This window comes from Haliotis asinina, chromosome 2, assembly GCF_037392515.1.
Source record: "Haliotis asinina isolate JCU_RB_2024 chromosome 2, JCU_Hal_asi_v2, whole genome shotgun sequence".
NCBI classification, from domain to species: Eukaryota; Metazoa; Mollusca; class Gastropoda; order Lepetellida; family Haliotidae; genus Haliotis; species Haliotis asinina.
In genome coordinates, this window is record NC_090281.1 from 9,427,009 (window position 1) to 9,571,187 (window position 144,179).

The 144,179-nt window shown below is 39.6% G+C and overlaps 4 protein-coding genes across 4 annotated transcripts; 2 read left to right on the top strand and 2 right to left on the bottom strand.

The window, feature by feature from the left end:
- The first annotated feature begins 15,706 nt into the window (after positions 1-15,706).
- LOC137272255 (C-type lectin domain family 4 member E-like) lies at positions 15,707-72,381 on the top strand. The gene is made up of 3 exons (XM_067804614.1): positions 15,707-15,943; positions 71,004-71,187; positions 72,164-72,381. Exons 1-3 carry the CDS (start codon positions 15,707-15,709, stop codon positions 72,379-72,381), a joined length of 639 nt encoding a protein of 212 aa, XP_067660715.1.
- Positions 72,382-94,189: 21,808 nt separating this feature from the next.
- On the bottom strand, positions 94,190-98,057 carry LOC137272256 (C-type lectin domain family 4 member E-like). Its single transcript, XM_067804615.1, has 4 exons — positions 97,990-98,057; positions 97,580-97,877; positions 95,104-95,286; positions 94,190-94,994 (listed from the first exon to the last, which is right to left on the bottom strand). Exons 2-4 carry the CDS (start codon positions 97,815-97,817, stop codon positions 94,771-94,773), a joined length of 645 nt encoding a protein of 214 aa, XP_067660716.1. The 5' UTR covers positions 97,818-97,877; positions 97,990-98,057; the 3' UTR covers positions 94,190-94,770.
- Positions 98,058-112,748: 14,691 nt separating this feature from the next.
- LOC137273222 (cell division cycle 7-related protein kinase-like) lies at positions 112,749-123,697 on the bottom strand. Its single transcript, XM_067805728.1, has 11 exons — positions 123,595-123,697; positions 122,655-122,761; positions 122,102-122,188; positions 121,471-121,606; positions 120,697-120,790; positions 120,010-120,152; positions 118,961-119,117; positions 118,057-118,355; positions 117,709-117,791; positions 116,353-116,502; positions 112,749-115,550 (listed from the first exon to the last, which is right to left on the bottom strand). Exons 2-11 carry the CDS (start codon positions 122,758-122,760, stop codon positions 115,291-115,293), a joined length of 1,515 nt encoding a protein of 504 aa, XP_067661829.1. The 5' UTR covers position 122,761; positions 123,595-123,697; the 3' UTR covers positions 112,749-115,290.
- Positions 123,693-142,695, top strand: LOC137273221 (WD repeat-containing protein 46-like). The gene is made up of 15 exons (XM_067805726.1): positions 123,693-123,829; positions 125,724-125,972; positions 132,511-132,591; positions 132,867-132,979; positions 134,455-134,542; positions 134,959-135,020; positions 135,803-135,907; positions 136,528-136,678; positions 137,021-137,156; positions 138,417-138,516; positions 139,037-139,190; positions 139,742-139,889; positions 140,568-140,662; positions 140,881-140,976; positions 142,409-142,695. The coding sequence occupies exons 1-15, from the start codon at positions 123,776-123,778 to the stop codon at positions 142,628-142,630; spliced, it is 1,854 nt and encodes a 617-aa protein (XP_067661827.1). The 5' UTR covers positions 123,693-123,775; the 3' UTR covers positions 142,631-142,695.
- Positions 142,696-144,179: the final 1,484 nt, after the last annotated feature.

Below are 144,179 nucleotides of genomic sequence, written 5' to 3' on the forward strand. Positions count from 1 at the left end.
CCTTTATAATGGAGGCGCCCTGTCACGAACATCCGCCAGCCTGAGAATAATTGCCGTATGGGTTTGTTTTCCTCAAGTTACAAAATCCAACTACTTTCTAGTAGTAGTAAAGTATGTATTTGATTGATGGGTAATAGGATTTTGGCTGACAAAATCCTATTGCAAGGAGCGAAGCGGGGAGGGCGACAAAATGATAATACGTACAACAGTATTGTCACTTCAACCACAACCTCGATTCCGAGGAAGAAATCGTTATGCTACAAGTTGTGTTATGCAAAATCCTTTTGACCATCAATAATTTACTACAACTAGTAAGTGTTTTTTTCATTTGTTAACTAGATGAAAACAAATCTAAATGGCATTTTCCATTTTGGAAGCGAGGTAGGGGTTTAACCAACCGATTTTGTTTTCATACGGTTTTCGGGTCGGAGAGTAAGGCTGGGGTGGGGGTGTGTGGTGTGAGTGGGTGGGTTGTCCCCCTTTCTCAATTCTCTGCACCCCCTTCTCAAAAGCTGTATTTGTCCCTGCTCAGGTGATTTTGAGAATAGCGGACTTATATGGCTGCGGCAAAAGCACTACTAACAGACTATGTCTTTCCAGAAACGTCATCTTGGTGTGACGGTATACAGTTTCAGCGCCAAAACGTGACATTTTCAGCTTATGTTTTGGAAGCGCTTGAAGCCATATTCGCCAAAACGTCACCAAGATATAATACAAAGCAAAATGCACCTATGCGGACAGGCATGCGATATCGATCGCTATTAAGAATGCAAATCTTGTGTTTAAGTTTGTCTTTTGTTTTTGCCTGCAAAAGAGGGAACCATGATGATACGACTAAGTGTCGCCAATCAAAACATCACTATAGGCCGCCTTGAAGCTGGGAATCACAGTCTGCATTTGCCAAACATTTCAATGTTCATGCGTGCACTATATCTCGCTTTTGGAGTCATTTCCTGCCGACCAATGGGAGATCTTTTTAAATTTATCTTCCCTTCAGTAATCCGCTAGGTGCGCTGATCCCAACGGTCCAGCCTTAAACAGACAGCGCATGTCGTATGCGCGATGCCAGCCGTACGTGATATCATTACACTTAGAGACAGTTAACCAGTATAGCCTTCACCTTCACCGGTAACGTTCACGCCGGTGCATGGTTAGCATATCTGTTCCCTTTTAAGATGATATATCAAGTGTTATGTCCTAAACTATTTATACCATCCTTCTTTGATACACTTGGGATAGGCATGACTGCTTACATTCGCGAAATGGCATCGCGAAATGGCAGTTCGAAGAGAGGCGGTGGAATCAGCTAATCGTTTTCAGGTTATGTTTTGGCGTTTTGTTGACGTTTTGCAATCGGTTATTTAAGTGTGGCAATAGATGTCTCAGTATCACACATTTAAAACTGCAGTGTATTTTCAGTGTATATGTACTCAAATCATTTCAGTATTACGGCCGATATGGCTGCATTCATGCAATTTACAATGGCGGGGAGCTGATGCGGTGCGTGAAATGTGAAACACTGAAAGTCTTCATGTAAATTTCATCGGGTCGTTCATGGTGGGATTAAGATTTTGGACGACACAGATATTTAGCAGGTACAGTGGAAAGTGAGAAGCAGTGGTCAAGTAATTGTAAAATAACAGTAGCGGACGAATTACGCCAATCATCGCCTACATGTAGCCGACTTTCGATAGCGATAAACATGGGCATAACTAAAATCTACTTTTTTAAATCTCTGTAACGGTTTGTGATGCATGAAATATAAATTCACTGTACAGGCAAATAATACATAAAGATATTGCAAATTTCTCCAATGACTGCATTTTAATTATCACCAATTATGGGTATAAATTAACATGTTTGATTTTCTCAAGTTTTAATAAAGGAAATAATATTAAAATATTAATTTATTAAATATACTATCTCAGACACAGAGGAAGCAAAACTACCATTAGGTTAAGTACATATTCAAGGGCACTTTCCAAAAGCTATTTTCATTACACAACTTAACAATACATACATTCATACTGATAATGAATTTCAATATTCATTATAAATGGTACTGTTAAGTGTTGTCAGCATCAAATGGTTTATATTTTCCTGCAGTGTCTACATACATCTTGTCTTCGCAATGATCAGATTATTATAATAGTCATGAAAAAGCTGATATTTTATTTTTAGAGCTCGCTCATATGTTTTTTTGCATTTAATTGATTTTTCAAATTCTAACACAAATATATCAATAAAGTCAGTATCTTTTCCCACTTGACATTGTATCTGCACCGTACAATGTAATTCCATCTGATTCTTTATATGCTGGTGCGTGTGTACTTTCATACCGAAACATAAGTCTCATTAACCTATTCAGACAATGACCTACTTTTCAGACGATCCGAATTTTCTCGTGTGAAAGTGTAAATTGACATCACAAACAACTCTGGTTAAACTGAATTCCAGTTCCTTGTTTCATAAGAAAATGGTATTTACAAATGAATTTTAATTTTAAACTTTAATTGCACCGTCATTCTCTACTTTATGTCGAGATTGAGTGAGTGAGTGAGTGAGTTATTATGTCGAGATTGAGGCAGCATACCTTAACTATGGAATCACAGATTGCCCCTGTCTGATGAGGTCGTAAAACGATTTACAATGCATTTGGTTCACTGGTTAAACCTGTTATGTGTTGTTTTGCACTTATTGGGCGTAGTTCTGTAGCGCAGTATTAGGTTGATGTAATATCAGTTCCGTCAGAGAGCGCTAAACTTTTCTAGCGGCAGAGCCTCGTTTTGATATTTCCACGATTTCCAGGTTTCCGTTTATCAGAGCTCGCTGTACGACATAGCACGCCGTACAAAGTATTTACTAGGATTAGAAGAAGCTTAGTGTTGCAATATACAACTGCGTAGACTTATCAGATCACACTGATTAATATTTATGCATCCAGTTAAATGACATAGTCTAAAAATACTGGACTGGTTATCGCATTAAGCTGCGCAATAGGACAGAACCAAGTAAACAGGAAACGAGACTGTTCTGTAATCAATGTTTTGACATGATATTACATTACACATGCATGACTTTATTCACACATTGTACATTGTACTGTTAAATATGAAATTATAATATACATATGTGCATAAACATATCTTCATATAATAATTGTGGGTTTAAATTGTGGATTTTATAATTATCTCAAACATATATTTGATAATGAACACATTTTCTGTGTTAATCCCTAACAAACAGACAGAGCCTAAAATTTTCTTTAAGAACTGTTGCATGAAAATCAGAAAGGTAGATAGGTAAAGTGAGAGAGTAAATTGTCTGCCATGGGAAATTTTTTATCAACTTAATGTTACCAAAACAAGAAACATATGAAATATATTTCTATCATACACATCCGCTTGGGCTGTCAGAATTATATGTTGTTCGTTGAGAGAAATCTCTGTAAATGACTATTTATATTAAGAGCTTTAAGTTGTGTTAAACTTTTGTTAAAAGTGAACCAATAAATTCACATATATAACATGACTCACAATACTGACCAGTGGACATACTTTTCATGGAGGAAATACTTTATTTTAAGCTATGATGACTGGTGTTTCTGATGCAACCGACTAATTGCATGGATAATAGGTGTATGGCACTTGTATATGTAAACATAAAAATATACATTATGAAGTGTCAGAATTTAAAAACAAAATGGACTCAGATGAGTGAGGAACAGCTGCTTAAAACGTAATATAGATGTTTCTTACTAACTCTTATATTCTATACGGATTTCTTTTCAATTGTCAGGGATATGTAATCATCATAAATTCTCAATATAGAACTTCCAGGGGATGCTCGTTCGCTGGAGGTGTAGCCCCGAGTTTTTTACATTGAGTCGGTGGTTGTATAAGAACTCTTTGTAAGATTTTAATGTGCCAATAGATAAATAATTACCGTTGAGAACAACATGAGGGCTGATAACATATAAAAAACTTCACCGATGCTACGACACCGGAGACTTCCTCTGTCTCGTCTTCTGTCGTAGTGACAATATACCAACTTTTCATGGCGTTTTCCCTGTTATCTTCTATCGTGTCAAGTCACACTGCATTTGGAAAGTTGTCGCTGCGCACATTGACTTGGGAACCAGACCGGAAGCGAGAAGTTGGACCGTCGCTTATATCATTTTAAAAGAGTTATCGCCCCTCGGAACAAAAAAGATCGCCCATTCCGACAGAAATCGCCCGAGAAGCGTGAAGAGTTACTATCCATTCCGTGGACCGCTACATTCGGGCTGCCCATCTGCGTCAGCGTCTTGTCACAGTCTACACTGCACAACCCATTCCCGGTTTGAGAAGAATATCAGACCAAACTGTCAGGTATCGACTGCGAAAAGGGGAATTCAGTCAAGAAGGTCGGTTTTGAGAGATTTCAACCGGTGCAATTGCTTGTGGTGGTGTCCTAGAATCCGGAACTGTAGTCGACTCTGGTTCAATGATGAATCACGATTTTTGTCTTCACCTGCGACAGGTCGACAGATTCGGTGAAGACAGCGTCATGGTGTGTGGAGCATATCCAGCACACAAAGATCTGATATAGTGGTGATTCAGCTGAATTTGAGAGCTAGTCGGTGCACCAGCGAAGTCCTTGCACGTCACATGTCACATGTGACATTGTGGACCTACTAAGGGAGTAGTTCAAGCATGACAACCCAACTTCACAATGGGATGAACCCGATCGACGCGTCCGTAAACGTCAGTGATACAAACAGCACACTCGACTGTTCCCGAATTGTAAACACCAAAGACTGGAGCTCGACTTGAAAGGGACGTTGACTGTAGAAAAGTTGTATTAATCCCTTTTGTTATACAGTTTCGTCGGGTTTGTTTTGGTTACTCTGAAACTTTATGCACAGATCTAAATACGGAACAGTTGAGGTCGTCTCACTCTCATAATTTCAAGATCAGCGGGGTAAACAGGTGGAAGACAATCGGCAATCATTGATGTACAGGAGGCTTAAGTTCAAATTAAAATTACCGAGAAGAAAGTCTGACTGATGTGAATCGGAGGGGAGCACTAAAATAACAGAAGCTGAAAAATCAACCATACAAAATGGAGAATATAGATTACTGCATAGAAAACTGATTCCTTGATATCGGTCATCTGAAGAAATTAATCACGAAAGGAATAGAGAAAAATCTCAACGACTTTGCGGCCGAAGATTTCTCAACCAGATGTAGTGATCTTATAATTAGGTGGCGGTGTTAACTCTTAGTCAAATTGAGCTAATCATTAATACTACCAATATTGTGGTGTCAGGTCCATAGGTTTCATATTTTAGTGTAACATTACATTTTTATTCAACGATTCTTTGTTCAAACGCTTTGTTGTTGGCAACCATTCCCCCCACATGATGGGATTCAGCATGAACTGGTTTGTGTCAAATATTTTCCTAAAAGTCAAGTTTCTCCTATGTCAGGTTTCTGTAGCGTATAGTACCAAGGTTTGTCACCAGTTTAGTGTCAAGAAATATACTCTGTAAAGTTTCAAGAAACAAAAAAGAGTGAACATAGAATACTACAAAAATGATCTGAAGAAATTAGTTAACAAAGGAACAGAGAGAAATTCCAAGTACGTATTTTGTACCAAATGAGGAGTTACATTGGGTGATCAAAGAAGCATACGGTAAATGTGGACAAAGCAAAGTACCAATATATGAAGAAATATATGGCATGTAATAATCACAGCGGCAGGATCGTTTCCCACGATAAAGGGACAGATAACAGGTGTGTGTGGTAATGTCAAAGAGATGACTCTGTAGATCCTGTTTGACTTCAGGTACTGGGTACATCTTGGTGAAGGGTAATCAAGGATACCATGCTGAGGTAGTCAATCTGAAATCGGATAACATTTATAGATTATAGATAAAACATATGAAGCAGAGCTGATTCATCGCTAACGGAAGACAATCAGAAAGTTAAGTTCTGCAACGCAAATTTACTATTACGATGTCACACCATTTATTATTTTGCAAAGAAGGTGACGTCAAAGTCTGACATAAAGTATTCCAAAGGCACTTCAAGTTTGCCAGGGTATTTTGTAACGTTTGGGAACTTTATAATATGCTATTGTAAATGTTGTTTAGATGTAATTTTCATGCCCTTGCCGTATATGTCTGGGGGCACACTGGGTTACAATCCGTGTCCGACCGTCCGTCCGACCGCCCGTCCATACGAAACAGGAAATGTACTCTATCCACTTCTCCATAAAAACGCTCTATGGAATTCAATGACTTATACATGGATTTTTGGGTGAACACTAATGGTGTCCACCTCCTATTTTGTTTTGTATTTTATTTTTTTCTTTTGCAGTTTTAGAGAAATTTGAACTTTGCTACATTTTGCTGAAATTCTCTATGATGATAGTGTGAAAGGGGAGGAAGGGGGATGTACGTTATCTACTTCTCCTAAAAAACTTCATAATGGAATTCATTTAGATAACACGTGTGCTTTATAGGAACTCCAAAGGTTTGCATGATCTCATATTTTGATTTTGTATTTTATGTATTTTTCGCTCAATTTGTCGTTTGAACTTAAATAATTTTTTTGCTGAATTTCTCTCTGAATATTGTATTGTGACAAAGATAACTATTATCGCTTTGAAGTATTGCAGGTCTGTTGCTCGCCCAGAGTGCTGATAACTTAGTTGCTACACATCGACCATGCATTATTAACGATAAGAAAACTAATGAACAAAGGTCATCGCCTTAATTCTCAGATGCACGAAATACAATGCTGTTTCATGCGAACACAGACGGGCGATCAAGATGAGGTCATGTCAAGCTGGTTATGCTCAGCGGAAAGAAATGATGATAAGAACACGAATTTCGAAAACTGTACATATTTCTATTGTGTTTTCAGCTAGACTGACATGTAATAACTGTGAGAAATAAAAATATTCAAGGCAGCATATTAAGTGTGTTTCTGTAATTAACTTACCTGATTGTAGGTCAGGTGAGGTCATATTAATATTGTGATCTGTTTCTCTTATCTGTCCTTCACACACGTCACATTCGCTTGAAATACAGCTTACGTTCCCATTTTCATTTGAACAATGTATGACCATTTCTATGTCATTATTGAAAAAATGAAATGACATTTGCATCGTTTGTGGGTTGTTCAAAAAGCAGAAAGGATTTCTGTTCATAATACTGGTTCTTCTGGAGAGATCATGAATAGGAAACGTTAATCGGTTTCACTGGTATTTTGTTCATGTGGGTTAATAAGTTCGTGTTTTACCAGGAGCCTAAAGTGATGTTAATAAGGTAATACAACTTCTAACTTCAAGCTGATTATTTTTATCATCCCTTACCCCAGATTGTGCCCCGCCACGTAACAAGACCAATATGGTATAAACAGCGCCTTCGTCGAGTGTTGGAGCCGTTGCTACATACACCTGCAACAAAGGCTACGGCTTCTGTGGTAACGTTAACAACTCGATAACCTGCCTCAGTTCAGGAGGCTGGAGTCCTCTCTCGTCGTCAGCCGTGTGTCATATGGGATACTGGGATTCGCATGTAAGCAGGCGTCTCTATGTCTGTATGCCCATCCGTGCGTGCATGCATGTGTTCATGTGTCAGTGGAAGGTAAAGTGTTTACAACCAACAATGTCCCATTATTGTTATTATTCTCTCAGAGTGAGTGAGTTGAGATTTAATGTCACATCGGCAGTATTTCAGCCATGTCGTGACGTACTAGTTCTAAATTCATAATACATACGTATAATATATAAAAACTCTGTCAACGAAGGATCGTAAAATCACTAGATTATCACAAAATGGAATAAACCTAGCCAACATGTCTCTTTTAAAAAGTAGAAAACTATTTCGCACAATACTATATAAAAATGGGCTTTTGATCGCCAAAAATTGAGGGTAGGTCACCATAGCAGGAACCATGGGACTTAAAGCACTTTTGCTTCCTGCATGGACACTAGCCGGATATCATCCTTTCAGCCACTGGCTATTTGTAGTCGAATTTAGCCATGAATTAAAATCACAAAAATACATCGTTTAAATATATGGCTGATTGATTTTAAAAACAAAATATTTCGGGATTTACGTACCCTCACAGAGGGACTTCTACCAGAGGTAAAGACGTTAAGTTAAGTATAGCAAAGACGTTGTAACTAGAGCTAGCAAAAATATTATCAGATAATAATGTTCATTTACAAATTATTACAACTTCCACTAACTTCCAAAAAGTGCAGTGCCACATGTACGTATTTAATATGCATACGATGTGCTCGATCAAGTTCTGTTACTATGGTCTGCGATTGCATGAACATGCATAACTCCGGTATGTCCTCAAAGGCAATTGGATGAGAAACAACTGTCGACTTCACAGTTGTCACCTGCTTAGACACATAATGTAAGGAAACAAATCATTTGAAGGAATGCCCACGTTCTGGCCGACGTGAGATCTTGAAGACAGGGCACTATTAAGGGCAACTCGTCGACAACAACTCGTCACGAGGACGTGTTGTGATGTCTGCAAGTCAGTCAAACGCAAGCTTGATAACGAAGGTACCAACAAAAAAATAAACATACTGTCATAACTCAGGGCTTAATTATACAAGTCAAAAGTAGACAATTATAATTGTACTTTTCAGAAAATTGATGGGAGGAACGTACTTCGTATCATATTCCCTTGCAAGGCCTTCAGAGATTTCCACATCACAACTACGGGAGTGCCGGGACGCTTTCACACGTAAGCCAGAAATATTAAGTGTGTAGGGGAAAGGGTGTGTTGTATGAGGGATTGTAATGTGTTGCTAATCAATGCGGCAATTTTATTACATTCACGTGTCTTCAAAACCTACTTGTCCTCAACTTCACCTCTCTAAACACCATGTTGTATACATTGTTTTACACGATATGGTTAAGATTGCCTCACTCACTCACTAAATACCACGAGTAAACCCATCAAAGTAGAACCTTTTCAAGAAAGCATTCGCATTCATGATAAATGAGGGTCAGTGGCCTTGTCTGTGCTCGTCTAAGCATGATCCTTTACGTATGCACGTGTGTCTATACTTTTCAGCAAGTACTTCAGTGGTCCACTTCTCAATCTTGCGATACTCGATGTGAGATTTATTCACGAGAATCACACATGCCACTATGTGAGAGCAAACAAAATGGACGTCATAGGTGGGCGCGTATATTCATCGTACTCTCGGGTGCTTTTCAAGGTTAACCAGTCTTCTGAGATGGTCTTGAAGTTAGACGAAACCAAAGCCGTGGTTTGTATGTTAATATTTGGAGGTGTGTTGCTCATATCCCAGTTTGATGAGTGAATGTATCTTTTGGCAATACTCTAAGGACCGGCGTCCATTAGTTACTACTGTTTTTTTCAATATATACATGTATCCTGAAACATTTCTTGAAATGAGCATTCAAAATGAGTAAGTGACTCAACGGTAAATAGTATTACAACACTACCATGGCAAGGGATTGAGGGCAGATTAATGTGTCACACATTCAGAAATTGAACATGAGACTTTTTTATGCAGAGTGTTGTCAGGAATACCAGGAAAGATCACCTCGCTGGTGAAGCACTGTGATGTGTATCAACGCTTTGGTTGTCTTAAGTCAACTGGAAAGTGTAAACCAGAAAAAAACATTGTTGGAGTGTTTTTCTCTTTCCACAACGTAAAGGAAGACCATTTGTAAATACATGTGACACTAATGCTTGCTGCAAGAAACAATACTTGACCCCATTTCAGAAAGCGATCTTAGCGCTGGTGACCCTACCTACCATATGTTGTCAAAAGGCTCACGGCCATCGTACCTTTGTGGAACTCCACAACGACTTTAGTCAATTAACAGTCACTTGTTCTTACTTTGTTTGTAGGTGCTGGCAGACACACGACATTTGACCACACTCACCTTCGAGAAGCCTGCTCTTGGCATACACCGAATTGGAATATATTTTAATGTTTCCATTTTTAACATCAGAATACGATACCCCACGATTTAAATATATATCTGACACCAAGTATATCTGGATCGCACATTTAGGATTGGCTATCTGAAATATCATTTTAATTTGAAAAATACACGGTACATTTCTGTTAATAAATGTCGCACCGGACGTTGATTTTAGTGGAGGCTTTACTTCTGTTTAGTCGCACAGGTAGTTATACTCAAGAAGATCTCACGCAGGCAGTTGTCAGACCTAGATGATTGTCAGACAGGTAATAAAGATAATTAACAGGTAGTTGTCACACAGATAGCTAACACGAAGGTAGTTCTCACATAGGCAGTTGTCGCACACATTGCTAATACACAGATAGTTCTCATACAGACACTAGTCACACAGCTAATGCAAAGGTAGTTGTCACACAGGCAGCTGTCATACAGATAGCTAATACACAGGTAGTTGAAAGGCAGTTGTCACACAGACAGTTGATACACAGACAGTTGTCACACAGATAGCTAATACACAGGTAGTTCTCATACATATACCTAATAGACAGGTAAGTGTCACACACACAACTAATCCACAAGTTGTTATCATGCCGACAGCTGTTACAGACATGGGTCATATACACAACTTTATTGGTGTGAAGAATTCAGTGAAAAAGGTTAAACGAACACAAACAACCACTAAAGGCTTTTAGCTATGCCTATCATTTATTATTGTGCTTGCTATTCATCTTTTTATAAGCTTTACATAAATTGTTTATTTGGTTTATCTGGAGTCGTGTCGTTTTTTGTAATAGTAAAGGGAAACAACTCTTGCTTGGGTCTCGATTCAATGGTCTGGACGATTCGCTGTCAGGACGAATGTGCATTAACGAGGCTTCACTGTCCATGAATATGATTTTTCGACTGTCTGAAGAACCAGACTCTAAAATGACAAAATACTAAATACTGTGACCTTGTCCTTAGACATAGCCTGGTCTTTTTCGATCTCGACCCCGTCTTATCTACCTCGTTTCACTCACTTATAATGCTTTGTAGAAAACGGTATTAAGAAAATTTTACCTTTTATCATTACCTTTTGAATGTCCTCGACATAATCTGTATTCAATCACATCCATGAAACATCAGTATCAGCACAAATTACAATTGAAAATGGCCGTGTGGATAACCTCCAGTCTCTACGCAAGGGGTTAAGCGATCATCTCATTCACCAGTTAAAGCCCCATGAACGGTTAAACCACCAGTGTAACTGTAAAGGACTTTGGAACGATTTTAATGATTTGCAAATTATTATCACAAGATCTGAAACCATTCTACAAACTGTATACCCTTCTGATGGTCCTCCATCGTCACCTTGGAACTTTACAAAGGCAAACTGGAAACACTGTGTTGAGAAAAAACGTCAACCTGAACATTTTATGTTCTTCCGATAAACTAACCACTATAACCAGTGAGTGTATTCCGAAGTCCTCTGTGGTTCCCCACACACGTAAACCATGGTTCAACAACGACTGCAAAGCTAGGAAGGCAAGAAAAAGGGTGGAGAATTATTCCCGTCGCAATCTTATGGTCCATAATTTCAACAAATTTGAAATCTTAACTGCACGACGTACCTTTAAACAACATTAACGCCAAATTTGGCAAAAGTATGTATCAATTTACGTACGCCAATGACTAAGGTATGGAACATGATCCAATTATGTATCAATTTACGTACGCCAATGACTAAGGTATGGAACATGATCCAGAAAATCAAAGGTAAGGGTTCTACATGTAGCATTCACCATCTTAAAGACGATGACAAATTGTTGACTGATAAATCAGAAATTGCTAACAAACTTCGTGAAACTTTGGCTAAACATTCTTCCTCTTCAAATTATGTAACCCAATTTAAAAAAATATCAAAGACAACAGGAAAAGAAAACTATTAATTTCAATTCGGACAATGAGGAAGATTACAACGAATTATTTTCTGTTCATGAGCTCCATACTGCCCTTGGACAAGCTCATGATACTGCTACAGGTTCTGATAACATCCATTATCAGCTCCTGAAGCACTTCAGGAAATCTCGACATCTGGTCACTTTCCACTATCATGGCCTGAAGCAATTGTTGTTCCAATACCAAAACCTGATCAGGATCATACCAGTCCTCGATTTACAGACCTATATCCTTAACATGCTGCGATCAATAACAGACTAACGTGGTAGTTGGAATCTAATAATTTATTAACTAACATTCAATGTGGATATCTGAAAACTCGCAGTATCGTTGACCATTTAGTTCGATTAGAGTCATTTGTGAAAAATGCAGTTATGAATAAGCAACATGCAGTGTCTATCTATTTTGCCCTTGAAAAGGCATACGACACAACATGGAAACATGGCATTTTAAATGATTTACATGATTTTGGATTACGAGGCCGGTTGCCTAAGTTCATATCCGAGTTTTTAACTGACAGGCAATTTCAAGTCCGTGTGGGATCTAGCCTGTCTGATCATTATTATCAGGATGAGGGTGTCCCACAAGGCAGTATTTTATTTGTCACATTGTTCAGCTTTAAAATAAATAGTCTCTCTAAGGTTCCATTGATGGATCTCTTTTTGTGGATGATTGTAACATTTCATGTCGTGGTAAAAACATGAACACTATTGAAAGGCAGTTACAATTATGTCTAAATAGAATTCATAAATTCATAGAATTCTTCATGGAAAGCTTCAACCAGACACAGCTGGCTGCCACGTCTGAGAATATTGAACACCTGGTGCTCGGAAAGGTAGGGTTTATACTTTACAAGGAAAACTTTATTGACGTAGGTAGGACTTATGCCTGTTTTGGGGTTGTAACAGATAGCGTCCTGGAGACAGTATGTATGTGTATGAATGGTGATGTATGTTTGCAGCGTTAAGTTAAGATGAACAAAGTGACAAACTATAAATCTCTGTATGTTCCATGCTACTTACACACCTATTGATACTTTCCTTGAAATAGTCTAGACGATTATAATACAAGCTCCCCTATTTTTAAACTCTATTATAAATAAAATATTATAATTCAGTCCATATGATGAGAGAGACAGGAGGAATTTGTATATTTGTTCATCTCGTACGTACAAAGACCGCGTATGTGTTGATAAAAATACAGCACACACTGGCAAAGGGGTATGAGAGACACAGGTAATAAATTACATGAAATGCTGTAATATATGTATTCACATCGGCCTCTTTCCCATTTACATCTTAACGACACAATTAAATAATCAGTACTTGTTTGTGAGACTAGACAGTTTCCTGTCATATCCGAGACCTGCCAGGGAAATCAGGCATGATTAGCACTAATTAGCCTCGTCGCAGCAATCAGGCAGTCAGCGAGGGGTGCCAGATGCTGGGCAGTGGAGCGGCTCCAGGGCTTAATGAGTTAAACAAAGGTTTGTGGATATGAATGAACTTCAGTGATTACTGCCAGTCTAACATTCTGCTTGTAAAATGCCTGGATAACAAACTGTCTCAATAGAAATGTAAACAGTGAGTTTATTGAAGTTAGATTCAGACTCAGAATAAATTTATCTGATGCACAAGTTGACTTTACGTATGAAACTACGTATTGTCAGGTTCGTTTTGTTCTTTCTAAATAGAGTAATGCACATTCAGAAAAGCACACACACACACACACACACACACACACACACACACACATATATATATATGTATGTAAAATAATTGATAGCTGATTTACTGCATATACTTGAAACCACCGGGCCTCTGGGTTGGCGGTTATTATTTATCATCTTTGAACAGGTACGCTTCCGTATGTCTAGAATGATCAATAAGACATCGCATAATACTTTCCTCACAACTGTTACATATGTTTTGAGTGCTGCTTTAGTTGCATCATCAGCCACAATATTACCAGAATTCCTATATGGCTGGGTAACCGACACACACTCACACACAAAAACAAAAACAAAACAAAACAAAAAAAACCAAAACAACAACAACAACAACAACAACAACAACAACAACAACAACAAAAAATAAATAAATAAATAAAAAAACCAAACGATGTCACACTGGCCAGTAGCAAGAACGTTTGACAATTGAGTAATTTCAGTTACATGGCACACTATGGGGCCCAAGCAGAGTATGGGATTTCACAGTCGCAAGTTTGTCAGGCAAATGGCAAAACTTGAGGAGGGTATTCAGTTTCAATGACCGTGAATATACGCGCAAAGTGAAATTAATCAACCGTGAATGTGATGAATTTACTTAACATGGTGAACACAAAAGATATTGGCCTACATGTTTTATATCTTCATACTTACTTCATCTTGACATGAACCATTATGTTCAGAGCCATCGATTAATTTTTAAAGTCATGCTTCTAGTCCATGCAGCCAGTGTCCCGTCCGTTAACAATGAGGTTAAACCTTCTGTGACGACACTCTACTGTTCTCGTTGTCGATAGAACTGGTTATGTTTGGTCTCAATAGCAGATTTCATTTAAAAGGCAGGTCAGGCGCAAGTTCGTCTTCTGATTACTAGGTCGGGAATTTAAAGGCTTTTGCACAAGCGAAGTCCAGCATGTTCCATAGCATGATAACACTCTTGTAGGACTTCATCTACGCCTGTGCAATGTGTGAGCAATGTTCAGAGCAATAACGCCGTGCTAGCAATGCTTCGCAGCGGAAAAGTAAGTAAATTACTTATCTATTGACTTAGCTAGTTCTTCACGGACACCACGGAACGGATGCCTAGAAATCAGTGATGACACCAAGTCTTCGCAAATGTTCATCCACATAGAAGGCATTGTTTGTTGTTCATGCAGGGAACATGGCTGATGGATACTTTTATCGGATGGTCAAACAGTAAAATTAGAAATGAACAAACATGACGCAGATCCAATATACAAGAAGTATAAACAAGCCTATTATATGGGTTTAAAATGAATTATTGATTGATCGCCGGATACTCATGGCCTTATGCCGTTGATCTTTTTGGAGCAAATGTCTGTTCCGGCGGATTTCGACGCCTTACAAAATGTTTCCTTTTGTGAACTCCAGAGTTTTGCAGGAGAGAATAAAGATGTTTTTCAAAGTGCATGTGATGGCCACGGCACGTTTGTATGGAAGGCATTGAATTTGCTTTCTGCTTTGGCAGGTGATATGCGTGTATCTGCTGTACAGGAGGTTTAATAACCTATTCAATAAAACAACTGATGCAGTTACAGACATAATCCTTGCATGTACCAAGGGTAATCGAATCGGGTATGAGTAAAATGTGTTTCATATATGTTTAGTACTAGTGCGAGCAAGGTTCAATTTACTTGTGCAAATGTGATTGTAGCATCTATTGCATCTATTAAGTGTTAGAGTAACAATTGCACGAAGGACGCTCTGCAAAGGAGGGAAAGTATTTTGCTTAATTTACAGTGAGTGTAAATTTTGTGTTTCTCATGAAAGCGAGCACCGTCTCAATGCGAAAAGCAAGAGCAAAACAATACCCTCGAGTATCTTCAACAAAGTTGACCATTAACAATAAGTGACGATAACAGATGATAACTGCATAGGCTGAGGCAGTTTGATTCAAACCTGTAACATCTGACACTGATCAAGTATGTTTTGTGTAGTTATAATCTGTCAGCACACCCGATGATATTGGTATCTGAAGTCATATCTTTTAATTTTCAGGCTCTGTCGTCAGAACGTCATAATACCATCGACCGTCAAGCAACATGGACTGTTCTGAAATGACCATATCCCCGGTATCTGCTGGACATGTGCCCCCGTCCCTGGCTCCAGGGTCTCCTGCCATGTCCCGGATAGACTGTGTCTCTCTGTGTTTCTTCAGTGCATACTGTACCACCATGTTCTACAACAAGTACACCAAGTCTTGTATCCTCATGGAAGCCTTCAATCAGACACAGCTGGCAGCCACGTCTGAGAATATTGAACACCTGGTGCTCGGCAGAGGTAGGGTGTATATTAATACATATTAGAATAAATACAGAAATTGCTAAATATTAAACAATTAATGAGGAGTTTAAAACCACATAATGTACGAAATCAATTCGATACTTGATAAACGTAATATGATTATAGTTTTGATTACACAATGTCATTTAGAAAGTGGTTAGTGAGTGAGTGAGTGAGTTAACATATTGCAGCCATATCGTGACGAGAACAATAAAAGTTATAGTAATGTTAGGATGAGAAAAGAGAAAAGGTAAACCTGTCAGCGAAGGACAGCAAAAACACTAGAGTATCACAGAACATAAAACTAGCATTTAAAGTTAAAACATTGGAATTAAAGAAGACAATACAACATAAAACCGGGGCTATAGATCGCCAACAACTGAAGGTAGATCACCATACAAAGGTCCATGGGGACTTACATTACTTCTGCTACCTGCATGAACCCTAGCTGGATTTACACCATCCCCTCAGCTATTGGCAATTATCCTGAAATTTAGACATTACTTAAAACAACAAATATTCTACGATTAAAAACTAGTAGTAGATTTAAATTGACTATGAGAGTATTGGACTTACGTACCCTCTCAGGAGGACAATAATTTTACAATACTTCAACCCCCTTTGAGGGTACAGCCACTAACAATCTAAGTTACTAATTTAAACTACCAATCATTAAAATACATCTATCTACGGAACATATCAATTACAATTCAATAAGAAAATCAATTTCTTTTAAAAATTCAAGAATTAAATGAGTACTAACTGTGCTAAAAAGATCCTTCATTGTTTTGACATTGAAATAGTTATCCCTTATGATGGAGAATTCAACACAGTCAAGCAGGATATGCTTGACCGTGGTTCTCTCATCACAGGGGATACAAAACGGAGGATCATCGCCTTTTAGTAAATAACTGTGGGTGTAACGCGTATGGCCAATGCGACATCGTCGCATAATGACCTCTTCAAATCTGGACTGACAGCCCAAGTGAGTGTAACCAATATAAGGTTTTATTTCATGTAATTTATTTATTCCCACTTGGGTGTCCCACTTCTTTTGCATCAGATCACGAATGTAAGTTCTAATGCTAGCTTTATAGTCACTGTATGGAATAAGAAGTGGTGTCACAGATTTGTTGAGTGCAGCCTTAGCAGCAAGATCGGCCATTTATTCCCAGAAATACCTACATGGCTGGGTAACCAACAAAAGACGATGTCGCACTGGCCAGTTGCAAGATCATTATACAATTCAGTTATGTCAATTAAAAGTGGATATTTACAAGACAAATTTCTAATAGCCTGAAGGCAAGAAAGAGAGTCAGAAAAAATTATATACTGTACATGATTAGGATGTCTTTGAATATATTGAAGAGCCGTTAATATTGCGTCTGCTTCTGCTGTGAAAATGGAGCTGTTATCAGGTAATCGAGAAGATATTGTTCTGGATCCAATGACAGTGGCACAAGCAACTGTGCCACCATCTTTTGACCCATCTGTAAATAAGGATTTGTATGTACTATAATTATGTTTTAATTGCATAAACTCTTGTTTATATTGTAATTCGTTTGTGTCTGATTTTTTGAACTTTGTTAATGTGAGGTCAACTTGTGGCCTCACTAATTGCCAAGGAGGAGAAGAAAGAAGACGAGAAGGCGCTATACTTTGCAGCTCAATGCCGGCAGCAGAAATGAATGGTTTAATTCTGTGCCCAAGAGGCGGAACAAGAGAAGGCTTTTTGTTGTATAAATGCTCATAAAGAGGATCGAAAACACAGTTAAAAGCAGGGTTGGTTTCGTTAGAGTATAGTTTGTAATATATTGTAAAGCTAATTTGATACGGCGCTGTGTAAGAGATGGTTCATCGGCTTCGACATAGAGACTGTCAATAGGAGAAGTTCGGAACGACCCAAGACAAAGTCTCAGACCTTGGCGTTGGATAGAATCAAGGAGTTTTAGATTGCTTTTACAGGCTCCACCATAAATGATGGAACCATAATCAAGCTTCGAACGGACAAGTGAACGGTATAGGTGCAGGAGAGTAGCTTGATCCCCTCCCCATTTTGAGTTTGACACAACTTTCAATAGATCAAGTGCCTTCAGGCATTTTGTTTTCAAGGATTTGATATGCGGAAGAAAAGTTAAATGAGAGTCGAAAATCAAACCTAAGAACTTGGCCTAATTAACGTCTTTGATAGGAGTGCCATTTAAAAATAATTCTGGGTCCTTATGTGGTTTATACTTACGGCAGAAATGGATGCAATTAGTTTTTGTCTTAGAAAATTTAAAACCATTTTCAAGACACCATTTATTTATTTTGTTTAAACATAATTACATTTGCCGTTCAATAGTATGCATATTCTTACCGCGACAGGAAATATTAAAATCATCCACGAAAAGTGATCCATCTATTGAATCGTTTAAAACCTTGGATAAACTGTTGATCTTAATACTAAATAAGGTCACAGACAAAACGCTGCCTTGTGGAACACCCTGATCCTGATTGTAATGATCAGACAGGGTAGAACCTACCCGGACTTGAAATTGCCTGCCTTGTAAAAACTGTGATATAAAAAGAGGTAAACGACCCCTTAAACCGAAACCATGTAAATCCTTTAAAATGCCATGCTTCCAGGTGGTATCGTATGCTTTCTCGAGATAAAAAAAGATCGATACAGCATGTTGCTTATTGATAAATGCATTTTTTACAAAGGATTCTAAACGTACCAAATGCTCAATGGTACTACGATTCTTCCTGAAACCACACTGAATATTTGTGATAAGGTTTTTAGTTTCAAGAAACCATGTTAATCGATTGTTTACCACACGCTCCATGGTTTTACAGACACAACTCGTTAAAGAAATTGGTCTGTAATTCGACGGATCAGTATGATCCCGGCCAGGTTTTGGAATAGGAACTACAATAGCATTACGCCAAGAAGACGGGAAATTTCCCGAAGTCCATATTGAATAAAAAATATTTAGCATTGTTTCCAAACATGATTTGGGCAAATGTTTCAGGAGCTGATAGTGAATACCATCAGCTCCTGACGCTGTATCATGAGCTTGCTCAAGGGCAGTGTGTAGCTCATGTAATGAAAATAATTCATTATAGTCTTCGCTATTGTCTGAGGTAAAATTTAGTCTCTTCTTCTCCTGCTGTTTCTGGTAGTGTTGAAATTCAGGTACGTAATTGGACGAAGAAGAATGTTTTGCGAGAGTTTCACCAAGCTTGTTAGCAATATCAGATTTATCAGTTAATAACCGGTCACCATCCTTCAGATGATGAACAGTAGGTCTGGAACCTTTGCCCTTAATTCTTTGTATCATATTCCACACCTTAGACATAGGTGTACGGGAATTAATTTTGGAAACATAGTTCCTCCAAGACAGACGCTTACTCTGTTTAAAAGTGCGTCGAGCCTTGGCATTTAAAATTTTTACTCTATCTAAATTATGTACTGTAGGGTGGCGGCGAAAATACTTTTCCGCTTTCCTCCTACTCTTTCTGGCCTGTTTACAGTCATTAGTAAACCATGGTTTGCGAATATGTGGAATTGCAGAGGACTTGGGGATAGTTTGGTCAGCAATGTTATTGATTATATCTGAAAACAGGTTTTAAATGATCAATACAAAGTGTTTCATATAAGGACCAGTCAGCCTTCTTGAAGTTCCGTCTGGATAAGGGTGGATCATCCCCAGTGATAATGCCTTTAAGAATAGTTGGGAAGTGATCACTCCCACATAGGTCATCATGCACCTCCCATTCGAATTCATTACATACATTTGAGTCGGCAAATGATATATCCAGGGAAGAATACGTTCCCGTAGCTGGATGTAGGTAAGTAGCTGAATCGTCATTGAAAATGCATAAATTATTATCGGAAATGAATTCCTCAAGGATTTTACCTTTAGTATTTGTGGTGACACTACCCCAAAGTGGGTTTCTGCCCGTTAAGATCGCCCATGATAAGACATGGTTTCGGAAGCTGATCATATAAATTTTGAAGATCTGAATGTTGAATATTTGACGAGGGAGGTATATACAAGCTGCACAATGTCAGTGCCATGTGCAGAGTAAGACGAACAGCAACAGTTTGTAAATGTGTATTCAGAGCGACAGGGCTATGGATGACGCTCTGATGAACCAAAATAGAAGTGCCTCCAGTAGCTTTATCTCCTGCAGGAGAAAAAGAGTGATAATCACTGTACTGTCTCAGATTAAAGTTATCTGTATTTTTAAGATATGTCTCTTGAAGACATAATGCTGACGGTTTAAGATCTTGTATGAGTAACTGGATTTCATTTAAGTTATTCTTCAATCCTCTGCAATTCCACTGAATCAAAGGCTGAGAAGTATTCATCTCTTGGGCGGGTTAACAGGAGATCTTGTTCGCCCATTACGTTTCGGCGATAAACTTGTTGTTCTCTGAGGGATGCTCTCTGAGACATCCATCACTTCAAGTGATCCAAACTTATTATAAAGTTTGATGGGATCATTAGAACCTTTTGATACTCTACCCGTTTCGTTGTTACGAGAAGAGTCAGTTTTATATCTAGATAACGAATTTTTCCCCTTCCTAGACTGTGAACTGGCTGAATCATTCTGTGCTCCTGTCGGCTGAACTGAAGTTACAGTAACAGTTCATAATGTAACAGGAACTTGTTTAGCTGAAGAAGGCTCAACAGGCGTTTGTGTACTGGACTCTGACGTGCAGGTGGGCTCGGGATTGATAGAATGTGTCCATGTCAGATCGGTTTGACAGCCAATTGAAGATGTTACTGCAGCTACTTTTCTAGTTACAGAAGCATATGAACCATTTGGATCACTGGATGGTACGAGTTTCCTAGCCTCATTATAACTAATGTTCTGAGCAACTTTGATTTTACTAATCTGCATCTCTCTTTTCCATATAGGACAATCTTTAGATGAAGATGAATGTTGACCAGAACAGTTAACGCCTTTCTTAATGTTGCTGTCGCAATCTTCCGTAACATGTGTTTTCTCTGCACAGTGAGCACAAGTAATAACATTTTTGCATGAATTTACCCCATGACCAAACCTTTGGCATTTAAAACACCTCAGTGGGTTGGGGATATATTGCTCAACTGCAAGACTGCAATAACCTGCTTTGATACTTCTTGGTGGAGACGGAGACACGAAAGAAAACAAGTAAGTATTGGTTGGAATTACTTCCGAGTTTTTACGCCGAGTAAAGCGTTTCACATTTGTCACGCCTTGATCCTTTAATTCACAAACAATATCAAGCTCAGACATGTCATCTAGGAGGTGATCTCGGTCCTTTACAATGCCTTTGCTTGAATTAAGTGACCTGTGAACTGACACTGAAACAGGGAGTCCCGCCAATGTATCAAGAGAGAGTAAGTTGGTAGCTTGCTGTCGCTTAGCACATTCAACTAGAAGTGATCCAGATCTCATACGCCTGATGTTCTTTACATCTCCTGCTATACCATATACAGCTTTTGAAATCGCAAATGGATTTAACTTTATAGGTTGTTTGTCCAGAGATTCTATGACAAGAAATCTCGGCCAGTACTCAATTTGTTTAGGAGTTTGACAACCATCATTGTCATCATGATCATTATCAAGTTGACGCTTCTTTTTCAAGGGGGTTTCAAGAGCCATGTTGAAATTCATCACCCCAGCTCCCCACCCACCACGGAGTATCATACAGACAATGCTATATACAAGTGGGTCTCCGACTTGCAGCACCAAGGATACTGAGGTAATATATATACTCCAGCAGAAGGATTAAACAAGTAATCAGTCTACCAGATTGGCCCATCAGCCATCGCCTTCTGGGCACAAGACTCTAGGCAAATGAAAGAAGACATATTTCAAAATTGAATGACATTGTACAACCAAAAAAACGAGCCAAGACCTAAGTCAAAATATAATTCATAAGATAAATTGTACAGATACAAGTAATACCACAGGGCTTGGCATGACCAGCCGATTGGTAGAATCGGGCCCATTCTACCACCCGTCTAGGTGAAGTAAGGGGCGAAGTGGTGTGTTGGACAAAGGAACGCTATTCCTGGAACCAATGTCCTCAACCACCAGCCTACCGTCCTCCACCGACACGGGACGCAACCCATGGCAAATAGGTTGCCCAATTCGATCGCTCCTTGCGACCCGCAATGGGATGCTATGGACCAATTTGACCCGGGTCCACACGGGGGTTGGCAAGCTCTTAGCGTTATCCAGCACCCACCACGAGGAGGTGGCTTGCCACGGGTGCCAGAAAGTGGTTAGATGCAACATGTGTCATATTTGGAATTTCACTTTCTTAGTAAAGTACAAATTCTAGTAGTTTTTTTTTGTTGAGTCCCATCCGGGATTCCAACCCGCACCCTCAGTCAGGCACTGTGGTGCATAGGATTGGGATTTGTCTGCACTCCTATCTGTATCCTATCCCCGTAGTAACATGTAATATTTGGACTTTTTGATGTAACTACTGACTGTTGATGTGAATATATATGATAAAACGTGCACCCATGTAACATACATAATGCTAGATGTCGTACTTCTGGCCCACAGTGCTCAGGGTTTTCAGGGTCAAATCACACACTACTGACTGAAAATTGTAAGCTTGAAATTTTATGCCATACTCCAGTCACCTAACAAGGGGGATAACTAAACAAATTTTGAATAAAATCCATGTGGTGATACATTCTCAAAACATCCATTATTATTGTATCAACATTGATTCAGTCCCATATATCTCACAATTTCGACAATCGTACATTCAAAGTACAGTTCCCCTACTTTTTAAGACTATGGATTAAACTGATATAGAGTGTGGGTTTACAATAGATGTTTCCTTTACTAATCCAAAACGACTTGTAGCCATAGGGCAGATGTTGCCTGCTTAGTAATCAAGAGTATTTACTATAAGATGCGGTTTATGTTTTGAAAACGCCATAAGGATTGGTTCATGGCCAGACAAGCGAATTACTAAAAGAGGACAAAAATATGTCTGACGTTATATCGCTTATTTACTCAAGTATTTTTTTATTGCTCAAATTCATTATTGATACAAACCATGGACAAACTTTCTCATGTTTCCATTTGTACCATTATCCTGTACTGTTGTTATGCCAGGCATCAGTTTAGAAAAGGCACATTATATCGACGGCGTTCAACTATCCACCAGGGGATGTTTCGTACTGTCGACTCTAGGGCATTGGCTTTCACGGAGTACAGAGGCGGTCCGCTGGGTATCAGGCAGAGAATACAATACAAGCTAGCGTACATTGTGGGCGCATATTGCTCAAGGTCGACAGGCACCCATGAAGAGCCACCTCCTCTCGGTGGGACCTGGGTAAAACTAAGCGCCTTTCTCCCGTGCGTATCCGTGACAGAATGTGTCCACAGCAACCCATTGCGTTCTGCTGGCCGTGAGTTGCCCCCTGTGTCGGTTGATTAGGGGATCTTGGTGGTTGAGGTCACTGGAACAAGGAGTAGGCACGTGTTCCTGTTGCCCAACACATCACTTTGGTCCTAACTTCACCTAGACGGGTGGTTGAATGGGCCCGATTCAATTAATCGACTAGTCACGCCAAACCCCTTGTATTATTGTGTTTCCCAAAATACTTCCAGTTTTTTCAAAAGGTTTTGTCAACAGTCTTGGCCGAATGATCTTTCACTTGAATTTCAAGTCTATCTTTATTATGACTTGTGTATATACAATGATGATTCCAGCACGTATCTGCATCCTGCAACCGACTCCTACTCTTCTCTAGAAATGTCTTTTGCACACTCTAATCTACTTTGAGAATTTATATCATATCAGACTGAGGAATCACTTCCTAGTACATAAAAGTCGTCTTCTGATCACAAATCATCATCATCTCAGTCGCACTCAAAGTCTCATTCGACAGCTGACAGTCAACAAACTGTAAAACGTAAACCTAAGCCTAAGCCTGATACTTCAAAACAACAAAGTGGCAGAGCCCAAAAAGGGACATAAAATATAATTCAGTTGTTTAACAAAAATGGGTCTCTCGAGGACATGGACGTATCTGAAAAAGTCCATTCTTGGGCACATAGCTTGTCGCCCTCCAAAAAAGTGCGGGGTAGATCCCCAATAAATGCCCCCAAAAGATAGTTTGTTCCAATAATATTGTACAGTGGAGCTGCAGAGGATTGAGAACTAATTTACATGAATTACAGCTATTAGTCCAAGATTTTACACCTTCAGCGATTTGTCTCCATGAGACATATATTTGAAACAAGAGATACATTTGACTTTCGTCATTTTAATGCATATCATTATTTTTCCCCTCCGGGTCATCGGGCCACTGACGGATCATCCATTTTAGTCAGACAAAACGTTATTCAAAGTCCTGTTTCACTTATTACTAATATGCAGGTTGTTGCAGTGAGAATGACTTTACATGTAGCGTTTACACTATGCTCTCTCTATATCTCTCCGTCATCAATGTTTGCCAAAACTGATCTTCAAACTCTATACGATCAACTCCCGCAGCCCTGTATTATAATGGGAGTTTTAAATGGGCACAACCCACTCTGGGATGGTGGAACTACAAACGCTAAAGGTAAATTATTGGAGGAATTTTGTTCTGACAATGATTTATGCATTTTATAATGATGATTCCAACACATATTTACACCCTGGTACAGGGACTTATTCTGCTCTTGACTTGTCACTCACAAATTCAGAACTACTAAATAAATTTGAATGGTCAGTCCACGATGACCTCTGTGGAAGTGACCATTTTCCTACTATACTGAAATCTGTAACCCCATCTGATGTCATTCCTTCATCAAGACGAAATTTTAAAAAGACTAACTCGGCTTTACATGAAACACTGTATGCTGCAAAACATAACCCTGAACGTTTTATTGACGTTCCTGATGCTATTTAAGGATTTTCGGATGAATTGAATTCCATAGCTGATGAGTGTATACCAAAGTCCACTGCAGTTCCACATATTCGAAAACCATGGCTCAGCGATGACTGCAAACGAGCTAGGAAGGCAAGGAAAAAGGCAGAACATCCTATGGTGTATAATTTAATAAATTTAAAATTTTAAATGTTAAAGCACGGCGTACTTTTAAACAGAACAAACGCCAATCTTGGCAATATTATGTATCCAAAATAAATTCTCGGACACCCATGTCCAAGGTGTGGAACATGGTCCAGAAAAAAAAGGAAAAGGTATGACATCTAGTATCCATCATCTTAAACATGGAGATCAAATACTTACGGATAAATCAGATATTGCAAATAAACTGGCTGAAACTCTCGCTAAACATTCTTTCTCTTCTAATTATGTGCCTAACTATTAATTTCAACTCAGATAATGGTGAAGATTATAATGAAACATTTTCTATTCATGAACTCAATACTGCTCTTGGAGCTGATAACATACATTACCAACTTCTGAAGCACTTACCAGAATCATGTTTACAGACGCTGTTATGTAATTTGGATGATATTTGGACTTCCGGGAAATTTCCATCTTCATGGCGTGCTGCTACAGTAATATCAATACCTAAACATGGACGTGATCATACGGATCCATCAAATTATCGACCAATTTCATTAACTAGCTGTGTTTGCAAGACCATGGAACGCATGATAAATAATCGACTTGTTTGGTAGTTGGAAACAAATAACCTTATAACCTTATAACAGATATACAATGTGGTTTCCGTTTTAGTATAAGGATAAACAGTTTATCAAAAGTTTTAAACGATTCCATTGATGGATCCTTATTTGTGGATGATTTTAATATTTCTTGTCGTGGTAAAAATATGCATACCATTGGACGGCAACTGCAGTTGTGTTTAAACAAGATTAATGGTGTCTTGAAAACGGCTTTAAATTTTCTAAATCGAAAACTAACTGCACACATTTTTGTCGTAAATACAAACCACATAAAGACCCTGAACTATCTCTAGATGTCATGCCAATTAAAGTTGTGAAGGAAGCTTAGCTCTTGGGTCTAATCTTTGATTCACACTTAACGTTTTAACCGCATATTAAATCCCTTAAAACTAAATGCCTGAAAGCACTTGACTTGTTGAAAGTGGTTTCAAATTCTAAATGGGGAGGGGATCAAGCTACCCTTCTCCATCTATATCGATCACTCGTGCGTTCTAAACTTGATTATGGCTCCACCGTCTGTGGTGGAGCCTGCAAAAGCAACTTAAAACTATTGGATTCTGTCCATCATCAAGGTCTAAGATTTTGTCTTGGCTCCTTTCGAACTTCACCTGTTGAAAGCCTGTATGTCGAAGATGATGAGTTATCTCTTGAGCAGCGACGCATAAAATTAGCTTTACAATATGTAACAAAACTGTATTCCAATGAGTCAAACCCTCCATATAACTGTGTTTTCAATCCTCTGTATGAGGATTGATACAATCAGAAATCATCTCTTGTTCCGTCTCTTGATTTAAGAATAAAACCACTTATTTCTGCTGCCCGCATTGAGCTGGGAAATATAGCTGCTTCGCGTCTTCTTTCTTCTCCTCCTTGGCAATTGGTTAGGCCCCAAGTTGACCTAACACCGACCACATTTAAAAATTCAGCAACGGATGAAGTACAATATAAACAAGAATATAATCAATTAAAACATAACTATAGCAATTATAAATCCTTATTTACTGATGGACCCAAGGACGGCGGCGCAGTAGCTTGTGCCACTGTCACTGGATCCAGAACAATATCTTCTAGATTACCGGATAGCAGCTCTATTTTTATTGCACAGGCAAATGCTATACTAACAGCTCTTTCATATATTAATAGATACCCAAAAATAAACAGCACATTATAATGTTTATAATAACATGATTAGCGGTGTTTCCTGTTTAAATGTGGACAGTTAAACATGGCAGGGATCATACAGATCTGTCGAATTACAGACCGATATCTCTTAACTAGCTGTGTCTGTAAAACCATTGAATGTATGATGAATAATAGATTAACCTGGTATCTTGATACCAATAATCGTAATCCAGAGCGTGGACTCTCAGGGAATACGCCCAACATTGTCAGGCGGGGCCGCAAGGACAATACACGTCTTTTAGGTCTTACCAGGGATAATCTACAAGCTATATATAGTCTCCCTGGTCTTATGCAGTACGTTTTGTTGGTTCAGTTCAACGCCAGATGATGCTATTTTGTAGACTGTAGGAAGACATTAACAGAGAGCTTTGTAATGGAACATACAGTGGGCCCGCACATTTAAGTTTCATATCTAGAATGTGTTATCCTAATAAGTACTTGAAATGTTCTCTTTTATGTAATCAAATGCCAATTTTTAAACGATGCATCGTTTGACACTTTATCCATGTATATTGTGGCTTTGCACATATTGGATGCACTAAAGGGGCACTGAGGCGGGGCGATTAATGTTTCTTGCCAACAGTCTAATTACGAAACCAAGCTTCAAGTTGGTCAGCACCTGTTCCCTCGACTGTGATGGACACAGGGACTAGGCTACTGTCCAGAGAATTTCTTCACCCTAAACAGTGAGAAGGGTGGATGCACACCACATGCCATTGTTTGAAAATATCCTGTTATTTGAGTGTAATAAATTGTTCAAGCAGTGTAGGTATTTTCTAATGCCTGGATGCTGTAGTAACTGATCCAATGTGATCCTATTTCTGTGTCTCTACCTTGATATTTTACCATGTCAAGTAAATATAAGATCTCTGCAGGCACGTAGCAAGCCACTCGTCTCCTTTAAATCCATTAGACTGCAAAGCTTTATATTTAGAGAGTATTGAGGGTTGGCACAACTTTCATAGCAAAATCATGTTTAATGTTTTGTAGCTACGCCCTGGTCTGTTATCTATGATAATAAAAAACACATTTGAACCGTAAACTAATAACAACGACTTTGTCATTGGTAGAAAAATCTGAACATTTCCATAGGTATAAAGTTCATTATACCTATTTACCCAAGTGCGCAGCAAATGCTTATATGCATTTCATATGCAATAACGAATTTCCGTTGGTATCCTCAAAAGGTATCCTCAGTTACGGTTTTCAGGCTGCTTGTAATATAGCGATTACGTCTGCCTTGCTGTAAACCGCGCTTTTTGCTATAAAACCACACTTGTTATTTTTCATCATCTACTTAATGGTCATGATTACACGATGCCATTTAGAAAGTGGTCAAATGCAACATATGTCATATTTGGGATTTCACTTTCTTAGTAAAGTACACATTCTAGTACTGTTTTCGGTTGAGTCCCATCCGGGATTCGAACCCGCACCCTCAGAGTCAGGCACCTAATCGCCAGCACACAAAGTCAGCCGCCTAGCCCGCTCAGCCACCGCGACTTCCACAAAAATGAAAGTCGGACAACTGGTAGTCTAGACTGCGTACTTTGTGAACCCCTCTGATGAGTGTAAATTGGCACGGCTCCCACGGCCGAAAGCTATGATTACACGATGCCATTTAGAAAGTGGTCAAATGCAACATATGTCATATTTGGGATTTCACTTTCTTAGTAAAGTACACATTCTAGTACTGTTTTCGGTTGAGTCCCATCCGGGATTCGAACCCGCACCCTCAGAGTCAGGCACCTAATCGCCAGCACACAAAGTCAGCCGCCTAGCCCGCTCAGCCACCGCGACTTCCACAAAAATGAAAGTCGGACAACTGGTAGTCTAGACTGCGTACTTTGTGAACCCCTCTGATGAGTGTAAATTGGCACGGCTCCCACGGCCGAAAGCTATGATTACACGATGCCATTTAGAAAGTGGTCAAATGCAACATATGTCATATTTGGGATTTCACTTTCTTAGTAAAGTACAAATTCTAGTACTTTTTTTCGGTTGAGTCCCATCCGGGATTCGAACCCGCACCCTCAGTCAGGCACCTAATCGCCCGGATGGGACTCAACTGAAAAAAGTACTAGAATTTGTACTTTACTAAGAAAGTGAAATCCCAAATATGACATATGTTGTACTTAATGGTCAGTTGTGAATTTATAAGAGGTATTATTAGTGGTACCATCACTCAGATTACTGGACAAAGGTTCCCATTTGGCATTTCTCCTGTCTCGAGTAAATATCCAACATTATACATTAAAGTCTGATGTGGCAAATGCAATACATGCTATGTAATGCGTGCATGTAAGTGATGCAAGAGGATTTATCAGCTGAGGTACTAAAACAAACATCCATCAGAGGATTAACCGATAACACACTGATTGATTAATTACTTTTATCTTCCACTGCAGAATTGTCAAAAGGCAGTGTTTATGTGTGTAGATTACTAATCTATACTCACTACACTCTGCCGTGAAGTGCGAGTGTAAATACAACACTTTTCCTTCAAAGAATTAACGTTGATTAATTTATTGCTCATTACTGGCTAACTAAATTAGTTAAAATGGCTGTCATAGTACAATTAGTTTCCAGGTGTGCTATCCTGGGTGGCCAAGGAGACTATACACCAATGTGAATAACCTGAAACGATGTATCACTTTTTCGCGTATTAGACAGTTGAAAGACATATGACATAGAGCAGGATTATTTACCAGCTGCAGATGAATTTTCATATCGTTCTTTTATGTGGATATTTATGGATACATTCCTGACGAAGGTAATAGCCTGACTTTTTTGCTATAACTTTAGTCTGTGTTAAATTTAATATTTGCGTTTGGTTTTAATTTATTTGCTGTAGCATTCAGCATAATCTGTATTACAGACAACATGATTCACGTTGGGAATGAATACAATGTTTAGATATTACCTGTTGTCATGTTATAAATGCACAAGGAGCATAAGCAGACCGTGTGCTTTTTTGTTAACTTTTCAAATGCATACAAATATGATAATAAACTAATTAGGATTATACGACAAATTATAAAGACGTATTTTGACTTCGTTATTTTTTAGTCCTACCTGTTTTTTTACCACTGGCAGCTGATTGCACTTCAACTGTTTTCACAATAATGTAAAGTGAAGTAAAAACGACTTAACCTTTCTTAATCAATCTGTACTTAAACTATCAATTGCGCATGTACTGGTGGCACAGGAGAGGTGGCGAGCCAGTCACGAATTCTGGGACATCATCCGGGTACTCACGGGAGAAAAACAATAACAAAAGCAAAAACTAGTCCACGGTAATTGCTCCGCACTAGTGCTCCTTTAAACACCGCAAGAATGTTCACATGACTGAAATAAGTAAGATACAAAACAAAAAGAATTACATGCATGAAATGGGGGTTGGATGGTTAACGAAACATATACTTGGCAATTCGGCAATTGCATTTGGATGAATACGGATCTCTTTTTCACAGCACTAATTCAAAAGCGTTTTATCATTTTGCTCTGCGTAATAATACCCAAGTATATAACAGCAAGGTTTATGGGCATACTGTGGTTGTTGTTTCCCAGGAAATCACCTGGAAATCAAGTGTTATAATTTTGGGAGGACAAAGAAGCGGCCCGAGTACCGTTGTGCAAAGAGATCTTAGCGCTAAGGTAACCGTAACTCCCATACCTTAACATAGACTTACGACAAACCAAACACTAAGGATGAGCCTGGGAAGGGCATTTAGAAGTGATACACATAAAGACAAGAGTTTTTTTTATGGATGACAACTTCTTTATTGTGAAGAGTTACGACGTTTCGAAGTATGTTCTTACTTCTTAATCAGGTGAATGAAGGAGTAAGAACATGCTTCGAAACGTCGTGAAATAAAGAAGTTGTCATCCATAAAAAACTTTTGTCTTTAAACGCTAAGGTTGTTTTGAATTACGGCACACAGGTTATTGAGCAATAGCATGAATGGGATAGGAGGAATCACAATTTACCTGAGTATATACAAGCGACATGACAAAATCTTTTTAATGAAACTTCCGATGTTTTTGACTCAGTCTAATCTGACTATCATTCATTACAACTGATACAGAACTCTATTAGGGAGGGGGCAATCATAATTATCATAAGGAACAGGTGCCCACACTTTGCAAAGAACAGACTTTACATCATCCAAAATGGCGGCAACGGGTAGGCGTGTGTGAGTGAGCTCTCACTAAGTTGAGGATAACTTTACCCATGGCAAGCGATCTGTGAAAATCCATAATCTCATATGTTTGTCTAGTGTCTTTTGTGATTTGCAACGTATCTGCTCGATATATTCTACAGCTGAACTTGTTTTCGCCATGACGAGGGGAAAACAACAGACAAATGACTCAAATGGCTCGCGCTCGGCAAGTGAGAAAAGGAAACAGACGTCACCTGTAGAACATCAGCCGCCTAAGTCATCAAAACCGATGTTACAACCGACACTATTCTTTCAGACCACACCGGAACACAGCTTTAGTGCGTTTTCAGCAACATCGACAAGTACGTCAAAACAGACAGCAGCTACCGTAAGCCTACGTACTGACAAACAAAATATTTGTGATTGCAGTGTTTAATTGTGTAAACTTTAGAATACAAGTAAGCCTAAACAGACAGCAGCTACCGTAAGCCTACGTACTGACAAACAAATATTTGTGATTGCAGTGTTTAATTGTGTAAACTTTAGAATACAAGTAAGCCTAAACAGACAGCAGCTACCGTAAGCCTACGTACTGACAAACAAATATTTGTGATTGCAGTGTTTAATTGTGTAAACTTTAGAATACAAGTAAGCCTAAACAGACAGCAGCCACCGTAAGCCTACGTACTGACAAACAAATATTTGTGATTGCAGTGTTTAATTGTGTAAACTTTAGAATACAAGTAAGCCTAAACAGACAGCAGCTACCGTAAGCCTACGTACTGACAAACAAATATTTGTGATTGCAGTGTTTAATTGTGTAAACTTTAGAATACAAGTAAGCCTAAACAGACAGCAGCTACTGTAAGCCTACGTACTGACAAACAAATATTTGTGATTGCAGTGTTTAATTGTGTAAACTTTAGAATACAAGTAAGCCTAAACAGACAGCAGCTACCGTAAGCCTACGTACTGACAAACAAATATTTGTGATTGCAGTGTTTAATTGTGTAAACTTTAGAATACAAGTAAGCCTAAACAGACAGCAGCTACCGTAAGCCTACGTACTGACAAACAAATATTTGTGATTGCAGTGTTTAATTGTGTAAACTTTAGAATACAAGTAAGCCTAAACAGACAGCAGCTACCGTAAGCCTACGTACTGACAAACAAATATTTGTGATTGCAGTGTTTAATTGTGTAAACTTTAGAATACAGTTTAGAAAACCTCTACTTCGTATATTTCCCTTCTCAAGCAGAAACTTCAGTTAGAAGCTGCCAGAATAGTAAAGGGTCTACCAAGATATACCTCACGGCAAATTCTGTATTATGAGACAGGATGGGAAAAGCTGGATGAATGAAGAAAAAGAAGAAAACTTTGTCTATTCTATAGAATATAAAATAATTTGGCTGCTGTATACTTAAAAGATATTACTCCAGATAGTGTGTGATCAAGATCTAATTGTAACCTTAGGGGTGCTAACAATATTATCATCCCTTATGCAAGATTAAGACTTCCGTATATTTCCTTTTTTCCATCAACTGTAAGAATGTGGAATAATAATCCTCAGACCGAAAGAAATCGACCTTCATTGCAAAGTTTCAAGTCGTACTCAAAGTGCGAGCAACCTGTAGCTCCATCATATTACTCGTCTGGAATTAGAAAACCTAATGTTATACACACAAAGTTGAGATATATGACTAGTCAGCTAAATTATGATCTGTATCGTTTCAAAATGAAAGATTCTGCCTCTTGTTACTGTGGCAATGCTTGTGAAAATGTTCATCACTTCCTACTGGAGTGTAAATTGTACAACATTCAAAGCCAGATATTAATGTTAAATCTAAACAGAATATCCAATCATACTGTCATTGATGTTATATGGAAGTCCTGATATGACCACTGAACAGAATGAATACGTTTTTAAATGTGTGCAAACCTACATTCAACAATCAAAAAGTTTGTGTGATTACATAAATTGCGTCCCTTCCTCTCTTTCATTTTCCTATCTCTTCTTTCTATTCTTTTCTAGATGTATACAATTAAAAATGTACGTATGTAAATATTAGGGAGCGGGTATTTTAAGTTGGATAAATTGTCCCCAATCCCGTTCACATTTGTGAATAAAATATGTTTAAATCACAGACTTTACATGGATTAAGTTAATACAACATGTAGGCATGCATCAAAGGGATTAACAACAACTTCTATGCTTAGTGGTAATAAAGCAATGACAACGGGGGAGGTCGTTTGTCAAGGAATGGAAAGTATAAATGGTTGGAATGCTCTAAAATCATATCGAGGTCGACAAATACATTTAATTCTTGGTTGGTATATTTTCTCATGATATTGTATGCCTAACCGTCCCCTTTCACCCTCGTAATTAATACAAATCCTGAAATAGACAATACATGTATCTCTATTATGATCTCGGTGGCGACAGCATGGACGTGTTGCTCCATGGCAAAAGAATGTGAAAATGGGGAAATTTGGTGAGGGAGATGTTGGCGAGTGTGAGCACCGTTGTTTTTGCTTTGCAACGCCAATAACCTTACTCAATGTACAAAAATGGTGTGTGTATGGTGTAGTGTGTTCAACATGTAAGAACAACGCTCTGTTCATCCTGCGATACCGTTCGGAGAGACATTGAAAATGTATCTATTTCTAAATCACAGACACACGTCACAGTGAGTACTTCGTAACTGAACAGCAGTTCATCTGCTCAGCTACACCATCGCTGCAATTGGTTAGAAGCACTTCATCAACACCAAATACTGAATAAAATCTCGAACACCCTCTGCATTCTGCGGGTATATTCCAAACTTATTCATCAGTTTCATTTGGCATTTTGTTTTAAGAAATGTCGATACCTTTCCGATAAAACGTGGTTTACTAGACCACTGAGTATGCATTTCATTTAGGAGAGTGGTGTATATTGTACTGCTGTAAACTAGTATTCAGGCAGGTTTACGAAAGGTAGCTCCATACAGTGGTAACTCAACTTTCACAATTGTCTCTAATTTCCCACCGTATGCGGTAGAATAATTGTCAATAAAACATGCTGTTTTGATAATAACAACATCGTATTAACTGCATAGAGCAACGTAGGTCCTTACACCATGTGACAACCATCATGTACTTGTAACATATGTTATATTTGACCACTTTCTAACTTTGTGTGATCATAGCTTTCGGCCGTGGGAGACGGCCAATCAACACTTATCAGAGGGGTACACAAAGTACGCTGTCTAGACTACCACTTGTCCGACTTTCATTTTGTGAAAGTCGCTATGACTGAGCGGGTTAGGCGGCTGACTCTGAAAGTGTGGATTCGAGTCCAGGGATGGGACTGAAAAAAGTACTAGAATTTGTACTTGACTAGTAAAGCGTAATCCCAAATATAACATGTTACATTTGACTACTTTCTAAATGATATTGTGGAATCATCATGTACTAGAATAACAAGGGGTAGATAATTATTGGATGAGGCCAAGTGGGAAGTAAGAACAACAAGCAGCACAACCATAAAGCAGAGGGATTAAGTTGTAAAAAGCAATAACAAACAGACGGGTGCTGATTGATAAAGTGTATAGGTTGGCCAGCTCTTCGAGAGCTATAGTATGTAGTGTCCTTCGTATACCACTACTTTCACATCCCTCCTTACACGTTACTTTATGCAATGAACAAAAAGTTGGTATTAATGCAATAATGTTGATTCATTAACTGCTAGAATGCCAATGAAACATTCAATCATAACAGCTGATTTATTTCATATGTAACAAACTTTATGGATAACGTGAGAGCGACGTTTCCAAAAAGAATTTTTGCACCGTTGTCAATCAAGCATTCCAGAAGTTGCTAGTGTCGAGATGACACAACTTTATGGATGACCAACTTCTCTGTTATGTCAGTGGCGACGATTCGGTATAAGAACCTACGCCGAGACGGTCGCCATTGTTAAAATAAAGAAGTAGGTAACCCTTAAAGGTGTGTCATCTCAATCATATTGCTGTTCAAAACTACGATTTGAATTGTTTAAATTCCTGGAACCGGTTTTGGAGGTATTAACAGAAGTGTATGCAGTTTTAGTAACCTGGTCATCAGTCGGTTATTCGTACTCTGATGTCACTACCCCAAGCCCAGCAAGTCAGATCCAGATTAGTTGATCGCACTGATTACTTAAACCAGGGATAATCTATAACATAGTACACATAATGCACACTCTCTAAAATATTTGTACCGAAAGGTATTGTCAGGATAGTTTTATTACTATATGATCCCATGAAAATTTAAACTTTCCAGTTTTTTAATCGTAGACTATGTGTATTATTAATTCATGGCAACGTGTGTCTAAAATGCTAACATATAAAGGGATGATGTAAAACCAGCTAGGGACCATGCAGGGAGCAAATGTACTGCCCCCATGGTCCCTTGTATGGTCGCCTACCTTCAGTTGTTGCCAGTCTATAGCCTGGTTTTACATTTAAATTGTCTTGTCAAAAATCAGCTCACTGACTCACTCTCACTACATGTATTATCAAGAACACGTGTTTCTATCGGCAATAAGTTATTACATAAACTCCACAGCATAATTCAGGTTTCGAAACATTGCTAAATATTTCAAGTTTTTCATATAATATGGCATTACATGAAATGTGTACAGAAATACATCACTGTCTAAATTCACAAACCGTTATTACTATGTTGTAATCAAACCCTTGACCTGTACCCCCACCACTTGCCTGCTACTTATGGAAGAAGATTCGTTTTGTGTCGACATGTTAATCATGTTTGAATAATAGAGACGTCACCAAATGGCACCCGTGGCGAGCCACCTCCTCGTGGTGGGTGCTGGGTAACGCCAAGAGCTCGCTGACACCCCCGTAGTGGACCCGGGGGAATATTTGGTCCACCAACCCGTTTGCCGTGGGTTGCGGCCCTGTGTCGGCGGAGGAGGGGATCCTGGTGGTTGAGGGCAATAGGAGCTTGCAACCGTGTTCCTGTTGCTCAATACACCACTTTGGCCCTGACTTCGCCTAGACGGGTGGTCGAATGGGCCCGGTTCGACCAATCGGCTGGTCATGCCAAGCCCTGTGCATGTAGTATTATTACATTTATTAATATGCACATATATCATTTAGAATTGTAACTTTGCACTTGGCTTTGTTATCTCAAACATTTTTGATTTTCAAATATGTTGTTCTGAATTTTGATACGAACTTTGCCTAGAGTCTTATGCGCAGAACGCGGTGGCTCATGGGCCAATCTGGTAGATTAATTCTTTGTAATTCTTCTGCTGGAGTATATCATCCGGGTATCCTTGATGCTGTAAGGTGGAGGCCCGCTTGCTTTAGCACTGTCCTTGTGATACTCCGTGGTGGGTGGGGAGCTCGGATGATGAACCATATTACACTAACTATGGCGTATGAAACCCCAACCAAAAAAACAAAACGTCCACTTGATATTGACCCTGTTGATACTGACCATAGACTGTCTGCATCGATTGAATATTGGCCGCGTTTCGTTGTTATTGAGACTCCTGACAAGACACCGTTAAAGTTGAACCCCTTTGCTGTATCCAAGGGTAATCAAGGTATTGCTGGGGAGGTGAAAATATTAGACGCTTGCGTTCGGGTGCCCTGCTAGTCGAATGCGGGAAAAAGCAGCAAGCAACGAACCTGATGAACATGAAATCTTTCGTGGGCATTCCGGTCACGGTCTCTGCTCACAAGACCTTGAACACTAGTAAAGGTATCATCAGAGATCGTGATCGATCGTTTGCAGATATGTCCGAACTTGACATAGGATCAGAAATGAAAGATCAAGGTGTGCTGTGCGTCAAGCGCTTCTCGACTCGAAAGAACAATGAAACATTTCCAACAAATACATATATGTTTACTTTCTCATGTCCAAATGCTCCTAAATCAGTGAAGGCAGGCTATTGTAACATACAAGTTGACACCTACATCCCCAACCCGCTCAGGTGTTTTAAATGCCAGAAATATGGACATGGCGTGAATACTTGCACATTGTCTGTTGTGTGTGCTCACAGTGGTGAGAAAACACACACAACAGAAGATTGTGACAGTGATTTCAAAAAATGCACAAACTGTTCAGGCGACCATTCATCTTCTTCCAAACAGTGTCCTATTTGGAAAGAACAAATGGAGATAAACAGAATAAAATTTCCTCAAAATATCTCCTTTTCTGAGGCAAAAAAACTGGTAAAGAGGTCTGATTTTCCAGAAAGTTATGCTACAGTAGCAAAACCATCATCGGAGTCTACCTCTAAAATAACAAAATCATCCACAGGATGCCAGACTACCTTGACTTGGGTAAATTGCGATTCTCCACAGCTTTTATACCCTGCCATATCATCTCAGACTGAGGAATCACTTCCTAGTACCTCAAAGTCTTCTTCTGATCACAAATCATCATCTCAGTCACACTCAAAGTCTCAGTCGACAGCTGATAGTCAACAAACTGTGAAAAGTAAACCAAAGCCAAAGCCTGATGCTTCAAAACAACCAAGTGGCAGAGCTCCTAAAGGGTCACAGAACAAAATTCAATTGTTCAATAAATACGGGTCTCTTGAAGACATGGACGTTTCTGTAAACGTCCATTCTTGGGCACATAGCTTGTCGCCCTCCAAACGAGTGCGGGGTAGATCCCCAATAATTCCCCCTAAAAGATAGTTTATTCCAATAATATTGTACAGTGGAACTGCAGAGGATTGAGGACTAATTTGCATGAATTACACCGTCAGCAATATGTCTCCAAGACACATATTTAAAACAAACAGATACATTTGACCTTCGTCAATTTAATGCATATCATTGTCTTGCACCTCCGGGTGATAGGGCCACTGGCGGATCATCCATTCCAGTCAGACAAAACGTTATTCAAAGCCCTTTTCCACTTAATACTAATATGCAGGCTGTTGCAGTGAGAATGACTTTACATGTAGCGTTTACGCTATGCTCTCTTTATATTTCACCGTCTTCGACGTTTGCCAAAACTGATTTTCAAGCTCTATATGACCAACTCCCGAAGCCCTGTATTATAATGGGAGATTTAAATGGGCACAGCCCACTTTGGGGTAGTGTAACTACAAACACTAAAGGTACATTATTGAAAGAATTTTGTTCTGACAATGATTTATGTATTTATAATGATGGTTCCAACACATATTTACACCCTGGTACAGGGACTTATTCTGCTCTCGACTTGTCATTGACAAATTCAGAACTACTAAATGAATTCGAATGGTCAGTCCACGATGACCTCTGTGGAAGTGACCATTTTCCTACTATATTAAAAGCTGTAACTCCATCTGATGTTCCTCCATCACCAAGGCGGAATTGTAAAAAGGCTAACTGGGCTTTATATGAAACACTGTGTGCTGAGAAACTTAAACCTGAACGTTTTATTGACGTTCCTGATGCTATTAAATGTTTTTCTGATCAACTGAACTCCATAGCTGGTGAGTGCATACCAAATTCCTCTGCAGTTCCACACATAAGAAAACCATGGTTCAACGATGAGTGCAAACAAGCTAGGAAGGCAAGGAAAAAGGCAGAACATTATTTCCGTCGCCATCCCATGGTGCATAATTTAAATAAATTTAAAATTTAAAATGCTAAGCACGGCGTACCTTTAAACAGAACAAACGCCAATCTTGGCAAAATTATGTGTCCAAAATAAATTCTCGGACACCCATGTCCAAGGTATGGAACATGGTCCAGAAAATCAAAGGTAAAGGTACTAAATCTACTGTCCATCATCTTAAACATGGAGATCAATTACTTACTGATAAATTAGATATTGTGAAGAAACTGGCCGAAACTCTTGCTAAACACTCTTCCTCTTCGAATTATACACCTAAATTTCAGCAATATCAAAAACAACAAGAAAAGAAAACTATTAATTTCAATTCTGATAATGGGGAAGATTATAATGAAACCTTTTCCATTCATGAACTCCATACTGCTCTTGATCAAGCTCATGACACTGCTACTGGAGCTGATAACATCCATTATCAGCTCCTGAAGCACTTACCAGAATCCTGTTTAGAGACGCTCTTGTCAATTTTTGATGATATTTGGACTTCCGGGAAATTTCCTCTTCATGGCGTGATGCTATAGCAGTACCAATACCTAAACCTGGACGTGATCATACGGATCCATCTAATTATCGTCCGATTTCATTAACTAGCTGTGTTTGCAAGACCATGGAACGCATGATAAATAATCGACTTGTTTGGTACTTGGAAACAAATAACCTTATCACAGATATACAATGTGGTTTCCGTAAAAACAGATCTAGAAGTACTGTCGATCATTTAGTGCGTTTAGAATCATTTGTGAAAAATGCGCTGATTAATAAGCAACATGCTGTGTCTATCTTTTTTGATCTTGAGAAGGTATATGGCACAGCCTGGAAGTATGGCATTCTGAGAGATTTACATGATTTCGGTTTGCGAGGTCGTTTGCCTGAATTCATAGGCAAATTTTTAAATAACCGACAATTTCAAGTCCGCGTAGGTTCTACCCTGTCTGATCATTACAATCAGGATCAGGGTGTTCCACAAGGCAGTATTTTGTCAGTAACACTTTTTAGTATAAAGATAAATAGTTTATCCAAAGTTTTAAACGATTCAATTGATGGATCGTTATTTGTGGATGATTTTAAGATTTCTTGTCGTGGTAAAATATGCATACCATTGAACGACAACTACAGTTGTGTTTAAACAAAATTAATAAATGGCGTTTTGAAAACGGCTTTAAATTTTCTAAATCGAAAACTAACTGTATACATTTTTGTCGTAAATATAAACCACATATCTCTAGATGGCACACCAATTAAAGTTGTGAAGGAAGCTAAGTTCTTGGGTCTCATTTTTGACTCACACTTAACGTTTTTACCGCATATTAAATCACTTAAAACTAAGTGCCTGAAAGCACTTGACTTGCTGAAAATGGTTTCAAATTCTAAATGGGGAGGGGATCAAGCTACCCTTCTCCATCTATATCGATCTCTCTTCTAAACTTAATTATGGCTCCATTGTCTATGGTGGAGCCTGCAAAAGCAACTTAAAACTATTAGATTCAGTCCATCATCAAGGTCTAAGACTTTGTCTTGGCTCCTTTAGAACTTCACCTGTTGACAGCCTGTATGTCGAGGCTGATGAACCATCTCTTGATCAGCGACGCATAAAATTAGCTTTACAATATGTAACAAAACTGTATTCAAATGAGTTAAACCCTGCATGTAACTGTGTTTTCAATCCTCTGTATGAGGATTTATACAATAAGAAATCTTCTCTTGTTCCGCCTCTTGATTTAAGAATAAAACCACTTATTTCTGCTGCCAGCATTGAGCTGGAAAACATAGCTCCCTCCCGTCTTCTTTCTTCTCCTCCTTGGCAGATGGTTAGGCCCCAAGTTGACCTAACGTTAACGACATTTAAAAAATCAGAAACGAATGAATTACAGTATAAACAAGAATATAATCAACTGAAATATAAATATAGCAATTACAAATCCTTATTTACAGATGGGTCCAAGGACGGTGACGCTGTGGCTTGTGCCACTGTCATTGGATCTAGAACAATATCGTCTAGATTACCAGATAACAGTTCTAATTTTACAGCAGAAGCTAACGCCATACTAACAGCTCTTAAAAATATTCAAAGGCACCCTAAACGTAAACAGTATATAATATATTCCGACTCTCTTTCTTGTCTTCAGGCTATTAAAAATATCTCTTGCAAACATCCACTTTTAATTGAAATTATTGAATTGTAGAATAAGCTTGCCAGTGGCCAATACGACATCGTCTTTTGTTGGTTACCCAGCCATGTAGGGATCTCTGGTAACACAATGGCTGATCTTGCTGCTAAAGCAGCACTCAACAAATCTGTGACACCACTTCTTATTCCATACTCTGATTATAAAGCTAGCATTAGAACTTACATCCGTGATCTGATGCAGAAGAAGTGGGACACCCAAGTAGGTATAAATAAATTACATGAAATAAAACCGTATATTGGTTACACCTACTTGGGTTGTCAGTCCAGATTTGAAGAGGTTATTTTAAGACGATGTCGTATTGGCCATACTAGATATACTCATGTGCACCTGTTAAAAGGTGAGGATCCTCCGTTTTGTATCCCTTGTGATGAGAGAGTCTGTGTTGAATTCTTCATCACAAGGGATAAATATTTTACAGTTAAAACAATTAAGGATCTTTTTACCAGCGTTAATTCATATTTAATTATAGGTTTTTAAAAAGAAATTGATTTTTTGATGGAATTTTGAATGTTATGTTGTGTAAACAGATGTATTTTAATGAGTGGTAGTTTGGATTAGTAACTTGAATTGTTGGTGGCTGTACCCTCAAAGGGGGTTCAAGTATTGTAAAAGTATTGTCCTCCGGCGAGGGTACGCAAGTCCACAAACATTCACAGTAAATTTAAGTCTACCAGGATTTTAATCGTAGTATTCATGTGATTTTAATTTCGGCTAACTCTTCATACAATCGCCAGCAGCTGAAGGGATGGTGTAAATCCAACTAGGGTCCATGTAGGTAGCAAAGGTACTGTAAGTCCCCATGGTTCTTAGTGTGGTGATCTACCTTCAGTTGTTGGCGATCTATAGTCTGGTTTTATACTGTATTGTCTAAATAGTGCTATTAGTTTTAACTTTCCATGCTAGTTTTAATTGAAATTGTGATATTTTAGTTGTTTTACTGTCCTTCGTCGACAGGTTTTTATGATGTATATATGCTCTTTTTCATTGTTGAATGTTCTCGTCACGATATGGCTGGGATATTGCCGATGTGACGTTAAATATTAACTCACTCACTCACTCACGTCACCAAATTATTATATATTCATTTCGTTTTAAGATATGCCTAGTAAGATTTGTGCGACGATCTGCTTCTGAGAACCAATCACCCCTCCCCCCAACTTGAAGATGTTTACAGGAGAAACATCCATGTTAAGTTAGATAAGTTATCCAAAGATAGTCTCTAATTGTATTCAGTTAAGATCATTCTGGAAGTGAAACGAAACATTTTGTCAGAAATATCTGCAGCAGAAAAAATCGGCCAGACATTTCTGCAGCAGAAAAAAGACAGGTCAGAAATTACTGCGGAAATGCATGTTCAGAGCCTATTTTTGAGTTTCTTAACCCTTGAACACACTTGCACACTTGCACATGACATTTTTGGGTTTGTCTCCTCGAGACCTTTCCAATGATATAAGATACATCTTTGCAGCTTGTCCTTCTGTGGATTTATGATACTGAAAGTGTAATCGACGTGATATGGTGATAGTGTATACTCGTATTCCACAAACCTTCACCTCAGAGAAATTGCCAAATTTGTACAACAATGTTGACGTATGACGTCGACATCACTACCTTAATCCATTTCTTAAAAATGGCGGCTGACATTGGTTTTGCGTAGGCCCCAATCTAAGTAAACGTACTTTCAGTGTTATTCGTTATACTCCACTACAGTAGAAAGGTGTAACGAATAGTACCAAGATTAAGTTTATACTTAGACTGGCGAGCACCCTTCCCTTGATTCATGAATAGTTTGTACATAAATGTGAGATGTAAGTAGTCAGATTGATTCTGACTATCTGTGTATTGCTATATGTTTTTTATCGTTTTCATTGTAAGAAAGAGACAAACCCAGAAATGATTATCATTACCGTTGTCGTTCTGCATGATTTTGCGCCAGTCCTTGCACCACCCTGCACAGATGCTTGACGTTTCGTATGATCACATCACATCCCTGTATTGTATCTGGTTTGAATTTCAGTCTATAGTAGTGGTAATTACTCTGCTATTTTTGAAAGTCAGTTATCCGATTTTAGTTTCATATCTCCGTCAGGCATCCCTTCACATAGATCAAATATAATTATATTTTTACAAATCATTTCAGCAATAGGCCTTAATTTCTTTATCATCCTTCGATTATTTTATTGAAGCAAATCATCTTTTTAAAATGCTATATAAATGTTTACTAGCATAAACATTGCTCTCGCAACTGATGTGTAGGAAAACGTTGAGGAAGATAAACAAAACATGTATTTTCTTCTGCTGTGATACGTAGGACTACTTTTCAGTCACATTGATTTAAGGTTAGATTTGAATGTCGAAACCTTTTTGTCACAGGGAATGCAGCAATATCTATCTCTTGTGATATTGCACGATAATGTTTGGAATTTTAACGTATTTAATAACAGTATCTGAATGCTAATGTTATACTCTGATAGGTTCATATAAGGAATACAGTGGCACAATAACATTTCTCTGCTTGAATCGTGGCGAAGTTCCATAATACACTTATGAAACATTATACGTTTTCCGCTCTTGAAGACATTGAAAGGAACTATAGATGCGTTTTCGGTATTCACTTGAGAATTGAACTAAACGGAGTTTCGTTTGATTAATGAGTATGTGTTCATCTGTGAATCAGACGCAACTTCATGTTTTTCAAGACATATTTCAAGAATATCCGTCTGTGAAGGTGTTCAGATAACGACAGTATTATTCATGAGATTTCTGTCAACAGTATGGTCCAATAATAGATCGATTTTTTTCGGCACTGTTGGCCCGGAGGGATATAGTGCAATTAAAGGCTGATCTACTTGCATGTGGTGCTAGTAACATATTAAATTTCTTTTGGCATGGAATACATATTTCAGATAAAAAGGTAATGGTATCAATTTCACATCTATATTGTTTCGTCTGGCAATGTGTGGCCATACGTTACAATATTTGACAGACTTGGCAAATAATCAATAAATGATACTGATAACATGTTCATGACTTGAGCATACAGTCATGACAATTTAAGGAGTGAAAGGCACCCGTGGCGAGCTACCTCCTCGTGGTGGGTGCTGGGTAACGCTAAGAGCTCGCCGACACCCCCGTAGTGGACCCGGGGGGGATATTTGGTCCACCAACCCGTTTGCCGTGGGTTGCGTCCCGTGTCGGTGGAGGACGGGATCCTGGTGGTTGAGGGCACTGGGGCTTTTAACTGCGTTCCATTGCCCAACACACCACTTTGGCCCTTACTTCACCTAGACGGGTGGTCGAATGGGCCCGGCTCGACCAATCGGCTGGTCATGCCAAGCCCTGTGCATGGAGTATATATATCATTGCACAAATTTTATTTGGTTTTTTACTTTCGGTCTTGGCCTATTTGTTCATTGAGCTTTTCGAATTTTAAAATGCATTTTTGAAGTTCTAAATTTTTGCCTAGAGTCTTATGCCCAGATGGCGGTGGCTCATGGGCCAATCTGGTAGACTAATTATTTCTAATTCTTCTGCTGGAGTATATCATCCGGGTATCCTTGGTGCTGTAAGCTGGAGGCCCGCTTACTTTAGCATTGTCCTTGTGATACTCCGTGGTGGGTGGGGAGCTCGGATGATGAACCGTATTACACTAGCCATGGCTTATGAAACTCCAACCAAAAAAACAAAACGTCCACTTGATATTGACCCTGTTGATACTGACCATAGACCGTCTACATCGATTGAGTATTGGCCACGTTTCATTGTGATTGAGACTCCTGATAAGACACCTTTGAAGTTGAACCCCTTTGCTGTATCCAAAGGTATTCAAGGTATTGCTGGGGATGTGAAGAACATCAGACGCCTACGTTCGGGTGCCCTGCTAGTCGAGTGCGGGAAAAAGCAGCAAGCAACAAATCTGATGAATATTAAATCTTTCGTGGGCATTCCCGTCTCGATTTCTGCACACAAAACCTTGAATACAAGTAAAGGTATCGTGAGAGATAGAGATCGATTGTTTGATGACATGTCGGAACTTGATATAGGATCTGAAATGAAGGATCAAGGTGTACTATATGTCAAGCGCTTTTCAACTCGCAGAAACAACGAAACCGTCAATACAAATACGTATCTGTTTACTTTCTCATGTCCAAATGCTCCAAAATCAGTGAAGGCAGGCTACTGCAACATACAAGTTGATACCTACATCCCCAACCCGCTCAGGTGTTTTAAATGCCAGAAATATGGACACGGTGTATCTACCTGCACATTGTCTGTTGTGTGTGCTCACTGTGGTGAGAAGACACACACAACAGAAGATTGTGACAGCGATTATAAAAAATGCACCAATTGCTCAGGCGACCATTCGTCCTTTTCTAAACAGTGTCCTATTTGGAAAGAGCAAATGGAGATCAATAAAATAAAATTCACTCAAAATATCTCTTTTGCGGAGGCCAAAAAACTGGTAAAGACATCTGATCTTACAGAAAGTTATGCAACAGTAGCAAAAACATCATCGGTTTCTAGCTCTAAAACAACATCAACCACAGGCTGCCAAACTACCTTGACTTGGGTAAATTGCGATTCTCCACAGCATTTGTACCCTGCTATATCATCACAGACTGAGGAATCACTTCCTAGTACCTCAAGGTCTTCTGATCACAAATCATCATCTCAGTCACACTCAAAGTCTCAATCGACATCTGATAGTCAGCAAACGGTGAAAAGTAAACCGAAGCCAAAGCCTGATGCTTCAAAACATCAAAGTGGTAGAACTCCTAAAGGGTCACAGAACAAAATTCAATTGTTCAATAAATACGGATCTCTTGAAGATATGGACGTTTCTGAAAACGTCTATTCTAGGGCACATAGCTTGTCGCCCTCTAAAAGAGTGCGGGGTAGATCCCCAATAAATCCCCCCAAAAGATAGTTTATTCCAATAATATTATACAGTGGAACTGCAGAGGATTGAGGACTAATTTACACGAATTACAGCTATTAGTCCAAGATTTTACACCTTCAGCGTTATGTCTCCAAGAGACATATTTAAAACAAACAGATACATTTGACCTTCGTCACTTTAATACATATCATTGTTTTTCACCTCCGGGTGATAGAGCCACTGGCGGAGCATCCATTCTAGTCAGACAAAACGTTATTCAAAGCCCCGTTTCACTTAATACTAATATGCAGGCTGTTGCTGTGAGAATTACTTTACATGTAGCATTTATGCTATGCTCCCTCTATATTTCGCCATCTTCGACATTTGCCAAAACTGATCTTCAAGCTCTATATGACCAACTCCCGAAGCCCTGTATTATAATGGGAGACTTAAATGGGCACAACCCACTCTGGGGTAGTGTAAATATAAACACTAAAGGGAAATTGTTGGAGGACTTTTGTTCTGACAATGATTTGTGTATTTATAATGATGGTTCCAACACATATTTACATCCTGGTACAGGGACTTATTCTGCTCTCGACTTGTCATTGACAAATTCAGAACTATTAAATGAATTCGAATGGTCAGTCCACGATGACCTCTGTGGAAGTGACCATTTTCCTACTATATTAAAAGCTGTAACTCCATCTGATGTTCCTCCATCATCAAGACGGAATTTTAAAAAGGCTAACTGGGCATTATATGAAACACTGTGTGCTGAAAAACTTAAACCCGAACGTTTTATTGACGTTCCTGATGCTATTAAATGTTTTTCTGAGGAACTGAATTCCATAGCTGATGAGTGTATACCAAAGTCCTCTGCAGTTCCACATATTCGAAAACCATGGTTCAGCGATGAATGCAAACAAGCTAGGAAGGCAAGGAAAAAAGCAGAACATTATTTCCGTCGCCATCCTATGGTGCATAATTTAAATAAATTTAAAATTTTAAATGCTAAAGCACGGCGTACTTTTAAACAGAACAAACGCCAATCTTGGCAAAATTATGTATCCAAAATAAATTCTCGGACACCCATGTCCAAGGTATGGAACATGGTCCAGAAAATTAAAGGTAAGGGTACTAAATCTACAGTCCATCATCTTAAACATGGAGATCAGTTACTTACGGATAAATCAGATATTGCGAATAAACTGGGTGAAACCCTCGCTAAACACTCTTCCTCTTCTAATTATTTACCTAAATTCCAGCAGTATCAAAAACAAGAAGAAAAGAAAACTATTAATTTCAATTCAGATAATGGGGAAGATTATAATGAAACATTTTCTATTCATGAACTCCATACTGCTCTTGATCAAGCTCATGACACTGCTACTGGAGCTGATAACATACATTATCAACTCCTGAAGCATTTACCAGAATTCTGTTTAGAGACGCTCTTATCAATATTTGATGATATTTGGACATCCGGGAAATTTCCTTCTTCGTGGCGTGATGCTATAGTGGTACCAATACCTAAACCTGGACGTGATCATACGGATCCATCCAGTTATCGTCCGATTTCATTAACTAGCTGTGTTTGCAAGACCATGGAACGCATGATAAATAATCGACTTGTTTGGTACTTGGAAACAAATAATCTTATCACAGATATACAATGTGGTTTCCGTAAAAACAGAAGTACCGTTGATCACTTAGTGCGTTTAGAATCATTTGTGAAAAACGCGCTGATTAATAAGCAACATGCTGTGTCTATCTTTTTTGATCTTGAGAAGGCATATGACACAACCTGGAGGTATGGCATTCTGAGAGATCTACATGATTTCGGTTTGCGTGGTCGTTTGCCTCAATTCATAGGCAAATTTTTAAATAACCGACAATTTCAAGTCCGCGTAGGTTCTACCCTGTCTGATCATTACAATCAGGATCAGGGTGTTCCACAAGGCAGTATTTTGTCAGTAACACTTTTTAGTATAAAGATCAACAGTTTATCTAAAGTTTTAAACGATTCCATTGATGGATCCTTATTTGTGGATGATTTTAATATTTCTTGTCGTGGTAAAAATATGCATACCATAGAGCGGCAGTTGCAGTTATGTTTAAAGAAAATAAATAAATGGTGTCTTGAAAACGGCTTTAAATTTTCTAAATCGAAAACTAATTGCATACATTTTTGTCGTAAGTACAAACCACATAAAGACCCTGAACTATCTCTAGATGGCACTCCCATTAAAGTTGTCAAGGAAGCCAAGTTCTTGGGATTAATTTTTGACTCACACCTTACGTTTCTGCCTCATATTAAATCTCTGAAAACTAAATGCCTGAAAGCACTTGATTTGTTGAAAGTGGTATCAAATTCTAAATGGGGAGGTGATCAAGCTACCCTTCTCTATTTATATCGATCACTTGTCCGTTCTAAACTTGATTATGGCTCCATCGTATATGGTGGAGCCTGCAACAGCAACTTAAAAGTATTAGATTCTGTTCATCATCAAGGTCTAAGACTTTGTCTTGGGTCCTTTAGAACCTCTCCTGTTGACAGTCTATATGTTGAAGCCGATGAACCATCTCTTACACAACGTCGTATAAAATTATCTTTACAATATATCACGAAGCTATACTCTAACGAATCTAACCCTGCATATAACTGTGTTTTCAATCCTCTCTACGAGGACTTGTACAACAAAAAGTCTTCTCTTGTTCCACCTCTCGGGCACAGAATTAAACCCTTTCTTTCTTCGGCCGGCATTGAGCTGGAAAACATAGCTCCTTCCCGTCTTCTTTCTTCTCCTCCTTGGCAGTTGGTTAGGCCACAAGTTGACCTAACATTAACGACCTTTAAAAAATCAGAAACGAATGAATTACAGTATAAACAAGAATATAATAAATTGAAACATAGATATAGCAATTATAAATCCTTATTTACAGATGGGTCCAAGGATGGTGGCGCAGTGGCCTGTGCCACTGTCATTGGATCCAGAACAATATCTTCTAGATTACCAGATAATAGTTCTATTTTTACAGCAGAAGCTAACGCCATATTGACAGCTCTTAAAAATATTCAAAGACACCCTAAAGATAAACACTATATAATCTATTCCGACTCTCTTTCTTGTCTTCAGGCTATTAAAAATATCTCTTGTCAACATCCACTTTTAATTGATATTATTGAATTATATAATAATCTTGCTACTGGCCAATACGACATCGTCTTTTGTTGGTTACCCAGCCACGTTGGCATTTCTGGTAACACAATGGCAGACCTTGCTGCTAAAGCAGCACTCAACAAATCTGTGACACCACTTCTTATTCCATACACTGACTATAAAGCTATCATTAGGTCTTACATCCGTGATCTGATGTAGAAGAGGTGGGACACTCAAGTAGGTATCAACAACTTACGTGAAATAAAACCCTACATTGGTTACACCTACTTGGGTTGTGAGTCCAGATTTGAGGAGGTCATCATGCGACGATGTCGTATTGGCCACACATGATATACTCATGAATATTTGCTTAAAGGTGAAGATCCTCCGTTTTGTATCCCTTGTGATGAAAGAATCACAGTCAAGCATGTCTTGCTTGACTGTGTTGAATATTCCATCACAAGGGATAACTTTTTTAAATCAAGAACTATGAAGGATCTTTTTAGTAATGTTAGTTATCGTTTAATCATTGCTTTTTTAAAGGAATTAGACCTGTTACATGACTTGTAAATAGATAAATGTTTTATGATTGGAAGTTAAATTAGCAACTAAGATTGTTAGTGGCTGTATCCTCGAAGGGGGTTGAAGTACCGTAAAATTATTGTCCTCCTGAGAGGGTACGTAAGTCCAGAAAAACAGTTGAAGTCAGATTTAATCTTCCACTTTTTTAGTCGTAGAATATGTGTAATTTTAAATTGTGGCTAATCTTGCATACAGTCGCCAGCAGCTGAGGGGATGGTGTAAATCCAGCTAGGGACCGTGCAGGTAGCAGAGGTACTGTAAGTCCCCATGGTCCCTAGTATGGTGATTTACCTTCGGTTGTTGGCGATCTATGGCCTGTTTTTATGGTGTACTGTCCAAATAGTGATAATATTAGCTTTTAAGTTTCTACGCTAGTTTTAAATACTAACTGTGATAGTCTAGTGGTTTTACTGTCCTTCGTCGACAGGTTCTTCATAATATGCCTATATATTCCTTTTTATGTCACGTATATTCTCGTCACAATATGGCTGCAATATTGCCGACGTGACGTTAAATGATAACTCACTCACTCACTCACTAAGGAGTGAAAAATGAGCGATGGGTCTTGTGGGAATACAAAGATTCATTAAGACTGCAGCCGTCTAAACGTTACTTATGTGGCTAACATTTGTAAATCTTCTATCCACGGACAAATTGCTTCTACTGTTAATTTTATTTTTATTTTGTACCTATAGCAGTGCTATGGTTTCTCATTAAAATTAAAATGTCTTTCCTGATGTCATAATGGAAGCAAATCCCACACAGAGTTGGGATCATATTTCCTTGAAACACACACACACACACACACACACACACACACACACACACACACACACACACACACACACACACACATACATACAGAGACAGAGACAGAGAGAGGGAGAGAAAGAGAGAGAGAAACTTTATGTTCCAATACAAAACGTTCGTAGCGCTACAAGATGCCTATGATAAACTGTATATTTGGCCTCAACCATTGACTAGATCCCATTCTCTTCGTCAGGAGAGAAATGTCGACTTCTCTTTTTCCTTAGAGTGGAGGCGACATTTTGCGTTTCCATTTTTTGTTATATAACTGCACCTTTGCCAAGTGTAATGTAATATAGAGTGTGAATAATGATGCATAAAGACGCCATCAAACTATTTTATTTTCATTTCGTTTTGCTAAGATATGCCTAGTGAGATTTGTTCGACGATCTGCTTCTGGTAATCATTTCCCCTCTAATTTGAATTGAAAGAAAAAACATTTAAAGAAAGTTCATGATAAGTTATCCAAAGATAGTCTCAAATTTTATTCAGTTAAGATCATTCTAGCAGTGAAACGAAGCATTCTGCCAGAAATTTCTATAGCAGAAAAATATCTGCCAGAAATTTCTGCAGCAATAACATTCCTTTTAAAAAGCAATAATTATATGAGAACTAACAGTGTTAAAAAGATCCTTAACTGTTAAATCCTTAACAGTAGAATATTTATCCCTTATGATGGAGAATTGAACACATTCAAGCAGGATATGCTGTGGCCTAACCAATTGCCAAGGAGGAGAAGAAAGTAGACGTGATAGAGATCTACTACCCAGCTCAGTGCCGAGAGCAGAAATAAGTGGTTTTATTCTTAAAGCAAGAACACGGAACAAGAAAAGATTTTTTTCATTGTATGCATCCTCATAGAGAGGATTGAAGACACGGTTATATGAAGGGTTGGATGTAGTTCTGTTACATACTGCAAAGCTAATTTTATACAACGCTGTTCCAGAGATGGGTCATCAGCTTCGACGTACAGGCTGTCAGCAGGTCAAGTTCAGAAGGAGCCAAGACAAAGTCTCAGACCTTCATGATGGACAGAATCTACTAGTTTTAAGTTGCTTTTGCAGGCTTCACCATATATAGTTGATCCATAGTCAAGATTCGAACGGACAGGTGATCTTTATAGGTGTAGGAGGGTAGCTTGGCCACCTCCTCACTTTAAATTAGACTCGACTTTCAATAAATCGCGTGCCTTCAGGCATTTAGTGTTTAGGGATTTGATAAGCGGAACAAAAGTTAAATGTGAGTCGATCCCACGAGGACTTTAAACTGTCTGTCATTTAAAAAGTTGGCTATAAGTTATGGTAAACGGCTACGGAATCCGAGGCCATCCAAATCTTATAAAATGCCAACGTAGTGTAATATGCAATTTCAAGATTAAAAAAGACAGACACGGCGATTTAAACAAATGATTCCAAACACACTGCGTGATCAACAGTACTTCTCTTTTCACAGAAACCACATTGTATATATGTTATGAAGTTATTTGTTTCCAAACAAGTTCATTATCTATCATGCGTTTCATATGCATGGTCTTGCAAACGCAGCTAGTTAGTGAAACAGGTCGATAATTGGACGGATACTTGCAGATACTTTAGTTACTCTAGGTGTTGTCTCAGCCATTGTTTTGGCAATGGAAGCATAGTTTTCTGTCTGGTCTGAGCTGTGTACTTGGTGCACTTTTTGACATTACTGTCACAATTTTCCGTTGTGAGCGTCTTTTCGCTGTAGTGAGCACTCACAACAGACAATGTGCAAGTATTGGCACCGTAGCCGAACTTTGGGCATTTGAAACACCGAAGGGGATTCTGAATGTACTTGTCCACACTGATATTACAGTACCTAGCCTTAAGTGATGTTGGAGCAGTAGGTGACGAGAACGAAACAAATAGGTATTAGTTTGAATAGCTGTGTTGTTTTTAAGATTTGGGAAACATTTGATATATAGTACACCCTGATCTCTCATCTCGGAAACGATAACAAGTTCAGACATGTCTGCCAGCAATCGGTCACGATCTCGTGCTATTACTTTACTCGTGTTTAATGTTTTTGTGGTGGTGATCAAAGTGCCAGCAAAAGTGTCAGTGTTCAAAGGATTGGTTGACTATTCCCATTTGGCACACTCAATCAAACGTGCATCAGAACGTAATTTTTCTAATGCTCTTTACATCGCCGGAAATGCCTTGGATACCCTTAGACACAGCAAAAGGGTTTAGCTCCAATGTTTTATTATATTTAGTCTCGATGACAACAAAACGTGGTCAGCAGTCAGTGTGTTTGGATGGTCTGAGGTCGTCAGCAGGATCATTTTCAAGACGTGTGCTCTTTTTAGTGGGGGTTTCGTAAGCCATGTTTAGTTCGTAAGCCATGTTCATCATTCAAGCTCCCCACCTATCATGGAGTATCACAAGGACAATGCTAAAAACAAGCTGATCTTCAGCTTGCAGCACCAAGGATAAAAATTAAAACTTTAATGATTCCACCAGATTGGTCCATGAGCCACCGCCCTCTGGACATACGACTCTAAGCAAGAACGTACATGAAATTGTGTACTTAAAAATTGAAGTTCAAAATAATTGCCAAGAAAACTATCATCTAATAATGCTCAAATTTTTTGCTGCGACAGTACAGAGTTCTAGCACAGGGTTTGGTGTGACCAGCCGATTGATAGAATTCTGCCAATTTTCACCCGTCAGGGTTAAGGAAGGGTCGAAGGGGTGGACCGCAGGACCGCAACCCACGGTAAACGGTTTGGTGGACCAAATATGCCCCCGGATCCATATGACGGGGGTAGGTGGAGGGAGGATGGCGAGCTCTTGCCGTTACCCAGCACCCACTATGTGGAGGTGGCTCGCAACGGGTGAATACCACATTTTGATACATCTGACATATCATCCACACATGGTAACATCTCCTGACATACATTAGGATAGAGGCTACAGGCATCTTATGTCTTATGTCACATTTTTTCTCAGGTATCCTGGTCGTTTCCAGCGTTTTCGTTATGTTGTCTAAGACCTGGTACAGTCCCAGTTTTGCGTGCCCGTATGTACCCGCTTAACAGGTGGTCCTCTGTCAATCATAAGTGAATGAATTTCAACTTGATGAGATGCACCTTTTTGTGTACGTAAATTCTGTTGAGTCCTATGAAATCCTTTTGAAAAATTATGACCCTCATCGAGGTTTGTCGTGGAGACTCTACCCAGTTGCATGAAGATACAACAAAGTTTATTTCGATGGCAGTCGTGCCAGCGTATTTTCAACCCATGCAGAATTGTTACGTCTACTCCGGAGGAATCTTTAAGAAAGACTTTGATGATGAGTGTGGAACCTTGAATCAGATTGGTCCTCAAGTCTGGCCCACAAGGAAAGGGTTTGAGAAACTCAACGCTGTGTAATGCGTTTGGGTGACTGAACGTTTACCTGTTTCATCTGGTAATGGTGCAACGTACATCACCGCACGTTCTGCTGGCTTAAAAGTCCGTATACGCAGCCCCTTATTTACTAGTCCAGCAACACCAAATCCAAAATTCCAGATGATGTTGGGGCAGGTGAGAATGATATTCATGATCTAGTTCAACTGGGAAGATTTGACGATGACTTCTTGTCGCGCCTACACACGTACAGGGAGTTCTCTGTACTGGTTTGGTCGAATCCTATTGCGTCCCGGGGATCGGAGAATGTGATGGTGGCTTGCGGAGTCACATTTGTTATGGCATTCATAGTTTGTATACGCATTGATAAGATGGATTTTGGTAGGTAAATAAATCCTGTGAGGCATACGTCCGGTACAATTTTGTGTCTGCGATGCCTCCCCAAGAAAGGCTTCAATGAAAAGCGTGGAATTGTATGGTATCCATTGCGTGAAATCAGATATGGCTTTGAATTCGTACACCAACTGTACACTCGTAATTCAACCATCTGAGCGACTCACTAGCAAATCACCTGCTTTATTCAGGATGACGGTCATGAGCCCACTCCTTCTTTGTGTGTGGATGTATGCCGCGATGAGGAGAAACGATGGAGACACGTAGGGAGAAAAGAGGGTGAAATCGAGTAGCCAGTCGATTTGGGGCATCAGTTGGCTATCATCAGTGAGGTCGAACTGGTACAATCGGTTTTTGCAGAGACCTCGGTTCTCAACGTTATCTAAATCACCTAGATTGCCATGAGGTATTGTTGTTGTGGACCAGATTGTACTGCATATTGTTTACAAGACCTCTGGTCTCTACGTCGTCTAAATCATCTAAGATTCCACCCCCATCATGGATGATGTCTGTAAGAACTGATTCTCAATTTTAACCCATACACCTTGCCTTTGACACCAGGTTCGTCAAAGGACATTCCTCCAGACGACATTTTCTTGTTCACATCGTGGTTCCCTGAGCTTGAGCTTGAGTCATCATTGTTCCATGACACCCAGTGTGATGCTCAGGTATCCCATACTCATGGGATAGTGTTTTTACTGGCACGGCCCTCAGTAGGGTCAAATGGCATCAGCCTTGAATGTTGTTGGTCATGCGCAGCTGATCAAGATGAATGAACACCTCATGATAGACGACGACACTGGGATATCCCAAGCCCCTGCCATTGCTTTGCGGTCATATGTCATTCTGAGTTTCTACCGAGCCTGATGGATTCTTCCCCGGTCTTTAACGTCATTGTGCCATTCGACTCGTTGAGTTTGGGGCACCCTTGAATGGCCACCTCTTCGTTGTGGGTGCTGAGTAATGCTGAGAGCCATTCATTCAAATCATGGACATGGCGGGATATTTGGTCCACCATCCCGTTTGCCATGTGTTGCGACCCTGTGTTTCAGCGGAGAAAGGGATCCTGGTGGTTGAGGGCAACAGGGGACTGTAACCGTTGTTCAATACACCACTTTGACCCTGACTTCGCCTAGACGGGAGGTTGAATGGGCTGGGTTCAACCAATCGGCTGGTCATGTCAAGCCCTGTGCATGGTGATTATATTTGCACAGTCAGTTATCATTTTGGGTCTTGGGCATTTTGATTTGTTCTGTTTAAATTATTGGTGTTTTGTATGCTCTTCCATGTAATATAATTACATTGCCTAGAGTCCTGTGTCAGAAGGTGGTGGCTCATGGGCCAATCTGGTTATGTTGACCTCCAAATTCAACATATATCTTGTTATGGGCAGAACCACCCTTGCATTTAATTTGGTACACAAATGTTGCTATTTGTGTCATACTCTCTCGAGTATAACATCCCTGTTGTCGGCATCTGGGATATCTGAAACTATCTAACACCGTCCTTTTTGACACTCCAAGGTGGGTGGGGAGCAAGGATGCCGAATCTTTTTCTTTCCACCATGGCACAACAAGCTGGTTCATCTCGTCATGAAAAGAAAAGACGTATTGACGAAAAAGATCACCCCACACAGCAAATTCAGAAAAATATTGGCTCATGGGCTCGGTTTCTTGATAGAAGCTGCGGATTTTCTTCCTCTCAAACTCAATCCTTTTGCCTTTTCAAAGACTATATCTGGCATTTGAGGAGAGGTGAAAAATGTTACTTGTCTCCGTTGTGGCTCACTTTTGTTGGAAGTTTTACGGAAACAACAGTCGCTAAATCTGTTATCCATCAAAACATTTGCAAATATAGAGGGTCGTGTTTCTATACATAAAACATTAAACGCTTACCGTGGCATTATCCGTGACAGGGCATGTTGCCTTGCTGATATGTTTGAGGAGGATATTGCTTTAGCTTTACATGAACAGGGAGTTTCAGCAGTGAAACGGTTCACCATAAAGAAAGACGGCATTGTTACAAAAACCAATACCTATCTCTTGACCTTTTCCTGCTCTTCACTTTCAACATCTATCAAAGCAGGTTATTTAAATATCGAGGTGGATGTGTATATCCCAAATCCACTCCGATGTTACAAATGTATGCATTTTGGACATGGCTCACAGTCTTGCCGGAACTCTGTCATATGTTATCATTGTGGCGATAGTCATGACGGTTCTGACTGCAAGGAAGATTGCAAGTGCACAAAATGTAATGGTGCACATCCTGCCTCTTCAAAACCCAGCCCTGTGTTCCAGCGTGAATTGCAGATTATAAAACTTTAATGCGAGAAAAATGTCTCGTACATGGATGCAAAATAAAAACAAATGCTAAATCAAACCTCTATTCCTTCAAACATTACCTACGCTACGGCAGTGAACTGCTCTGTGGTAGTGTCCTCTACTGCATCTGAGACTGACTTGTCTTGGTCAAGTCAGCAACATCTATCTCTTAAATTTCAGCCACTATACCTACTGCCACCGTTATTCAATCTACATCTGGTTCTCAAACTGCTGAAACTGAATCCGAGACATCATCTCAAACGACTGTTTTGCAACCAGCCATTGATAAATCTAAAAAGAAGAAAGGAAAAAGGATTAATAGGGATAAACTACCTGTTGTCCCCTCACTTCCAGAGGTTCCTCTTGAAAACTCATTTGGGCCTTTAGCTATATAGGTAACTCCATCCTTACAGGATAGGCGGAGAAGCTTATCCTCCTCACATTCACGAGAGAGGTCACCAGTTGAGGCGCCATGACCCAGTTGTCTACATTAATGCAATGGAATTGCAGAGGATTGAAAAATAACATCAGTAAGATACAATTGCTGATACAAGATTTTGAGCCATTAGTCATATGTCTCCAAGAGACATATTAAAAACCTACAGATAACTTCACTTTACAGCAACACAGCGATTATCATTCCTTTTCTCCCCTAGTTAATAGAGCAACTGAAGGTGCTTCTATCTTAGTATGACAGGGTATAATGCACAGCCCTGTTCCACTTCCAATCTTCAGACTGTAGCTGTTCGACTGACCCTGCATATTGCATTGACACTGTGCAGCTTGTATATCCCTCCGTCTTCTAATATCAGACAGTCGGATCTTCAAAATCTATAAGATCAACTTCCAAAGCCATTTATCATCACGGGTGATCTTAACGGACACATTCCGCTTTATGGAAGTGCCCACACTAATGCTAAAGGTAAAATCCATGAGGAATTTATTTTTGATAATAATTTGTGCATTTTCAACAACGATTCAGCCACTTATGTACATCCAGCTATGGGAACATATTCTTCCTTGGATCTGTCACTTACCGATTCAAACGTTTACACTGAATTTGAATGGATGGTCCATGATGACCGATGTGGGAGTGATTAATTCTCAAAACAAAGCATCCCTAGTGATGATCCACCTGTATCAAGAAGGACATTCGCCAGGGCCGATTGGTCATTATATGAAATGCTGTGTGTTGAACACTTGAAACCTGATCTTTTCAGGAACAGTCAAGATCCTATACAGTCGTTTTCAGATCTTCTAAATGACATTGCTGACAGAGCAATTCCATAGTCCTCTGCAACTGCACACATTCGCAGACCATGGTTTAATAATGAATGTAAATAGGCCAGAAAGTGTAGGAAGAAAGCTGAAAAATATTTTTGCAAACATCCGACAGTCCATAATATAAACAAAGTTAAAAGCTTCAATGCCAAGGCTAGACGTGCCTTTAAACTGAATAAGCGTCAGTCTTGGAGGAACGATCTTTCCCAAATAAATTCTTGCACACCAATATCAAAGGTGTGGAACATGATCCAAAGGATAAACGGTAAAGGATCAAAATCTACTGTTCAGCATCTAAAGAATGGTGATAATGTATTAACTAATAAAGATGACATAGCCAATAAAATTGGCGAAACACTTGCCAAACATTCTTCATCATCTAATTATGTTCCTGAGTTTCAAAAGTATCAGAAACAACAAGAGCAGAAACGAATCAATTTTAACTCAGACAACGGTGAAGATTATAACGAATTATTTTCATTACATGAGCTCCATGCCTCCCTTGAGAAAGTTCATGATACAGCAACAGGGGCTGATAACATACATTATCAGCACTTGAAGCATTTGCCTGAATCGTGTTTAGAAATCCTTTTAGAAATTGTTGATCAAATCTGGACTTCTGGTAATTTCTTACCTTCCTGGCGTAATGCAGTTGTAGTCCCTATTCTTGGTCGGGATCACACTGATCCGTCTAACCACAGACCAAACAAGACTGTTTGTGTAAAACCAGGGAGCCAACGGTAAACAATACTTTAACATGTTATCCTGAAACCAATAATCTTATAACAAATATTCAATGTGGTTTCAGGAAAAATAGTAGTACCATGGATCATAAGGTACGATTGGACTCCTCTGTCAAAATGCTCTGGTAAATAAACAACATGCAGTATTGATCTTAAGAAAGCCTACGATACAACCTGGAAGCATGACATTTTAAAGGATGTACATGACTTCGGTTTAAGGGTTTGTTTACCTCTTTTTATATCACAGTTTTTACAAGACAGGCAGTTTCAAGTTCGAGTGGGTTCAACTGTGTCTGACTATTATGATCAGGATCAGGGTGTTCCACAAGGCAGTATTTTGTCTGTAACACTTTTTTAGTATCAAGATAAATAGTGTATCCAAGGTTTTAAATGATTCAATTGATGGATCACTTTTTGTAGATGATTTTAATATTTCTTGTCGAGGTAAAAATATGCATACCATCGAACGGCAACTGCAGTTGTGCTTAAACAAATTGAATAAATAATGTCTTGAAAACGGTTTTAAATTTTCTAAGTCGAAAACCAATTGTATACCTTTCTGTAGAAAATACAAACCGTATAAAAACCCAGAACTGTTTTTAAATGGCACTCCCATTAAAAAGTTGTTAAGGAGGCCAAGTTCTTATTTTTGACTCACATTTAACTTTTCACCCCCATATCAAATCCTAAAATCTAAATGCCCGAAGTCTTCTCCACCTCTTGGACTCAGAATAAAGCCGTTTATTGCTGCTGCCGGCATTGACGTCTTTCTTCTCCTCCTTGGCGATTGGTTAGGCCCTAAGTTGACCTAACATTAGCACCATTTAAAAGTCCGAAACTAATGACTTACAATATAAACAAGAATGTAATCAATTAAAACATAAATATCACAATTATAAATCCTTATTTACAGATGGGTCCAAGGACGGTGGCGCAGTGGCTTGTGGCTCTTAAATATAATATGCTAAAGCAGCACTCAACAAATCTGTTACACCACTTCTTATATTATTTCTTATTCTGACTACAAAGCTAGCATTAGAGCTTAGGCTTGTGATCTGATGCAGAAGAAGTGGGAGAGCCAAGTAGGTATAAATAACTTATATGAAATAAAACCCTGGGAGCATGAATCGTGTTCCTTTTGCTCAACACAACACTTCAACCCTTACTTCACCTAGACGGGTGGTAGAATCGGCCTGATTCTATCAACCGGCTGGTCACGACAAGCCCTGTGCTACAACTGTGTAGTGTTGCACAAAAGTTTGAGAATTTTAAGTTGATATGTTTTAGTGTTGGCGAATTTTGAAACTCAGAATTTGGAAAACGTTACTGTTTATTATTGCCTAGAGTCGTGTGCCCAGAAGGCGGTGGCTCATGGGCCAGTCTGGTGGAATCATTAATCTATTAATTTTTCTGCTGTAGTATATCATCCGGGTATCCTTGGTGCTGCAAGCTTGTTTTTAGCATTGTCCTTGTGACACTCCGTGGTGGGTGGGGAGTTCGGATGATAAACCATATTACACTAACTATGGCGTATGAAACCCCAACAAAAAACCCCGAAACGTTCACTTGATATTGACCCTGTTGATAGTGACCATAGACCGTCTGCATCGATTGAGTATTGGCCGCGCTTCGTCGTGACTGAGACTCCTGACAAGACACCGTTAAAGTTGAACCCCTTTGCTGTATCCAAGGGTATTCAAGGTATTGCCTGGGGATGTGAAGAACATAAGACGTTTACGTTCGGATGCCCTGCTAGTTGAGTGCGGGAAAAACAGCAAGCAACCAACTTGATGAACATGAAATCTTTCGTGGGCATTCCGGTCACTGTCTCTGCTCACAAGACCTTAAACACTAGTAAAGGTATCATCAGAGATCGTGATCGATTGTTTGCTGACATGTCCGAAATTGACATAGCATCAGAAATGAAAGATCACGGTGTGCTGTATGTCAAGCGCTTTTCAACTTGTAAAAACAATGAAACCATCCAAACAAATACCTGTCTGTTTACTCGTTCAAATGCTCCCAAATCAGTGAAGGCAGGCTACTGTAACATTCAAGTTGGCACCTACATCCCCAACCCACTCAGGTGTTTTAAATGCCAGAAATACTTGCACATTGTCTGTTGTGTGTGCTCACTGTGGTGAGAAAACACACATAACAGAGGATTGTGACAGTGATTTCAAACTATGCACCAACTGCTCAGGCGACCATTCGTCATTTTCTACACAGTGTCCTATTTGAAAAGAGCAAATGGAGATCAACAGAATAAAGTTTACTCAACATTTCTCCTTTTCTGAGGCAAAAAAAAACGTGTGAAGAGGTCTGATCTTCCAGGAAGTTATGCTACTGTAGCAAAAACATCATCGGACTCTACCTCTAAAATAACAAAATCATCCACAGGCTGCCAGACTACCTTGACTTGGGTAAATTGCGATTCGCCACGTATACCCTGCTATATCATCCCAGACTCAGGAATCACTTCCTGTTACATCAAAGTCTTCTTCCGATCACAAATCATCATCATATCAGTCACACTCAAAGTCTCAATCGACATCTGATAGCCAACAAACTGTGAAAAGCCTAAGCCTGATGCTTCAAAACAAAGTGGCAGAGCTCCTAAAGGGTCACAAAATAAAATTCAATCGTTCAATAAATATGGGTCACTTGAAGACATGGACGTTTCTGAAAACGTCCATTTTAGGGTACATAGCTTGTCACCCTCCAAAAGAGTAGATCCCCAATAGAGTAGATCCCAATAAATCCCCCCCCCCCCCCCCCAAAGATAGTTTATTCCAATAATATTGTACAGTGGAACTGCAGAGGATTGAGCTATTAGTCCAAGATTTTACACCTTCAGCGTTATGTCTCCAAGAGACATACTGAAAGCAGATACATTTGACCTTCGTCATTTTAATTTTTTAATTCATATCATTGTTTTTCACCTCTGGGTGATAGGTCCACTGGCGGATCATCCATTTTAGTCAGACAAAACGTTATTCAAAGTCCTGTTTCACTTATTACTAATATGCAGGTTGTTGCAGTGAGAATTACTTTACATGTAGCGTTAACGCATTGATCTCTCTATATTTCGCCGTCTTCGACATTTGCCAAAACTGATCTTCAAGCTCTATATGACCAACTCCCGAAACCCTGTATTATAATGGGAGATTTAAATGAGCACAACCCACTCTGGGGTAGTGTAACTACAAACGCTAAAGGTAAATTGTTCGAGGACTTTTGTTCTGACAATGATTAAGTATTTATAATGATGGCTCCAACACATATTTACATCCTGGTACAGGGACTTATCCTGCTCTCGACTTGTCACCCACAAATTCAGAACTACTAAATGAATTCGAATGGTCAGTCCACGATGACCTCTGTGGAAGTGACCATTTTCCTACTATATTAAAAGCTGTAGCTCCATCTGATGTTCCTCCATCATCTTGGCGGAATTGTGAAAAGGCTAACTGGGCTTTATATGAAACACAGTGTGCTGAAAAACTTAAACCTGAACGTTTTATTGACGTTCCTGATGCTATGAAATGTTTTTCTGATGAACTGAATTCCATAGCTGATGAGTGTATACCAAATTCCTCTACAGTTCCACATATTCGAAAACTATGGTTCAGTGGTGAATGCAATCAAGCAAGGAAGGCAAGGAAAAAAGCAGAACATTATTTCCGTCGCCATCCTATGGTGCATAATTTAAATAAATTAAAAATTTTAAATGTCAAAGCGTGGCGTACTTTTAAACAGAACAAACGCCAATCTTGGCAAAATTATGTATCCAAAATAAATTCTCGGACACCCATGTCCAAGGTATAGAACATGGTCCAGAAGATTAAAGGTAAAGGTACTAAATCTACTGTCCATCATCTTAAACATGGAGATCAATTACTTACTCATAAATCAGATATTGCGAATAAACAGGGCGAAACTCTCGCTAAACATTCTTCCTCTTCTAATTATATACCTAAATTCCAGCAATATCAAAAACAAGAAGAAAAGAAAACTATTAATTTCAATTCTGATAATGGGGAAAAGTATAATGAAACGTTTTCTATTCATGAACTCCATACTGCTCTTGATCAAGCTCATGGCACTGCTACATGAGCTCATAACATACATTATCAACTCCTGAAGCACTTACCAGAATCCTGTCTTCAAACTCTGTTGACTATTTTTGATGACATTCACTTATATAGATCACCTGAGAGGATACGTAAGTCCACAAACGTTCAAAGTAAATTCAAACTTTCCACGTTTTTAATCGTACCATAAGTGTCTTTTTATTTGCATGGCTAGATTTCCCAAATTGCTGACGGCTGAGGGGATGATGTAAATCCAGCTAGGGTCCATTCAGGTAGCAAAGGTACTGTAAGTCCCCGTGGTCCCTAGTATGGTCATCTACCTTCAGTTGTTAGCAATCTATATCCCTCCCAAATTGCTGACGGCTGAGGGGATGATGTAAATCCAGCTAGGGTCCATGCAGGTGGCAAAGGTACTGTAAGTCCCCGTGATCCCTAGTATGGTGATCTACCTTCAGTTGTTAGCAATCTATAGCCCATTTTTATCTTGTATTGTCCTATATAGATAAATTGTTTTAGGTATAGTTACTACTTTTATATTCTCATCTGTGATATTCTAGTTGTTTTACTGTCCTTCGTTGACAGGTTTTTTAATAGACATATATTTCATTTCAGTATTAAATGTTCTCGTCACGATATGGCTGAGATATTGCCGATGTGACGTTAAATATTAACTCACTCACTCACTATATAGATCCCTCATGCGTTCGAAACATGATTATGGTTCCATCATATATGGTGGAGCCTGTCAAAGCAGCCTAAAACTACTTGATTCTATCCATCACCAAGGCCTAAGACTTTGCCTTGGTTCTTTTAGAACCTATCCTATCGACAGTCTTTATGTCGAAGCGGTTGAGCCTTCTGTCAACCAACGCCGTATAAAACTATCGTTACAATACATCACAAAATTAGCTTCTAATAAGTCAAATCCAGCATTTAATTGTGTCTTTAATCCTCTTTATGAGGATTTGTATACCAAAAAGTCTTCCCTTGTTCCGCCTTTTGGGCTCAGAATTAAGCCATTTCTTGCTGCTTCTGGCATTGCACTGGAAACTATAGCTCCTTCCCGTCTTCTTTCTTCTCCTCCTTGCTTCTGCCACTGTCATTGGATATACAACAATATCTTCTAGATTACCATATAATAGTTCTATTTTTACAGCAGAAGTTAGCGCCATATTAACAGCTCTTAAGTATATTAAAATACACCCTAAACGTAAACAATATATAATCTATTCAGGCTCTCTTTCTTGTCTTCAGGCGATTAAAAAATTATCATGTAAACATCCACTTTTAGTTGACATTATTGAATTGTGTAATAATCTTGCTATTGGCCAATACGACATCGTCTTCTGTTGGTTACCCAACCATGTAGGCATTTCAGGTAACATAATGGCCGATCTTGCTGCTAAGGCAGCACTCAACAAATCTGTGACACCACTTCTTATGCCGTACTCTGATTACAAAGCTACAATTAGATCGTATATCCGTGATCTGATGCAAAATAAGTGCGATGCCCAAGTGGGTGTAAATAAATTACATGCAACAAAACCTTATATTGGTTATACCCACTTGGGTTGTCAATCCAGATTTGAAGAGGTAATCGTGCGGTGATGTTGTATTGGCCATACGAGATATACTCATGGATACCTTTTAAAAGGTGAGGATCCTCCGTTTTGCATCCCTTGTGAGGAGAGAACCACGGTCAAGCATATCCTACTTGACTGTGTTGAATTCTCCATCATAAGGGATAAATATTTCAATGTAAAAACAATGAAGGACCTTTTTAACACCGTACATTCTGATTTAATGCTTGGATTTTTAAAAGAAATTGATTATTGAAATTTTGATTATTATGTTCTGTAGGTGAAAAACCTATTAGAGATTTATCCTCGCAGCTGAATGTAGGCGTGAATATCCTAGTTCAGCTGTTGGAGTTGCTCGACATTCCTAGCATCGAACCACGACCCCGTGACCCACCAGCCAGTGGAATTTGAGTTCACAGTGACCGGACATGCCAGAGGTAAGTATCTCAGAGGATGGAGGATGGACGTCGACAAAAACATTGAAGTCAAACCCCTGATCGCTGTACCACCCAAGAAGCTGAACTATATGGACAAACAGAAGACGGATGGCACCACTGAACATGCCCAGGCCTACTTCAGATGCAATCAAGAAGCCACGACTCAACCCAAATCCATCGATGCTTCCATCAATGCCTGGTTAATGAAAATATGAGAAACCCTGGAACGACATGATCTACCTGGGCATGGCCAAGTACAAATCTTTCAAAGTTGGGTCGTACCTGAATCTGCCTGATGGCGCGATTTGATCTGTGTATGCGTCCAGGCATTTCGGACAAACTTGCATTCGGACAGACTTTCCAGCTAACCCAGAGACGATGGGCTTAACTGGAATGGCATCAAACCCACTCCCATCTGCCAGTTCGTCAAAATAAAAAAAAACGTGTTCGGAAACACAATGATTGTGCACAGGGTAAGCAGGCCAGCTACGATTTCGAGAAGAAACAACTGGGTGTTCAAGACCATGAGGAACTTGAGAATATCCATCAAAGGCAAGCTCGAGATATTATCAAGTAAATCAAAGTACTGAAACTCATCGTCAGCCTGTTGTTCAATCGGAGCAAGATATTTAAAGATGACTTGGCAGTGCTGCACATGAACACAACGCACATTGTGTTCAACCGGTCCGTTTTCGTTGGGATGAATGTCCTCACCATATCCATGATGTAGGATTCTAATACTACAACATGCTGAAAAAGTAGTACGGTAATGGATAGGAGGTGCTGTGCATGAACAAGGATTCCTTGCTGATGGAGATGCCAACCAACGACGTGTTCGAGGACATAAGTGAGTGAGTTTAGTTTTACGCTGTACTCAGCAATATTCCAGCTGTATGGCGGCTGTCTGTAAATAATCGAGTCTGGACCAGACAATTCAGTGATCAACAACATGAGCATCGATCTGCGCAATTGGGAACAGATGACAAGTGTCAACCAATCCCGTTAGTCGTCTCTTATAACAAGCATAGTCACCTTTTATGGCAAGCATGGGTTGCTGAAGGCCTATTCTACCCCGGGACCTTCACGGGTCTCGAGGACATAAAAAAACACATGCAAGAAAACCAATGACCACAAAGTCAAAAAGGCAAAAGGCGTGGAGAAATACGTAGTAAAAAAGCACATCAAACACGTGAAATTCACGGAAGCCCTGTTTGGGAAGAAAATGTTCAAACACCAAATGAACATGCTGAGAAGCTGCGGACACTGAATTTGCTGACTGACGATCAACAAGACCTCACTGTCTTCTGTGGACACAAAACCATGGATCACCGTCAACGGACACAAACGCCTATCAACCAATTAATTGAACGCACACACTCACACGTGTATATATACATCAATGGAGAAAATTTACTACAGCTTGCTCAGGTACTGGAAAGACGCAGACGCTGTCATGAAACCTGTTAAAACAGCATGAGTCTTGCAGGAGAAAGCCAAAGTCTGGCTCAAAAAGCAAGCGATGTCTAGGTACATCCCAATGAGAAATTAGATATTTCGTAGACGTTGCCAGTCGCTACAAGGAAGCCAAACTGCTGACAACAGCCTTGAAACGCATATACAAACACAGTCGATTGACCTGGCCAGCCGTGTTGCAAGCCCACCCCAGACACAAGTTCATGGGAGCTGTGTCGCAACCGCTGGCCAAGTACAATGTCCAGGTGAGACGAGGTGTGGCTTGAGCTCACCACAGCCAAGCCATCATCGAGACATTCAATCACACCCTTTGCTTAGCGCCTGTTCTTCTATCAGTACTCGCACGATTGATGCACAAAACTGAAACAAGGAATGAGTCATATGCATGCTGAAAGTGGTGGATGTCATCAACAACGAAGTCACCAGACTTGTGGGCAAGAGACCCGTTAAAGCCATAAAAATAAAAACTGTTGCAATAAAACAGAGGAGAAACCATTACCAGACAGCGCCAGCATTATGTACTTGTACCAGCCAGGTGAATATGATGGAGACAGCAGACAACCTGCCACCGATCCAATATGGTCCATGAAAACCTACAACGTTGACCTGGTCAACATCAAAGACTGAAAACTGAACCTGTACTACCTGAAAGAAAGTCCTCAGTCCGTGTGTGATTGGCACTACCTTTTCACATCCTCACAAAAAGTGCACCCCCAATTAGGGTCATGCAGGTACACAGACATGAAACAGTGATGAATCATTCTTGCCAATAACTACTGTCAGAAACCCAAAACAGACACAAACACAACTTCAAGGACTGCCTTGCCTCCCTATCGATGCCCCGACTATCTTTAAATCCAACAACACGACTTGCAAGTGTGACACGACCACTGCATCAAAAGCAAGAAATGCATTTTATGGAAAAACAAAGACATTTAGTACATACCCCAGCTCCAGCTGGATTGTCCAGAAGAAATTGACTTCCCCAACTTCCTCCTGTTACTTATTTGACACGCACTCCTCCTGGACTCATTGGCAGCTATGAGAAGGCTGTGACTTGCACCTTCCAGTTGATTCCAGATGAATAACATTGTCTTATTAGCATCTAAAATCCGTTCTTCCTCGATCGACACCGTGCTCGCTTCCAAGTCCAATCTCAAAAAGTGTTTGGTCGATTTTAACCAAATTTTGCATGCAACCCTATAATTGTATAATAAATGGGGTACAGGACCAGGTTCATCCCAAGGCCCCAATTCTGAACATTGAGCCCTTTATATTTATATCATTGAATTTTCTGTCCCTTTTGACAGCAATGTGATTGTCAAAAATCAGGAAAAGTATGCTAAGTTTTCGGAGGTTTCGCCTTTGAAATATCCTGCTTGCATTCCAAGTACACTGTCATGAGACTTCCCATTGTTCTCGGTGCCCTTGGTTCGGTACCCCCTGATCTTCACACAGATCAGGAGAGTGCCCGTTTTCTCCACCAGGACCACAGCCCTTCTGGCGCTTTGGGTAATGCAGAAGGCCGCAGTGTTGGTGAGACTATGCATTCTGTGGAAAGTTCTTGGTGGGTTGAGCGGAATTGGGTGGTCAGGCTCGCTGACTTGTTTGACACATGTCACCGGTTCCCAACTGTGCAGATCGATGCTCATGTTGTTGATCACTGGATTGTCTGGTCAAGACTCGATTATTTACAGACCACCGCTATGTAGCTGGAATATTGCTGTGTGCAGCGGAAAACTAAACTCACCCATTCACTCATCTGTACAACATGAAAATAATGCCACTGGAATGCATTCACGCTTGCTCACTCATGCACACTTTGTCTCATATCATCATCACATAAAATTCCATGGTTATGCAGATGATAACCAACTCTACATAGGAATTAAACCAGCTAATGTTGAACAGGCAAAATATGCTTTCGAGAACTGTATCACTGACAACAAGATTTGGATGACCAACAACGTTTTGAAACTCAACAACGTTTTGAAACTCAACAACAGCAAATCTGAATTCATGATCATTGGAACCAGGCAGCAGCTTCGTAAAATAAGCGACTGTAGTCTTACCGTCGGAGATCAGTCCATCTGCCCCATGCCCCAGGTGAAAGACCTTGGTGTTGTTTTCCATTCTTCAGTGTCACCAGAATCACAAGCCTTCACAACAGCTAGATCAGGTAATTTCCACCTCCGCCGAATAGGAAAAATTCGCCGCTATCTGGACATTGACACGACCAAACAAACATTGACACGTTCAGTCATATGTCATCTCACGCCAGGACTACTGTAACTCCCTCGTCTCAGGAGCAGCAGCAATTCAACATCTCCAGCTTGTGCAAAACAGAGCTGCCAGGATCATAACCAGGACAAAATGTCAGGAACACATCACCCCTGTGCTGCGGTCTCTGCATTGGCTCCCGGTAAAGAGGAGAATACAATACAAAATAATTTGCATCACCTACTCAACCCTATATGACTTAAATTCACCAGCTTACCTGAAAGACATCATCGAAATCTATCACCCAACTCGTGCCTTGAGGTCTGAGAAAAGAGGCATCCTGAAAATGCTGCTGCACCAGCTTTGTGGAACTCTCTGCCAGTTGAACTGAGATCAGTATCTTCCATGGAAACATTTAGGAGCCAACTGAAAACCCATCTTTTCCTAGCTACCTACTAGTTTCTCCACTTTGTTTGCACAGCATTGGTTGGACATTAGGCGCTTAACAAATGCATTATTATTATTTACACATTAAGTTTGATATGCAGCAGAGAGGGTTTGGGTGATCCTGGCACAGTCAGCTCAGCTCAGGCCCTCACCCCCTCTACACGCAGCCCAGACAGCGAATGGGACTTCTCCCAGAAAACACTGCCTAGTCGAACCCACTAAGAACTTTTCCGGAGAATATGGAGGCTCCCCAATACTGCAGCCTTCTGCATTACCCAGATTGTCAGAAGGGATGTACTCCCGGTGGAGTATTTATCATGCTTTTCCTGAATCTTGCCAGTCACATTGCTGTGAAAAGGGACAGAAAATTCAATGATATAAATAACTTCATTGGCTTTATCAAAAAGGACAAGATCAGGTTTGTTGGCTGGAATTCGTCTCAGGCTGTATAATGGCCTATTCCAGAGAAGTTTATAACTGTCATTTTCCAGGACGCCCTGGACATGTTCAGGGTCGTACCATGGATGGACCTCGGGGTCAAAGCCACAGGCATGGCGGAGACGATAATAAAAGCAGCGAGCCATGCCGTCATGTCTTTTAAGATATGCTGTTTGTGCCAAGGAAGGACATCCACTGACAAGGTGTTGGACAGTCTCTGTAAATTCCTTGCAAAGACGACATTTCATATTGATATTTTCTTTAAGAATAACATGCGAGTGGGAAGTGACTGGTCCTGAGCAGCAAACAGGAAGCCCTCAGTTTCACATTTGAGACCAGCCGACTTCATCCAGGCGAAGGAGTCAGTTGGATTGCTGTTGTGTTCCACACACTGCATGTACACTCGGTACAATGGCTTCTCAGACAGCTTCTCTACAAAGGACCGACTCTGGGCAGATTTGGTAAAGGACTTCACCTGGTTTACTCCCATCGCTGTTCCGTCTAGCAGTACATCGCCATCAACAAAATCAACTTCAGACTTCAAATTGTGTCCAACAACCTTGGCACGCTTAAAATATATGTGGAATTCCTTGCTTTCATCGTGAGTCTTGACATCCATGACCAGAGGATCATCCGATAAATAAATATGTGCAAAAGTACACAATAAAATTCTGCCATGAAGAGCTTCCACATTAATCAAACCCCGTCCTCCAGAATTGATTGGCATGTGTAAACGATTAAGAGAGGAACGAGGGTGGTGTGCTCTGTTATCAGACATGATCCTTCTGGTCAGGCGGTCAAGACTCTGGATGTCTTGTTTTGTCCAATCAACTACTCCAAAGGAATAGGAGAGGACTGGCCCAGCATATGTATTGGTGGCTTTGACCTTGTTTCGAGCATTTAGCTCTGAGCTCCAGATTTTCTTTAAACGAGATTTAGACTCGGCCCGAAGTTTATCTTGAATGTGGGCATTCTGAAGCTTGTCTCGAACTTGCATTCCAAGATAGGTGTAGGCCTGATCTTCCACACGATGCTCAATAACTCCTCCCCCTTGTAACCTGACCGATCCATTATTGGTTACCTTGCCACGTTTCAAATGAAGAGTATTACATTTGTCGAGTCCAAATGTCAATATCATTAGAGAAGGACTCGACAAGGAGAACCTGTTCTTTCAAATTGGTCTCTCCTTTGGCAAGGAGCTCGATGTCATCCATGTCGATGAGTAAGAGGTGTTGGGGATCTGTGCTGAGGAGGCCCGGGATTGTAACCCTCTTTCCAGTTGAGCAGAAAGCTCAGCGGATTTAGAGACAGACAAAAAAGCAAAGGACTAAAGGAGTCCAATCGTGTATGTTACATAATAATGGTAGTGTGTTGATTTATTGTATAACTGGAAACATAGCAGCACCTGCAGCAGCAGTAATAGTAGCACCAGTAGCAATAGCGGTAATAGGTGTAGCAGTTGCAGTAATAAAAGTAGTAGTAACAGTAGCAGTAAAATAGTAGCAGCAGCTGCAATTCAAAAATAGCAGTAGCAGCAGTGGCAGTAATAGTTCTAGTACCAGCTTTGGCAGCAGTAGAAGTAAAAGTAAGAGGAGCAGCAACAGCACCAGTAGCAGTAAAAACAGTAGTAGCTGAAGCATCCCCAACAACAGCCGTAGCAGCACCGGCAACATTAGCAGTAAAAACGGTGCGGCAACAGCAGTAATAGCAGTAGAAACATAATGGTAGGAACAGCAGCAGTCTGAGTGTTTAGGAGGTAATGTGAACATAATGAGGCAAGGCGCTTCAACAGCAAGGAAAGACTTGATTAAATATGCTATACTACCATGGCAGATTGGAACCTTTGCAGGCCAGTTACCTGGGGTAGATTGTAAATCATGAAAGGAGCGAGGTTTACAGATAGTTCTTTCCATATGGCTCAAATGACTTGTGTCAGTGAAAGAAAGAATTATGGTTTCTTTATGAGATTTTATCATGCTTTATGAAACATGTCACTGGTCGTTATTTGTTCCCGCTCCTTGTCCGATCCAGTCGGGATATCTCTACAACCGGAGACTGAACATGTGTTATAAGAAGCACACAGACCTTAAAACATGGCCTCAAGCCAATACGGCATGTTCAGTAGTGGGCAACTACCTAGTCATCATCAACAGCACTGAAAGGAACCAGTTCATGTATGAGATTGCTGCAGATATTGGTAAGTTATTAAAAACAATCAGAAAGTCATTTTTGGTTTTAATACTAGATAATGCGTTAGTGGCGTGAGATATAGAAGCCTTGTCCTTTACGTTACGTTTCTGGACCACGTTTGAAGACTGCACAGTATGTTAGTCAATTGATATCTCAAGTAAGTAGCCTTTTGTTAGTTTGGAAGATTAACAAACGTATTTTCCCAGTAGCATGAAAACCTTTCCTGAAGTCAGAATAGAAATAGCAACATACATTTTACCCAGCTGTGCACATGGATAGGTCTATTAGGTAGCCGGTGATATTTGGAATTTTCGAACAATATATTTTTATAGTTTGTCTCGAAACAGATTTTGGGATATATCTGGAAAGAGTACAATGTTTCTTTACCCAGCTTGGCACATGGATACTTATACATGTGAACTAGTGCCTCGGGCCATTAATAATTCCACACAAAGTCCTTTTAATGTAAGTTTCAGAAAGTTAGACTTTGTAACTGAATCAATGGAAGCAGTGGATGACAGGAAAACCAAACAATTCATTATATCACAAGTTCAGCAAATGTTACTGCACCTTCTTGAAATATGTTGTACCTTACCTGTTCCATAACTTGATCCATGAAGTTCCGGATTAAATTGGTCTTCAACAAGAGGTGTCCCTGTTCATCTTCAGGCGTTGAGTGTCTTGATAATTGGACTTTGTCAGCTTGATATGGAGCTCTGGACGATTTATTTAAGTGGCATGTTTAAAAGTTGGGGAGTCCGATATGCACACACTTTATGGATGAACAGCTTCCTTTTTCAGGTGCTGCTTGACAAAGATACAAACGTTGCATCACCTGTATAAAAAAGAAGCTGATCATCCATAAAGTGTGTCCTTAATAAACTTTGGGCTAGTTTTTGACTTTTCAGGTTGGCTTGAGAAAACAACCTTTGAAATAACCAGTACCATCATGGTCAACGTTTCTTAGTACATTTTTATTGCAGGGCCATTTTGGACGAGTGGGAACATACTAGGACCATCCTGGAGATGGGGAGACAACTCTTCGGTTTCTGAACCCACATTCTGGGGCCCCAATGAGCCGGATGTAGGTCACTCAACCCACAAATGTTTGACCTTCTGGGAAGTGAATCTCCCGGACAGCTGGTACGCCGGTGACTGTTGCAGTCATGCCATGCCCTACGTCTGTGAAATAGCAATGTAGTTTCTTAATGATAAATGATGGGACACAGTCAAGATGTGGCACTGGAGGGTTGTCGTCCACGAGCAAACAGTGTCGGAATACTACATGTAACTATGTGGCAAAGCAAGTTTTAACCTTTTTGACGTATTTTGCATTATAATCCTTTGTTACACCTTAAATATATACTGAAGTGGCAGATTGCGATTCAAATTGTATGACTACAATGAACGTCTGAACAGTCTCAAGGATTAGCAGTATTAATTTAATAAATTAACCCTCATTCATATACCCGGGGCTTTTGAGGCTCACAGAGGTGTTTTCATGTTACCAAAACTTCTTAATTTCGGGTCATGTATTCTTCTAAAAGGCACAAATCTATAATTCTTCAAATGTATTAGCAGCAGACGTAAAAAGTTATTGAATTATTTAGCAGAAACATTTTTAATGACAGTGAAGTATATGCTGGGTCTGGTACGCCTAGGTAAATGGCTATTTTTCTAACTACAAATGGTCCATCTGCCGTATAGTGTATTTGCGTCAGTGGCAAATACACCACACCAGCAACGGGGGAAGATCAGGAAAAAGAAAAAAAATCACGTTTAGGAAAGTGATTCTTTTCTTTGAGGAAAGTGATACTTTCCTTTCTGACGACAGTTCGTCCGATAGTGATATCTTTCCTTTGGACTCTTCAGATGATTTGCTTTACAGATTCTGAATCTACCGAAACATCAGATGATGCTTCAGGGCATGCGTCTCATTCAGGAGACAAAGGACTTTATCTAGGACAAAACGGAGGAAGATGGTAGAAAAATCCTCCTGGATCTATGCTACAACCTTGTCCATGAAGAACACATGTTCACAAAGTATATTTCAGGAAACGCGGTGGACAACACTGTGAAAGTTTCTTACATTCATGGAAAGAAAGTTATAACAGATTAGGGAACAGGCGGTACAGAATGGATAGATACAGACAAGACGGAAATTTGGGTGCTCATTGGAATTCTACTGACACGTGTCCCTCTTGTGAGAGGTACACTGTCTCATATCAGATAAAAGTCTCTGATGAGTACGTTGAGGCTTGATGACAAGGAAACAATATGTTTCAGAAGCACAAAAGACACACTGGCACCAGTCAGCGGTATCTGGGATGGGTTTGAACATGCTCTTAGGAAACATTATAAACGTCACTGTAGACAAGCAGCTTGTACAGCTCCATGGATGATGTTTTCTTCATCCTGTACATGCCAGCAAAACCGGACAAGTACGGCCTTTAATGGATTCAAGACACTGGGTCGTCCATTCCTTGAGTCTTGCTGAAACGTAACTGTTGACAACTTCGTCACTGACCACAGACTTGGACTAGAACTGTAACTGTTGTCAAACTGATTGATCATGCTTGAGACAGTCCTTCCGTCCAGGGGTTCAACCAGACAAAGGGGGACATGTCAACATGTCACTCCTCTGTTACAACAAACTAAAGGGAGACGTAGACACAGTGGTACATTGTTACACCACAAAACGGAAGACCGATCGGTGACCACTAGTCATGTTTCTGAACATGTTGGATCTGGTTGGCATAGCTTCACACACAGAATGGGGACTGAAGTCTACAGAGATAAGACTGTGTGATGCAAACTGCAAAAAACTATTGCACACAATACATACACATCATCATACACGACACACAGCCACCACACAAACATTCACCACACACGGCACATATACATCCTACAAACACATGCATCCACTACAAGCACAAATGCACATACATCCACCACACAAACATCCACCACACACGGAACATATACATCCTACAAACACATGCATCCACTACAAGCACACAATGTACATACATCCACCACACACGGTACATATACATCCTACAAACACATGCATCCACTACAAGCACACAATGCACATACATCCACCACACAAACATCCACCACACACGGAACATATACATCCTACAAACACATGCATCCACTACAAGCACACAATGCACATCCACTCCACACACACACACACACACATCCATGACACACACCCAATGCACATCCACACACAGGGGACATACATCCACCACATATACACACACAATGCACATACATCCCCTGCACACGACACACGTACAACCCCCCACACATAAATCCACCACAAAGAATCCACATCCACCACACACACACACACTGCACACACACACACTGCGCGCACACACCCACGCACGCACACACATCCACCATACACACAATGCACATGTATCCCCCGCACACTACTCGCATACATTACCCGCATACATGCATCCACTACAAACAATCCACATCAACCACACACACAATGTACACCCACCTCAGGCACAATGCATATGTATCTACAACATACACACACACTTGCTCCAATGAATACTTGACATTGCTAGCCTACAGTATGCTTTTGGTATGTAGTGTCTTACCTCGCCTTTGAAATGTCTCGCTTGCATCCCAAGTACAGTGTCGTCAGGCTCCCCATTGTTCTCGTTGACCTTGCTTTGGTACCTCTTGATCTCTTAGCGCAGATCAGGAGAGTGTCCGGGTTCTCCACCGGGAGCACAGCCCTTCTGACAATCTGGGTAATGCAGAAGGCTGCAGAGTTGGGGAGCCTCCATATTCTCCGGAAAGTTCTAGGTGGGTTCGACTAGGCAGTGTTTCCTAGGCTGCGTGTAGAGGGGATGAGGGCCCTGAGCTGATGATGAGTCTTACCGGCCTGACCGTGCCAGGATCACATGGGTGAATAGTGGGTATTTGTAACTGCGCCTGTATCCGTGCATTCGACGCTCGTTCAAGGCGCTACAAAAAAGGTGAATGTATGTTTAACGTATACATTACGTTAATAATAGTTAGAATTAAAAAAAGGAAGAAACATCTAAGAGAAGGCTATGGAGAAGTAATGGGTTTTCAGAAGGGACTTGAAAGAGTTCAGTGATTCGGCACATTTGATGTTAGCAGGCAGTGAATTCCAAATCAAGGCAGCGGTGTAGGTAAAGGTCCTCTGACCACAGGAGACACGTCTGCCTTTGGGGACTGTAAGTAAAAGCTGATTCTGGGATCTGAGACATCTTGCAGGTGTGTATAGTGTAAGAAGTTCAGATGGGTACTCTGGAGTTAGACCGTGGAGACATTTATGTACAAGACACAGTACTTAACAGGAAGCCAGAGTAGGAAAATGAGTGATGAAGTGATGTGATCTCGCTTAGATTTTAGACATACAGTACGGGCAGCAGCATTTTGAATTGTTTGGATTTTCTGTAATTGCACAGAGTTCAAACCAGCATGGAGGCTATTACAATAGTCAAGTCTAGAAAGGACAAGAGATCTCACTGAGGCATGGGCACAGTCTGTGGTGATGTATCGGCGGATTGAGCTAAGGATTCTGAGGTGGTCCTTGCAGACATTACGTAGATGGTTGATTTGGGCATCTAGTGAGAGATTTGGGTCTATGTACACACCAAGGCAAGTCTTGATGAAGTAACAACACCTTTAACTGACACCTCTTGGCTCCGACTCCATAGATATGACTGAAACCACCCCAAAGCAGCTCCTCTTACTCCAACTTGCTGATTCAGGATTTCGAATAGTTGTGCGTGATCCACAGTGTCAAACGCTGCACTATCTATCTATCTATCTATCTATCTATCTATCTATCTATCTATCTATCGAGTTTATGAAATTCTACTAAAATCACACTTTGTGGAAATCTGTCAGAGGGTTTGTTCTGACGTGAAGAAAGCGAACTTAATCGTCACGTATTGAAGTACCGTGTTACTCTAGGTGACAGCCATTTTAGTATGACATGGTAATTGAGTTGAAAAAATAATTCACATCGCAGTAAATGCACCATATCGAATACGATATTTCTTATTTACCATATTTTCCTAAAAACTTCCAAAGTCAGTTTCACTCAACCATACGTTTTAATCATAGCATTTTTGTTCCTTTAAACTTTAACTTAATGTTCCTACCTGTGATTGACGGGATCGTGTAAATCCAGCCAGGGTTCATGCAGGTGGTAAATGTAATGTAAGTCCCCATGGTATCTACCTTTAGTTGTTGGTGATTTATAGCTTTTATATGATCTTTTATATTGTTTTGTCCAAATATTGCTATTATAGGCTTATACAGGTAAATGAACACATGTCTACGAGAAAGGGGATAATGACATGTTGTTGCAGGAGGTAAGTGTTTGTTACTCGTCATTGGAAGTGAATATTAAAATACTATTTTTGCACATTGTTTAAATTTACGGTGACAAGGTTACTAAACCTTCTTCTAAATGCAAATACTACCTAATAGATATATAACAAGATGCGAAATGACTAGGACATAGCATTCACTATTGATTTTTCATAATTCTAAAGTTGAATTTGTTACGTAATTGAATATGAACTGATAACTCTTGCATCGACTCATAATATATAAATTACACATAAACCATACAAATTTTGTTTACGCTGTTTAATGTTTCATGGTGATTTGAAATGTGATCTTTCAATGCAATTTACATGAGCATTGTGTTTGTATTTGATGTATGCAATTATATGTGTTCCAGTGTAATTATCACGTGTATCAAGTCTCTATTGATCCACCGTCAATAAAAGCAGGATAATACATTAGGTACGGAAGTGATACTCGTGTGTATAATCATTCAATCAGACAACAGTAGAGAGATATTTGAACAGTGCCTGGCAGAATGCATGTCCAGTTACGCCCTTGGTGGAAGTTTTGGCCCGTGACAAGTGTAAACAAACTAATGCGCTGTTATATCACTAGACAACCTGTTTCATGGAGTCACGACCATTGTCAGTCTTCAGAACCTCGTTTGTATTCAAAATAAATATAGGCTTGCCCATCTTCATAAATATTTGGGGGGGAATTCAACTGCAAGCGTATACATTATAATTAATCAGTATCGTGTCATTGAATTCTATAATTGGTGTGTACATTTCGTGCATTCCCACGATTATATCTTTACAACACAATTAAACAATTAAGCAATTAAACAATCGGGACTTGCTCGTATGACGAGAAGGTTTCCTGTAATCTCCGAAACCTACCAGGGATATCAGGCATGACCACTGTAGTACACTTTATATTAAATTTAGAACAAAATATAATCGGATTACGTTTTTCAGGGCGAATTGATTCTCTTATATGATGTATTAAACTCTAGATAATTGTTTAATATTTAGCAATTTCTGTACTTATTCTTATATGTATTAATATACACCCTACCTTTGCCGAACACCAGGTGTTCAATATTCTCAGTCGTGGCAGTCAGCTGTGTCTGGTTGAATCCTTCCATGGGGACACAAGACTTGGTGTCCCTGTTGCAGAACATCGTGGTACAGTATGCACTGGGGAAACATAGATAGACACAGTCTAACCGGGACATGACAGGAGACCCTGGAAGCAGGGACGGGGGCACCAGTCCAGTAGATGGCGGGGCTACGGCAATGTCATAACAGCCCATGCTGTTTACAGAGTTCTGGAGGTTTAATACCAGGTACTTTATTAACTAAATGTGGAGAAGGAAGCCTGAAATCAGACATGATTTAATGGCATGTTTCAGGGTCATGATCGTCAATACTAACAGACTTTTAATCGAAGATATACCTGCCTCTTATGTGATTAATGCAACAACTATTCTAATATCTGCTGGTTTTGTTCGAGTTAATGTACGCCCCACCATAACTCAGCGTACACTGCGCTTATATGATACAGTGTATTAGTAGAGAACACAGTCAGGACGGGTACGGTAAACATCTTCGGGTGAAAGGTTTGTTTGTTGTTTCACCCCGCGTTCGACAATAAGACAGCTGCTTGAAGGCTATCCAAAGGGCCCAGCGTTGACACAATCTATTGACATCATCTGTTACATTGATCCTCGCAATACTGACACAATGACATGCGTCAACCAAGTAGGCCAGTTTGACCATCCGAACCTGTGATTTGTTCCTCAAAACAAATTCCAAACCGGATCGTCCCGGGTGTTTTCATCTTTACTGTTCTTTCAAAATGAAACACACTTCCAATACATTGTGAAGCGGACGTATGATGTTCCCCGCCGTGATATTGCTGGAATATTGCTAAAAAGGATTTAAAAACATACTCACTCACTCACTCAACCACCCACCTACTACACTATACACTGCGTCCATCTCGTTGTAATAATGCGACCTGCCATGCGTGAGTTAGTGAGTGAGTGAGTGAAGTAAAGTTTATAGCAACAGCAGTATTTCAGCCATGACTTTAAGCAATTTTAAATTCAGGAGAAATTCGCAAAATTTAAAAACCTATCGACGAAGGACAGTTAATCCAACAAGTAGACCACAGGTATAAGAAATGAAACTAGCATATATCTCTAAAAAGGATTTCATATGAAGACAATACAATATCGTAAAAAGATGAGTAAACATTTAACGTCACATCGGCAATATTTCAGCCATATCGTGGTGAGAACATTTAGTTGTTACACATAGTAATTTATGGTAAATTATATATACATCTCATCGAAGGACAACAAAACTGACTAGAATATCACAATCTTAAGAAATCAAACTAGCATGTATTTCTAGAACAAAATTTCAGATTTGGACAATACAATATACAAAGGCCTGGGGATCGCCAACAACTAAAGGTAGATCACCACTCTAAGGACCATGAGACTTACAGTACTTTGGCTACGTGCATGGACCCTGGCTACATTTGTCCCTAGGATGATGATCACCTTCGGTTTCTGGCGATCAATAGCCCACTTTTTACATGGCATTGTCTGAAATCTTCTGTTTTTACAAATGCATGCAGGCTAATTTTAACTTTTTGTGATGCACTAGTTATTTTACAGTCTGGTCGATGACTGGTTCTTTAACTATTTATTGTGTAGCTACAACATATCTCGTCACTATATGGCTGCCATATTGCCGATGTGCCTAGACTTTAACTAACTCACTCACTCACTCACTCACTCACTCACTCACTCACTCACCCTAGCTGGATTTATACTATCCCTTCAGCCCTTGGCGACTGCACTGATATTTAGCCATAATGAAACAACAAATATTCTACGGTTAAAAAAGGTGTGTAGAGTGCGGAAGTTTTGGGACTTACGTACCGACCTGTCATGACCTGTCCTTTAAAGATTTCCTTTGAAAAGGGAACTATCCATAACGACGGAATTCTATATATGTCGGATGGCTGTGGCTAGTTAGAATTACATGTATGTGATAATTGACTATAATCAAGTTAATTACAAGTCAAACATCAAGTAACTAGATCTACACACTTTGAAATCTGGCAAACATGATTAACGAGGAAATGTCATGCCCAGCATCATTACTGGTGTGAAACACGAAATTCGAAATACATGTACAGTGGAAGCTGTCTAAACCGGCACTCATCGTTACTGAAGAAATAATCCAGTTTAGACAACGTGCCGGATTGTAGAGCTGATGATAAATTTTCAAGCCACAGACGGGAATGAGATTTTATGCTGGCATTGACACCTTGCCGGATTGGACAGATGACGGATTTTACAGCTTCCACTGTACATTTCCTTGTACACATCTGAAGATCTTAGGTCTTCTAAAAATCTTGCTTCACGGTTGAATTAATGTGTAGCTGATGCAACAATATGTTTCAAGCAGCATGCTTACAGACAGTGCTGGCAATGCTACACGTAGACACATGGAACAGTTCTGTTTGATCTCACACAGTATTGTAGGAACCTTACACTGATTTGTTTAAATGTGATGTATTTCCTTATTTCCTTGCCAAATGTCCGGTGGGCAATTCCATCGATTCAGTCAGTATGTGAATAATATAGACCTCTCGGAGAAAGAAGTAAAGGGGTGTATGGGTAGTTTTAACAAATATACAAATAGCTATGCGTATCCCAACTGTGCCTTAAATTGGATCCTCTAATCAATATTACTTTTTTACAGGTCAACACATTTGGAACATGTATTTTACGTCACAATCAACAATGGGTAGTAACAACTACTTGCAGCACTGTTTAGACGGGAAGATTTGCCATAGCGGTTGTGCAGTTAACAATAACAGACTTTCATAAATTATATTACGTATACGAATCTATGGAGAGAACATCTCATCTCATTTGCATACTATAGCATCAGAAACGTAATTTTCACTTTGATGAAGTTTCGAAGGGGTAAAAATGACACGATTTGCTCTCCTATAAACTCGCTTACTTCGGATGATTTTTCATAAAAAAATGTTAAAAACAAAGGTGGCAAAAACGAAAGTCATATTGGATTTAACAATCCAACTTCAACGTGAAGATTGTTAACAGCTGTAAGAGTTCAATGTAGACGAGTCATGAAACATTGATGTTGGCAGACAAATGAGATTAAATGCAGAGCAGTGGTAGTCCCCCGTCATATATCTCAACAACGATCCCTGATATATAGTTCTGGACCTTCCTAGCAGAAGCTATGCCATGCCACACCAGAATCATCTAGAAAATACAGCTTCTCACAATCAGACCTGAAACAAAGCAAACACAGGGCAGTTAACCCCCAAGTGCACTCTTAATGGTGTAAGTTCAAATCCGCACTCAACAATTTAAACTTTTGTGACTCGTATTACCATAATTACCACAGGTTAATTAAGGTGGCAATTTAATTATCAAAAACATTTAACAAGGGAAAATAGCAATCAGGCAGGATACGCTCACCTGGTATCATCACTAATCCATAGTGACACATTCTCATCGTATCGCATGGTGCCAGTCACTGAAATGACTGGTTTAGACCCGATTTGTTTACAATAGAAAACACTGTACAGCTCCAATGCTGCTCAAGATATAGTCACAAGTGTAAAATCGTCTCCAAAGAAATACTCAACGCAAAAATTACGACTACATTTCTTGGATGTCATGGATTTGTACTAGTAACACTCGTTTTTTTGATAATTTGAGGACAGCGGATTACCAAATACATCAGTCTGAGCGTGTATCATAGTTTCAAAATACGTCCGAAATGGTTCTGTCTTATCTACACAATTGCTACTTTATGAAATATGACTAAAGAATGTGAAAATCAAAACATCTCAGCTGCCTTTTTCTTGAACTGCAGTCGACTATAGAGTCCAAGATGGGGAAGACACGTGTCCCTGATTTACCTCTGAAAGTTTGAAAAAAAGTGCCGGTTTACACAGTGCAAAAACAATATTGATGCAGGCAGTAAATTAAAGTCCATACACATTTGACTATTTTAAGACTGGTTTTCCGCAAGCCATGCTGGTCGTAAGAGGTGACAATTAGGGATCGGATGGTCCAGGTTAGTGATGCTGTTTGATCCCCTTGGTACCCCAGACACCGTCGCGCGTCAAAAAGGACGATGCCATATACCTGTGGTCTCTTCCAAGAGACACAAGGGATACCGGGAGGGTACCCTCAAGCAGAACCGTCAAGAAAACGTTCTGACAGAATGGCCCAAGAACTGTCTAGGAACATTTTACTCCAGGCAGTTACTTTTGTATACATGTGCTTGAAATAAACATCATAAATTGTAGTAGAAAAATACCCAGTCCACAAAATCCCCAAAGGAGCGAACAGGTTGCCCATTTGAATCACCCTCACAACCAGCAATGGGGTGCTGTGGACAAATATCTCCAAATTAGGAAACCGCTATCACCGTTACCCAGCAAACACCACGAGGAGCTTGCTAGTCTCGAGTTGTGACGTGGCCAAGAATCAACAATCTGAACAGATTCTTCATCAGAAGATGTTGCTATATCAGCGTCAATGTAACGTCTTTTCGTTTTAGAACTAGGACCAGTCAAATGTGTGGTGTCCATAATGAAACAGAGGTTATTCGGCATCCCTGCTCCCAACCCGCCATCGAGTGTCAACAAGGACGATGTTGAAGTGGAAGCCGCCTACAAACACCAGGGTTACACGGATGTTATACTGAAGCAAAAATGACTCAGATAGCTATTTGTGCCAAACAGAATATAGGTCAGGGTGGTTCAGCCCAAGACAGATATCCGAAGACAGATAGAATCTGGAGGTCAAAAATGCCAGATTGGCCCATGAGTCACCGCCCTCTAGTCTCTACGCAAAGGTGTTTTTTAGAAACTGTTGTCTATTTTGAAGTTAAAATACACCAATGACATTTCAGTCGCTGAGGCAAAAAAGTTGGTAACAAATGCATCAACAAATTCCTCTCCTTCACGATCTTATTCCGACGCTGTTTCCTCTACCCCTATCACATCCGATACTGGCTGTCAAACTGCTATTAGCTGGGTGTCTAACGACCAAAAACTACTATACCCAATCGATACTGCAGATGCCAACACTTCACCAGCTTCGCAGAAAGACTCTGTTCCTGACCCTGTGATTGCGTCAGGCTGTATAACTGAAGGGAAAACAAATAGAATTCTAACTGCAAAAGAGCGAAAATTACAACGGAAAAAAGAAGCAAGGTCCCTTAAACATATTCAGGACCCGTCTACCTCAACATCCCCTCTGGAGGTTCATAATGTCTTTGAACCTCTAGCCATGGAAGTCAATCCATAGCTGCCCATGCCGTGCATCATAGAGGACAATCTAACTGCACACACATGATCTCCATTTAAGCCACCATGAGTGGCTTTTCCAATATAATATGATGGAATTGTAGAGGACTTTGGAACAATTTCAATGACCTGCAACTTTTAACACAGGATTTTAAACCATCAGCACTTTGCAAGAAACTTTCCTCAAAAGCACACATAACTTTGACCTGATACATTATGATTCATACCATAGCTTTTCCCGTCCAGGGAATAAAGCCACTGGAGGTTCCTCTCTTTTAGTGAGGCAGGGCATCATCCATAGTCCCGTTTCTCTCAATACCCCTCTCCAGGCTGTTGCTATTCGAATGACATTAAATGTTGTTTTCACATTATGTTCTTTGTATATTCCACCGTCGTCTTCCCTTCAACAGTCTGATCTTTGAGCGCTTTATGATCAACTCCCTAAACCATGTGTCATAATGGGAGATTTAAATGGTCATAACCCACTTTTGGGTAGTACTGACAGCTATGTAAAAGGTAAGGTACCGGAGGATGTTTTCTTGAACAACGTTTTATGCATATTTAATGATGGTTCTTCTACACATCTACATCCAGGAACTGGAACTTACTCTTGTCTGGATTTATCCATTGTGGATAACTGAGTGAATGTGGATGGTCAGTTCATGATGACCGTTGTGGGAGTGATCATTTCCCCACCATATCAAAATCTGTGACACCCTCTGATGTCCCTCCATCATCACGATGGAACTTTGCTAAAGCTAACTGGAATTTGTATGAAATTCGCTGCTGTACTAAACTAACACCTGATGCTTTTGTTGATGTTCTGATCCGATAAAAAATCGTCTCTAAAGAACTTCTTCAAATAGCTGATGAATGTATCCCGAAATGCTCTTCAAATCCACACATATGTAAACCATGGTTTACTGCTGACTGCAAACAAGCTAGGAAGGCCCGGAAGAAAGCTGAACAGTATTTCCGTCGCCATCCTATGGTCCATAATTTAAACAAATTTAAAATTTAAAATGCTAAAGCAAGGCGAACTTTTAAACAAAATAAACGCCAGTCATGGCAAAATTACGTTTCAAAAATAAATTCACATACGCCAATTTGAAAGGTATGGAACATGATCCAGGAAATAAAAGACAAGGCCTCTAAATCTAGTATTCACCATCTCAAAGATGGGAAACAGCTATTGACTAATAAATCAGATATTGCTAATAAACTTGGTGAGACTTTGGCGAAACATTCTTCCTCATTAAATTATGTACCTGAATTCCAAAAATATCAAAAACAGGAAGAAAAGAAATGTATTAATTTTACTTCAGCGAATGGGGTAGATTACGATGAAACCTTTTCAATATATGAACTTCATACTGCTCTTGACCAGGCTCACGATACTGCCTCTGCAGCTGATGGTATACATTATCAACTTCTGAAGCACTTGCCAGAATCCTGTTTAGAGACACTTTTATACATATTTGATGACATTTGGACATCTGCAAAATTTCCTTCCTCGTGGCGAAATGCCGTAATTGTACCCATCCCTAAACCTGGACGTGATCATACTGATCCATCGAATTATAGACCAATTTCACTAACAAGCTGCGTTTGAAAAAACATGGAACGCATGATAAATAATCGACTTGTTTGGTACTTGGAGACTAATAACCTAATAACAGATATACAATGTGGTTTCCGTAAAAACAGAAGTACCATCGATCATTTAGTGCGTTTAGAATCTTTTGTTAAGAATGCCATAATTAATAGACAACATGCAGTGTCAGTCTTTTACGATCTAGAAAAAGCATACGACACGACATGGAAACACGGGATTTTAAAAGATTTACATGACTTTGGATTACGATGCCGCCTGCCCCAATTTATATCCATTTTTTTTAAATGACAGGCAATTTCAAGTCCGAGTGACCATTATACTCAGGATTAGGGTGTCCCACAAGGCGGTAGTTTGTCTGTTACTCTGTTTAGTATTAAAATCAACAGTCTATCAAAGGTTTTAACTGATTCAATCGATGGATCACTTATTGTGGATGATTTTAATATTTCTTGTCGTGGTATAAATATGCGCACCACTGAACGGAAATTACAGTTGTGTTTAAATAAAATAAATAAATGGTGCCTTGAAAACGGCTTTAAATTTTCTCAAACAAAACCAAATTGTATACACGTTTGGAGAAAATATAAACCGCATAAGGACCCAGAACTATCTTTAGATGGCACTCCAGTCAAAGTTGTAAAGGAGGCTAAATGCTCGGGTTAATTTTTTGATTGTCATTTAACCTTCTTACCACACATTAAATCTCTTAAAGTTAAATGCATGAAGGCACTAGATTTGCTGAAGGTTGTTTCCAATTCTAAGTGGGGAGGGGTCACACTACCCTCCTTCATTTATGCAGATCACTGGTACGATCCAAACTCGATTATGGCTCCATTGTATATGGTGGAGCCTGCAAAAGCAGTCTAAAACTTTTAGAATCTGTCCATCACCAAGGTTTAAGACTTTGTCTTGGTTCATTTCGAACTTCATCGGTTGACAGCCTGTAAGTCGAGGCTGATGAACCATCTCTTGAGCAGCGCCGAATAAAATTAGCTTTACGGTACAAAATTATATTCCAATAAGTCAAACCCTGCAGATAGCTGTGTTTTCAATCCTCTCTATGAGGATTTATACAATAAGAAATCTTCTCTTGTTCCACCTCTTGGTTTACGAATAAAACCATTTATTTCTGCTGCCGGCATTCGGCTGGATAATATAGCTCCTTTACGTCTTCTTTTTTCTCCTCCTTGGCAATTGGTTAGACCACAAGTCGACCTAACATTAACTACATTTAAAAAATCAGAAACTAATGAATTACAATGTAAACAATAATATAATCAATTAAGACATAAATATAGCAATTATAACTCCTTATTTACAGATGGGTCCAAGGGCGGTGGCGCAGTGGCGTATGTCATTGGATCCAGAACAATATCTTCTAGATTACTTGATAACAGCTCTATTTTCACAGATGAAGCTAACGCCATACTAATGGCTCTTACATATATTCAAAGACACCCCCAAAATAAACAATATATAATCTATTCCGATTCTCTTTCTTGTCCTCAGGCTGTTAAAAATATTTCTTGTAAACATCCACTTTTAATAGAAATTATTGAATTGTGTACTGATCTTGCTACTGGCCAATGCGACATCGTCTTTTGTTGGTTACCCAGCCACGTAGGCATTTCTGGTAACACAATGGCCGATCTTGCTGCCAAGGCAGCACTCAATAAATCTGTGACACCACTTCTTATTCCATACGCTGATTATAAAGCTACCATTAGGTCTTTCATCCGTGATTTGATGTAGAAGCGGTGGGACACTCAAGTAGGTATCAACAAATTACATGAAATAAAACCGTATATTGGTTACACCTACTTGAGTTGTCACTCCCGATTTGAAGAGACCATTTTGCGGCGATGACGTATTGGCCACACACGATATACACATGAATATTTGCATAAAGGTGAAGATCCTCCGTTTTGTATCCCTTGTGAAAGAATCACAGTCAAGCCTGTTTTGCTTGACAGTGTTGAATATTCCATCACAAGCGATAACTTTTTTAAATCAAGAACTATGAAACATCTTTATAGTAATGTTAGTGCTCATTTAATCATTGCGTTTTTAAAAGAATTAGACCTGTTATATGACTTGTAAATAGATAAATATTTTATGATTGGAAGTTGAATTAGCAACTAAGATTATCCTCGGAGGGGGTTGAAGTGCCGGAAAATTATTGTCCTCCTGAGAAGGTACGTAAGTCCCAAAGCATTTGAAGTCAGATTTAATCTTCCACTTTTTTAGTCGTAGATTTTAAATTGTAGTCGTGTCATTTTAAATTGTGGCTAATCTTGCATACAGTCGCTAGCAGCTGAGGGGATGGTGTAAATCCAGCTGGGAACCATGCAGGTAGCAGAGGTAATGTAAGTCCCCATGGTCCCTAGTATGGTAATCTACCTTCAGTTGTTGGCGATCTACAGCCCGTATTTTATATTGTATTGTCTAAATAGTGGTATTTGTGTTGTGTTAAACTGCTAATAGTTTTAGCAGCTTGCAGTGACACATTTATCTACACTTCCTGAAACGGGTCAGGCTATAGACCTTCCGGAATCTGGCCAACCTCAGCGGCAAGTTTCTGTCCGCTCTAATGTCAGGTTTAAGAGTTCGTTTACGAAATAGCACAATATTTGTTGGCACTCAGTCCCCAATATACGCATAACTGATCTCGCAGCTGCCCTAGTGGTTATATAGTATGACCAGAAATTATTGAATTTAAGAAATATGTTTAATTAGATTTCTAGTGTAAACAACCGTGACCAGATGGTAAGTGCTTGGTTTAATTCAAGAGACTCCGTTAATCCTTTTTCATTAGTTTTGGAAGCGTTATCTCCTTTTGTTTACTTGCCAGCAGACGACATTTTCAGTGATCCTCAGTACGGATGGCTTAGAGAAGAGGAAGTAGATTTTAGAGTATTATGACAGGGACAGGGACATCAGATCAGATCAGTGTTCGGAAAAATATTGCAAATGGATATGACACTGAGCGCCAGGGAGGCGCAGGTAGTCCCAGAAAATTGACTGTCAGTGACCGGAGGCTTCTTGGTATTCTTGTTTCTTAAAACAATCGAAGGAGTTTAGAAACCTTACGGCTGAGTAAGATTGACAGAGGAACTGTGGCAGTCACCCAAACAATAAACCACTGCAATGGCGCCAAGAAATGTATTTCCTGGAAAATCGATAGCGATAGACTATACCACCCAAGACTGACTCCTACTAGGGGCAACAATATTCGGCATACACTTAACTACAGCGGGTCCAAGCACATGGCAGCCCCTGCAACTAACACTGAAAGGCTGCAGCCGTTTAAGAGGGAATCTATACATGCCACACGTTTACCAAATACAAAGGGAAGGAGAGATTGTTGCTCCTACTCAATCTATCAACAATTTGACAAACTATTTCAGTATAGGGCTACACGATATGAGAAACAGCTGAAGACGCTGGCGGAATACAATGCCTGCGGTCGGTGGGTGGGTCATTTTTGTGTGAACTGCACATAGAAATACTGCACGTTAGAAATAACTGGCCATTAAACACCAAAGCTGGCTTAATGCCTTCGATGGTCGCCATATTTAGAGCTATGAGTTCTCATCGAAAGAATTATGGAGCCCCGTCACTGCTTGCAACTATAACTGTTTTACATTTTAATTGGTTATCCTTTCATAATCAATGGAATGATCAATAATTCTGCTGATTAGGTATGTTTCAATTTCATTAAAATATGTGTATGTACCATGTCAATATTCATGTCGTTCCTTTCAACGTGTCATTGATTTATTGGGTAGTTAAAATAAACCAATAGACGCGCGGAATCTGGACGTTTCGTGTGATCAGTGTTTAAAGACAGTCATCGATTTATACTTAAAGGCTGAAAAACTAGATAAACACTTTTCAGAACACACACCTTTTTTATAAATTCTTTCTGGAAACTGTTTCCATGCCATATCCTGGAATATTTCCGCGTTCATTTTCGCACAGAGCAAATAAGGATAACCGCCATTTATCTTGATTAAAGATTGTGTAGCTTTAGGGGAATACCAACACAAATATTCTTAACGAAAACTTCGATAGCATTTTCACATCATTGTATCACATCGCTGTCTGAGAAAAGGGTCATTTATGTTTGTATCATCACGTGTTGCGGGCTCCGTTTATACCCAGATTTCTGTCACAGTTTGTGAATGGTTGGAGTGTTAACCGTATCTAACCCTCGTGGCATTTAAGTTATTTCCAAAATAATGTCACATGGCAAAGTACAATACGATAACATTGCGTAATATAATATGTTGAAACCTGTCCTGTTTTAGGTCACGCTTACGAACCATATCAATACTTCAACAAGACGAGGCGTCATAAAAGTATATGCAATATACTAAACATATTTAGCATACGAAGATCTGTGCATGAGATGCGTGTACGTACTAGTCTCTAATGTTCTGGAATAAGAACAGAAAGGACCTTTATGTTTCAGGCAACTATTGAATATTTCATACTAATTACTGCATCTTTGATGTCACCTGTGTTTCATGGTATAACCATAGTTATAATGTTTCATGATATAACCATAGTTACAATGTTTCATGATGTAACCATAGTTACAATGTTTCATGATATAGCACTAGTTATAACGTTTCATGATATAACCCTAGTTATAATGTTTCATTATATAACCCTAGTTATAATGTTTTAGTTTTGCATGCTAGCTTTATGTTCAAATCTGTGATACTAGTATATTATTGTCCATCGTCGACAGGTTTTACTCATCAACATTTTGTAATTTTATAGCATATGATACGATATAGCTGAGATATTGCCGATATAACCTCCATGGACTGTCGACATTCTCTCATGATCAGTAAATGAATTGATTTCGGGTATATAGGGCCGTAAGTAAGTCACGGCACTTGCGAGACCGCTAGCAAGCAACGTAAACTGGGTCCGGTCTTGTAAAATCGTAAATGGCGCTCGTGCAATTTGGAAGCAGAAATCTCACCGGAAATCTCATACCTAAAGAAAGCTGGACCCCGGCTCGCATATCGTAAGTTGGCACGCGGAAAGGGAGCCAGGAACCAGCTTACTACCGGAAGTAGCGCCTAATTCGTGGTAGCACCACTCAGAATATATGACATATGTTCTATATAGGTTTATCTCATGGTATATATCATAGTCTCATAGTATATCACCCGGGTATCCTTGGTGCTACAAGTCGAGATCAGCTTGATTTTGGGATTGTCCTTGTGATGCTTCATGGTGGGTGGGAATCCGGATGACGAACCATTGCAAATGAATGTATGTTGACACGTGCATTCCGAACCATTAGGATGTTGAAAATGCCAAAAGTTTGGTCATGGCGTACATACTTGCACATTGTCTGCTGCATGTGTTCACTGTGGTGAAAGGACACGTACGAGAAAAGACTGTGACAGTAATGTCAAAACATATACCGACTGTGAAGGGGATCATCCGTCCTACTCTAAAAACTGCCCCGTTTGGAAACATCAAATGGAGATAAATAGAATAAAATTCACCACCAAACAACAATTTTGCCGGTGCCAAAAAATAGTCCAAAGCTCAGAACATAAGAAAAGCTACCCTTCCATAGCCAGACTCCTGTCAGAAGCAAACACTAGAGTTACACAGTCATCGGCATGCTGTGAGGCAAACGTGATCTGATTTGTTTGTTTGGCATTATTAGAAGCTGGAGAGTAATAGAAGGTAAGATTCTTTATGGATAACAACTTCTTTATTACATTACGACGTTTCGGTATAGATCCTTATACCGTTGTCAAGCAAGTTGTCACTCTTGCTATACCGAGACGTCGCATCATATGTAATAAAGAAGTTGTTATCCATAAAGAATCTTACCTTCTAAAACGTGATTTGAGTTTAAGCGGAATCTCCTCTGATATTCTCAACTGCAGTATCTACCCAAACAATAGAATCAGTTCCTAGTAGGTCCCAAAGCCAGTGAGCAACATCCTCTTATCTTGACTCATCATCTTAGTGAACCTCAAAGTCTACATAGATCCTTAACGGTAAGAAGCCAGATCCTTTTGAAAAAACTCCGGAAAGAGTACGACAAGCTAAAGAAATTATACAACAAATATGGGAACATTATTTTCGTCGCCACCCTATGGTGCATAATGTAGAAACATAAATGCTAAAGCGCGGCGTACATTTAAACAGAATAAACGCCTATCATGGTAAAATCGTGTATTCAAAACAGGTTATCGAACGGTCATGTCCAAGGTAAGGAACATGGTCCAGAATTTCCTTCCTCGTGCTGTGACGCCATAGCTTTACTAATAACTAAACCTGGACGTGATCATACGGATCCGTCCAATTATCGATCAGTTTTACTAGCTGCGTTTGCAAAATCATGGAACGCATGATAAATAATTGACTTGTTTGGTACTTGAAAACAAAAATAATCTTACAACAGATATACAATGTGGTTTCTGCCGATCATTCAGTGCTTTGGAATCATTTGTATAAAATCGCTCTGATTAATAAACAACACGTCGTGTCTATCTTTTTACATCTTGAAAAAGCATATTACACTACTTTGAGATATGACTTTTAAAAGAATTAGATAGCCCCGGACTGCGTTGCCGTTTATCACGATTTATAGCCAACGTTTTAAATGGCAGTTTCAAGTCCTTGTGGGGTCTACCCTGTCTAACCACTACAATCAAAATCAGGGTGTCCCACATGGCAGTATATTGTTTATAACTTTATTTAGTGGCACAATCAACAGTTTATACAAGGTTTTTAAGGACTCAATTGATTAAATACATTTTTGCACGATTTAAAAATTTCTTATAGCGGTAAACGGATGCATACTATTGAACGGCAAATGCAGTTGTGTCCAAACAAAATAAATGGTGTCTAAAAACGGATTCAAAACCTAATTGCATAAATTTTTGCCGTAAATACAACCCAGAAAAGAACGGCACATCTATCAAAGGTGTAAAGATGGCCAATTTGTGGGTTTATTTTCGACTCCAACATGGCGTTTTTGCTGCATATCAAATCTTAAGGCTCTCGACGGGGAAGGTTTTTTAATTCCCTACTTCACTTACACAGATCACTCATTGGCTCCATTGCTTATGATGGAGACCTGTAAGAGCAACATCCAAGGTCTTAGACTTTGTATTAGATCTTTTAGAATTTCACCCGTTGGTAATCTCTACGTCGAGGCAGATAAGTCATAGAATGAGTTACGAATTATCAATTATGAATGAATGAATTATCAATTTACAATACATTTCAAAACAATGACTCTTTGTACAACAAGAAATCTTTTCCGCCTCGTAGGTTCCGAATTAAACCATTCCTTTCTGCTACCGGCATTGACCTAGAACATATACTAATATCTCTCTTCTTTCTAATATCTTTCTTCTTCTCCTTAGCAACTGGTTAGGCCAAAAGTTGACCTAACATAGAACACTTGAATCTAATGACTTACAATATATTAAAAAAAAACTGCTGAAAAAATAAATGTAGTAGATATACATCACAGCTCCAGACTACAGCAGAATGGAATGCCATATCAACAGCCTTAAAATATATTTTTAAAACCACTCCAAATACACACAGTGTACAATATTTTCAGATTCTCTTTCTTGCCTTCAGTCTATTAAAATATTTCTTGCAAACATCCACTTTCAAGTGAAATTATTGAATTATATAATGAGTTTGCTTATGATGTAGGTGAGGTGGCAAGGACGTATTCCTTTAACCTGTTCTTATTTATGTGTTTACTTTAAAGTTTGCTGACGATGTATGAGCCCTCTCAGATATCTGATCAGTGCCAGAAAATGAGCAATGCCTTGCCTTCGTCAAAGAACAGGTATGCAAGTTAATCTAAAGATAACCAAAGTTGTTGTTTTTAGAATAGTGGCCCTTTTCGCTCGTATGGGAAATGTTAATTTTATTATGAACAAATAGAAGCTACTTGCAAATCATTACACCTACGCATCATGTTTACACAATGTTTGGTCTCAAGCTCAAGTCTGTCTTGTAGCACAAGCCATGAAGGAAACACATTTTCGCCTTGATCTTATCAAAATAATTGATGTAATATCTTACTTACTGCAAAATCACAGAATCTGTGCAACTTAAATTTTGAAAAAAAATATTAAAATCAGCAGTCACCCTGTACTGTTGTGGCACAAATTCCCTTTACAACCAATGTCCACATTATGCTCAAGCTCTTGACAGCAGTGGGCGCACGACATGGGTAACAGGTTAATGAAACTTCAAAATATTTTGTCATAAAGAGTTCGAATCGCTCATTGGTGTATGAAAGTGCCTATCTTATGATAACTTTTTCGTTTAAATACAGTCCATTCACAGTTTAGATATTGCAGTTTTAAAACAGCAGTTGATGCTTGCTGCCATGATAACATCGACTATGCTCCAAGACTGTGTTTGCATTGTAAACTGAATGCTTTAGTCTGACGATGAAATGCATGTGGATGTATCTGTAAATCTTACTCAACACTAAGAGATAAATGTATTACTCAGCAGATAACGAACCCAAAACAAAACCTTACACGTTTGGTATTGTAAATTCAGAGCAATATTCTGATATTATCAGGTCTGTTGCTGCATACTTACATCATACCCGGATCATTTTAACTCACAACGATCTTGCATAAGATAATAAATCATCAAAACGTTACAAAGCCTTTTTTGACATGAAAAGGGTAGAGAAGTGAAAAAAAGTGCGATACTTCTTATGGAAACACCAATATCCATATGGACAGTCCCAGTTGGCAATGCTTTACGTATGTATGCATATATGCATATAGGCACGCATGCATATCTATACGTATGTATGTAGGTGTGTGTGTGTGTGTGTGTGTGTGTGTGTGTGTGTGTGTGTGTGTTTGTGCGCACAGCATAAACGTTAACCAGAAATCAATCCCACAAAAGAACTGTACTGTGGTAAGTTGTCTAAACCGGCACTCACTAGGTCTGAAGAAATAATCCGGTTTAGACAGTGAGTCGGATTGTAGAGCTGATGATAAATGTACAAGCCATGGATGGGACTGAGATTTTACGTCAATGTTGACAACTTGCCGGACTGGAAAGATACTGGATTTGACAGCTTACACTGTATGTGGTACAAATTAACGAAAAGAAATATGCTGCATTTGACAGTTGTATTCTAGAAATGACTAAAAATTTCTATATGTTCACATATCAGTATAATTCAATACAAAGATATCACTAATCACCACGGCACTACAACGGTGTAGGGCTACACAAATTCAGTGGTAACATTACAATGATTATGGTAATTAGGACAAATCTGGTAATACACATCGGTCACGAACACTATTTGAGTCTGCAACTAGGACATACACACGTCCATAGTCTAGTGTTGTGGGGAATTGAAATATAGGGTGGTATAAATGGCAATAGCCAGGTAGCTTTTTCATACATCTGAACACAATGTTGGAAATTTTATCACAAAGGCAGACGATTCTCGAATAAGCTTTTAAGATCATTCTTTAATCTTCTCAGTGACACTGGAGATGCGTTTTGGGCTATAGCCTTCGCTTAAAACAACACAAGTCTAAATATAAGCACATCTCCAGGTACAATGTATAACGAATCATGACAAGTCGTTATGGATGATCAATTGTTTTATTATACAGATGCAACGTGTCGGTATAGATACTTGTGTCGTTTCCAAGCATGCATAGTGTCACTACTTTAAACCACAGGTTGTGAAATGCCTCTCAAACAAATCCATATAAGAGTGCATGTGAAGGACGGTCACCCTATCACGGAAACATAGAATACAAAATACTATGGAAATTGTTAAATGGTTTCTGTTTTACGCCGTATGCGTATGTAGCATGTTTCAGAAGCTGTGTTATCTTATACGACAGAGCTGAATCATGGTTTAGAAATAACACTATTGCTCTTGACACTGGCAGATGTAATGACCGATCACCCCATGTGTGCCAATGGTCATCTACTTGGTCATTGGTATTTCACAGACATATGCCAGGGGGTGAGTGGCGCATTCGCCGCAGTGCCAGCTGTTGGAGAGGTTCAAATCATAGAAGGTGAGACATCTGCTGGTTGGATGTTTCAGAAGCTGTGTTATCTTAGACGACAGAGCTGAATCATGGTTTAGAAATAACACTATTGCTCTTGACACTGGCAGATGTAATGACCGATCACCCCATGTGTGCCAATGGTCATCTACTTGGTCATTGGTATTTCACAGACATATGCCATGAGGTGAGTGGCGCATTCGCCGCAGTGCCAGCTGTTGGAGAGGTTCAAGTCATAGAAGGTGAGACATCTGCTGGTTGGATGATTCGCTTCCGGTTCCCCAGGGCTCCAGTATGTTGGCTCAGCAATTGATGAGTTGTCTCCCCATTTCCAGGATGATCCCACTAAATGTCCGCTCGTCCAAAACTGCCCTGTGTTAGAAATGCAGTGATGAATACCTGCTCATAATTCAATGCTGACACAAACACTATCTACCTATGATGCACACAAACCATGGTTTGATTGTTCGATGTGACTTACCAATATCTGCAGCAATGTCGTACATGAACTGGTTCCTTTCAGCGCTGTTGATGATGACGAGGTAGTTGCCCTCTAATGAGCATGAGGTCTTGGCGTCGGGCCATACCTTATTGTCGGTGTGTTTTTTGTAACACATGTTCAATCTCCGGTTGTACAGATATCCTGACTTGACTGGGCAAGGAGCTGGAACAAATACCCACAGCTGACAAAACTAAGGCAGAACACCAACATGGCGTCACAAGAAATGGGTGTTGAACACGAATGTGCAGCAGCATATCACTCACGTTGTTTTGTATGTTTTTACAGCATAAAGTCAGAATACGGAATACGAATGCCCACAGACCGCTGCCGTGCCGTAAATACATGAGTGGACACTAATATGATACACATATGAGGAGGCACAGACGAATGACGGTACGCAAATACACAAATACACTCTTCAAAAAAAGAAACGCAAACCCTAAATATCAATGGAAAATTGGTGTTATTCAAGTGTTACGAGAGTGTATTGTCCGTGATTTGAGTTGTTATTAATTATTATTGCGGCAGTTGTAATTGGGTCACACTATGTAAGGTTTTAGTGTTAGTTATTATGGGTCACATTTCCTGCAGAGAATTTTTAAAGCGGCACGCTTCTAAGGCAGTAGTGTGGAGTTATCTGCCCTTGGCTTTCTACTTGTTGACTTCCGGGAGATTGTTCTAGAGCCCTCCGCGTTAGTGGTGATGGTCATAAGTGTTCGAAGGTCCTTGAAACTTTGACAGTATATATAAATGCTAGTTGCCGTGTAGACAACGGACACGGACACGGACACGGACACGGACACGGACACGGACACGGACACGGACACGGACACGGACACGGACACGGACACGCACACGGACACGGACACGCACACGGACACGAAAGCGTTTACTGGAGTACATATACACATCATATACACATGATGAAATCGACTTGTGACTTTGTATGACTTGCTCTCTTTGGTTAATAATACAATATTTGAATGTTTTAGACTTGTCTCTGTTCTGTTTTGCTGGTTCACAGGGGATTTCTTTCACCTTTTGTCACGGCAAATTTTCATGACGGCGTCTGTAGACACGGTCTCTACCATCACGTCGCTCAAGGAGATAACGGGATTCATCGCTAAACCATATGCGCCTCCAGTTTGCCAGGTTCCATGACAGCACCGTGTTACACCATCTCACTCGTCGACGTAGGCGTGCCAAGGAGGGAGCAACTTTTGGACGTTTGGCACGTATTCCTACTTCATGGTTCCTGATGGTCTGATATGACACTCTTCAGGTTCCAAACTGTTCTTGTGCTGTGTCCCGGGGGGTACGATGACGGTCACGTAGGTGGGGTACCTGGATGTACCGACCTTGGGCAGATTTGGTGACTTTATTTCTTCCTGATCTTGGACGGTCATTTGTCGAATTTGTTTGACGAAATCGATTCCACAATCGAGTTGTTGTGCTGGGATGAAGGTTAAAGATCCTTATCCTTGCCACGTCACTCTTTGATTCGCCGGCTTGCAATCGTCCAATTTTCCTGATTTCAATCGGCAGCGTTGAGACGTCCCATTTTCGTGGACAGTACTTGCACAGATCGTGGATGAAATTGTGAGATTCATTTGGGTCTTTTATTGTCACATATGCTGTACTCCTGCTTTGCATCATTGTGTCTGATATTCGTGCTGCATGACACCCACGCACATCAAGACAATACTGATAGATAAAACCTTTTAAAATCATTTTTGATTGCGTTTGATCAAGCACGATCTTCTAAAACATTCCAGAAAGAATGTGCAACCCTAAAAATGTTTGAGTTTACATATGTGTACAAAAATTGTAAGTATCGTCTTTGAATTTCATTTTGCGTTTCTATTTTTGAAGAGTGCATGCTGCAAATGTGAGACCAATGATGTGACGTGCATACGACAAGGGCTGAGAACACTAATATGACGCACAGACCAATGACGTGACGCACATACGACATGGGCTGAGAACACTAATATGACGCACAGACCAATGACGTGACGTGCATACTACATGGGCTGAGAACACTAATATGACGCACAGACCAATGATGTGACTTGTATACGACATGGGCTGAGAACACTAATATAGTGTGCATGCCTGACCAGATACTTGTAATGACAGAGACAGAGACCACAGAGATGATTGACTCTTGTTGTATCTGTCAACTGTGTATCTATTCCTGCCCCTATGTCCACTACATGACACGTGTTTTTTATCTGTGATATGTTGTTTTTCATATACACTGTTGGTGCATTGTCACAAGTGCTGGCTTTATTAAACGTACAAAAACATAAAAATGCATGTTTTGCTTTGAATTTATTGATCATTAATAAGGGTGTTCACGTTCTTTTACCCACTAGTTTATAAACGACTTCAACACTTTCCCTCGAGAGTTTAATTTCAAGGTGAAAACCCGTAACAATGAAACATTACTTACACTGGCCCAATACGAGATGCTCTACAGGTTCGGAAGTGGCAGTCAGCTGTGTCTGATTGAAGCCTTCCATGAGGACACAAGACTTGGTGTCCCTGTTGTAGAACATGGTGGTACAATATACACTGAAGAAACACAGAGACACACAGTCTATCCGAGACATGGCAGGGGACCCTGTAGGTAAGGACGGGGGCACCTGTCCATTAGAAAACGGGGCTACAGTAATTTCAGAACAGGCCATGCTGTTGATGAAGACTTGCTTTAGGGGAGGAAATGACGTACTCGCAAAGTCGAGAAGAGCCTGAAATATATACAAAGGACATTACTTTAGTAACGTTGTCGAGACCACGTACAACGATGTCAGTCATGTCATATCATGTCATAGTTACGTATAACATACCAAAATAGAATACCTTTAAACCTGCTATTTTTCACCTACACTAATACAACGCTGTGTCGCTAGGCTCCATCTCTATAGAATGAGCGCTGCCAGCGTAAAGCTTGGATACATCGATTATCTTAACCACACAAGGCGCAGTAGATGCACCAGCACTATTGAATGCGTAAACGAAGAATTGTTACTAAGCACATATATTGGCATCTAAGAATTGATAACGGTCCTTGTGAGGCACATTGCTCTTACACAATGGGGTTATCAGAAATACACAATGGGGTTATCAGAAAGAGGTCTCAGGACTGTTTACAGGCTGTACGACCAACAGAATCAAAGCTAGCCAGTATCTAGGAAATCCAGTCACGACCTTTTAGCGTTATGATCAACCACTTTAAGATCTAGCCTGTCCCTCTGATTATTTATGAGTAAATGACGTGAAATCTGGAGAGAAAAACGTTCTGATGAGTGATGAAAATGGGATTCGAACCTAGGATCATAAGTTTACTGCGTGCGCAAGGAATGCAACCTTTAGTGAGTGAACGAGTGAGTGAGTTTAGCTTTACGCCGCACTCAGCAATATTCCAGCTATATGGCGGCGGTATGTAAATAATCGGGTCTGGATCAGACAATTCAGTGATCAACAGCATGATCATCGATCTGCGCAATAGGGAACCGATAACATGTGTCAACCATGTCAGTGAGCCTGACCACCCAATCCCGTTAGCCGCCTCTTACGACAAACATAGTCGCCTTTTATGGCAAGCAAATAGGTTGCTGAAGGCCTGTTCTACCCCGAAACTTCACGGGTCGAATGCATCCGTGATGTACCTTAGACGACAGGTGCGTATCCTAAAACGTAGGTTCCCATGCCCATATTTTGTTGTTTGGTTAAAAGGTCCTTCTCCGGCATATGTTGTTAACATCAAGCGCTAGGCGTATCGATGGATTGTTGATTAATTCTGTTGATGAAGATGTTTATGCACCATGCTTGTGCGCATGTCGTTCCTTGAACACGTCATCGATTGTATTGATCAATGCATTGTGATAGTAACAATAAAGTAATAGACGTACAAAATGTAGAGATCAGATCATTATGTTCCAAACAGAGTTTTGTCTGTTATAGTTACATCCGGGAAGAGCTTGATTGTATCACATTTGCACCGTTCATATGGCAGCAAAATTGTCATTGAAGTTAATTAATGCTTGTTTCTGGAAAAATATTGTGAAGATTATGCAGGGTTTTGGAATATCAATAAACGTTTGAACTTCGTTAATATTTTCGCTACATAATTTCAGGACCTTTAACAAGCGTAGTGAATACGTATATTGTGAATGTTTACAATGTCTAAGAATAGTCTCGCAGACGCAGTTTATACGCAGGTTTGTTTCAGTAATGAGTATTATCCATATCCACCATCGTGACATCAAGTCATTTCCCAAATACTTTCACACTGCAACAAAGAGAATGCAACACTATGTGATATAATATGTTGGAGCCTTTGCCGATGTTTAGTCTAAATTTTACCATACGTACCATTTTAAATCTTGATATAGTTAGTGCATAATAAAAGTTAACGATATTCACAAGGGTAAATATCTATATAAAGAACCTGCTTTCGAGTACACCAAATTCGTGTATGTAATATTTTTAGAGCAACGGAGTTCAGTTCTGGGCAAAGAACAGGCATGATATTAACGACCACCTAAAAAGTTACAGCATGCGTGGAATCAGGAATTCCACGTAATCCCTAATTTTTAAGAGTCAGTGATTTCGTAAAATCTCTGTGACCCTTTATTGAAGTAAAAGATGCAAAAAAAATTGAAGTAAAAGTAATGTATGATGCGAGTACAGAGTACATGCTGATAGAATTCATTTAGTTTGGCAAGATAGACTGCTATGACACTGGCTATTTCACTGCACTCCAATTTTAAAACATGCACAACGTCTCGATTTACACTAGTTTGGTCCACATTTACATTTCTGGAAACCCTGACCTCCACAATTCAAACTCGGAAATGACAGCTGTCCGGAGAAATAATTCTTTGTCCATTGTAGAATGTGAACAAACCTTTGAGGATACCAGATTTCACGCCTTAAAATAATTGTTATTAGCTTGATCGTGAGGCGTGACTATACCAGGAATGTTCCTATGGTCACCTCTTCCTCTGTCCATGTTTGGCATTTTTCGTGTCTGGAGAACTCAACATTATAAATTAGGGTCTGATGTGACAAATGTATTACATATGTTACCAGTGTTTATTTTCTGTATATTTTATTAATTAAATAATAATTATTATTAGGACACAACACTTAGTGTTTTGAATACTAATTATGATGGGTCACATTTCGTATAATAGATGGTCAGCATTTTTAGAATTTTGGTAGCAGACTGTCCAAAAGTTATCTGCCCTTGGTTTTCTATGTGTTACTGCTAGAGATTTCTACAGAGTTGGCGGTGGTCGTATGTGCCCGAACTTTCGGGAAATGACTGAGCATATATATATAAACGCTGATTGCCGTGTGTTAGACGAATACACACAGAGTTTAACTAGAGTATATACATCATCGCCAACAGATCCGTCAACACCTGAATCTCCACAGCCGCTGTGTTACATTCTGCATAACCGTTTACAAAATTATTTCCTGAGACAGACCATGCTGAATGATATTTTCAAAAGACTAGAATGAATAATCTTGCCAGTGGTTCTAATGTACATGTGGAATGTAAAAGAGTTGTGGTAATGGCACCCGGTTAAAGGGGAATGTTATAGTTTGCCTTTAGCAAAAGCCGTTGATTCAGTGGAAGACAATTCATGCAAAAAATGTCCCGAGGTTTCTCAATTTCGGCCAGAGCATTCAAAACTGGATTACACTACGTTTTGAGTGTCTCAGTAAATGGCTGTGGGAGTTTTTTTCATAATTAAGAGGCTGTCGCCAGGGTGACGCAGTATCACCTTATATCTTCATCTTATTTTTTTATTCTAGGTTGTCTCTTTAATTTAAGGTCTTTGTTTTCCCTTTCGTATTTTTCTCAAGAGTCTGTTTTGTATGGAAGTTCTTCTGTTTTCTTTGTATATTGTTCTGTGAGTTTTCCATCGTCTCTGAAATGATATTTTCAAAACACTGGAATGAATAACCTTTCTTCTAGACCCGGGGTAGAATAGGCCTTCAGCAACCCATGCTTGCCATAAAAGGCGACTATGCTTGTCGTAAGAAGCCAGTAACGGGATCGGGTGGTCAGGCTCGCTGACCTGGTTGACACATGTCATCGGTTCCCAACTGTGCAGATCGATGCTCATGTTGTTGGGACTGGATTGTCTGGTCCAGACTCAATTATTTACAGACTGCCGCCATATAGCGGGAATATTGCTGGGTGCGGCGTAAACCTAAACTCACTCACTCTTTTCTTCTATTGTACATATGGAATGTAAGAGTATTGGTAGTGGTTTGAGGTTAATAGAACATTATACGTTTACCTTGCATTTATAAGACCTTTTAACTGCTTTTGTGTGAGCACTTCATAGTCTTCAGTAATGGAAGGGAATTGATAGGACTGCAAGTCGCACAAACTGCCTTTTATAAAATGTACATGATTGAAGAAATAGAGTGTTAAAAGTGTTTTGAATAATTTAAATAACAAGTCCTACTTTCTCCCTTTACATTGCATAAATAGTCTGAAACCGGAACGACTGGCTGACTGCCATTCAAGCTAAACAGGACACCTGGATTCTAAGTTCCTTCGGTAAAAGTCATTGCGGATTTCAAATTTTGTCATTTCGTATGACAGATTTAAGCTGATCTATCAGAACACAAGGCTAGTCTTTAATTCGGCGAAAGGTAATAGGCATCCTCGTAATGTATAATACGAATGGGTTGTTTTTTATTGATTACTGCCATATTACGCTTTCAACTTCCTTTGTGTCGGTTGGCACTTCACAATAAAGTTTTATTCACAAGAATGAAAATTAAATAACTTTTTCCACAAACGAAAAAACTTGCAAGCTAGAGAAAAAATATATGAATATATGAAATAACAAATCTTCTCCATGGACAACAGGCATGCACAATTAATGGCTGTTACATGAATTCTTAAAAATATATTTATGCTTGTACAACAGTTAAGTCAAGTTTATTCCATGTTTTAGGCCACCTGGCCCACAGTACAATTGTATTGTAAGGTATGTAATCGTTGTCACAACACCAAAAGTATATTAAGAAGGTCTTAAGCTAAATAATTTAGCAAATATATATATATATAGATGTTAAACTCAGTTTATGTATATCAGGTGCATTAAATATTTGTTGTATTGTTAATCTTTTTGCAATATTTTTATGAAGGAGAAGTATTCATTACGTACAAGAAAATATCTACTTCAAATACAGAAAAGATGGTATTAATTTTCTGCAATATTCACATCACGGTGCAAACAAACAGATTCTATACCAGAATTATCACTGACTTTCTTTTACGTCGTTGATTAACTCTGAAATCATGAGGAGAAATACAAAAGTTACACATTGATATAAGTTTCTATTATCAAGTACACGGATATATACTGGACCAAAATAGATAGGGATACATGCAAATTTTACATTTTTGAATAATGATCTAATTATTCATTGCCACACTGATAACATATCAAACATAAAAATACCAATATCCCTAACTTTTTTGTCCAGTGTATGTTACGCACTGGAATTAGTTCGTATAGGTTCTATATTCTGGAATAGTGGGAGAAATATGATGATGGTTTGGGTATTTGTTGCCTGCACTGAATGTACATGTCATGAATGTACATGTCTTCTGAGTGTCGATATGAAAATAGTGGCATCACCAACATACTGCATAATCCAGGCATGGGTAAAACCACTTGTGAATAACGTCTCGCGAACATGGGAAACCCAGTTAATTTTACCATTTTCGTCATGTCATTTAAGCACTTCACAACAATGTGAAGGATCACGTAAATCATTCAATATTAAATCCAATATTTCATAACCTTTATCCGTGTTTTATCGTCCAGTGCAGCTTTGTTTGCAGCATGGTTGCCCGTCCTTAGGAATCTTTCGATGAAGATTTTTTTGTACTTTATCTATAACCTTGTGGTACGTTCCCCCGACAGATTTCTCACCGATATGTGAGAATAGATATTCTGGAACATAATATTTTTCAGGCAGTTTGAAAATCAGTTTGTCTATTGATATTCAACAAAATTAAGACTAGTTCCCTTGCTTTACGTGCTTGCACAGCCAAAGTTTAACAAACTTTTGTTCATATCAGACTTGATGAAAACACAATACTCAGGAACTTGCAATAAGTTACAGTTCCAAGATTTATGTCATTTTCATTTCTAGTTCAAGAGAGATACGCCTCTGCAGCGTTTGGGGTTATTTCTTCACCCTGATTTAATTAGGATTATCATTCCAATGTTCCCGCTACCGTTTCTTTCATAAAACGTCGGAATTGAAGATGTTCCCTTAAGTCACGTGTCTTTGAAACTGTCAGTGAGTGAGTTTAGTTTTACATCCTTTTTAACCTTATCATGGTACGCATCATCTGAAAGGGGTTTCACACAGTGTACCCATTTGGTATACCTACTCATAATTCAATGCTGACACAAACAATATCTACCTATGATGCACACAAACCATGGTTTGATTGTTCGATGTGACTTACCAGCAATGTCGTACATGAACTGGTTCCTTTCAGCGCTGTTGATGATGACGAGATAGTTGCCCTCTAATGAGCATGAGGTCTTGGCGTCGGGCCATACCTTATTGTCGGTGTGTGTTTTTGTAACACATGTTCAATCTCCGGTTGTACAGGTAGCCTGACGTGACTGGGCAAGGAGCATTGTTTTGTGATTGAAATATCTATTTATTACAAGTTTGGTATTATTTTTGCAAAATTCGACTTTTGTCGTCTCTTCGATTGACTCGTAATTTATATTATTTTGTCGTATTTTCAGTGTATTAAAACCCGAAATTTCGAGAAAAGAAACGAAATTACGAGGAGTATACTACGTTGTTGAAATAAATTATGCTTCAAAAGTGGCATCATTAGGATTTTTTTTTAAAAAAAAGTAAGAAAATGTACTGAAGCTTATTTAAGAAACACCGAGGTGAATCCACTAAGTAGTATGACGGACAAAGTAAGCGGACTTAGTGATTCAACTGCATGGTTAGATTCGGTGACACGACTGTAGTCAGATGGCCATGGATGGCCAGTTTAGTCTGGTTCAGGAGGCGGTGGGGTAGCCTAGTGGTTTAAGCGTCCGCCCAGTTCCATTTCACAAAAAGGCACAATGTATGAAGCACGTTTCTGGTGTCCCCGCCGTGATATTGCTGGAATATTTGTAAAAGCGACGTAAAAACAAATACTTTTACAAATACTTTTTACAAATACTGGTTACTTTTTTTTATGTTCGTGGGTAAAAATGCCATTTTACCATAAAATTGTACTGCTTTCTTCAAGCTTCTTTAATAAAAGAACATCTTCCTAAGGAAAGACAATTAAGTGACAGTAAGAGTCACATAGAAAGCATTTTAATTACTTGCACCACGGAGATGGACAAAGAGTAACTCATGTTGGGTGTTATAAAGGTACTCGTAAGAGCTTACAAACCCATTCTACATGACACTATCGTGCCTGGAAAGTTACATGTAAAATGACTTGAAATACTGTATTAATATATACAAGACACATAAAGAAACTGTGCATACAAACGTTAAAAATCTAAATTTATCAAACTTGTGTAGACACATAAGGATTTAAACTCAGAGATTAGTAACATGTACCCAACGTGCGTTCCGGGAGAGAGAAATAGAGCAAATGAATGCCACACAATACTGTCACTTTCGAAAGCTCAACCCCTGCCCTTGCGATCGTTCACAAAATTAAACGGCTATTGAGATGCATAGCATGCCAAGGTTAACATCTGCACAACGTCCTGAGGCCATTGGGATGGTCCGTGGGGAATGTCTCAACAAGTGGCTGCACCTTTTCACTGCCATCAGAACACCATTTCTGCACTCTTGAAACGCTACTAGTTAACAACTCCAACATAGGACAGATGGATAAGGGTGACCCATATTCGCCACATGTTTCAAATTGCAGTGATGACTGCCCGGACCATCCCAGGACTTCGCCGTATTCACCCCAACGCAGTTCGACGACGTTTACGTCATCATGGGATCAGACCACGACGTCGCGCCATACGACCTACCGTGACACAACGTCATCGACAAGCTCGCCTAATGTAGTACCGAAATCATGTCAATAGACCCTTGTTTTGTGGAAGAAATGTTTTTACAGATAATTCAAGGTTACAAATTTCCCATAGTGATGGACGTCAACGTGCCTATAGACGCGTGGGAGAACGGTATGCACAGACCTGTGCCTTTGAGAGGAATCGCAGTGGTGGTGGTTCCGTGTTGATTTGTGGTTGAATAACAGTACGCCAAAAACTTCTTTGGTGATCGTTCAGGGCAGCGTAACTGGTGTGGGTTACATGAATCAGATTGTCCGACCTGTGGCAATTCGTTTTCTGCAACGTCATGGCCCTGGGTTAACATTCCAACAGGACAATGCCCGAACTCATACGGCAAGTATTGCTATGGATTTCTTGCAACGTTGACTTACGGCCCTGGCCTGCAAATTCATCGGATCTGTCCCCGATAGAGTGAGTTTGGGACGAGATGGATCAACGTCTACGCCGTCTTCCTCATCCGCCAGATAACGTCTTTGACCTTGCAACAGAACTTGAGAGAATCTGGCGTGACATCCCACAAGCCTTCCTTGCACGTTTGGTAGGCTTTATGCCTCGTCCACGCATTGCTGTTCTCAATGCCGATGGTGGACACAGCCATTATTGAGCTTGTGACATTGTCGTTTGACCCCTGTCCCGCTTGTGATTGACTTTTCAGTTGAAATTCCCCCGACTTCTTATGGTCTCATGATTCCTCCATTAAAGTCTATATTGACCTTTGACGTTGTTATCATACTTAGTAAGTGGGATAATATTTTGACAATGCACGGTTTCTTTATATGGCTAGTATATAATACATGATGGCAGAAATGGCAAACTTACAATGGAACGGCAAACGCTATCCATGATTTCACCTCCAGGATGATATGACCCTGTCCGTTTGATCTGTCAGGGGCACCCGTGAACGGCCACTTCCTCGTGGTGGGTGCTGGGTAACGCTGAGAGCCGTTCATCCCCGCTGTGGACCCGGGGGGATATTTGGTCCACCAACCCGTTTGCCGTGGGTTGCGGCCCTATATCGGTGGAGGAAGGGATCCTGGTGGTTGAGGGCATGGGAGCAGGACCATTGTTCCTATTGCTCAACACATCACTTTGGCCCTAGACGGGTGGTTGAATGGGCCCGATTCAGTCAATCGGCTGGTCATGCCAAGCCCTGAGCACTAAAACTTTATTGCTCTATCATTGTTTGGTTTGGTTTTGTGACAAGCACAATTGATCTCTTTTGTAACTTGTATATAGCTAATATGATACACATATTGTCATATTTGAGAAAGATTTGCCTACATGCTGGTGCCAGAAGGCAATGGCTCATCGGCCAAACCGGTAGATCTTTCTACTGGTGTATATCATCCCTGTATCCCTAGTATCTGCCTGTTGGACATCCGCTGGCAACATTGGCACTCGGTGGCGGGTGGGGAGTAGGGTTGACGAAACTTTATTTATATGATAATGGCATTTCAAACCCCCATTAAAAAACAAAGCGAACGTTTGAAAACGATGCTGAGACTGATGATGTTTCTGTCATTTCAAAATCAGTGGAGTACTTGCCTAGATTCCTGGCTCAATGATGACTAACTTTACTGAAAAGATCCTTCATAGTTCTTGATTTAAAATAGTTATCCCTTATGATAGAATATTTAACACAGTCAAGCAAAACATGCTTGACTGTGATTCTTTCATCACAAGGGATACAAAACCGAGGATCTTCACCTTTATGCAAATATTCATGTGTATATCGTGTGTGGCCAATACGACATCGTCGCATGAGGACCTTCAAATCTGGACTGACAACCCAAGTAAGGGGTTGATTATGGATCAATTGTATATGATGGAGCCTGCAAGAGCAACTTAAAACTATTAGATTCTGTCCATTATCAAGGTCTAAGACTTTGCCTTGGCTCCTTTAGAACTTCACCAGTTGACAGCTTGCATGTCGAGGCTGATGAACCATCTCTTGAGCAGCGACGTATAAAATTAGCTTTACAGTATATAACAAAACTATATTCAAATGAGTCAAACCCTGCCTATAACTGTGTTTTCAATCCTCTGTGTGAGATTTATACAATACGAAATCCTCTCTTGTTTCACCTCTTGCGTTAAGAATTAAACCTCTCATTTCTGCTGCCGGCATAGAGCTGGATAGCTCCTTCCCGTCTTCTTTCTTCTCCTTGGCAGTTGGTTAGGCCACAAGTAGACCTAACATTAACTTCATTTAAAAAATCAGACACTCATGAATTACAATATAAACAAGAATATACTAAAAAACTAAATATAGCAATTACAAACCCTTATTTACACAAAGACACCCCAAACCTAAACAATATATAATCTATTCAGACTCTCTTTCTTGCCTTCAGGCGATTAAAAATATTTCTTGTAAACATCTACTTTTACTAGAAATTATTGAATTGTATCATGATCTTGCTACTGGCCAATACGACATCGTCTTTTGTTGGTTACCCAACCACGAGGGCACTTCTGGGAACAGCACTCAACAAATCTGTGACACCACTTCTTATTCCATACACTGATATAAAGCTACCATTAAGTCTTACATCCGTGGTCTGATGCAGAAGAGGTGGGACACTCAAGTAGGTATAAATAAATTACATGAAATAAAACCGTGTATTGGTTATACCTACTTGGGTTGTCAGTCCAGATTTGAAGGTCCTCATGCGACGATGTCGTATTGGCCACACACGATATACACATGAATATTTGCATAAAGGTGAAGATCCTCCGTTTTGTATCCCTTGTGATGAAAGAATCACAGTCAAGCATGTTTTGCTTGACTGTGTTAAATATTCTATCATAAGGGATAACTATTTTAAATCAAGAACTATGAAGGATCTTTTCAGTAAAGTTAGTCATCATTTAGTCATTGCGTTTATAAAAGAATTGGACCTGTTACATGACTTGTAAATAGATAAATATTTTATGATTGGAAGTTGAATTAGCAACTGCGATTGTTAGTGGCTGTATTCTCGGAGGGGGTTGAAGTACCGTAAAATTATTGTCCTCCTGAGAGGGTACGTAAGTCCCAAAACAGTTGAAGTCAGATTTAATCTTCCACTTTTTTAGTCGCCAGCAGCTGAGGGGATGGTGTAAATCCAGCTAGGAACCATGCAGGTAGAAGAGGTACTGTAAGTCCCCATGGTCCCTAGTATGCCTAGTATGGTCATTTGCCTTCGGTTGTTGGCGATCTATGGCCTGTTTTTACATTGTACTGTCCAAATAGTGATACTATTATTTTTTAAAGTTTCCATGCTAGTTTTAAATACTAACTGTGATAGTTTAGTGGTATTATTGTCCTTCGTCGACAGGTTCTTCATAATATGCATAGATATTTCGTTTTTATGTCACGTATGTTCTCATCACGATATGGCTGCAATATTGCCGATGTGACGTTAAATATTAACTCACTCACTCACTCACTCACTCAATCAGTTGATCTGTCAGGGAAACAGCCTTCAAGCATCAACACTGCCAATACCGTCCTGTTTTGGTGACAACAGACGGGAATGTTGTCGAAATGCACGGTCCAATTCTAACCTCAAGACTTTGACATCCCTGAACATCTATCAGCTGAGAATAAAAGGCCAGTGATGAAAGCGGGCGTGTATTAGTAGAGCAATTGTTCAAGGGTTTTCCGCGTCAGAAATCACAGCTGTGAGACAAGACAAACGTTCAACAGTCCTCTTAATATAAGGAGCATTTTGTTTCTCTAAATTTCTTGCGTTGATGTTACTGAATGCGCTTAAAAACCGAAAAGAGTGACGTACTTAAACCTTAAAAGCCCATCCACCAGCTCGTGACAAGCACCTTTTAGCTCCTCTGATAATTAATTAATAAATGCACTTAAAAAGTAGAGGTCATGTTCAAGCATGTTAATTTTATCTTTGGTGAAAGTTCACCCAAAAGTAAGATTAATACTTGCACCTTGTAGATCTTGTAGATCTCCGTTCACACGCTAGTGACAATGTCACTACTGGGTCAATTGTAATGTGTCGCAGTAAGTAGGAGAAATATCGATGGGTCGATGGAGCGATACGAATAAGAGAATCATTACTCACTTTGGTTAAATGAAGTGTCATGTAACGTTATTTACTTTTTTATGTAGTGACACGTGCAATCAGTTACTTTCATATGTGTCATGTAGCGTCATTTACTTTTATGAAGTGCCAAATAGCGCATGTATTTTCATGAAGTGTCATAGAACGTAATGCAGTTTCATAAAACGCCTTTTTGCCATGAAGTTTCATGTGGAGTCATTAAGTTTCAAAAAGTGTCATTAACTTTCACGTGGCGTCATTAAGTTTCATAAGTGCCATGTAGCGTCAATTAAAGTCATGAAATGTGAAACAGCACAAGTATTTTCTTAAAGCGTCATTTATTTTCATAAGCATCATGTGGGATCGTTTAGTTCCAAGAAGTGTCAAAGAGAGTCATTCAGTTTCATAAGTGTATCATATTTTCAGGACGCGTCATGTGGCGTCATTTAGTTTCATATTGTGTCATATATTTTTATGAAATGTCAGATAACATTATCTAGTTTCATAAAGTATCATTTATTTTTACGCAGTGTCATAGTGTGATTAGTTTCATGAAGGGGGCGGATATTTTTTTTCTGGAGAAGTACATTGTGACTGACAAGTGTCAAGTGCAGCTGACCTCATTTTGACTCGATCGGTATTTTATACAGCAAGGAAACATGACAGGTATTACTCTAACTAAACAAAAGTGAAACCTATTAACTGATTAAAATCACAAACTAATGACATGCTCAACTCAGAGGTGTCACCTCAGTTAACAATTACAATTGAAGCCAGCCGATGTAGACCAGCGCTAATCACAGACGCGCACAAGGTAAGACTATTATCCGAACCTTTTTGATGTACCGCCGGATTAATGAAGCAAAACCATGTGTAATTAGCCAATCTGTTACCGCTAATTAACGTTCGGATACGGAGACTGAAGCATCGGATTACTGAATCAACAGGTAATGAGTTTATATAGTAAACAAGATTGGTTACAGCCAGCTACTGTTCGGATATCGCGGGAATCGGATTGTCGGGGTCCGGACTAACGCGGCCTGACTGTAATAATATTTTGTACATATGTACATTGGGGGTCAGCAATTTTGTACATGTACATATCATGGGAATGGGAAGGGTAGGGGTGGGGGGATTGATTTTGTACATGGCATCATGGCTTGCAGGGTGGTTCACTCCAACTTAAAATAATTTATACGGGGGCTGGGGGTTGAGAAGAGGGGAGGGGGTGGCGGCGGTGTCATACACGTTGTACATGCTTCTAAATAAAGGTTCTTAAAAGGTGTAATCAATAAAACATGCATGTCGCAGTCTAACATGAATATCCCTTTTACAACTGACTCGGATCCAGCCAGTCGCTGACTTGTCACCTAAATTCCGACCGCAAGACAGGGAAACAAGAACTAACGCTAATTACCTACAGTCCGACCCTATCCGGATCGTCCCACAGTGACATTTATTACCTACCGTCCGACCCTATCCGGATCGTCCCGCACTGCGACCTTCCATCTGTCGGCTCTAGCTGTTCTCTCCAGGACATCTGTCACTGGGGAATTTCGATTTTGGTATGAATGTCCAATCATATATCATGACATGTGAAAAATGGGAAACGATTTTAACATTGATTTCAAGAGTTGTAGTCAAATGGGCTGAAGGAGGAAAGAACGGAATGGGCCAGGAACAAAAGTCAAAAGGACCGAAATCAAAAGTCATAAAGGCCGACAAACAACTATTCAATAAATTACATACTATAATTACTGTATATAGTGTTTAGTTTGTTGTTATTTTAAAAGGAATTTTAACATTTGACTCAAATGTTTTCATGGTGAAGTTTGAACTTTTTTAAATCGAACATTCGCTCTGTATTATTACTGTAGGGAATCAGGCTGAACGTAAGAAGTGCTGGCAGCTTCGTTTCTCTCCGGATAACACTTCTGCTGCTTGGAGTGACATTCAGTAGTTGTTGTCATGAACCACGAGGGGAGTTCTATGGATATACGACTCCTTTATTATCATCATACCAAGGAACGATTACGACATGTTAACCTACTTACACCAGGTGCAAGCAAAGACAAAAACCTCGTCGCATCAGCCAAATTGCAATTGCAACACAGTGTGATAAAACATCAAAGGTATCAGTGCACATACACATATTTCCGTGATGTAGCACTACTACTGTCCACGGGTTTGGCTCAAAAGCGGACCAATGAATTGTAATGTAACTCGAAAACTAATAAACATGACACACTCAGTGAAACGCAGAATATTTTTCCTTAAAATAAAAAAAATGTTTAACAAACTATCAATAAAATATTGACATAGTTCTCTATTTGTTACGAGGGAGGGGTGCATAGAATGGGACAGCCAGGTGTGCGCGGAAGCATGGGTTAATCAGTAAATAACTTTCTCAATAAAAAAAGTGAAAAAAATAACCTTCTCGGTACTTGTACACGTGCTTCTTGAACACCTGGTTGTGCCTTTCCCTACATTCCTCCCTCGTAATAAACAGTGAACTGTGTCAGTATTTTAATGATAGTCTGTAAAATAATTTGTTTTCATTATCAGGACGCTCAGAGTTGGTATAATGTTTTCATTGTGATCAGCGTTTCCTTGAGTATGTTATGCTTATTGGTGTTCGATAACCTTTTTGAGTGGCATTTTAGAAGTTGGGGAGTACAAGATTTACAAACGTTATGGATAACACCTGCTTGACAACGGTGAAAGAATCCATACCGAAACGTCGCACTATCGCAATAAAGAAGTTGTTATCTATAAAGTTCTCAATCTTGTTGGTGTTCGAGTTACATTGCAATTCAATGGTCCCCTTTTGAGCCAAACGAACCAGAGTAGGCTATCCATGAAATCTTAACAACACAAGTTAACAAGCAAGTGACGTACAATACTGGATAAGGTGTTAGTAGCTACACCTGAAACACGTCTCTCACAATATGCTGTATCCATAGAACTCTCCTTCAAGGGGTCGGGTGGTCAGACTCACTGACTTAGTTGAGGCGCTCATCTGAACTGAAGAAATAATCCGGTTTAGACAATGTGCCCTATTGTACAGCTGATGATTAATGTACAAGTTATGGATGGGACTGAGATTTCATGCTGGTGTTGACAACTTGCCGGATTGGATAGATGCTGGTTTTGACAGCTTCCGGTGTAGTTGTCGCTTCCTGTAACCTCAGTCCGTGCAATAGGGCTGTGGGTTCCAGTCTCAGATGTTTACATGCCTGGCCCTTATTCTCTACACATTTGTAGCCAAACAGTTCTTAACTTTAAACCAGTAGATGAGTAAAAAATGGGTTTAAGAAATTCATCAGGCTTTGAAAGTTTCTTATACCTGGAGTAATGTTGAATGTAATGTTGAATGTAAGAAACCACAAACACAATGAGGTGACTTCTACTTTCAAGAATTACCTCGAAAACCAACACAGAGACACACAAAACAAAACTCTTTTGTTATTGTTTATTCAGATGTCACACATCACATACTTCATGTTCAAAGGCACTTCCCTTATCACACACAGATGTAACTAACATACTTTTGTTCATTTTGTAATAACATTAAATATTCGAAAATATTAACACTTCATATTTACAACTATATGCAAAGCAGTTTTTGCTGTATTCATTATTTCATTTAGGTCACAATTTCAGTTAGTTCGATAGGTGATAGCATGCATTAGGCATGTTAACAGAACTTAAACTTTCCGAAAATTTTCATGTATGAATTAAATCATCACATAAATATATTACGCCAGCGTCTCTTTGTTAAATGAGGGAAAGGTTCTGTAGTGTGACCAGAGATAAGATTAGTTTTTGGTACGCTCAGCAGTGTTTCAGCTGTAGGGTGGTGGCCTGTAAATAATCAGGTTTGGACCAGACAATCACTGATCCACAGTATAGACACTGATCTACACAACTGGGATAGGATGACAGTGCCTGACCAGTCGCCTCTTATGACAAACACAGGTTACTGAAGATCAATTCTAACCCAGATCCTCATGAGTTTAATAAAATTGGTACTCCATTGGAGCAGGTAAAGCATTTTATTTGTTACTTGTTTATTTCAAAATGTCATGTATAAATAGCTGACATCGAAACCATCCACAAAATAATCCAAATGAGATTAACACAGACTTCACCATAACTCCTGCAGTAATAGGAAAAGCTTTAGGACTGTCTACAATTGGTTTATGGAATAGGGAAATGCAACACAATTTCTATCTCAATCAGTCTTGAACATTAATCTAACTTTACGTCTAATTATGCTGATGTTCAATTTCAGGGCAAAGACATTAAGAGATTATCTACTGACTTTAGTGAACACGTCTGAGAAGAAAATAGACATTTCTGCAGTAACCTTAATCCAGATCTTGAGGGATTAAGACTTATCCAACATTAAGCTTAATTTAAGTTTTACAGCTTCTGAACGGAGGTGAGTGAGTTAGTGAGTGAATGGGGTTTTACGTGACTTTTAGCAATATTCCAGCAATGCCACCATGGGGATGGGGGCCAACCAGGGGCTTCACACATTGTACCCATGTGGGGAATCAAACCTGAGTGCGTGAAGAGGGAATTCTTTAACCACTAGGCTTCTTAACCCAGCTCCTCAAGAGATGGAAGTGAAGGGGTGAGTGAAATAAAAATTCACATACATTACAAGGTGGATTGACAAATTGTGTTCTTCCAACCCTAACTCTACTGGGAAAGGACATCATCAAGTTGGATAACTTGTTCCCAATCCTTTTCTTCAATGAATAAAATATGCTTAAATCAATCAAGTAGCCTGTATCAGTCATATCACAGTGTCAGCTTCATGTCAAGAAACTTCCAAAGCAAATTTTCATCAAAACCAGACTAAACACTGGCAAGTTATTTAAGTCCAATCTTGGATGAGAACCTATCATCACTGGGTCTAGGCACTATAAACGTTATGAACCTAAAAAAGCAGTGATCAGATCATTCGAACACTTTCCTATCACAAATATTGCAAAAATCAAGCAAAAAGGAAATAAATTTGTAACCTAAACTTACTACTGTTGTTGCAGGATAACTTTGAGTTTAACCTGCCTGTTATCTAGGGCTGAAATGCTAAGGGGACGCTTGTTCCATGGTACGGTACGTATTCGGTACTTGGCCTTCAGTTCAGTCCTTTTCTTTTTGGTATCTGAGATATAATGCTAAAAACTGAGAACAAGAGACAAATATACATTGCTAAACAATGTGAAAAACAAATCACAAAAATGTTTGATATTTGAAAAAACAAAACTGTCATTTTGTGACTTGGCAGAAATGATGGTATGAAAAACGACTTCATAGACTGAATCATGGTATATTGAACCTCAGGCAAAATACTGCAGTTCTACTAATACCGTTTCACCCCCTCTATTAGCAGTGTTTACAATGATGTTTCTGGGTGTATTTGGATATGACTTTGGTGTACATATGACAAAAGATAGTTGATCAGCATCTTTCACTTGAAACATATATATCTACTTTGTTAAATTATCAAATTATTGTGATATCGTTTGTAAATATTTAGGCTGTTTTTGGTTAATTCATTTATATTTTGTTCACAAAGATGACATGAAGATAGCCAAATTACAGAGATTTCGTTTGGATGTAGATAAGCCTGCTTCTGACAGTTGACAAGCCTCCCTTTGACAATTGTCTCCTTTGATGGTGTAGGGGCCTCCATGGCCAGCTGAACATCTTTTTCAGATAAGTCTGTTGAAGCAGTTGAAGAACTTCTTCTGGAGAGTTGAGGACTTTCCTTTTGGCAGTTGAGTAACTTTGTTTTGACCTGATACAACTCATTTTCCCAGCTGAGAAAACACCGTTTGAAAGTGGAGAGGTTTCTTGAAAATTAAAGAACTTTCTTAACTGAAGAGGTATCCTTTTCACGGTTAAGGAGCTTCTTTCTGATACTGCACTGCCTGTGTAATTTTACGGGCCAACCCGATCCATTCTCCAAAAGATGCTAACACTCCTCAGTCTACAAAGAAAGGGTGTCTGAGGGCTTCTTCAGCAGTTATCCTCATTGCAGGATTAAGGTCAAGTAAACGTTTGAGCAAATCAAAGCATGAGTCAGAAACATTCTCCCACAAATCTGATGAATTTTCTTTGTCTGGAATGTGTGCATTTTTCTGTGTCTGGTTTCCTGTCTTGAGACTAGGGGCGCTACGCAGCTTCACACACAGTCGTTTAAGGTCCACAGCTGGGGTCACAGGACTGCAAGTGAGGTGCTTGCCTATAAATAGGAATGGATGATATTAGGTATGTATCACTGGACATCTAACCAGGGTTTGATTTAAGACAAGTTACCCTACTTGCAACATGTACAACTTAAGACAAAAACCTAGTTGCACCAGCCAAATTCTGATTGTGTGCTGAAACATCAAACGTTTTGGTGCACATAAACATATTCCCGTGATGTAGTACTACTAGCAGGCTACCCATGAAGCCTTAAAAACATAGACACAGCTATCCCTGTTTACAAGAGCTGACAAAACTGAGACGTGTCTCTAAATAGCATGGTTTCAGTGCCATAAGTACTCAAAGTTTTGAAGAAAAATGAGCTGATAATTTATGCTAATAATGTCAGATTTATTGTTGATTTATTTCTCAAAGACTGATTCGCACCTGGTGCAAGTTACACTAATAACTAGGCTGCACCACTGCAAAAAACAAAAGCACTAAATCAAGCCCGGTACTACAACAGGTGAGTGAGAATGGTTGATGCTGCTTTTAGCAATATTCCAGTAATATCACAAGAAAGGACACCAAAAATGGGCTTCACACATTGTATGAGGTATTGAACCCAGGTCTTCAGTGTGTGATGAGCAGGTGCTTTGACCACTAAGCTACTCCACCACCCCACGTCTGAATGAAACACAGTTGACTTTTCCACCTGCACTTCTTACAGGTTTTCACAAGCTTATTATGCACTGAATCATCTGGACAACTATAGTACATTTCGCAATTGTATGAATTTGAAAGGTGATACAATGGAAAATATATCTTCAAATGTAAATGTTGTAGTGTGACCTTACCAAATGTTTTGGCAGCGACCTTGACCTCCTCACTACCCATGATGGAGATGATCTGTGCTAGAGCTGTGACATCATCATTGGCTCGGAAGAATGGGTAGCGGCCACTGAGCAGTGATAAGAAGATGACCCCGGCAGACCAGATATCCACAGCTGAAACAAAATATTATCATAAACGACAGACTGTCTCATTGTCCACCACAAATGACAATGATGCCCACCAGTGACACACAATGCCATCACGACAAGACAGTTTCACATTGATGACCACCTGAGAAACACAATATCATCATGACAGTTTCACATTGATGACCACCTGAGAAACACAATATCACCATGACAGTTTCACATTGATGACCATCAGAGAAACACAATATCATGACAGTTTCACATTGATGACCACCTGAGAAACACAATATCATGACAGTTTCACATTGATGACCACCTGAGAAAGACAATATCACCATGACAGTTTCACATTGATGACCATCAGAGAAACACAATATCATCATGACAGTTTCACATTGATGACCATCAGAGAAACACAATATCATGACAGTTTCACATTGATGACCACCTGAGAAAGACAATATCACCATGACAGTTTCACATTGATGACCATCAGAGAAACACAATATCATCATGACAGTTTCACATTGATGGCCATCAGAGAAACACAATATCATGATAGTTTCACACTGATGACCACCTGAGAAACACAATATCAGCATGACAGATTCACATTGATGACCATTAGTGAAACACAATGTCATCCTAAGAGACAGTTTCACATTGATGACATCAGTGAAACACAATGTCATCCTGAGAGACAGTTTCACATTGATGACCACCTGAAAAATACAATGTCATCACAACAGATTCACATTGATGACCATTAATGAAACACAATGTCATCCTAAGAGACAGTTTCACATTGATGACATTCGGAGAAACACAATATCATGACAGTTTCACATCGATGACCACCTGAGAAATACAATGTCATCACAACAGATACGCATTGATGACCATTAGTGAAACACAATGTCATCCTAAGAGACAGTTTCACACTGATAACCATCAGTGAAACACAATGCCATCCTGAGAGACAGTTTCACATTGATGGCCATCGGTGAAACACAATGTCATCACAACAGTGTCAAATTGATGACTATTGGTGAAACACAGTATCAAGACACAGATTCCCATTGATGACCATCAGTGACACACAATGTCATCCTGAGAGACAGTTTTACATTGATGACAACTGATGACATCATCAATGTGATATTTAGAACTCTGGCAAATCTGCATTGCTCTTAAATGTAACCATCTCTTGATCCAGGGTAAGGTACTCACCAGTTGATTGGTCAGGACACTTCATGAGAACCTCAGGTGAGCGGAAACCTGGTGTACCTGCACGTGGGGCAGTCTGATTGCTCCTGGAACCAGAGAATTATCAAAGACTTATTGAAACTGAATTCAGTTTGATGAAAAGAATTCCCAATGATCGTGACAAGCAAATGTACAAGTGAGCCAGATATTTTTATGCCACTGTCCATATTCCAGTGAATAAAATTCTTGAGAAATTGGCGTCACACAGTACTGCCATGTGTCCCTCGCCATATATATCTGGTGCCCCCTGCTGGAATACTGCTTAGAGATATAAAACCAAACTCACTAGCCTTTATAAGATACTTAACTCACCGGGCTACACAAATGCTGCACACCATGGGCTGTCCGAAACATTGACATGTATTCTGATTCCCTGGCCGTGATGACGATGACGACGAACGCTGCTTACTGGAGACCTGACCTTCCTTTATCATCAGAGCCCTCTTGGCCAGCAACATGCGCCGTGGGGACTTAATTTTGTTTGACAAGTGGAGCATGTCAAGATTTGCTGTTGGTGGTGTGTACTGCCGTCGATGTGCAGCAAGTTTCCCACTGATGCCTGGCTTCTGGTCAGTAGGTTGTTCCCTTTTCAAGTCAGTGGATGCTGGAGACTAGAAGTTCAAATACATTTATCAGTACTATCACTGCCAGGCTTGAGAACAGGGTTTGTACTGATTATCAGCCATACAAGGAGATGACAAAAAGTTTGTAGAACTCACTACCTGAAGCTGTCAAGTAGCAGTGCTGCTACTGCTAGTAGTATTACATACATAGATCATTCATAAGATACCTGTGAATGTTTCAACATCTCGCAACCAACACTATTAATCTTGTACTAGCCAGGTCTTAAGCTGGTTTTATAATGCTCGTTAACTGAGATGCAATGCAGCAGTAACGCATCAATACCCCTGATATCAATATACTGACTCCGAGCCGACCAGTCATCGTTGTACTTATTACTGTGGAGTGCCAGGTAGGGACCAACAAGTACCGTACTTGAACGTCTTTTGTTATGATGCGGCCAGCAACCTTTCGCTCTCCTCAAACAGGCTCTAACCACAACACCACTGAGGCAGTCATGAGGGACATGAGGTAAAATCACCCAAGTGTGATAGTAATTATAAACTGTACATGTTCTGGTCTAACAACTTTCAAATTTGAGTCTGTGAAACATTTGAAAGGTCCTTACTAGGACGTAGATGCATTCCTGAATTACCTTGACATTGTTGTCTTGGAGATATTTTTTGGATGGAGATAGTGGGACTGACTTGTGTTTGTCGGAGAGTTTTACATCTACACTGGGAGATGTCTTGCATTTCTTCATCAGGCACACTGGGGCTTGATGGGCCAAGCCAAAGTCTACCAAGGAAAACCTGCACAGAACCAATACATGGAAATATTCAAACTAGTCTTGCAACATAGGAACTTGACAAAAGAAAAACATCAACAAGATAATTTCATTCATGTAATGTCCGATAAAAATATATTAATACTTTGATGTTCCTGGGAAGTTTCCTGTGTAAGGAACAAAGTACCAGTAAGTGACTTTAGTTTAATGCCGCACTCAGTAATATTCCAGTTATACGGCGGTGGTAAATACATAATCAAGTCTGGACCAGCCAATCTAGTGATCAACAGCATCTGTATCGATCTGTACAAATGGGCACCAGTGACATGTGTCAACAAAGTTAGTGAGTCTAACCATCCAATCCTGTCAGTTGCCTCTTACAAGAATGGGTTACTGAAGGCCAACATCATAACAAACTATAAGAAACAACCCTGTATCTTATAGTACATTCTAGATCCTGCATCAAACACAGTATGAGGGTACAGATTTGTCCTCAACTAATTCATGCTTTTACCAGTAATGTTCGAAGCATTTATACTGAATGCAAATGAGGTGGCCATAAAATTTCCGAGTCCCATGCTGGGATTAGAACCTTCTGATCTGAAGTCGGGCATCGTGTCCACATGACCAAGAGGTTAAGCCAGTCAGCTTTTGTATTTTGGACATAGTTATGGATAAAGACTGATGTGTAGTAATGGTGAAATTAAGGGTCGTTTCAAATTACGTTGGTTGTTTTCAAGTCCAATCTAAGGAAAACGCTGACTTACGGCCTTTACAATACGAACTGGAAATCCAAGAAATTTTCATGCCTTGAGCACCCTGCACCAATTAATACTAAAACACTGTTTGACACACTTATATTTACTGCAGACTACAGCTTGTTATCAATAATATGCTAGAAGGAAACTGCCACATACTGTTTGGTCTCTCGGTTGTAGAGGAAGTTGCTGGGTTTTACATCTCTGTGTATGATGTCAAACTTGTGCACACGTCGGAGAGCTATGAGAAGGTTGCGCATATAATCTCGTACCTCTGTCAGTGACATCTCCAGCACATAATCCTGGCAACAGAGAGTTTCACAAAGCATGAAAATATTCGTATTCACTAATAATAGCTTTAGTTTGTGTTTACTGCTGCAATCAGCAATATTTCAGCCAGCCAATCCAGTGATTAAAAGCATGAGCATCAATCTATACAATTCATATTCTTTACATAATTTTTATGAAATGCAGGGATTGGGAAAGGCAGGGGCCTTTTGCCTTTTTGTGTACTAGAACAAGAAAGGGCCTATTAAAATTTTGAAGTTTACTATTGATAGAAGGGCAGTGGCCCATTTTAAATTCAGAAAATGGCCAGAAATCCTGAAAATGGCCCATTGTCAAAGCTGACCATCCCAATCCCTGTGATATGCATTGTAATTTGTACATGCCATACATTGTATTCATTGCTTACAAACTAAGCAACAAAATACTTCACATCCAAGAGACAAGGTCTTGTTACATTGTCCACTGTGTTCACTGGAGACTAGACAATTAAACATTTACACATTCTCACATCACATACTGACAAGACCATCAGTGTAAAAGACAAATGAGTGGACTCACTGGGAATTTATCGTGTGCAAAGTAGGGCATGACGATAACAACATGGTCTCTGTTTCTGATGCATAGCTCCACACCTATCACATTCTCGCATCCCCTGAAATACACAGTATCAGAGATTATGTTATGTTTTCTCCAGCACACAGAACTGACCTACTACTAAGATGTTAAAGAAGAGGTTGCCACACATAATGGTATCATTTGTTTTTTCATCAAGAACAACGGGACCAGAGGCTCCTGATTACAAGGCACTTGCTGGTAACTGATTACTAATGTAATAAAACAGGAAATACATGACATATGGTCAACATAAAGCAGTATTTGTTAATTAAATTCACTTTCTAAATACTTATATAATAGTTTTACTGGCAGTCCACAACGAAATGTCATAAATCCATTCTTGATGTCATATTTGTCATACATTCAATACCAGAGGTGATTATCATGAGCACAGTGCGGTTTGCTCTTTCTGAAAAGCTGCTGTCTTCTTGAACTTTCTCCTTTTCACTCTCAAATCTACACCTTCGGTACCATGTTCAGTCCAAACTGACTGCCTACTTGTTTCTTGATAGTATGCATTAATGGTGAAGCACTGCTGACTGACTAAGGAAGGATCTTATAATAACATCATGCATTAATCTCCCTGCAAGTGTTCGCATCCAAGCTGGATTTATGGTGAACAAATTATAGGTTGGATTTCTTCATTTCACACCACAGAGCACATCTGTGTCATGAATGTTCATCCTGGACTGTTTATAATATAGAAGACAAACATACCCAATTTCCTGCAAGCACCGTAGTTCTCCCTCAATCCGAGACGGATGACTGGTCGGAATGATGTGTTTCAGGGCAAACTGCTGCTTTACTTCCGGGTGATGTCGAAGGCAGGCTTGGAACACAGAGCTGAATGTGCCTGTAATGGCAACAAGCATTACTCTTAGTTGCTGCCTTGTTTACCGCTACAGCTTTGGCCCAGCATCATATGGAATTCTGGGTTTATTCATTTTGCTGTTAATTATAGCTCTTGTTCTGAACATCCCAGAAAGCCATCAACAGTTGAAAACTAGCACTAGGGTCATTGAGGTATTTCTTATTTCATATAATGTAAGTGGCTGTGCATACATATATACTCACTGAAACAAATAAGGGAACACATGAAAGTACACTTGTTATTTTATTTATTCCTAGAATGTCACACACTGTACAATACGTGCGTTGTGAAGAAAATTGGTAGAGAATAAATGAACACTTCTACTACATGTTCCCTTGTTTGCTTCCATGGGCATACATACATATACTCATGGAAACAATTGTAACAGATTGTATTTGGGTATGGTAATAAAAGGTTGAGAAAAATCATTTAAAAAATGTAATACTTGGCATAAGAAATGTGGTAACACTGAATTACCCTCTCCTATCTTATTGACGATTCTAAAGTGTTGAGCAACTTCAGGAACAAATTCATACAGGCACTCAATCTCCTCTTGTACATCAACTGAAAAATACAAGATTGTGCACATTACCAGAAATTACTTGTATGAGCATTGCCTGTGAAAACTGTTGCAACAAAGTGTGAGCGAATTATGAGAAACAAAAATTATTTTTTTTAAAAACTATGTCATATTTTTGAGTGCAATGTTACAATGCAATGTAAAAAGGAAAATGAAATAAGAACTAATCAGAATGTCATGTTTTTTCCTTAAAATGTGATGCTTTTGCAAAATTATCAAATACATTTGAAACTGGAATTTACACTGAGTTCTTACTTCTACTGACCTTACATATAAAGCAAAAGCCTGTAACAAACCTTTGAAGCCTTATCATTATGTGAATGAATATAAAGAACTGAAAAATGAAAGTTTTAATTCCAAATTTTGAATCACTTATTAACATTTGCTGCAGATGGAAATAAGAAATGGCCACCGAATATGTTAAGATAAACCCTAATAGTTTCTACATACTTGGTAGTGACTCTGGTGTGGAAGGGGGGCAAAGTTTCTTGGGTCCATCATTAATATCTGTGCTTTCTGCCATGCTCTGATCACTTAGGGTTTCAGTCTCACTCATTCTGAAATGGAAAGAAAATACTGGTTTTGGCTGTGAGTATGTCAAAAAGTAGCCTAGTGGTTAACTAGCTTAAAGCGCTGTCTTGTCACAGAGTATGGGTACAAAATGTGAAGTCCATTCGTGGTGTACCAGAAGTTGATATTGTTGTGTAGTTTTGTGAGATTATTGCAAAAGTGCTAGGTGATCGAACTTCTGTGACATGTGGATGAGCTTTCCTCGTCCAGCATGTAACTAGATGACTTCGCATTATACCAAGGTGTAATACGAGTTTATTCATATGAACTAGATCTTTCCCAGAGTGAGAAAAAACAAAAAAGTGAAAAAGAAAAAACACAACTCACAACTCTTTGAGTGTAATAGTGAATCATAGCTTATAAATATCGATCATCATTTTCATGGGGTTGAGGTCATTCAGAATGTTGTGAAAAAAGTCCAAAGACTAGTCTCACTTCCGGGTTTAGGGTCAGGATTAGGATTTGGAGTTTACGATCCTTTACTTTAGATTAGGGTTTGGAGTTAAGGTTACGCACGTTAAAGTAGGCTTAGGTTTGGTAACCTTTCCGATCTTTGGGGAGCGCTCATTAATCTGAAAAAATGTGCCCGGTAAAGTCCTCAGGAGTTAAAAAAACGAAACAACAACTCCGAAAGGCAGTGTTACTCGAAAGGTTTCTTAACAAAATCGGCCCCCTTAAAATCTTGCAGACGATTTTTTATGTCGACAGATCATAAAAAAGCACAAAGTCTAAAATATTCTCAATCTGAGCAAAATTTCAGTGAACGGGTCGGTACAGTGATGTAAGTAACACCACTGGAACATTTTTTGCTGTACCCTACCTCAGTTTTCTTCAAACAAGCTGTCGCTTTTCTTCTCGAAATCTGGCGCCAAGTGTTGACGTTCTGTTTCCCGTTTACTTCCCGTTCAGAACAACTGTCATGCGCACATTACCGGAAGTTTACAGTGTACAACAAGTGCACGTGGGAAAGTGTCTTTGCTATTTCACACCGTCAGAGGGAAATGGAATCAGACGAGGATAGCAGGCTACCTACTGAGACAAATGTGAAAACGAAGGTAAGATAGTTTATAGAATATTTATTGTCATATGCCGCTCAACTGAATTGATAAAATAAAGAATATTTGGAATGAAATACAGAATATCATCAGTGTGATCAGCTGGTAGACGAGGTGCCTGATCACGCTGGTATTTGCAAGAGGTTGCCGAGGTTCAAGACAGTCACAATATGATGATGACATAGAGATTATCCGGGGACCAGTCCTGTACTTCACAGAACCACAAATTCAAGTGTTTGACTGTATATTTTTTGTCATGTGTACAAGTTAAATTTGGTTGCTTATGCCATTATGGTAACTTCTGTCACAGGGGCTTGTAACGCTGAAAACTGCCATCAAGGTATATATTGTCCCGAATGGGGTATTACGGTATTACTACTATATATAGTACAATATATACCTTGATGGCAGTTTTCAGCGTTACAAGCATTTATATAGTAGTATATAGTCATACCCGCTTGAAAATGTCACAGAAGTCACAGGGGCTTGTAACGCTGAAAACTGCCATCAAGGTATATATTGTCCCTAATGGGGTATTACTACTAGCTTGTAACGCTGAAAACTGCCATCAAGGTATATATTGTCCCGAATGGGGTATTACGACTAGCTTGTAACGCTGAAAACTGCCATCAAGGTATATATTGTCCCGAATGGGGTATTACGACTAGCTTGTAACGCTGAAAACTGCCATCAAGGTATATATAGTAGTAATATCCCATTGGGGACAATATATACCTTAATGGCAGTTTTCAGCGTTACAAGCCTTTATATAGTATATAGTCATACCCACTTATAAATGTCACAGAAGTCACAGGGGCTTGTAACGCTGAAAACTGCCATCAAGGTATATATTGTCCCCAATGGGATATTACTACTATATATACCTTGATGGCAGTTTTCAGCGTTACAAGCCCCTGTGACTTCTGTGACATTTACAAGCGGCTATGACGAAGAGGAACACTTTTTTATGGGTAGACAGCTCCTTTGTTACAATAGATGCTTATTGTTAGTAACAGACAATCTTGTGACTGTCGTGTTCGTCATGTTCACCAGCACCATCATCTAGTTCGATGTGAGGAAATCTCTCCTTTCCGTCATACTTGTAAAACTGCTGCATTGTTTTTGTTTGTATTATCATTGATAACAATGACAACATTCTGCCTGAAGTTGTGACTGGCAGTTTCACATGAAATCCTCCTATCTTTGTGAAGAGGAGTGTATGTCTGTTTCTGACTTGCCCAGGGTGGCTCGGACGTCTAAAGTTCCACAACTTGCTGTGCAGAATTGCATCCCTTGGACATACCAGACATGTATAGTTGTGTATTTGTGTCCTACTTTGCCTTGAATTTGCTCCCAATTGTGTAGAAATGATGCTTATGATGTTGATCGCAGGGTTGTCTGGTCCAGATTCAACTGTGCACAGAGCACTCGAATGTTGTTGTTGAGCGGCGTAAGACTAAACCAGTAAATTTGCTCGTGGGTCTTACCGTTACTTAGAGACATGCATCAACATCAGGCATCCTTCCTTATCAAGCTACTGCATCAGAATGTTACTTTAATACTGTTAAAAGCAGTGTTATCCTCAACTCACCCACCTGGATGATTGCTATGAAGGCAAAGGGGTAGCTTCTGTGGTAAAGTGTTTGATCGTCATGCAGAAGGCTTGGGTTCAGAGCCCCATATGAGTACAATGTATGAGGCCAATTTCTACTGTCCCCTGATGTAATATTGCCAGAAACTTTCTCAGTCAGAACTCAGACTTTGCTCTGATACTTTGAGCATGTTGAGTATCAGATCATATAGCTAACAGGGCAAGATTTTAGGATAATACTGTAAACAAAATTGAATTTATTTACCGATACTGATTTAGATAACATCTGACACTAATTTTCAGGTGAAGAAACACAAGAAGAAGAGGAAGAAAAATCAGGAGAATAACAACCAGAACGAAAAAACAAAGACATTTGTGCCAGATTTGGACAATTTAACAGATAGCAAAAGTAAAAAGCATTTCTTTAAATGGAAATCCAAACACAAGCATTTGTTTACTAAAGGCGAGGGGAAACTGGCACATGAGGGACATGGGCGGAGCAAGTCACACAGGAAGCACAAACCAGATAAAGTCGTCAAATCCCTGCGACAGGTAAGTTTACCTTACTGAAGGTCAATAATATATTTACCATGTTTACTGTCAGACAACCGTTGGTTACACAGAACAACCTGAACACATTTAATGGTCTAGTGTAGTGTATTGACATAGTAGTAGCGAATCAAGCACCCTATTGCCACAGAGTTGTCTTGTCATGCTGGGAGTTATGTCCCCTTGTGTACTCTGGCATTTTTGGAGATTGAATAATCAGCCAAGCACATGGTTAGAAGACACCATTGTTTTGTCATGCTTCATGTTGTTCTGCCACGTTGAGAACATAACATAATTAGGGACGAGGATTCATCTGATCCACATGCATCCAGGAACCAAACGATGGCTACCATAGGAAACATAGAGCCTTCTGACAAAGCACACAGTACGTGGGATATGTACTCTTAACAATTGACCGCAACATTGTGATTTCAAACAAGGTCTCAATGATCAGCTTAGAGATCAGTTTGTGTGTGGTTTGTCAAACAACTCTATTCAAAAACGTCTGGTATCAGAAGAAGGCCTTGACTTGGGAAAAAGCTGTCGAAATTGCCGTTTTTATGGAAACTGCTGCCAAAGACATGCAGGAATTGAGTGTGAAAGCGTCAACAGGTAAACAGGTTGTCTAAAGGGTAAAATCGTGGGAGAGAAGACAGAAGGAAGCAATTCCCTAACTGCAACTCGTGTGGAAAGACAAACCATGATTCCAAAGACTGTTGGTTGAAAAGTGTGGAGTGTTACAAATGTCTGAAGATAGGCCGCACTCAGTTTGTTTGTAAAAATAAACAGAAATCCCAGAAGGGTGGTTACCATGGAAATGAGAAGAAGGGTCAAATTCATCACAAGGAAGAAGTAAAGAGTCAAACAACAGAAACCGTGAGTGATGAAAGTGAGTTACCTCTGTGCTATTTAAGATGACATGGAAGTGATTGACAGTATTTGGTTTAATCCTGTTGTGGAAGGGACTGAGTTAAAGATTGAGCTTGACACAGGCTCAGCTTACTCCATAATTTCTTGTGAAGAATACAAGAAGAGATTTGCCAGACTACCCTAGGAAGAGACGAATGTGATGTTAAAGACATACCCACATGAACCTGTAAGACCAAAAGAGACAATAAGTGTGAGTGTGCAGTACATCAGAGTGCATCATGATCTGAGGTTATTCGTTCTAGAAGGAGCAGGCCCAGCTCTGTTTGGATGGTCTCGGGTATACAAGATACAGCTGGACTGGCCAGCTATACGTCAGATCAAAGCTGTTCCAAGGGAAGCCAAGGAGAAGTTACAGGACATTTTGCATAGTCATGCAGATGTGTTCAATAAAGAACTAGGTGCATTGATAAATGTGAAAGTGAAGGTCAATGCTGAAGAAGACACAAGTCCGAAGTTTGTGAAAGTGCGTCCCATGTCATATTCCTTCCCAGAGGATGGATGATGAAATAGATAGACTGGTGAAAGACAACATCTTAGAACCAGTAGACTGTAGTGAGTGGGCAACACCAGTAGTAAAGAAGAATAAATATATCAGTTCGTCTGTGTGGAGATTTCAAGGTGACTCTTAACTCAGTATTAAAGCATGTTGAATACCCGCTGCCACGAATAAAAGATTTATTTGCAAATCTGTTAGGAGGACAGGAGTTCACAAAGCTAGATCTCTACAATGCACACCAACTAATGCTGGTAGATGATGAGTTGAAAAGGTTACTCATATTGAGCACTCAGAAGGGACTTTTCTCTTTCAGTAGATTACCCTTTAGAGTAGCCTCTGCACCAGCAATATTTCAAAGGACCATGGAACAAGTACTTCGGGGAAACACCAGGAGTGTTGTGCTATATGGACGATCTGCTCATCACTTGTCAAACTGTAGATGAACACCTCAGAAACCTCAACAAGGTGTTGAGTCAATTACAAGAGTGTGTCAAGAGAGAAATGCTTCTTCTTCCAGGAATCCATTGTGTACCAAGGACACAAGATTGATCGGGATGGTCTTCACACCACCGAAGAGAAGGTGAATGCTGTATTGAATACTATGGTTCTAGAAAATGTGTTGCAGCTGTGTAGTTTCCTAGGACTGTTGAATTATCACAACAGATTTTTGCCAAATCTGTCTATGGTCATCAGACCATTGAACAAACTTCTTGAGAAGGGAACAGAATACAAGTGGTCAGAAAATGTTGACGCAGCCTTCAACAAAGCAAAGATTATGTTGTCATCAGCAGACGTGCTAGTGCATTATGATCCAGATTTACCAGTAACTTTGGCTTGTGATGCCTCACCTTATGGTGTGGTCGCTTTGCTGTCTCATATCATAAAACAAGGTGAAAAACCTATTGCTTTCACCTCTCGGACACTGACAAAGACAGCGCAAAACTATACGCAAATAGACAAAGAATCACTAGCAATAGTGTTTGGTGTGCGCAAATTGTCTCATTACTTGATCAGCAAGAAGTTTACACTAATTACTGATCAACAGCCATTGGTGAAGATCTTGGGATTAAAGACAGCGATTCCTCCACTTGCAGCCGCCAGATGCTAACAGTGGGCCATAATGTTGTCAGCATACAATTACAACATTGTATACAGAACATCCAAGAACAATGCTAATGCTGATGGACTTTCTCGTTTGCTGATACCAGAGCATGTAACAGAGAGTGTAATGGATGCAGCTGCAATATTCAACATGTCACAGCTAGAGAGCTTACCAGTTAAAGGGGCACTGATGCGGAGCAATTTCCGTGGACTGGTGTAAACTTTTGTTATTGTTTTTCTCCAGTGAGTACCCGGATGATATCCCAGAATTCGTGACTGGTTCGTGACCTCTGCTGCGCTGTCCGTAAGCGCAATTGATAGTTTAATTATAGACAGATCAACTGAGGTGAAGTCATTTTTACTTCATTCCAAATGTATTATGAAAACAAATGAAACACTTTGAAGGTTAATCATCTGTCTGTGGCAGAAATGGTAAAAAACTATTAGGACGGAAAACGTCTCTATATTTTGTCTCATAACCCTAGTTAGCTTATTGTCATACTTGTATGATTCTGAAAATTAATAAAAGAACACACGACCTGCTTATACTCATAGTAAATTTCTAACATAACAGCAACATTTATACATTGTATAGAATGCCAATGTGGATCTTATTTCACACACATACGCGATCTAGTGTGTTTTTTCTGTCATACAGATTCTGCTGAATGCTACAACAAATAAATTAAAACAAAATGCAAAACATGAATGTAAAACAGACAGATTTTATAGCAACGATGTCCGGCTACTACCTTGTTCAGGAATGTATCCATCAATATCCACGTAAAAGAAATCGTATTCCATTCATCTGCAGATGGTAAGTAATCCTGCTCTGTGTCGCGTGTCTTACAACTGTCTCATTTGCGAAAAAGTAACACATCGTTTCACGTGTTTCGTTGGTGAAAACCAGATAAACCTCTGATTGGTCTCCCAAGATAGCACACCTGGCAACTAATTGTATGATGTCCACTATTCTAAGTAATTCAGTTAACCAATAATGAGCAATCAATCAATCAACGCAAGGGTGGTTAATTCTTTGAAGGGAGGATGTTGTTTTTGCACTTACACTTTACGACAGGGTGTAGTCATCTACACACACTGCCTTTTGACAAATTCGCTAGAAGATAAAAGTAATTAATCAATCAGTGAGTTATCGGTTAATCCTTTGATCGATGTTTGTTTTTGTAACTTAGTTGATAAACCCTCTTGCATCACTTACATCCACATATTACATAACATACAATACATTTGCCATTACAGACCTTAATTTATAATGTTGAGTATTTACTTCAGACAGGAGAAATGCCAAATGGGAACCTTTGTTGAGTAACCGAAGTTGTGTTACTACTAATTATACCTGTTATAAATTCATTAATTGACCATCCAGAGAATGATGACAAATAACACGTGTAGGTTTACACCATCAAATGCGAGTTACAGCAAGGAAGATGTAATCTCTGTGTCGCATGCAGCCTGAAAACACTATTGGGCCGAAACTGTTTTGAGGATACCAACGGAATTTCGTTACATAAGGAATACACACGGGCATTTGCTGTGTACTTGGGTAAATACGTGAAATAAGTTTTTTTTACGTAAGAAAATTTTCAGATTTCTCTACCAAAGGCAAAGTCATCGTTTTTTGTTTACGAATTCAAATAAATCAACTGTGTGTTTTTATTATCATAAATAATAAACCATTGTAGCTACCATAGCTACCAAAATTTTCGTAAGATATTTGCTATCACAGCTGAACCAACACTAAGAATTACCTAAATATAAAGCTTTGCAATCTTCCGTACTGAAACAAATGGCTACGTGCCTGTAGACATCATATTTTCATGTAACATGATTAAATATCAGGTTAAAAACACTGAAATAGGATCAAATTGGATCAGTAACTATACCATCCAAGCATCCGAAAAGAACTACACTGCTGGGATATTTGGTTACGATCAGACAACGAATACCATGGATATTTTTAAACAAATGGCATATGATGGGCATCCGGCCTCCCGAATGTTTAGGTGAAGAAATTCTGCTAATATGGACAGGAGCCCAGTTCCTTCGTCCGTCACGGTCGAAGGAGCGGGCGCTGACCAATTTGCGGTTTGATTTCGTAATTAGACCGTTGGCGAGAAACATTATTCGCTCCGCATCAGTGCCCCTTTAAGTCATCACAAGTTGCAAAGGAAACAAAGAAAAATAAAAATTTATCCCAAGCCATGGACGATACACTAACGGGATGGACAAAGCCTGAAGACCCATCATTACAACCCTTGTACTTCAGGCGTAATGAACTGACAGTTCAGGGAGGATGTCTCGTGGGGTATGAAAGTGATTGTACCTATTCCCCTACGTTCTGTGGTTCTCCATGAGCTACATATAGGGCACCAGGGCATTGTGAAAATGAAGGCGTTAGCGTGCAGTGATGTGTGGTGGCCCAACCTGGATGAGCAGACTGAGCAAACAGTGAAGTCATATGAGACGTGTATGAAGTGTCAGAACCAGCCACCTTCCGCACCTCTACACCCTTGGCAGTATCTGGATGGACCATGGAGTAGGATCCATGTAGACTTTGCGGGACCATTCATGGGGAAAATGTTCTTTGTTGTGATTGATGCATATAGTAAGTGGCCTGAAATTGTGGTGATGAATGCAACATCAGATAAAACCACTGCGCAGTTTGTTTAGTAGACATGGTCTACCCCTGCTGCTTGTGAGTGATAACGGCCCTCAGTTTGTGTCAAGAGAGTTTGAGCAATTCATGATCATGAATGGTGTGCAACACATTAGGTCTTCGCCTTACCACCTCTCAACTAACAGGATGGCAGAGATGTTTGTGCAAACTCTAAAACAGAGTTTACATGAAAATGTGAGTAACTGTGGTGCATCTTTGCAGCAGCAATTAGCAGTGTCCCTGATGAGATATAGGAACATGCCACATTCGACATAAGAGTGTCCTGCCGTCTTACTTGTAATGAGAAGACTGAGACTGAGGCAAAGTTTGAATGGAAACTTTTGAAGCTAATCAGCCTGTACTTGCAAGGAATTATAGAGAAGGTGCTGAGTGGATACTGGGTACAGTCGTGGACAAATCCGCTCCAGTGTCTTACAAGGTGCAAGTTGATCCTGAGACTGTGTGGCAACACCATACCAACCAACTACAACCACGTTCAAGTCTGGCGACATACTGTGACGTCGCCCAATGTCCTACCCCTTCTAGTCACACTGGCTCAGAGCCAACAGCAGAGTTTGTGTACTCTTGCGTTTTTCGAGGTTAAATAAGTAGCCAAGCACATTGTTAGCAGACGCCCGCCCTTAATCATTTTGTTTCCGGAACTCAGAAAATGTTCAATATTCTTAGACCAAACTTGATAGATATAATAATCTCAACCTGTACTTTTGCCTTTTGCTATTTATACAGTTTTGGCGTGTATATTTTTGTTGTTTATTGATGGAACAATTTGGTGTTAGTCTAATGGGAGGGTGGGCTTCGTTTCTGGAGGAGAACTCAAAAACCGTTCAATATGTTTCTGCAAAACTTTAGAGATGTGTGGTAGACCCCAAAGTGGTGCCTTTTGCTATTTAGAGATTTTTGTGATTTATCATTTTCCCAGTTTCCATGGAAACAGTTCTGACTTAGTCTCAAATTAGAGGGATGGGCTTCATTTTCAGCGCACAACTCGAAAGATCTTGACAGATATATGAGAGAGATCTTGAAGTGATGCCTTTTGCTGTTTACATAAATATGGCATTTAATCTAAGAAAACATCAATTAACTGTCAGATGATTTGTCCTTTCAGATATGTGGGGGCCGGGGGGATATGTCATCTTCTGATGACTCTTGTTCTAGGTTTGTAAGAATTTGTGTATTTGACAGGTTTTGCATGAGTGTTTTTGACCAGAACCATTTATGTTTTTCTTTCTCTAAACTGAAATACTTTTCAAAGCAGCATTAAACCCAGCAGTCTCCCTCCATCCGTCCGTCTGTCACTCACTCACTCACTCTTTCAGGAAGACGACCCCTACCCAGGGGATGTCCCCATAGATGAGGAGAAGCTGAAGAAGTACCAGCGAGCTGAGAAACTGACCCATGTAAGTACTTGGGAATCAGAAATACCCTCTTCAGGTGATACTAAACATTGATTAATATTTTAAAACTTTTCAAGTGACTTGTACTTCTAGTCTATTCACTTATTTGTGATGGTAATATTATTGCATGGAGTGCACTGTTGCAAAAGCTTTTGAAATCCTGACTGGGAAGATATGAGTAATCTTGTCCCCAGCAACAACGCAGAACGGGGGACTGTGTGTCCATCTGTGTGTTTATACGAATGTGCAGCCATTGTATTGAATGTGTCACACTTCAGACAGAGGCACGGACCAGGTTGGACAGTCACAGGTTGAGGCAGGAGGAGCGGAGGGTTGACTTCGCTGTGTCCCAGGCTGCTCGGGCGGAGCTGCTGCTACAGGAGGAAACTGGGTAGGGAGTGAAACCCATTCTGTCTAACGTAGGCTGGTAGGGAGTTAAACGCACTCTGTCTGATGTAGGCGGGTAGGGAGTGAAACACATTCTGTCTGATGTAGGCAGGTAGGGAGTGAAACCCATTCTGTCTGATGTTGGCTGGTAGGGAGTGAAACACATTCTGTCTGATGTAGGCAGGTAGGGAGTGAAACACATTCTGTCTGATGTAACTGGTAGGGAGTGAAACCATTCTGTCTGATGTAGGCTTGTAGGGAGTGAAAAACATTCTGTCTGATGTAGGCGAGTAGGGAGTGAAGCGCATTCTGTCTGATGTGAGGCGGTTGGGTGTGAAACACATTCTTTCTGATGTAGGTGGAGAGGGAGTGAAACGCATTCTGTCTGATGTAGGCTTGTAGGGAGTGAAAAACATTCTGTCTGATGTAGGCGAGTAGGGAGTGAAGCGCATTGTGTCTGATGTGAGGCGGTTGGGTGTGAAACACATTCTTTCTGATGTAGGTGGAGAGGGAGTGAAACGCATTCTGTCTGATGTAGGCAGGTAGGGAGTGAAACCCATTCTGTCTGATGTGGGCGGGTAGGGAGTGAAACCCATTCTGTCAGATGTAGGATGGGTAGGGAGTGAAACACATTCTGTCTGATGTGGGCGGGAAGGGTGACATATTCTGTCTGATGTAGGCGGGAAGGGTTACATATATTTTGTCTGATGTATGCGGGAAGGGTGACATATATCCTGTCTGATGTAGCTGGGTTCGAAGTAAGGGTGTATTCCCTGAGTGGCCACTCACTAGACTACACAAACGTTAATTGCAGTGCCAGAGCCAGAGCTCAGAGTCCAGAGAACAGTGGCCACTTAGGGACTGATTAATGTTGTTACTGTTTTACTTCTTATTTAACAAATGTTTTAACTATGTGTCCACCCTTCAGATTGAGTGTCCTGGACATTATTTGAACGTTTTGATGTTTCTTCTCCCAGAGTTATAACTACTTCTCAGACTGTGATGTACATGTAATAATTGATGTGTGCACAAGTCACGGATGTAAGAGCAGTGATTGTGACAGGTAGGCAACAGAGATTCAACATCTTATTAGAAACCTTCGGTATAACCATCATCAATAAGAAATTAGATATAATCTGGTGCTGGCTCTAGTCTGGTGCTGTATGTGGGCCTGCAAACGAGGCGAGTTACATTTCATGATTCGAGATCACATGTTAAATTGTGTCAGTGGCCACGCAGGGACAGCTTATCAACAACCACTTAACAGGTGTGACTACTCAGTGGTCACACCTGGAATGTTAGCTCTGGTCAAAAATCGAGGTGAGAGTTGTTCTGAAGCTGGTGAAGTCCACGACAAGACTGTGATGGAGAAAAGATCATGGGTATTTATCATAACAGAATGGATATGCAGTTTGCTGGATAACAGGGATTTTGATTAATGAATTATGATTAATGTAGTTCTTGTTTAATCTGTTGCAGATTCTTAGAAGCAGAAGAGGGGGAGACAACTGCTGACATAACACAGCAGGATATTGTCGACTCTGTAGACATTCTCAGTGCACAGAAGGTGAGTTTAGGGAAGAGTTGTCACAGATAGTGCTACTGGTATACCGCAATAGGCTTTTCAAATGATTCCCATTGTTGTATTCTTTCTGCATTCTGGTCCATTCTTTAAAGGAAATTATAACAGGTTTTGTTATTACTTGTAAAATTTTTCCTGATCTCTTTCAAGAAATTCATTCAAAAATGATGTGTATCTATGAAATTTATTGACAGTTTCAGAAACGTGGAAGGTAGTTGTCTCCCTTGAATGAATGGCCTCAAAATGGCCATGATACAAATCTGTTAGTTTAACATGGATATGAGAACAGTGATGATAGTAATGTTGTAAAGTTTTCATGAGCTGTTATGAATTGTCAGTATCTGTATTATCTCAATATTGTTCTTATGTTGTTGATCAGAAAATAATGTATTTCATTTCAGTATTTTGAACTGATATTGAAAGACTTTGGTCCATACCAGTTAAACTACACGCGGAATGGGAGGTATGTTGGGAACATATTGAGGATTGTTTTGTGTTCGTAAGAAAACAGCTGTGATGTTCTGGGTTAAAATTAGTCTTAAGTAGTAGTGTTCCAGTTAACTGAAATAATCAAAGATTGGTCGCAGCCACCAAACAGTTGATCACATTTTTTAATAATTGAACACAAATGATTGTGGAACTGCTGTTGTAGTCTTTAAACCACTTGATGATGGAGCAGATTTTCGAAGTTGTAAGGGCCTGACAACTCACTTCTCTAGCTGACAGTCTCGGCTGAACATTTCTTGGAGACCCCAGATGTTTATGTTCATGATATAGTAATCATCACATAAAAGTAGCAAGTTGCATCATGTTATACTTACCTACAATAACAACCTGAATAGGTATCTTCAAAGTGATTTTTTTATGATTACTAATCGGTTGTAAGGAACCAAAGTATGATATTTTAATCAATTCCCAAATTTAATCCTCAGAATCCCATGCTTGTCGCAAAAAACAACTAGTGGGATCGGGTGGTCAGGCTTGCTGATTTGGTTCACACGTGTCATCGCATCCCCAACTGCAATCACTGGATTGCCTGGTCTAGACTTGATTATATATATAGACTGTGATTTCAATTTTCATAATGTGAACATAACCTTGATGCAAATTGTCTTCAGAACATATTTTCCTGCGGAGGTTGATTTGATGGCAATGTTACAAGAAACAATTTTCATGCTGCCAGATTTTGTTGATGACAGTTTTGCTTCTTACTGTGAACTGAATGACTACAATTGTTGTTTGCAGACATCTCTTGCTGGGTGGGGCCAAAGGTCACATGGCTGCCTTTGATTGGCAGACAAAGAAACTCATGTGCGAGTTCAATGTCATGGAAACTGTGAATGATGTGAAGTAGGTGTTTGTTCAGAAGAAATAGATAGAAGAAGTAACATACAACATGATGATTAACAACTTTTTTTATTAATACCATCTGTGCTCCTGCTGTTGATCACTGGATTGTTTGGTCCATACTCTTATTTACAGACCGCCGCCATATGGCTGAGTGTGGCTTAAAACTAAACTAACTCACTCACTCACAGGAGAATGATAGTTCTGAAGCAGTCCTTGATACTTTTAAGTTGGAAAGGAATCAAACTGACAGTAATTCCTACACAACTGTATATATATTCTGGAGTATGGCTTTCACATGTCCTTGGATGTACAAATTTCTGAGGCAGATACTAAAAGTTTAACTGATATACTGGTCCAGTTTTGATAGGGACATTGTTAACCTTCCATGACAGACAAGACTGATTCTCATAACATGGCAACTGTATTTAAATGGAATGACCTATGAGCTATGATATTATTCTTACCAAGAGTTGTGTAGTATATGTTTAATGTGGTATCAAAATTGTTGTGTAAGAGGAAGTTCATCAAAAATCGTAATGTGTTGACAGAATGATCTGCTGCACAGTCTTACTTAAATCCCCATCTCTACAACTAGTACAGGTCCCCCATTCTCTCCCTAGATGGCTCCACCAGGAGACCATGTTTGCTGTTGCCCAGCGACAGTGGACGTATATCTATGACAACCAGGGCATCGAGCTGCACTGCCTAAAAGCCATTGACACAGCTCTGCGAATGGAGTTCCTGCCGTATCACTTCCTCTTAGCCACTGCAGTGAGTACATGTGGGAAGTTACTTCTCAAGGAAGTACAATGTCATCTTAGCGCTAAGGTGCTGGTGGGAGTTAAAGTGTTCACTTGTCATGCCAAAAACCTAGGTTCTATTACCCACATTGAATAAATGTGTGTCTGGTGTCCTCCACCATGATATTGCTGGAATATTGCTAAAAGTGGCATAAAACCATACTCACTAAACCTTGGCGCCAATGTGATTATATCACTGGTACCTAATACCACAATGGTTGATCTAAGGGTATTATGACACTGTGTCAAGTTGATATAAAAATTTAGGTGAGAATACCTTATCTGAATATCAGTAATGTTCCCTTTGTTCCAGAGTGCGAAGGGTTTCCTGACATATGTGGACACATCGGTCGGGAAGAAGGTGGCTGGAATCTACACCAACAGTGGCCGTCTGGACGTCATGTGTCAAAACCGCAGCAATGCCGTGGTTCATCTGGGTCACCCAGGAGGTGAGAAGAAACAGCAGCAGTCAATAGCAACTAAGTTATACTGCGGATCAACTCGTCAACCCACGGTAGAACAGTGGGGATGCTGTTGATCACTGGATTGCCTGGTGCAGACTTGATTATTTACAGACCGCTGCAATATAGCTGGAATATTGATGAGTGCTGCGTAAAACTCAAATCACTCACTCACTAACTCACTGAAATGCTAAAGAAACGCAATTTTTGAGTGTGGCGTTACACTAGAAACCAACCTCAGAGGATCACCAGGTCATGCTTTGATCAATATAGTTGTTATTCAGATGCTGTATTTAACAATCTAATGTTGAAGAGCAGATGTCGGTGCACCAGAATGTACAAGCTAGTAACACCATCTTACAGCTCAGCCAAATGTAGTTGTTCATCATGTATAGCTCCATGGTTTAATTCATGTTTCATTGTAACATTGCGTTCCTACCTCTGTGTGACTTTCGTTAAAGAGCTTTAAAGTTTCTGCGTTTTGGCAGTCAAGTCATCCAAGGTGGTCCATACTTAGTTGCAGGAAACATATTATCTTCTAAACCAAGTTCATTCCAATTACGTTTCTAGTTTTGTCAACTTCATACATGTTACACTATGACATGACTATGACATTTAACTGTGTAGATCAGTGCTCACTATGACATATATCAGTGTAGATCAGTGCTCACTATGACATTTAACTGTGTAGATCAGTGCTCACTATGACATATATCAGTGTAGATCAGTGCTCACTATGACATATATCAGTGTAGATCAGTGCTCATTATGACATTTAACTGTGTAGATCAGTGCTCACTATGACATATATCAGTGTAGATCAGTGCTCATTATGACATTTAACTGTGTAGATCAGTGCTCACTATGACATATATCAGTGTAGATCAGTGCTCACTATGACATTTAACTGTGTAGATCAGTGCTCACTATGACATATATCAGTGTAGATCAGTGCTCACTATGACATATATCAGTGTAGATCAGTGCTCACTATGACATATATCAGTGTAGATCAGTGCTCACTATGACATATATCAGTGTAGATCAGTGCTCACTATGACATATATCAGTGTAGATCAGTGCTCACTTGATTATTTAGGACTGCTGCCAAGTAGCTAAAATATGCCCTGTGTGGTGTTACGCAACAAGCAAACAAACAAACAAATATAACTGGAATACTGATCTAGGCATTGTAAAGTTTCACTTATGATTTGTATATTGACAATATTTAATGATTTGTGTGTATAGGTACTGTAACTTTGTGGACTCCCAACCTAAAGAGCTATGCAGCCAAGTTGCTGTGCCACATTGGGAGTGTGAGATCCCTGGCCGTAGACAACTCAGGAAAGTAAGTGTTTGCTTGGAACATTTCATGAAAAAATACTGTTAATTGTCCTGTACTGCCTCTTTACTGTATGGACTGAATTTCTTCAATTATTGGGTAAATGAAATGTTGTATTACACTTGGTGTGTTTGTCTGTGACACAGCCCATGAAACTATTATTTCCCTTTCATAGCTCTTAAGAAATCTCTCATTACGCTGATGGTAAAAAAATATTTGAAATTTAGCTCCTTTTCTGTTAAGATTATTAATATCTGAAGACTAAAATTGATAGCATAATATTACTTATCCAGTCCCTTTTTATGCTCTAACTTGCGATACCACTCACTCACTTGGGATGGTTGTGAAGCCTTGTAGTTAAAGTGTTCGCTCAGTGAGCCAAAGACACAGGTTGCAGTCACCACATGGATGCGATGTGTGAAGCCCATTTTTGGTGTTCTTACTGTGATATTACTGGAATATTGCTAAAAGTGGTGCAAAACTAAACTCACTCACTCAGCCCTGCACTCACCCACTCGGTTTTTAGATACATGGCCTCCTCTGGGATTGATGGGAAACTGAAGATCTGGGATCTGCGGACATACAGGATGTTACAGTGTTACCAGTTGCAGACAGGGGCAGGCTCCCTTGCCTTCAGTCAGCAGGGAATGGTTGCAGCCGGCATGGGCAACGTCGTCCAGGTCAGTCTCATGTGTTCCACTGTCATAGGTGTGATAGAATGCTGTGTATTCTTTTAGCAATGTGTATTCTTTTAGCAATGTGTGAAAATGTTATTGTTGACATACAGTGCTTATTTAGGCCAGATCAATTTTATTTCTTGTTTTATGGATTAAGAAAATGTAAAGGCATAAGAAAAAAAAGATAGAATCACCAAAGTAACATTCCTTCTGCATACCAATAGTATTTTACTTTTGGCAATTTATGAAGTAAGTGTACAATCGAAAAACGATTTTCATGTAAGTTTACTTTTCTGGCCAGTAACAACAGTAGGATTTTATTTTTTTAGGGTTTTTTTTTTTCTTATACATGAAAAAGTACGACTGATGGATCTGTAAAACAAGAAATAAAATAAGTTTGAATTTATCTAAGTTTATACACATAAAAACAGAAATACATTCTTGTCTCAGGTTGTGATTTTTGGGGAATTGTTGAAAGCAGTTTAATACATTTCCAATCACAGCACCATCATCTGAAGTTATAATGTGATGGGTGTGTACATGGACTGTTTCAGGTGTTTAACAACTGCTGTGAACAGAGAGTTACCTCCCCGTACATGCAGCATCGTATCCCATCATCCATCAGAAGTGTACAGTTCTGTCCATACGAAGATGTTCTTGGTGTGAGCCACTCAGAGGGATTTGCCAGCCTCCTTGTTCCAGGTCTGTAGTCTGCCAAGTCTGCAGTATGGTTTCACCAGATCCTCCTCGGCAGGAGAAGCAACAAGATGGAGTTGTCCATTAATTAGTTATTTGAATTTTGCCTCTTTCCAGTCCACACATGTCTGTTTTGAAGAAAAACAGCTATGACAAAGGGTATTCAGTTGTATGCCGACCTGAACAAGTGGGTTTTAATGCGAGACAAAAAGTCTGATAGTTATTGTTTGGCAGAATGTGCTGTCACTACAGGAGCTATAGCAGGATTTGGTTTCTAAATCGGATTTGGTTTCTAAATCCTAAAGATTGAGCTGTAACATGATTATTAGTAAGATCAGAGAGAGTGCCAGTCCATGCTTTGTTTTAAACATCAGTGTTATGATCATTAGTGTTGGTCTATGCATTGTGATTTGCTCATCAGATTTGTATACCTTGGTGGTACTGGGATCTGCAGGTTTTTAGTGTGTAGACTTTGTGTACATTCTTAAATCACACCAAGACATAACTAAATTTCTTCTCTAAGTATTGCAAAACTGACCTAGCTCTCTTGAAGACTGTTCGGTTGAATAATGCTAAATATCTGCTCACTCAACAGACATCTCACCTTAAATTAAGCTGCTATCGTCATGGTCAGTGCTTTTAGTGTCTAGTGCATGAGTTTTATGACCGATTTTATTTGTACAGGGTCTGGAGAAGCCAACTTTGATGCTTTGGAGGTGAATCCATACCAAACGAAGAAACAGCGACGACAGGCTGAGGTCAAGATGCTGCTTGACAAGGTATTTCTTTTTTGGGGTTTGCGATCAGCATTTTATCTTTTCATGTTTAGGGAAACCTGTTTTGTTTTTCATGAACAGCTGCTGTACTACTTCTATCTTTGAAAGAAAACGATCTGTATTTTGTGGATAAGTGTGTGCCACAAAAGGGACATATATGAAATTGTGGGTGATATTTGACCCATGTGTGAGTGTCTGACACGATTTGATCTCCTTTTCAGATTCCTGCAGATATGATCACACTAGACACAAAGAAAGTTGGCGAGATTGAGGCGAAGAGCTATGATGAGATGATCAAAGAGAAGAATAAACTGGAGGTAAGTCGAACATCATCAAGATAGATAAACCAGGAGCAGGTATGGAAAGTGGTGCACCCTGGACAAGTGACAGTGTTCAAATGTACAACCAACCACCAATGAAGTTGTCATAAGAGGTACAGTCGTACCCCGTTTATGCGAACACTTGTGTTTTTATTGAAATTGTCCTTATAAGCGAATATCTGAACCATGGGCCATATGTACGTACAAAGAAGAGAACATAGTAGGCATCAGACATAATCTTTATTGATTACACATAAACAAATATCAGTGCATACATAAAATGTCTTGTACCTGTTCATGCAGTAATGTGCGCTTGAAGAAATCAGTCGTAGCTTTTCGCACTGGCTGTGTAGAAAAGCGAGAGGACTTTCGCCGGTCAGTTCATCACTGTCGACATTCACAAGATCATCGGCAGTAACAGTCACAGTTGCAACTTGTGCATAGGATCATAGTGCATTGCGAAGTTCCGACAAGGCTGTGTCTTCTTGTGGGTCCTCATTTGATTGGATAATATCCACATGACGAAAGCAGTTAGCAATTGTCTTTTCGCTCACAGCTGTCCAGGCTTGCTTGATCATCCGGATTAATTAATTATAGGGATCCACAAATTGACATACTTCAAAATTAAACTCAGTGTCACCTTGCTACTCAGAGGTAGTTAATCTTCTGACACTTCAAAGACTGCCGACTTCTTTCATGTTATGGCATGCGAGGACCTCGGTAATCACGTGTGTAAACATACAGGTGCTCAGCCATCCGAATATACAAGACAAAAAAATGCACATAATTTAGTGTTTTGTATGTGAAAATGGATTTCCGGATAGGTGTGTAATTTTACAATGCTGCAAATTCGTTTTAAGTAATTTCCGTTCGGAGAGCGAGTTTTCCGGATATCTGAGGTTCAGATAAACGGGGCACAACTGTAATCCCATTTGCATAGATTGATGCTCATGCTATTGATGCTCATGCTATTGATGACGAATTGTTCAGAATTGACTATTTATTGACCACCACGATAACGCTGGAATATTGTTGAGTGTGGCTGCATAAACAAACAAGAAAGAAAACAAGAAACAAGGAAAAACTGTCCAGTGTACAGGGAAAGAGTATCTGATATGAAAGACTACTTGGGTTGTCTACTTCTGAAAATGATAATTCGGGAATAAATTGATCTGTTTAATGGGTAATAGTGGGGGTTGTTTATTTTCACACCGGTTACCATTATTCCAGCAATATTACGGCAAGGTACACCAGAAATCGGCTTCACTCTTCATTGGGTAATAGTTATTCTGCATGTGAGCACATACTATCTGGGCATGTGAAGGTATATAAAAGTGTAGTCTAAAACCAACATTAATACTGTCTTGAGCTGTATTTTTTTAACTAAAGCTGATTCACTAGCTCACTATTTAACATTTTGACTTTTCAGTTTCTAAAGGTGGAGAAGTCAGATTTTGCCCCACGATACAAGATGAGAGGCAAAAGCAAGGCAGGGAAAGTCGAACACAGGAAACAAGAGGTCAAGGACTCTTTGAGAAGAGAAGTAGCTCGGGAGTCAAACAAACTTAAACAGGAGAAGTACCGAGAGCAGACAAAGAATGAAGGTCACAAATATGGAGTCCTCAGCAGATTCAGTAAGAAGAATGTGTAGCTAAACTGAATCAGTGTTTTGATGTGTAAATATAAATATTGATTAAAATTGTGTCCAATAACTTACAAGGGCTTTGGAGACTAATTCAGCAGTCTGTCAAGATAGATGGGAGTCCAGGCTCAAATTGATACAACTCTGTTATTAATATGGATCATAAAAGATTGATAATTTTTAACTAAATATTGATCAGTAATCAATGCATGCTTATTAAAAATGCAGAAAGAATCCAACAAACAAAACCCTATCATCTCCTCACAGGTGGAATTTACAAAACAAAATTCCAATTATCCAACCCCAAAGTTTATTTCCCCACAATTGTCTGTCTACAATAAACTAACGAGTGTAAGACACCGGTCACTGGCATTATCCCATTGAGGTCCGATTATGACCAACTCATCTAACGTCTACCGTTCAACATCCAACACACACATATCATTATAATCAATCTCATAGCTCTCCACCTAACCCTAACACTGCTTTGCAGAATTAGGAACTGTTCTTATATAAGACATATGCATGGAAATCTCGTGCAGAGGTCCTTTCCACGAAGCGTACTGCGTTTGCGAGCACAACACACTGTCCACGAACAAAACATCCACGAACTAAACATGTCCCAATACCCATTCCACAAACCATTCTTCAGTCCAGATGGTGAGTGGCCCTTAATATCACATATACTCAAGGGGGATACAAATGCATAAATCTTTAATTATCATTGTTATAAATGAAACCCTGTCATTAAAACTACTCATTTCGACATTTAATAACCTTAATTTGACCTTTTTGACCACAGTGCACAATTCACTCCTGCGAATGAAATTTCAACCAGAGGGGCAGGCCTCTGTGATGTAACATGAGGTATACCTGTAGTATACTGTAGTATTATCTACATTTCCCAAAGATAAATTATCTTGTTTATAGGTTAGTCTAAACCTGCAATCGCGACAGTTGTTTTGCAAAATGAAAGCTCTGTGTTTTCACAATCTACTGCCATTTGATCTTGTCACTTGTTTTGCTTTTTTCCGTGATACAACTTGTTTTCATAGACAATTCTGTCAAAATCACCTGTCATAATGTTTGAAAGTCGTTCATGTAGTTCTGTTACAAACGGTGTCATCTTTTGGGTCATGTTTCAAAACGTATTTAACTGCGAGTAAGAAGTAGTTTCGATCTTTGAACTTCATCAAAACAAACCATAATCTAATTGATTCTCAAACTGTGACTTTAGACTGTGAAGTCACGATTTAAAAAATGGCAGCACACTGTCACGAATATTCGCCAGTCTGAGTATAACTGCTATATAGGATTGTTTTCACCGAGTTAAAATATCTAAACTACCTTGTACTTACACTAGAATATGTGTTTGATTGATGGATAGTAGGATTTGGCATGGTTTGCATGATGTAGCTTACAACACAACAATGTCTCTTTTGGAAGCGAAGTGGGTGTCGATATCATTGTCGCTTCGACCATAACCTCGCTTCCGAGAAAGAAATCGTTATGTTACAAGTTATGTTATGCAAAATCCCTTTGGTCATCAATCATTTAC

Coding starts and splice junctions, on each gene's coding strand:
- LOC137272255 (XM_067804614.1), top strand. CDS start 15,707: ATGGACTGTTCTGAAATGACCATATCCCCGGTATCTGCTGGACATGTG. Junction 15,944..71,003: donor AACACCTGGTGCTCGGCAGA/GGTAGGGTGTAT, acceptor TTATTTGTTCCC/GCTCCTTGTCCGATCCAGTC. Junction 71,188..72,163: donor TGAGATTGCTGCAGATATTG/GTAAGTTATTAA, acceptor TTTTTATTGCAG/GGCCATTTTGGACGAGTGGG.
- LOC137272256 (XM_067804615.1), bottom strand. CDS start 97,817: ATGGCCTGTTCTGAAATTACTGTAGCCCCGTTTTCTAATGGACAGGTG. Junction 95,287..97,579: donor GCATCTCGTATTGGGCCAGT/GTAAGTAATGTT, acceptor TATTTGTTCCAG/CTCCTTGCCCAGTCAAGTCA. Junction 94,995..95,103: donor CGACATTGCTGCAGATATTG/GTAAGTCACATC, acceptor TTTCTAACACAG/GGCAGTTTTGGACGAGCGGA.
- LOC137273222 (XM_067805728.1), bottom strand. CDS start 122,760: ATGAGTGAGACTGAAACCCTAAGTGATCAGAGCATGGCAGAAAGCACA. Junction 120,791..121,470: donor CGGTGCTTGCAGGAAATTGG/GTATGTTTGTCT, acceptor TGTGTATTTCAG/GGGATGCGAGAATGTGATAG. Junction 115,551..116,352: donor GGTCGCTGCCAAAACATTTG/GTAAGGTCACAC, acceptor TCCTATTTATAG/GCAAGCACCTCACTTGCAGT.
- LOC137273221 (XM_067805726.1), top strand. CDS start 123,776: ATGGAATCAGACGAGGATAGCAGGCTACCTACTGAGACAAATGTGAAA. Junction 137,157..138,416: donor TCATCTGGGTCACCCAGGAG/GTGAGAAGAAAC, acceptor TTGTGTGTATAG/GTACTGTAACTTTGTGGACT. Junction 139,191..139,741: donor GCATGGGCAACGTCGTCCAG/GTCAGTCTCATG, acceptor GGACTGTTTCAG/GTGTTTAACAACTGCTGTGA.